Genomic DNA, 144,179 nt, shown 5'->3' on the forward strand with positions numbered 1-144,179 from the left:
GTTAACATATGTGGTTTTATTCTATTAAAATGAATTGATAGATACATATTTCAAAAACTTTTATTTTAATTTCAAATACAGTGAATATCAATAAACTAACCTATTTAAACAAATGATCTTTGAAATCCTCAATAATGTTTAAAGGGATTTTCACACCAAAAAGATTAGACTCAACAGCCTCTGCCTTAATTGATGAGTTTAACTCATTCAGTGGAATTACTGATATGATTGCAATTATCTGTACCTTACTGTTTTCTGTTTTTCTCTTCTATATTTTTTTCCTCTACATCCTTCCTACTTTTTAAAATTATTTCTGTTTTTCTAGTAACCCACTTCATTTTCATTTATCTTTCAAGTTTGGGTTTTTTTTTTAATATTTTTGTTTTTTGTTTGTTTTCAGTAGCTTTTTTTGTGATTGCTCTAAGGAAGATTACAATATACATACTAAATTTTCCCCCAGTAATTTAAAAGTTGGAGGAAAATAAAATGGGAGTCTTGCTACCAATTCAGCTGTACTTAGAGTTCTGGTTTCTTTCTCCAAACTTCCTGCTACCACTTACTCACCAGAGTCCTAACATACTTGCTTCATGCATTCAATCTGAAGTATTCACTTGCATTTAGTTAGAGAGATGGTGGAAGGAGCCTATGCCCTCCGGAGTGAAACAGCAGGGGTGTGGAATTATGACTACTGCTTTTCCTGCTTCTACCTAGATAATCATAGAGTCTTCTGCTAATATCCTGAATTGCACTGATTATTGATTGTTACACAAACCTTGCTTTCCTGGATTAAACCTCAGTAAGTCCTGTTCCTTCCTACTATATTAAGTTGGATTTTATAGTATTTAACTTGGATTTTTGCATCCATAGCCCTAACAGAGATGATCTGTAACTTTCCTTCTATAATATCTTTTTCATGTTTGAGTATCAAAGTTATGCTGGCTTAACAATTCAGTCAGGAAGTCTACCGTCTTTATTCTTAAAGCCATCTAAGTCTGGGTTATATTGTTTTTGTGGAACAGCTTTAATATCAGTTTGCTGTTTAAAATTTTTAATCGTGAGAAAAAAAAATATAAAACTTATCATCTTAACACCACCTTACAGTTCAGCGGTGTTAGATATCTTCATATTGTTTTGAAACAGATCTCTAGAACTTTTTCATCTTGCAAAACCGAAACTCTATACTCATTAAATCAAATCTCCCTTTCTCCTCTCTCCTCCCAGCCCCTGGCCACCTCCATTCTCCTTTCTGTTTCTGTAAGTTTGACTACTTTAAGACACCTCATATAATGGAATTATATAGTATTTATCCTTTTGTAACTGGCAGATTTGTTCAAAATATTTCGGTACATTTAGGAGTAATTGTATTCTGTATTTCTCTTTGTGATATTTTAAACTAGTATTATTTTTCAATGAACTGGTCAATTTCAAATTGTTAATTTGCAGCATAAAACTGTTCACCGTAATTTATTATTTTTAACGTCTACAGAATCTATAGTGAAATATTTTCCCATTCTGATATATTTTATTACTCTTTTTTCTCTCCCTACACTCCTTTTTACATTTTATTAGTCTTAATAAGAGATTATCTTTAATAATCTTTTTAACCAGTGCTTGACTTGTTCATTGCTTGCCTTAGAGGATTAAAATCCACATTCTCAGGTTTATTTTCTTTTATATTTTTAAAATTTATTTATTTATTTATTTTTGGCTGCGTTGGGTCTTCGTTGCTGCGTGTGGGCTTTCTCTAGTTGCAGTGAGCGGGGCCTACTCCTTGTTGGGGTGCACGGGCTTCTCACTGCGGTGGCTTCTCTTGTTGCGGAGCACGGGCTGTAGGCCCACGGGCTTCAGTAGTTGTGGCTCGCGGGCTCTAGAGCACAGGCTCAGTAGTTGTGGCACACTGGCTTATTTGCTCCGCAGCATGTGGGATCTTCCCAGACCAGGGCTCAAACCCGTGTCCCCTGCATTGGCAGGTGGATTCTGCACCACTGCGCCACCAGGGAAGTCCTCTCAGGCTTATTTTCTAGTAGATTTGTTTGAGGTTATAAATTATATTTCTAGCACTGTTCTACCTGCTGTCTATCTATCTATCTATCTATCATTCAGTTCGATATATTTTCTAATTTCCATTGTGATTTGCATTAGTTAGAAGCATATTGCTTGTTTTCCAAAATAGTGGGGCTGTTTTTAGCTCCCTTTTGATCATTGATTTCTACCTTAATTCTGTTATGGTCAGAAAATCTACTCTGAGTGAATTGAGTCTTCGGAAATTTCATCAGTTTTGCCTACTGACCCCGTTATGGTCATGTTGGTATATGTTGACTGTGTATTTGAAGAGAACGTGTTTCATGATGTTGCTAGGGGCAGTTTCTTTACGTCAGTTAGGTAAACTTAATTAATTGTGATATCAAGTCTTTTATATCATTACAGAATCTTTGTCTTTTTCTTCCGCCGGCTCGTGAGAAAGATATGTTAAAGTCTTTCACTAAGATCGTGCAATTTTCTGTTTCTCCTTTGACTCTCTCTTGGAAGGGCATCTAGAGTCAGGCTGACCACAGTTCTGACCAATCAGAAACAATACTTGCTTTCTGCAGTTTGTCCCTAAGCATCAACGGTCTTTATCAGAGTCTTGTGTATTCTGCATGCCTCTTAACTCAGCCACATCCAATCATGTCTCACCAGACTGCAGAAAAACTCCAGTCTGCTTTTCAAAAGCTTTCTGCTTGGGCTGTTAGTCTGCTGACCTTGGTGTCATGGCAGCATCCCCTCCCAACCCAGTACCTGTAAATGTCCTAGGGGAAAACTGTCCAGGTGATTGAAGCCCACTGGTCCCTGCCAAAGCTCTGGGGTTTTGCTGTTGTTTTTTTGTCCTCCTGACCCCCAGCTTCTTTCTATGTAACACCTAATGCTTATCCACTTTCTCTCACAATAAGTCAGCCCGAGTGAAATTTCTGCCAAGTCGCTAACCCGAACAAGATTTTCCCCTTCAGATTCTTAGCTCTCTGCCTCACTTGTCTTTGCATCATTCTGCACGCTTCAGATGATTCACCATTTTTTATTCCATCTTTTCTAGCTGTTTAGGCAGAAGTTCCCATCTGCCATCAGCTATTCTATGCTACTTATAATCAGAAGACACTTGAGTTCAAACTATTAGATTAGTTCCTTTTTTTCTTTTGTTGTCTTAGCTTTATACAAGCAGGCTTTTCCTGGATCAGCTGTATCTACAGGTCTTTGGTGCTTTTCTCATTTATTGTTTTTATTTTGAGGCTGGGGTTGTGTGAGTAGGGGCAAGAAAATGTTTCTGATCACCTTGAATTTTTTCCTAGTAGTCCAAAATTTATGGGTAAATTAGTTTGTTATTTGCTTCTCCCTAACCAAGAGGAAATGAAATCTGTAGGATTTTTTTCTTATTTTTTCATTTATATTTTTATTTTAAATACAAAGACTGGATTTTTGCACTCCACAGGGACAGGCTATATTCTACAAATATGGATTTTTTCATGCAATTCTTTATTAGTCTGCAGAATCACTTTCTGAAATCAAACAGGAATTCAGTGGTTGTCTGCTATCACCCTACTAAGTCCCTTTTCCCTCTGTTTTAAACCAGTGGTTTGGATTTCACACCTAGCCCTTGAGAATGGGATTTGACTGGGTCTTTTTTTGACCACTGGGTCCTCTTTTCCTGATATCTTCCTCATGATACGCTGGTCCCTTCACACATCCTGGAGGGTCTTCCAACTAGTCTTCATATGGAGGCTCTAACTTTTTATTAGTTTTATTTTTTTAAAAAAGAGAGAAAGTAAAAATAATATTTCATTTTTGTTTTACTTCTCCTTGTTGCTTCTAGGACAGAAGGGGGAAATACCAGATTTATACATCTTCAAAAAGAATTAGCAAGCACCACTCTTAATTCCCATATTTTAAGGGTGAAATATATAATAAAAGGGGTTGGCTCTGCAAAATATTTTCCTAAATCCTCAAGCTCTTTTATAAGAAAGGGACAACTGGCTGCCCATATGTTACATTTTAATTTGAATACTTAAGTTAGTATCTTATTTACATAATAGCCAAGGATTAAAACATGTGGGACTAAATCAGAAATATAGCAAAAGAGATAAGGCAATAATTCCCGTGAATGGAAATTAAAATACATACACATATGGATAAACACAGAAGAGATGCTATAACAATATGGCAATAACCAGTATGTTTCTAAATTAATGATCTAAAGTAAAACTCAGAGGATCCTTAGAACCTACTGCAACAAACCACTTAGTTAAAATCTCCTATAGAATTGTAGTGATTCAGAAGAGAAAGGACGCCTAATAAAATTCAACTGCTTTTCCAAATTAAAGACGAGTAACACTAAGTGTTTAATCGTGTCAAATTTTGTTTCCAAATATTGTAAATACTCAGTAAGTAGACACTGACTGACCTAAACTGATGTATCAGAAAGTCAGGAGAAACCACACAGTTCTAGTCTTCGATTCTTTCAAATCCACAAAATACAAAAAACAATGAGGAAATTCCAAAATATTTATCTTTATTGTAATTTAGACCACTTTTCTGGCAGTCCTTTAAATCTTTCAGTACATCAATCCAGGTAAGACATAAAAGGGAAGATACTATGTTACCTTCAGGAATGTTTACAATCTCATGTAGCAATTAATTGAATTTTTTAAAACTGTATTCCTCATGTGTGTCTCACCTCAGAATGTTCAGTATCTACTTAATGACCTTGTTTGCTGTATCATTACAACTTCTGGCAAGCTCTTGCTAAAGGAACTTTAAAAAATTAACAATAGTTAAAAAGCAGGAGGAGATCATTATGCTCATTAATGAGGTTGTTTACCCGATTCCACAACAGTCCCTTGCATGGCAGGAGAGCCAGGCTATTTTTATGTCAGATATACTTATCCTTGACATTCCTTAATTACTTTTCTTAGTTTTCCTTGACTCACCTTAACCACCACAAGTGTGCGCCCCAAACCCACCATCAATCAAAGGTAGTTCAGATGACAATGACCCACTAGTAGACTTGATGTAACACTGGACCTGAAAAGGTTAAGCTTGTTTTACAGAAATTAAAACCACAAATTCTTGTTAGATCTCAACACTTATGTTTATTTTTAACACTGAGAGTAGAAATTTAAAAACTTTGAATGAAAGATTGTCTTTCATATACTCAATTAAAAAGGTAAATATTATGAAGTCTACTATAAGCAATGATACTCACAAGGGGTAAGTGAGAGGACTTTGGAAGAATCATTACAGTCACAAAATTACTGAGTACTGAAGATTTCTACGTGGTCAGTTATTTTAATTTGTTATTATATTAAATTTATACAACACTCTGAGGCAATTAAAAATGAATCAGTTGATTATTAAGATTCTTGATGACTTAAGACAGGATGAATAACTTGCTTAAATGCTAGGACCTGGAATAGATCTGATAAAATTGAGAAATTATTTTCATGCAATGGAATGTTTTGGGGGGTAAACCTGTTCTTTTCTAAACTAAAAATGTTAATGATATTTGACAATAAAACAGAATAAAAGCAAGAGGTGATCTGGTATGAATTTTGCACTATAGAGGGGTTTCTTTTTGTTTATTTGTGTAGAAGTGGGAAATCCCTGATGTTTGCCAAAGTAAAGTAATAGTAGTAAAATGGAGTGGGTTCCTAGAAAAAAAGAAGTTCAAATAAGATGTTTCAAAACACCTTAAATGACTGTATGAATCATTGTTGCCATATAAAGTTGTAAAGCAAGTTAATAGAGACCTTCAAGTGATTTAAAGTGGTGACCAAGGGTGATGGAGCTGGGGAGAAATAGGCAGAGGCAGCTTTCAGGGATCCCAATGCAATCAGTGCCTCGCTCACGGTCCTTGTTTGCCACAATTGAATTTAGACGTGCCATTTTACATACATTACCTACGATCTCTAAGGAATTATTCACAATCTCTTAAAGCATATATATTAAATTTATTTCCTAGGATTAGGAACGGTTTGGCATACTTGTTATCACTATTAGCTACTGCCTCCTGAGAGGAGAATTAATAAGTAATATTAAAAATAATGAGAATATACGTCTCAAAGACCGATTAAATAAGATTGTGACCACAGGGGGACAGAGCTATTCTCGACGATCGGATGTCATGGCCATGGGTGCGTATTTGAGATACATTCATGTAGAATAATGCTGGCACCAGTTGTTGTGAAATAGTCACTTTGTCCAAGTGAAACATATTGACTGACATAGATACTGATGCTGTCATTGTCTGTCTGAATATCGTGGCTCTAAATAACTGCTTTTACCAAAATGCCTCAACCTTGATATTTGTCCACAAAATCCTTCAGGTAAAAACTAAAGTACAAAGAGGAAATCAACAATTTAGCCGTTAAGTTTCTTCCCCGCCACGGATTTTTAAGTTTCAAGTTTTTGATTCTTGTACAAGAGAAACACTTGTAGAGGCAGTGTTTCTCTTATCTATTGATCCTTTGATAATTGTTTCTGCTGTACCTAAGTGTCCCTCAGTACAGAGTAAAATCTATTTTAATAGAAAGAACATGAAATTTGTACTCATGAAGAACTGGATTTATGTCCTGATGTTGGTAAGTAATCTAATGTACATCCTAATCGTATTTATGAGCTACAGTTTCTGTATAGTGAATAAAATATCTCTGCTCCAGAATTATATTTAGAAAATGCAAACCTTACATAGTACCGGTAGCATTTTTGTCTCTCAGTAAATAGAGTGTTTATTTCATTACCCACCGTGTGATTAATTTATACTCTCACACCCCCAGGTAACTCATTGGCAAGGTGGGTAGTTTCTATTTTCCCCATCCTCAGGGATGCCCCAAATCATTTCCTTGCTACTCTCTTAACATGCACACTCTCTCCTATAAAACAAAACTCTCATCTTTTCAGGATTACATATGTAATTTTTTTACCTATAATTCCTCTTCCTTGTTGCTGAATTATGTCAACTCACAAATCATACCTTCTCTTTCATTAATTTTATTGCCATTTTATATTATCATGATTATGTATTTACCTTTATAGACAATGTACTCTTTAACAAAACTGAGAAAATAGATGCTATTTTTATTATTTTCCTGTTTCTTGAAATAGATTTCATAGTTTTTAATTTTTTATTATATTTATTAATTTTATTTTATTAGTTGTATTTAATTATTTTATTTTTATTCTTTGGGTTGTTCCTCCTTTGGATTTCAGCATCTTCTCACAAATTACCTCCTTTCTCTTTTTTTCCTCTTTTGCTCATTGGATAAATACCCCTGCCATACAGATTTACTACTCTTTCCAAAGTCTTGGTGTAAGGTTTCTTTGGGACACCTGCCCCCAAAATGCAATCACCCTAACATTAGGTTTCTCTTTGTCCAGTCATCGAACCCAAATCTATCTTCGTATCTCTGAATTAGTGGGTTTCTTTCAGTCTCCAGAGACTCTTGAATCAATGCTTTCACAAGGAGAAAATTCACAAGATATACTCTCCATGCTTTTATTTCTATTTACTTATTCCCTTATAGCTTCTGGCATTTCTCTTTAATATGCATATCTGATGACAGACGATGCCTCCCTTCACCTTCTTCCCTCCCCTTTTTCTTTCTTTCAAGTTTTGTCATTTTCTTCAGATTCTGGGAATAGAGTAGGCACTTGACTGCACCTCAAAAAATAATAGGGAACAATTTTAAGAAATATAACTTCTGATCAAATTAGATAACGATGAACTTCTTTAAATTAACATCTTCATTAGGAAGCAGATGACAAAATAAGATTTATCTCTTAGGGATTTTTGTTTTTGTTTCCCTTTGCTTTATAACAGTAAAAAGTTGTCTTAAAACATGGTTACAGAAATTATAAAAGAAGAGACAGACTACATGATCGATATTCATGATCATACTAATATCTGGCTTGACGCTGAGTCTCAGTTAAGAAAACTTAGAAGAAAAGAGTCATGTGATTTTTACTTGAGTAATTATTGCAAAGATTTATTTTTAGTGTATTGCTGTATAGCACTTAGCGGAGTAAACATTTTCTCTTTTTCTTCTGCCCTTTCCTCCATCATGGTTTACCATTTGGTAATCCTAAGAATGATTTTAATCTCTAAGGAATGCAAATAACTATGATTATCAATGCCATTTATTAAGCAATATACTTTTTGCACTGAGTTATAAGAAATAAAAGATGGTTTAAATACAAACAGCCCTTGTCCTGTAGGAATTTACAATGTCAGCCAATGGTACAAATCCACGTTAAGAATACAGACATAAATAAACAATTCCAAAAGTAAAATATATGCATTTTAAATCTGAGTGACATGAAAGGGAAGAGTGTTTCCTGGAAGTTGGAGGAATAACTGAGATATTGAAAGTAAAACTCTAAAAGCAGCTCAGCTTCTGGCCAAACCCTTATTGCAAACTCCTTTGAGTATTGCTGGAGGGAATGTTGATTGGCAATCTTACCCTGGTGGCCACAGATGCTGCTGAGGATTCACTGAAAGGCCTCCTGGGGTAAAGACCCTTCAGTTTTTCTCAAAATAAATGGAAAGTTATACTTCATTAGAACCAAAATCTGTTGCATTTTTCTGGCAGCAATACCAGCAAATGGAGGTTACCATGTAGTTGATATTAGTCTATAGCAAAAGGAAAAAAAACTTGAAAATAAAAAATTGGAAGCAGTCTTGTATGAGCTCTGAGGTCAGACATCCTGGGTTTGCGTCCTGGTGCTAGCCTACTAAACTTTCCAAACATTAATTCATCTAAATCTCAATTCATCTAAATTTCTATCACCCTTATGATTGTAGCTAGACCTTGTCATTACCAATAAGGGCCACCACACCTATCTAAATTCCTTGCATCTCTCTCTGGAATCCCTTCCACCTTCCTTTTCAGCTCTCTCTATCTTGTACCATATTTTTGTCAACTTATCAACTTTACCAATGACCTCCAGTTCATTGACTCTACCAAATTTTTACTGTCTAGTATTCCCTTGATTATCTATACCCTCCTTCTTACCCAAGTTAAATCCATGATAAATTATTATATCCACTCCTTTCCCTTACAAACTTTACTACATTACTCATTTGCACCCCTCCCTCTCTCCCTCCCTCATTTCCTCCCTCCTGCCTGCCCTTAACACTAGGCAAATGTAAAACCTTGATTAAATCTAAACTTCTGTCTACTCCACACTACACACATGCAGCTGGAAAAGAAACATAGCCTAGGTGGCTGGCTTTGTTTTCATTGGGTAACAGCAGACCTCAAGTGTGCCCTCAGTGCTGTCAGGCAGTCATGTTACCCCTTAGTTTCTAGAGTATTTACTCATTCCTTTTCCAAGGTAAGACTTCAATCTCCATTATTTTCTCAAATCATACCGTCCCCCTTTCCACTCCCACTTTTAACCGGTTACCTAGACAAGAGCCACACACGTCTACCCAGCTACCAACACCTGCACCCCTTAACTCTGCTGTCTTTCATCTCAGTATAGATGAGCCATCGTTAAGCCCAGCTCGCATGACTCCCTCTGCTTCTGCACCGTCTCCTGTTTTCTTCCCCTTACACTAGACATAACTTCAGTTCTCCACTCATCCAGTATCATCTGTTCTTTGCTCTCTAATGGACAATTTCCATCAGTATCCCAAGAAACCACTTCTATGTCTCTCATTAAAATATAAAGTTACCAGAAGACTTCCTTTGAACCCACTTACCCATTTGGTTGTTTCTAATTGTCTGTATTACTGTCTCTGACTTCTTCCCACCCATTCTCACAATTACCCAACAAGCTTTGGTTTCCACCATCCCAACAAAACTGCTTGCCTTTGTGCAACCAATGACGACTTTGTTGTTGAATCCAGTGGTAAATTCTCGGCACGTGATTACTCTTCCTTCTTAAAACATTTTCATTTGATTCCAAGGGCATCTTACTCCCCTTGTTTTTCCACTTTCCTCATTTGGTGCCCATTAATCTTCTTTACTGGTTTCTCCTACTTCTCTGTTTCTATATGAGAGTCCCAGGACACTTCTCTTGTTTATCTACACTCATGTCCCTGGCGATCTCCTCCAACTCAAGGTTTTAAATATTAATTGCATATTAACTACTTCCAAATGTATTTCTCTGTCCTGGGCTTCCATGCCTAACTTCAGATTACCATATATGATAGCAAATATATCTCATCCTGGATGTCTAATCTCAATCTGAATATGTTCAAAGATGAATATCTGATTACCCACCCTCCCAAATCTATTCTACTCACAACGTTCCCCATTTATGTTGATGACACCTCCATTCTAACAATTCCATGGATCAAGCCCAGAAGGTTATCCTCATCTGCTCACTTACCTCACAATTGACATTCAATCTGACAGGAAATCCAGTTAACTCTACCTTTAAAATATATTCAGAATCAGATCTATTCTCATCATCATTAATTTCTTCTTCTACCATATCTGAGAAACATCACTTCTATTTTATCTCAACAGTCTAACGGTTCTGTGTTTTCATCCGTCCTTTCATCATAGTGTCTTCTATACCAGAAGGATCCTTTAAAAATGTAAGTCAGAGTATGTCACTTTTCTGTTCAGAACTTTCTCATAACCCCTCCCTTCCACACTTCCCCACGTTACTCAGTAAAAGCCCTAATTCCTTCTGCTTGGAATGCTTTTCCCAAATACCTTCTCTGCTATCTCCATTTGCCCAAGTGTCACCTTCGCAATGACGTTTACGTTCACCAGTATTTAATACTCTGCCCCCTTGAACTCTGCTCCACACAGACCAACCCAATCCTTGTTACTCTGCTGTACATTTTTGGTAGTCCAAATTCCACAGAACTCATCACTTCCTTATGGCCTATATAATGTAGTTATAAATTTATTTACGAGTATTACTGTGTACTGTCTATCTCCCAGATAGAAAGCATGTTCCAATAGAGTAGGGATCTTTATACATATATCTCAGTGATACATAGTGTTGGTCAATAAATGTACTTTAATGAAATAAATAAAGCTGTTAAATATTGCTATTATGTATATCATGCAATAGGTTTATGATAAGAGCTAAATGAAAGATTGAATAATTTGCTTAGCTGAGCGGCTAGCACAAATTAAGCCTTCAATAAATGTTACTATTATCATTATTTTATGTAAGCTTAGATTGTCTTATTGTTTAGACAGTGCTGAGAAAATACTAATCAAATAGCTTTTTAAACTTTATGGCTATTAAAATTATTTGGGCAAAAGAATTTTCATTCTAATTTTATACCAATTAAAATTGTTTAATTGCACCAATATAGTATTGATATTTGTGTTCTATTTAGCATAGCAGTAATTTTAAAGTCTACCAGAAACAAATATTTTAAAACTTGACATATCTATTTGTATACATATGTAATATATATGTGTACGTATATAAGATGTATACATGTATATTAATATATATGTGCATATGCATACATATGTTGTGTATTAAATATACAAATAATATTAAAAAACTAACAATTTTATTCAAATTTGTTAGAGTTTATTGTAAACAAAACAAAAATAAAATAATATTTGAGAATGTGATATTTGGTTCTGCATTGGATTTCCCAACAAATCATGGAAAAAATTCAAGAATGACACAGTAAATTACTACAATGTTAAATAACTGTGTTTTATGTGTGCATCTGCTTTATTTTCCCATGCTCATTTTCTTCTAAAATTGCCTTTGCATTGTCAATATTCCTAAAAGAAATATTTCTGAGGTTACATACTGCTTGTATTTTGTTCTTTTTATTTTCATAAACGTTGCAAATACAATAGCACACTGACAACTCTTTCCGAATGTACTAGAACCCTGGCAAATACCTCTCAGATCAGTCTATTTTTATCTATCTCCCCGTCCAATGAATCCTTTACGATGTTCAGAGTATAAAATCAAATCCTCTTATGTCCTTCCCTTGCTTAATAGCTCTCTTCTGCAGAATAAAGTTCAAATCCCTTTTCCTGGTAAGTGAGGTCCTCCATGAGCTGCTTTTGTTTGCCTATCTTCCCACAAGCCTCGCCTTTACATCCCCATTTTCACAAGGACTGCAGCCATATTGACTACTTAAAATCCCCTAATACGCCACATTCATCTCTGAAGCACTGTACATGTGTCTCTCACTGTGTAAAATTTCAAAAATATATAAAAATGCTTTCTTTATTCCAGAGATTCTGTTCATTGACTTTGATGGCTCCAACTTACCCTTCAAAACTCCTACAGACTTAGTTCCAAGGGGAGTCTTTGTTGATTGCGCGCGACTGAGTCTGTAGGCCCGCCTCTGTGTTCCCACAGCACGTTTCACATTTTTTCCAGTTATAGCACTTTCCATGTCCACAATTCCTAGCTTGTTTACTTGTTTATCTCCCCTAAGATGCCATTAAATTCTTGAAGCAGGAGCAAAAGCATACCATATTCTCAACCTAGACAGCACCTGATACAGGGGAAGTACTCAGTTAAGGTTTGCTGATTGCATAATAGCGCACAGATGGGTAGTACAGTCTAGCCTCAGGAGTGACAAAGACGTTAGAAGACATGACTGAGCAATGACCTCAGTGCATGCAGTTCTGGTCCAAAAGCAACCTAGCATCAAGATGTCATCTGGAATTGCAAGACTAGGTAGTTCTAGCCATGCCTCTATCCTTGACGTCTGTGGGTAAAATTTAAAACTTTTCTTCGCCCCCACACTTCGTTGTTTTCTATTCCACTGTCTCATTCTCCGACATCGACTCAAACGTTACAGCTAATATTCTTACCAAACATTTTCACTTTGTTTTTAGTTCTTGCTATTTCTTAGTTTCACCCATGAATTTCCCTCTCCCTGCTGACTTTATTATCTCCCCTCAGCCTGCAGCTTCTATCATTGCCTCTTTGGGTTAAATCTGCTCATTTTCTCATATTATCTATGTTTCCAATAAGGGTTCATGGCAAGGTTGTTTTCAAAGCTTTTCACTGCAGACTTTTAAACTTATCATTTATCCTGCAAAAACTCTTCTTTAACATCCATTTTACTTAACAATTTTACTCTTAAAACATATATGTCATTGACTTTTACAAAGTTCCAAGTCCCTCTCAACCTTATTTAATTATCTCCTACACTCTATCTGAATTACTGCCAATATATGGGTCATAATTAGTAGACAAAAACATTATACCCGGCCTTATAGATTTTTAATCTACTCTACCTCAGTGACTGTCCTTTACTTCTCTTTTGACTTTTATAACCTGGCCTGAGGTTTCATTTCTTCAATAATTTCTACAACATCTTAAGAGTACTTCTAATTTCTGTTCTTCCACTGCACATACTTAGTACACCCAATGCATGAATGTATACAAACTTCCAAATTCTCTACTCATATACCTGGAGTTTGAGCAATTCTAAACAACATTGACCAGGTGCCACATGGAGAATAATTTGACTTTAGTTAAGAAGCTGAAGTGGTCTCCGAAAGAATTTACAGCCTGGGTCTGTCAGAGTAACCACTTTCTTTGCACCTGGGCAGTGATTCCTTCTTGAGGAGAATGTGAACATCATGAGTTTGTGCCTTCCACAATCACTGACGTGGAAGTAAAAGATACACAGCACAGCTGAGATGAGGGGCTGTCAGACTACCTGTGCACGCACGATGCCCTAGCAATAGTCAGAACAAAAATGTGGGCCAAGAGCATTTGACAGAAGAATGAGATACTGCTAACTCAATAGACATCTTTATTTTCATTGTGTGATGTGGCCATTTGTGACTTTATTGCCCAGCATTTGTTTCTCATCTGCCCCATGAGAGTACTATAATTTTTTTTTTTTAATTAAAAGCAGCCACCTCCCTGGCTCTCAGTTTCTGTGGTTGGAAGGAGTCACCCAATCTAAAATTTCAAGGCAGTCATCGTATGAGTCAGTTAGTAAATCCCAATCTCCCAACCAAACGATTGGTCCAGGGATGTGCAACTAATCCCATTTAGGCCAATGGGATCCAGAACTAGAGCTTTTACATAACTCTTAGGAATCAGCATCTCTTCCTCATCTATTGGACTTGAGAAGAGGATGCAGTCCTGGGGCTCCAGGAGCCTGCTGTGTAGATGTTACTTCTTCAGGGATGGTGCTTACAGAGATGTGAATAGAGCTGAAATGGAGAAACACCAGTTTCTGGTGACACATTGAGTCCCTGAATCAAGTCACTTCCGACATTCTCGTGGATGTTATTTCACATGACATGATGCATTCCTTTTCCATTATGCAAGTTTGAGTTGGTTTCTTGTCACTTAAAATCGAATCCTCTCAAGTAATAGTTATACCCAGTTTCCAGGTAAGAAAATTCAGATGCTGAGAGGTGAGGTACTTTGTCTAGGATCAGGTAGGACAGGGAACAGTCTGAGACCTTTATGCCACATGTACTTGAATTCAGATATACTAGTTGCATTCCATTGGGTTATATACCTCTAGAGCTTATCTAATCAGTACTTTAATTTGAATAGCTTTTTTTTTCTTTTTTAAAGGTTTTAATGCAATTTTTAAAGGTTAGTTTCCATTTACAGTTATTACAAAATATTGGCTATATTCCCCGTGTGGTACAGTATACCCTTGAGCCTATCTTACACCCAGTAGTTTGTACCTCCCCACTCCCTCCCGTCAATGGTAACCAGTAGCTTTTTCTCTATATCTGTGAGTCTGCTTCTTTTTTGTTATATTCACTAGTTCGTTGTGTTTTTTAGATTCCACATATAAGAGATAACATACAGTATTTGTCTTTCTCTGTTTGAATTATTTCATTCAGCACAATGCCCTCCAAGTCCATGCCTCTTGCTGCAAATGGCAAAATTTCATTGCTTTTTATGTCTGAGTACTATTCCATTATGTGTGTATATACATATATATACACACATATAGAGTATATATTTTATATATATATAATCTTCTTTATCCATTCATCTGTTGATGGACACTTAGGTTGCTTCCATATCCTGGCAATTGTAAATAATGCTGCTATGAACACTGGGGTGCATGTATCTTTTCGAATTAGTGTTTTGGTTTTCTTTTTTTTTTCGAATATATACGCAGGAGTGGAATTGCTTTTAAAGTAGCTTGTCTTCTTTCTATTTTGCCAGTTCTCTCTCAGTTTAAGCATTCGGCATTTCCATACCACAGTTTTCTTTCTAAAACATACATATGATCACATTTTTCCTATTTAGTAAACGACTACTTTTCCCTATAGTCTCCAGGATAAAGCCCTAATTTAGTGGATGACACGTAAACTCTATTATTGAGTCACGCCAAACGTGCCCTGCTCTATTTTTGCCCCATTTCTAGTAAGATCTTTCCCCTAGACTAGATCTCTGCTCCCAAGTCTTCCCCAGACTAAGAGTCATATCTTGTCTGAATTCATACCTCTCAGCAATGCCATGAATCTTCATACAATGAGCTGTGCTCCTCGAGGGCAGGGATTATCTTTTACCCCAGTCCTGTCCCTTTGTAAGAGAACACTCCTTAGTAAATGATGTGCCCCCAACTGATTTTGAATTAACTAATTGTTTTAATAGCTGTCACTTTGGTTGTGAGACTTCAAAGACTGAAAAACAAAGTTTGCACAGGTTTGTCAGTGTCAAGGGGGTGTACATTTTTTAAAAATCAGTCATGTTTTCATCAATAAGGTATTATTTTCTTCTTCATAGAAGTGAACAATCGCTGATGAAATATTCTTGACAGAAAAAAAAAACAATAGAACCTTACTCTGACCAAACATCTACAGAAAAACAGGGGACAGAGAACGTGAAATGTGACACCAATAAAATAATTTTAGACTATGAGAAACTCTATGGGACTCATCCCTCTGTATCATTTACAGACGCATTGCAAAAGGAAAACACGACAGCAAGGAGGACACTACATAATAAAAGAAACTTGCAATTTATCAACCAATTGCAATATATAGCTTTTTGAATCCCGATTTAAAACCCAAGCATTCATTCAGGCAAGTGGGGGAAATAAACACTGACTGGATATTTGATAATTTTGAGGGATATTTTAAATAATGATAATGCTATGATGGGTTTTTTTTAAAAAAATTTTCTCTCTTAGAAATAGATATTGAAATAGCTTTCAATACTATGAAATGATACCAGGATTTATTTAAAATGGGTTCCCAAGGAATGGGTGGTGTTACAGATGAAATGATATTGGATAGGAGTATACAATATTTGATGCAGGGTAATGAGTACATCTGGGTTCATTATACTGTGCCTTTTATTTTTATACATGTTGGAGGTTTTCCATATGAAAACATTTTAAATCACACTTGGCATGTAGTACTCACGTATGTTTCATCTGTATCTGAGTGGAGAGGATCTCGGAACTTATTTAAAATGAACTCAGTTTTTCTGACCTCAATACACATACGGACAACACCTTAACCTGGCAGTGACGTATTGATGACCATAGTGAAATTCAGATTATTTCAGCATGATCATTGTAAAAGGCAAAAGCAAGTTTAACAGATTCCATGAATTACTTTTCCCACCCCTCATCCCTTCCACAAAGGCAAGTATACTTATTATTTCTATAGAAACCAGTTTCCTGGCAGCTGTTTCTTTAGAAGTGTTAGGGCTACATTTTGGCATCCAATCATGCATAGGTACACTTAAGATTCAAAAGGGAGCTGCATCTTGGTCCTTGATGGACATTTAGGTATGAGCGTCAAATCAACAATGAAAAGTAGTGCAAAAAAATCATTTTGTAAGCAGTTTGCACATACAGTGTTTATTCCCATTCTTGTAAAACAACTGATACTTCTTGAGATAATGGCCACATTCTGCAATGGCTTTAACTCTAAAATTAATTCTGTTCCATCCATCATCCAATGAAGGGGCTGGTTTATCGCTATTTACCAGCCTGATATCAGATTACCAAGTTATAGCTATTGCTGGTATTTGTTTAGAAGTAATTCAGCTCCATTTCCCTTTAGAGAGGAACTGCTGAAGTAAAACTGAAAACAAATTAAAGCACTGTGCTCCTTAACATTTATGAATCAACATCCTAAATGCTTCTCTCATGCCTTTAAAACCAGTGGCTAAATTAAACAAAAACAGCATGGCATTAGATCACAGGATCCAAATTCCTCTGGGATTCTACTTAATGCAAATTCCACTTTTGGAGTTGAAAGGAAATTAGAGAAGTTTAGTGTGGATAAAATGTTTCCATTCAGGCATTTAAAAGAAACTGGATAAACTATTGAGCATCTGCTCGATGTAATAACATTGGGGAATACAACATCTTGAAATGAAGCTCTGAAAAAATAAATAATAAAATAGCTATTTTCCCCAAAGCCTAGCACCCAGTGTAAGCTATTTTCTAACGACTTCCGTTGGTTAAGCAATTTTTCAAAAACGGTTGAAACAAAATCGAGTCTTTACCGTATGAAATTTTAGATATTGCCTGGATGCCGAAATGAACAGATACTTAACCATGGCGGAACCAGTCTTTGAAGTTCTAGTATCTTCTTTCTGGATGAAAGTGACTCTATTTGCAAGTATTCTATCCTTATCCGGCTCACTTCTCCCTGATGGCTGACGGGATAATGGTTAGGTCACTTGGTGGTCTGAAACATATATAGGGCACCACTTCTTCTCCTAAGTCTTAATCTGGCTCATATAAGGGAAAATCCATTTACAAGTGTGCTCTTTTCTATAGCTGTACTTGGTCACCTGATCCAAAGAACACTGGCAGTGGAAGGAGTAATGACAGGCAGATAGCATCAGTCAGCTATTGATAGCTGCCAGCCTTTGAAGCTCCTCTCAGCTAAGATGTAAATCATACACAATGAAGGCACAGAACATTAAAGGCAGAAATTCTGTAAAAACCAGTTGAGCTGATTAGTACTAAATTACTGATGTTACATCTGCTGGGGTGGTAGTATTTTTTTTTTAACTGCCTGACTGAAAAGCTTCATTTCACAAAGAATCCATGTTCAGTAGTCCCCGGAGATGTACTTTATGGATGTACAAAAGAAGGAGATGGTGACAAATATGCAATCATTGTATGAGGGTTTAATGCCACCATTAAGAAAACTAACAACCCATATATGAAGGAATTAGGAAAATATGTTTCCAATAACGTGCAAATGTATATTTTTCCATCAGAGTGCTGAATGGAAAGTTAGGACTGGAGCCTTCAGATTTTCATACACGTATATAAACGTATGAATAAACAGATGAGGATTTATGTCACATCACACTAATATTAGTGCAGATGTTAAGGGTAGTATCCAACCATGAGCTGTCCAGGGGAGAGAGAACCAATCAGCTTCGAGTAGTTCACACCTGCTGAAGTCATTCAATATCAAGGATGACTGCATCTTAGCCCATTGCAAATAAGCATTTGATTTCCCTAAAATACTGTATAATGATTCCATGCTTTCCAGGCAGTATTTTCATCGCGGTTATCTTTCCTTGTAGATTTGCTTCTAAGCGCAGATATAAGTACTTGGAGTCTTGACATCCCAGCAGTGATATTTCTCTGTAAATTATACATGTTGTTGAGAGAATAAAATGCTGGAAATCTAGTGTTATATATTATTTACAGATTCTGTGTATGAGAGATGAATCCATAATCAGTATACTGACAAATCATGTTGCTAGCTTGCAATTATTTTGAAGGTAACAGAAAATGTAAATTAGGCAATTTTTCATGGAATGGTTATTAGTAAACAAGAACTTGTTCTGATAACTTTATATATCATACAGCTCAGACTTAGTAATATTACGGAACCAAACAACCCTTACACCTCAGGAGTTCACTCGAGCTAAGACTGGTTGCACATTTATTTATATGTCCTTAAACATGAGCTATGATTCTCTGTGCTGTCTTCGTGCCAGGATGCAGCCTGGAGGAGCAGCCTCTATCAGCAATCTCACAGGCTTCAGAGCAGAGGCAAAAGAACGATGGGGTAGAAGACATGGTGGTCTCAGAGCTTTTCCTCATAACACATATCACTTCTACTCACTGATCAAAATAAGACCCAGACCAAACTGATCAGTGTGGAGGAGATGAATCATCACTTCTGAGAAAATTAAAAACAGCACTGCTTGCAGCCAGTACGAGGTGTTCCCAACTGAACACAGACGACATCCAATAAGGCCAAGCTGCAAGCATGCTTGGAACAAGATGAGGACACACCAAGCCCGCCGCCCTGACAGTGACTGAGCAAACCTTGCATCTGATTAACGTGGATGCTGCTGCTTTTTTTTTTTTTTAACCAGTGACTATCCTAGCCGACTCTGATATTCTTTCCCCCTAGCTAAAGTGTTTAAGGTACACAATATCTGAATTCCCTCTGCTTCCAGAAAATATCCAATTAAGAACCAGCCACAGCTTCCTGAATTCCTATCAAGAATCATTTGGCACAAGCCTGAATTCTATAAATTCTATAAAATGTTCCTCCAAACAGTCCTTTTTGAGGTGTTGCCATGATGCCTCTGGGAAGCATTTGCCCTTGTTGAGCTAAATTAGCCTAACTTTTGGACTACAGGTATATCCCCAGTGAGTCTTTGGTCAGTGACTTCTAACGCCGGGTAGGGACAGGGCTCACTTTCAACAATGATGCCAGTGACATACTTGTAAATTACATCTCCAGTTGTAGCTGCACACCAACACGGGGACATATGCTCTCAACACTGTGCCATTCACACATCATCATGAATTACTAACTGAACACTGCTTTGAAAATATATCTACCCAGATTAATTTTAAATCTGTCTTCATGTTTACAAACACTTTTCTAAATCATTCCTTCATATTGCTTCCTTTTTAATAAAGTCCAATTATTTGAGTGAATTTATTTTCTCTACCTTCGTACCGAGTAAAGCATAAACAATGAAAAGGAATAAAGGCCCTGGATTCTCTGATGGTAGACATAAATTGTTAAAAAGTAACATATACAAATTAACTTACTAATAACTAATATTAAGAAATTACCTCATGAGAGCTTAAGACAACATCAATCAGTTGTTTTCTACAATGGCTGGATGAAGAGTTATCACCTATCTATGAAACAGAAACAGACTCACAGGCATAGAGAACAGACCTGTGGTTGCCAAGGGGGAGATGGGGTGGGGGAGGGATGGATTGGAAGTTTGGGATTAGCAGACGCAAGTTATTATACATAGGATGGATAAACAATAAGGTCCTACTGTAGAGCACAGGGAACTGTATTCAATATCCTGTGATAAACCATAATGGAAAAGAATATGGAGTCACTTTGCTGTACAGCAGAAATCAACACATTGTAAATTAACTATACTTCAATAAAATTTTTTAAAAATTAAAGATACGACAACAAAAAAAAAGAGGTGTTGGACAAATTCTTCCATAAAGAAAGATATAAAGGCAGAAATTCTCATTGTTTGGGTACAGCAGGTTAACATCTGAAAGAATATATTTTTATCTCTGCTTTCCAACCAAAAAAAAAGGCAAGTCTTTGTGTTTCTTTGCCTGGAGTCCTTTAACATTGCAGTACAATACTATTAGCAAGGCAAAGGGGTAGGGAGAGTAAAAAGGGAATCGATGCTTTGAAATGAGAGGTGAACATCCGTGGAAGGGCATGAGGCAAGATAGAGTATTGCATATTGAAGAAATTGATACACGCTCAGTATCAGAATAGAGTGCTGGTGAAGAGGGATAAGAGAAGAGTAAGAAAGGTAAGCAGAAACCAGACCACAAGAGCTCCAATGAGCATCTGAAGGAGTGTAAACTTGATCCCAAGAGCAAAAGGAGGCATCGGAGAATCTTATCAGTGGAGGACATTGTGATATTATTGGTACAATAGAAGCACAATACTGGGCGAAATATGGAGTATAGCTTGGCAGATATCAAACTGAAGAGAGGAAAACAATGAATATATTATGGCAGAAATCCATGTGCAAAAAATGGGAATAACCTGAAACAAAATGGCAGTGGTTTTTGGAGGAAAGGAGTAGCTGGTATAATAGTTAAGAGGTGGAATATGCACGATTTGGTGAACATTACTGGTGTAATGAAGGCCAAAGAAGAGTCTAAAACACATCCAAGTCCATGAATGATGGAGACATTTATCACATGAAGGAGGACAGGCAGGAAGTGGGAAGTTTGACAGAAAAAACAAGTTTAACTGTGGGCATAGTATGGCTGAAAAGCCTGTGAAACATCTACATACATGTGCCCAGAGATGAGTTACATGTATGCATCTGATATTTAGAAAAGAGCTTGCACTGAAAATAGTGACTCTATACTCACCTTCATTTACATGGTACTAGAAATATGGGAATGGATATGACTGCATAGGAAAAGTGTCTAAAATGAGGGGTTAAGTCTTGCTAAAGCAGAACCCCAACGGACATCTACGTTTATTATACAAAATTAGATAGAAAAGCCCACAAATGAAACTGAGGAAAAGCAAAAATGGGCAAACTTTTGGAAGTCAAGGGAGGAGAGCTTTAAAGATGATGTCATTTATATTGTCATTCATTTTTTTCCATGAGACTGAAAAAACTAAGGGTTGATGAGCTGGACCATGCTAACATCAGAGAATTCAGTTTCAATGTAATGAGGTTAAAAAAAAAAAAGCAGAATGGTGTAAGTGAGCGTGTGACTGTATTTATCTGAGCTGATGTTGGTGAGAGAAACTTAGTTTGAATATCTACATCAAACCAAGAGATTTATCAATATTAAATAGAGTGCACTTGTGGCTGGACTTCAGAAATAGCTGGAATCAGGGTCTTGGAGTTAAGGAGGACACTTTCTGCATTTAATCCCTGACTTTTGTGTGTATATAGGCATTATTCTTTCCAATGCGATTTCTCTAATTTTAGGAGAAAGCACAGCCAGGGGAGGTTGACCAAAACTCAGTATCAGCAATGGACTGAATCTCTTACTAAACTAAAATTTGTTTGAAAAATAATAGGCGAGAACAGTGACCCAGTTTTGGTCTGAATGCATAAGCCACACCCATGCAGTTTGACTTAGGTGTCTGCCCCTAAACTGACAAACCCTTTCTGGTGAGTATGAGGGTATTAGATTGCATTATCTTTCCAAAAGCCCCAACCCCTCCCCCTACATCCTGGGATGGTCTCAACCATGTGACTGTGATGGTGGAGCGGTGTCTTCCCTGGCTTGGCATCAGCCATAGAACTTGCCTTGGCTAACAGTTCTCAGTGGCCCTGACATGTGCTAGCTTTGTCCAGCTTGTTCTCTCACTCCAGCCATCAGGACTGGAGGAGTTTCTTCTGAGGAGTGGTTGTCCCTAATCCACAATACAGACGTAAGTAGAGCAAACCTGAGCCCACGTGCAGGAAGAGCCAAGCCCAGCCCGACTGCAGCCTAAAGCAGATCTTCCCATTTGCATTTCAGCCTAAAGCAGCAACATGGGGCCAACCTGTGGTCACGGTGAACAAATGGTTATTAATGAAAACTCCTGAATTTGGGGATCATTCTTTGTCACATCACCTTTATGAGGCAGCAACCAAATGATACAGGTGGGGTATTATGTTTTTCATTTTCCTCCAGAAAAAAAAAAACCAAAAAACTCACGTTTTTAGTTAAGGAAAAATAATTCCCCAGGAATGAGAAAGAAAAGCTATGCAGGATAAAGAATGGGCAGTGGAAAACCAAAGGGCCAATGCCCACCAATGTTCAAAAATGAGTGGGGCTGTCACGTTGAGAAGTTAGAGTGAAAACAAGAAATCTGGGCAGGAAAACAAGGAACGACTGAAGGTGGTAGCTGGAGGGCGTTGTGAAGCTGAGTTTTGTTTTAGATTCTATTTTGTGTTTTTTTTTTTTTTTAACAACTGGAGGACTTTTTAATATATAAAAGCTGATAAAATGGAGTGAACAAAGCAGGAACCTTTGAAAATATCAGAGATGGAGAGTGACTGGAGTATAAGGTCCCTGAGAAGGCTGAAGACCACGTGGTTCAGAATGAAATGGCGGGTCGCAGAGGGCAGGCAACAGATGTTTACTAAACAGAAAGGAAAAAGGAAAATCTGTGCTTGGAGAAAATAATTGAGAAGAGTCTATGATGGAAAGTTGAGGCAGGTAGGTTTACTTTGATCATGACAAGTTATTTCTGCGATGCAGATACTAAGTGCTTTTGCTAGAAGTTTGGGAGTGCACACAGGGTTAGCGATATGAAGAGAGGGAAGAAGAGTTGAAATAACTGCTATGTAGACTAAAGAAAAGCAGAAATGATGAAGGCTCACATCACCACACCAGCTAGAACTTATAATAAAGCCATTTACAGGATACAGAGGAATTTTCTCCTGTAAGTGTAATGCAACCATTGAGAAACAAAAATGTGAACCCCTGTCATTTTTATTTGCTAGGACTGCTATAATCCCACTGTCAAGACACAAGTCAGAAAAACACATTTCTACTGTTTGACCCCAAACTGAGAGTCATAATATCTGCCCCTCCACCACAAACAAAAAACAAGGCAAAACAATGAAAACAAGCAAGTAATAACGACCTGATCTCCTCTGCTGCTCTTCCAAGAAGCTACAGGAATGTTAATCCAGCCCCACCAGCAACTCTCTCTTTGAAAAATCTCACTTTACAAGAGTGGAGAAATACACAACCAAAAAGTGTAAAATAATCCATTTGACCAAACACAGCAAAAAACCAAATCCCTCACTTCTGAGAACTATTGTAAACCGATTAAACCCCGTTTTGATGCTCAGATTAATTAGAGATATTAAACCCAAATAGATACTACTTTGAAGAGACACATTTAAAATGAAATTTGACATGAAACTTTTAAACAAAGGTGGACAAAGTGATGTGGACAAAGGACACAAAAACAGTGCACTTGTGGCAAATTAATTGTGGGCAAAGAGGGATTTAAAGGAAAAGTCTTTGACCAAGGCAAATAGGGTTGGTTCAAATTGACAAAATGTCCAATCCACAATGAGTAATCACTCATGAATGCTTCTGTAATAAATAGGATGGCAACAAAATATATAAGCCAGAACCCTGTTAGAATAACAAAGATAAACTAAGAGAAACATAATTGTTCTGTGATTTTGACGGGTCTCTTCCTTGCTCCATTGGTCTTACAGATCCCAAGATAAATAAATAGATGACTTAATAAAATGTAAAAATAAAAGACATGTAGAAAATTTTACTTGCTCAAACAGTGGAAAACTGTCTAAGTATTAAATCAGAGGAAACAATCACAAAGTAAAATATTATGTTAGCATAAAATACATTTCACACTGCAAAGAAAAAATATGTTAAAATATAAAAAGAAAATGTTTGTGACAAACATGGCTAATAAATAACTCTTAACCTTTGTACAAACACTTATGTTTCAAATGAATAAGCAAAATTCTAGCTCTCTAATTAAAATCTTTAAAATGCAACGTGTCTTCAATTCCATTAATAATATAATAGCAAGATAAAATGTTTATTGAAACTGATTATCAAATAGATGTACATTAAATTAAACACCATTTTTAAAATATGATACTCTGATACTATAATCTTCATTGCCAGTGAGCATCTGGTAAGAAAACTTATTTTTGCAAATGGTGCATACTGCTAGTCAAAATATGGCAGTAAACATTAGACCCACCTATACTATAATGTATAAGTGGTAAACCTAAGCTCAGCAGGGTATTGGAGAACTTTAAAAGCCATTTTTTAAGTAAAATTATGTATGTTTTCAGAAATGTCTATACTATAAGTGAATTAAAGGACTACAAATCTTACATGCAGAATGAACAGACTTGTGACACATGTAGACCAAAACAGAGATTAATATTAGAAGGAAAACAACCACCTCCTAACAATACTTTCAGGGATTATTCGTCTATGTATTCTTTTTAATAGTTTCCAAAGATATTATAAAATATTATTTATTTTACATAAAAAGTGTATGTTGTAATAAACATAAATAAGACAATGTACAGAAGAGGGCATTTAAACCCAACCTGTTAACACCCTTGTTATCAAGTCTTTGGTCCCATGATGGAGATTCCATTATCTATTTCACTAAAAAGAATGTATGGCTGGAAAATTATTCTAACCAGTTCTTCATGTCCTGCACATGTGAAATTCATAGGTTTCTTTACTAGAGCTCTTCCTCTGCTCTGCTTTCTCTGAATACCCCATCTCTTGGATAAGAGTATGGAAACTGGCAGTGCCTCCAAGAACCTTGGGTTGAGATTTGTTTTCAGCGCTGCAACTGCTGCTCTTGACTTCAGGTGTTTGTATATCACTGTATCTATGAGACTAAGTTGGAAGTCGTAGTCCTAGTAGTGATAATTATGTTTCATGAGTACCCAGTTTGGGTTGCAACAAGTAGTAGAGTTGATAAATGATACAATAAATAAAAATGACTCTAATTAATGTGAGCTCTTTTGTGGGGTCCATTAGAAGACAAATAATACAAAATATTCTTAGAGAAGTTCCCAAAGCTAAATGCCATCAATGCAGCAAGCAATACAAATCAGAAAATTCTGTTTGAAGTGTTGCAAATATGGTGACTTGAATACTGAATAACGTAGGTAAGAGAGCAACAGAGAGAATAACAAGCTAGTCTGGATAAGACAACATTCTGTAAAGTGTGCTGCTTATCCATTTTAATTTTCTCTACCCCCAAATCAAAACAAGTCAGGCAGGAATAATTTGCTGTAAAAATCTACCCATAAAATGATTTGAAATGTGTTTCTAAAAATAACATGGGTATCATTAAAGCACTGAATATACATTTTATGATCTAGCATTCTAAAGCATACTTATAATGAGTTTCTGATATTAAAAATTCAAGTAACATATTTACTAAGTAAGTATTTACCCATCAACCTCTAAAAGTATTTTCTTCGTGTTCAGTCCAGGTGACTCATTTTGTTCTTTCTGAATCTTGTTCAATTTGACTGACTTTTACTTTTCACACTTTGGCGGCACCTCACTCTTTCTAAAATTCTGGAATAGATTCCTTCACCTGTGTACACCCTAAGTATTTAGATTCTTGCTCAAAATTCATTTTAAGTGCAGAGTCTTGAAGAAGTACCTTACTACTAGCACTTAATTTTCAATCACTGTGTTTTGCAAACTGCATGACTAGCTATTAATTTGTGAACTGCGATTCTTTCATTTGAATTTCTTCGCAAACGAATCGTATGCATTTGTTGTCATACTAAAATCTGATCACCTGAATCTTGCTGTCTGAAGTACTCTACCTTAGTTTTCTGTCCCAGTGACATATTTATTTATTCATTCTTTTTCATTCATTAAATCATCAAATATTTGGAAACATCCATTCTGTGCTCTGTCATCTGTGAGGTGTTCAAAATAGAAAATGATTTACAGAAAAGCAGTACTTTGTGGGAAAGCCAGAGAATTGTGCCAAACCTTTTATTTACGTGTGATATTATCTCTCTTGAAGCCTCCCTCCTTGAAATTTAGACTTTCATATCTTTACGTTTATGTCGCTGTGCTCTTTGTTGGAGAAAGGACTCGTACTTCAAGTGACACCATATTTCAGACCACATTTCATCGACCATCAGGTCTTTTTCCCTTCAGGCATTGATACCTTATCACAACTGCCACCTTTCAGCATTTTCAATTATCACTCTACTGATTGACACTCTTGAACATTTGTCAACATGTTTACTTTCTCTTGGATGACATGCAAATATTCTGAAGCAAATATTCAGGCAACTCAATTACTGTGGACTGTTGGGAAGCATCATTATTGACAGCCAACAACAGGACAAGCTGGTCAGCAAATGAAAAGCCATGTGTCAGTACCTTCTATTTAGCAAATGTGTGGTGTGGACCAGGAGGTGAAATATCCATGGTTGTTTTAGCAAAGAAGTTGACAAGTGAAAACAAAACAACAGTATAAAATGTACAACTGGCCAGGTGCACAGATCAGCACTGTGTGTGTGTGTGTCTGTGTGCAAAGTAGATCTTCACAGTTGTATGGTATTAGCCCTCTCATCACAGGTGGTAATATTGATATCCAAAAGAGAGTCAAAACTTTTCTAAGCCCACGAGATGGTTAAGATCAGAATTTGAACTCACAGCGTCCTTTCCAGTGCCTCCAGTGCCTCTTAGGCACTAGTAAGAGTTGCAAATCAACATGTACATTCAGGTTAGAAATAGCTCTGCTATTGGTCTCATGTTACACATATACATGTACTCTTTGTCCATAATACCAGCATAATATGTTGTATCTTCACACATTTATTTTCCAAGTTTTAAGGGTGAACTTGGTACCTGATGGCATTTACAAATAAAATGCCTGTATAAAAGTTTATAAGGCCTGAATAGGCAAATTATAAACTACAGTGCTAGACATAAATATTGAAACAATTTTGTTAGTTAATTGCCAAATAAAGTCTTATTGAATTTGAGATGAAGTGGCTAATAAACAGAGAGATAGATGATATACAGATGGATGGATGGATGGATGGATACTTAGGTAGGTAGATACATAGGTCATTATTTCTTACTTTTGTAAATGCTACATTATTTTCTAGAAAAAATATCATGAATGGAATATTTAAAATTAAAAGGAATATTAATATTAATGGACTTTTCTGCATTTTCACTAGTAATATTAAATATTTTCATTAATCTCTAATGATACCCACTTAAGGTGGAATTTATACACCATACTCATCTTTCAATCTGATTTAAACCATCTTATTAGAGTCAATATTCTATGCTTTGTAACAGGAGACAAGTCAGCTATTTCTCATGTTTGAGACTCAAATATATTTGAATACTAATTACCATAAGTTTAGACATCTAGATCTTATGATAAATAAAAAATTCCCAGCACAGAAAGGGAAAAGTCTGCTTAGGATACATTAAAGTGTTTGAGCCATTGAATTTCTAGTTTGCTCAAATACAACACTACATAGAAGGCAAAAAATCAATTACCTTAGTAGAATCACAGAAGTGGAACTAGTTTTTGTTGTGATGAGAAGTTGCTTTTAAATTGAATTAGTTTTGAATTAACCCAATTACACATCACTATTCAACTGTGATATTAAATTTAGGAAATTTAATGATGTGAAAATACTTTTACAGGAATATCTTGGTGACAACAGAACATTTGAAATGTTCATATTTAGAAAATATTGACTATACATATTGAATTACTTAAGGAATGTTTCTCATAAAGTATCATTTAAGAGAAGAAAATATTTAATTGCATAATATATGATTAGTAAAGCAAAACAGTTTCAGAATATCATGGCAAAAAAAGAGGATTAAAGAGGACGTAAAATTCTTTGGCAAAATTTTTTCATGATCTGGAAAAGAAAGATATGTTTTCAGAATGGAAATTAAATGACTTCAGTTTTACCAGTGTTCAATATATTCTGGAAGGAAATGAAAATTCCTTGGAACATATTACTAAAACACCTTTTACCCTAAGTTTTATCAATAAGCGAAACTTGAATTGACATAATTTATTTTTCCAAATGCCTTTTTAAATGTAATAACAAAAGACACAAAATTGTGTCTAAAATATCACTGGCCTAGTTTCAAATCTATACTTTGTGCAAAAAAAATGTAGTTAAATATTATTTTTAAATGAGAAAAAAACATGGAAAAAGATAAAGTCATATATCTTAGGCTACTACAAAATAATAATATTCTCTTGTAAAATTCTATAAACTCTGTACATATTTTCATTTTGAATGAACTGAGTACCCTGCATCTTAATCCAATGAAACTAGTAAAGCAAATTATGGCATCGTGATGTAAATCCTTTTTGGACTACAAATATATACATTTGTAAAGAAAACGTACAAACCAATCGGCTTGTTGATAGGTATAAAGGGAAAACATTTAAAAATGCTTTGCATACTTACAATAAAATATCTTTATGATTAAATCTTAACAAGCCATAAGGGCTCACTCCAAAAGGGTTTTATCAGGACGTAACATTTTATCGTAAGGTTGAAATTAATAATTTGAGAAAACTAGAAATATTTCTTATGATGTACATTGAATTGCATCTTACACTGTGGCTAATTAACAAATATCAATTTTAAAAAACTATAATATTTTGGAATGTATTAACTGAAAGGGCAGTGACCTAGAAATAATAAGATTTCACTCACTATCACTCTATTGGCTATCCCCTTCACTTCTCTATACAAGTAATACTAAAACAAAATTATCAAATATGCTTCATTCTGATAGATGTGAATGGAACTGTACACCAAATCATTCTTTTCCTAGGTTATAACTATAGTAGTTGCTAAATACTATTCCTCTGTCATTAGACTAAGATACCTTTACAAAAAAATGTTTTCTCTCCTCATTAAAGTAGATAAACTTCTTCCTTGAAATAGTTCATTAAGTCTCTGCTATGAAAAACAAATTTTGTTAAACGATATGATCCAACATGAGTCTGATGACAGCATAGCTTTAATTTGTTCGGGGATTTTACATACTTTTTTGCTAAATCACACATAAATCAGCTTAAATAATGAACTCTAGAGTAAGTCCAAACGAAAACAAAAAGATTAAGAATAAAAAATCTTGGCACTACACTTTGTCAAGATCCTATATTAAAACCAGTGCTTCCCTGCTGGCGCAGTCGTTAAGAATCCACCTGCCAATGCAGGGGACACGGGTTCAAGCCCTGGTCCGGGAAGATCCCACATGCCACAGAGCAACTAAGCCCATGCACCACAACTACTGAGCCTGTACTCTATAGCCCACAAGCCACAACTACGGAGCCCACGTGCTACAACTACTGAAGCCCGCGCACCTAGAGCCCATGCTCCGCAACAAGAGAAGCCACTGCAATGAGAAGCCCGAGCACCACAACAAAGAGTAGCCCCCATTCTCTGCAACTAGAGAAAGCCCACGCGCAGCAACAAAGACCCAACACAGCCAAAAATAAATAAATTAAATAAATAAATAAATTTAAAAAGAAAAACAATTACAAAAATGGAAGGAAGTGCAGTCATTAACAAAGTAAGCAGTCATTAACAAAAGCTTTAGATACTGTTACTTAGTGGTTTCATATTCCTTAATCTTTCAGATTTGTCTCTCTGTCCTCCATGACAAAACTGTATTTCCTTATTTTAAATAAATACTACTGTAAAATGTGTTTTAATCTTTACAGTAATAAACATGCTTTGTAATTTAAAATTTTCACCCCCAAATCATTTTAGAGAGAACTCCATATGAGAACTACCACAAGGTTTTCGAATTCCACTATGGACAGGCAATAATAAGTATAACTGATTGAATGCTAACTATATGCTATTTACTGGATGTTTTGCATGTTTTACCTTATTTACCATCTTCAAAAACCCTTTGAGATAGTTTTAATTTCCCCCATTTTACAGGTGGGAAATCCAAGTTTCAGAGGAAATTTGCCCAAGTTCACTCAGCTACTACATGAAGTATTACAATCCAAGTCTGTTTGACTCATATAACATTACTCTAAGTCATTCCCCAATTCTTTCTAAAACACTGACTCCATCAAGTCTTTTTTAGATTTTGTAACCGAGGATGTTTGCCCTTAAGCCAATGAGAAACATTACTAATCAATAGTCTCACCTATTTTCAGAAGCCTCTCTTCAGGGAGTTATTCTCCTTGAAAAGCATGTAGCATTAATTCAATTTTCAATTTTTTTGATATTGCCTACCAATGCAAAAGTAGAATTCTTTTTTTTAAATTGTATCTTTAGTTAGTTTCATAGAGTATCTTCCTCCTCTCTCTTTTCTCTCTTTTTTTTTTTTGTCTGTGTTTGAGGAAAAGACCTACTTTAAAATATGTAATAGATCTGAGTTAAAAAAAAAAAAAGTCAAAGTATCTTGTAGTACAATTCTCAACCATCCAATATGATATTGTTCAAAAAACTAAATGGAAAGAAAAACCTCAGAATTAGTCCTATCTCAAACTTCAGCACATTAATGTCATAGTAAGATTATAGTAAAATGAAAGTATAATATTATCTCTTTACTCCCAGGCCTCCCAAACTCTTATCACTAGTTTGAAAACTATTTATTTAGAGTTTTCTGAAATCTCCTTTTAGAAGTTTTTGGTTTGTTTTGTTCATCTTGAAGATGGAAGATAATAGGGTGTTACATCCTCTATATAGTGAAAAAAATACTGTTAAGTAATTACAGAATTGCTCCTTATATTGGCTTAATTATACTCTTTAGATACATGTATTTCGACTGAAATAAATATATTAATATATGGGTGAGCATCAACCTCAAAGAAAAAGTATGGAAAAGCATGGCCTTTGTTTAACTTTTATGCAGAGATTATTAAATTTTAATTAGATCTTTACATTGTCTCTCTTAAGTCAGTAAAAGTTGGCTCCAATACATACTCCTTCTCCAGCCCAACCACCATCTAACTGTAGTCCCAGAGGAAACTCTAAGTGAAAATTACCTAGCAGAGCCTAGTAAACCCAAAGACACATAAGAGGAAATAATACATACTTTTTCTTTTCAAGCTACAGATACATAAAAGAAAATAATATATTTTTTTGTTTTAAGCCACTAAATTTTAGAAAGTTTTTTTATGTAGCAATAAAAAACTGGAACAGACTTAAGGAAACTAATCAATTATGATACATAAAATACATTAGAAACCCTGTTATAGGACAATTTGGAAAACGAAATTGGGTATTTGCACACATCAAATAATTACTGGTAACTTTCAAGGTGTGAAAATGGTAACCTGGGGTGTAACCTATGGAGATTCGCTAAACTTCCTTCAGCTTAGTTCCTTCATGTATTAAACATGAGAAACAATATAGGGAATTAAATTGAAAACAATGTGCATAATGTATAATGTAACTAGCACAGTGACTGGGTCATATTACCTTCTTGGTAAATTTTAGTCCCCTCGTACTCATTATTTTAATGAAATATTTACCTAAAATAATATCAAATAATATCAAAAATTTGAAAAATGAGTGAAACAGAATCAGGAAGGGCCATATCAGAACATAGGACACTTTTGACAAAAGCATAGGAAGAAGCAGCCTAGTCTTTGTTGAGCATCTATCAACAGTCTGTCCCTAAAAATCAACAATGAAATGTTCATATTTAATCATATTTAACGCTAACCACCAACCACGATAAAAAAAGCAGGACTGGGACAATAACAGTAATTAGAATATGTTGTTTATGAATAAGTTGCAATTGAAAATTATATGACTAAAGATAATCAAGTGACAACTCTATTGCAGAGAAGAAAAGAAACATACTACAGACTCTGAGCAATAAGTAGGTACATTGAATGGTACCTTTGTTTTCTGTTCTCTGGGTTGAAGGAAATTCCTGAAGGGTTGTGTTTGTAAAGGAACACTAACTTCTTTTTTATTGTCAGACTGCTTTTGCAAGAGTCTGTGAGAGAACCAGTGTAAATGTACTGTTATTAACAAGCAGTTTATTTTCTATTTCAATATATTGCATTTAAATATATTTAAATGCAAAGAACAGACATTTCTAATGTACTCCTGTTAATAACTAAATGCATTCACTGCTGTCCAATAACCAAGAAATATTTGAGGTGACTTATGAAGCAGAACATATATAATAAGATGAACATTTTGAAATGAAAAATTAGGTCCAAGGGGAAAGAAATGGAAAGCAATATAAATAGATAAATAAAATATATAAAAATATATATAAATAGATATAAATACTGGCATCTATAGTAACATCTGATGAAAATTAAATGTGTGATGTTCACTAGCTGATATGGATTAGCTGGTGGTAGGTGGGTCCTCCTTCCTCACCAACTAGAAAAACAGCATTAAAATGAAAAAAAAAAAAAAAAAGGGCTATAAGAAGTCAATGAGAGTGTCTGAAGCAAAGAGAACTAGACTAAGACCGCTAAGAGGAAAGAACCTTCTAGAAGGAAGTGAACCTCCTGTCAACAATTCTACTATGGAGCCATTTTCTAATTCTGAGTGATTACAGTAGGCTGATGATTCTGCTTACATGCCCATGGAGGACAACTGCTGAGAGAAACAGAGAATTGGCAAATGTTTTTGCAGAGATTTGAGGGGCCACAAACATACAGCCAGTTTTTCCCTAACTACATTTGCTGAATACGAGGATTCTATGGGGTTGAGACTAAACACATAAGTTGAAAGCCCAGGCAAAGCAAAACAGAGCATTTTGTTAGTTTTCTGAGATAAGGGTAAGATTGCTTTATGGAGAAAGGCCCCAGAGGACCCACTGTGACCTTATTTTAAAACCCTAAAGGACCAAGGAGATCATGGATAGAGTTGGCCTTTCCAGGACTCCAACACAGCTGAGATATAGCCAGTCCCTGATTAGATTAAGATGATCAGAACCTACTTTATCTGCTGAGAGCTGGGGGCATACTTTTTCCGTAAAGGTCCAGATAGTAAATAGTTTTTGCTTTGCAGGCCATGCAGTCTCCTCCTGCAATTTCTCAGGTATGCCAATGTATTGTGCATGCAATTATAAACAATATGTAGATAAATGAGTGTGCCTATGTTCCAATAAAACATTATTTACAAAAACAGGAAACTAGCCAGATTTGGCCCATGAACTATATAGTTTGCCAACCCCAGGTCTAGAGGATGCTAACATTAGCTGAAGGCTTCACAGTTTTTATATGCAATGTCAATGTATGGCATTCAATCAAAAAACGCTAGTTGTACCAAGAGATAGGACTGAAAACCAAGAAAGCAAAAGGAAAATGAAGCAGACTGATAGGTGAGGCAGAAATAGAAGTTAGCTGACTAGGGTTTGAAAATGAATACTATGATTTTTTTTTTTTAAAGGATGGGTGGACAAGTTAGACAAAAACATAAAGACTTTCACGAATTAATTAGAATCAGTAAAGGGAAATATATGGACTCTCTAAAGGTAAAAAATAGAACTCCTGAAATTAAGAACTATTTAGGTCATATTAACAGAAGATTAGACACAGAACACAAGGAGAAATGGAAGTTAAGTTAATAGAATGTATGCAAATGGAAGGAAAAAGTTTTAAAAAAATGAGAAAAAAAACAGACATAATTCCTTCAAATGGGCAAGCATAAGATTGACAAGTAACTTCTCCACAGAAATCACAAAAATCACAGGACAATGGGTAGAGTTCTTTACAATATTAAAAGAAACAACCAAGAATCCTGAACCCAAGAAAAATATCCTTGAAAAAAAGGCAAAAAAAATTTTGAAGCAACTTGTAAAAATCCTATTGATCTTGGTGTTAGTAACATGTAAATTCATCTAATTGTACATACATTTCCTTGTGCTTTTCTTTATTTATATATACATTAATAAAAGATACACTAACATTAAAATATAGTAAAAATAAACACACACAAAGAATATTCTGTAAGGGTTAAGTTAATATAGTTTAAAAGGTTAGTCAGATGGATTCACAGGCAGAACTCAGGCCATATAGAGGAGTGAATATATACTCTATCACATGGATTGTATTATCTCTATAACATTTCTCTCAACTAGATTCCTGGTGAGATACCAATTCAGGATTTTCTCCCTAAAGAGGCTCTGGAATGCTGGTAACTTATTTTGTTGGATGAAGGGACCTACTTGCTCTAGGATTCAGACAAGGATGTAGTAGGGAAACATTTCTTATGGAAATTTAGACATATCAGTGATTTTGTGTTTAGAATCCTTCAGAACTAATCTCAATTGCTAGCCAAATCCACTCAATAGAAATTAGAAATATCAAAACTGCATTGTTATTGAAATAATGGATAATATTTAAAAATTTATGTTGGATTGATTTTATGCTTTATTGATTTAATAGAAATCAATATAAAAAATAAGAGAAAATGGTACTGATACAATTAAATATAGTTTAAGAGCACAAGACAAAATATACATTTTATATCCTTTCTTGAGCAGCTTACTCACTTTGTAAATACATTATCCATATGCCTACTACATAAATGAAAATCCAAAGTGCTCAGGATATAAATGAAATGTAGCTTCTGCCTTGCAGGGTTATGAATTGGTTTTGATGGATAGCTAGATATGATAAATAGAAGAGAATAGATACACTTGGTGGAGGGTGTGTGATGCCAACTTGATAAATACTGAAAACCAAAGGCTATTTTTAAAGAAAAGTAATAATGTTGCAAGGTTGCCTCTCTCTCCCTATCCACAAAATTGTTAAGGACTGCAGCCATGTCTTAGCCAAATAAGTTCTACCAAATTCTTATAATTGATATCTCTCCTCTGTGCTATATTTTAGGTTGCCTGGAGGTAAAGGGGGTCTCTAAAATTTCCACATTGTTATTGTTCTCGGATCCTCTAATCATATCATAATCCATATTTGTACTACAATTTCCAATGTTCTAATCATTTCTCAGAGTAAATACTTGGTCTTAAATTAGAATATTCAGCAAAATATGTGGCTTTTTTATATTCTCTGTTTCTATGTGAGCCTTTTTATTATGATCAATTCACATTCCCCTAAGATGCTAGCAAGTGAAATTCATTGGTGCTTTTTGGTTTATTAAACCAAAGGTTGTATGAATTTTGATGACCCTCTCATGTTTAGCTCCTATTTACCTCTACTGTTGACAATAATTTGTGCTTCACTGAGTCAATCATCCCAGTGTGATGATATCTGATTCTGATACTGGCTCTCAAAAGCATCCTCAAAGACTATTAAAATGTTTTTTTTAATTGGGGTATAGTTGCTTTACAATGTCGTTTTAGTTTCTGCGGTACAACGAAGTGAACCAGCTATATGTATACATAGATCCCCTCCCTCTTAGACCTCCCTCCACCCCCCCATCCCACCCATCTAGTCACCACAGAGCACCGAGCTGAGCTCCCTGTGCTATACAGCAGGTTCCCACAGCTATCTGTTTTACACATGATAGCGTATATATGTCAAGCCCAATCTCCCAGTTCATCCCACCCCTCCTTCCCCACCCCCGTGTCAAAAAAAACAAAAAAGACTATTAAAATGTTGCTTCGCTTCAGCCAATGGCAAACTCTGATGCCATTCATTTTTGAAAATGAAGATATAATTTTGTAAATTATTTTCAAACAAATATTATAATATGTGTGTATATTTGGGTATTATCTGATCCAACATTTCCATTGGAATTTTGCCCAAGTTTTTGCCTGTCATTAACTGTTATACAAAGGGTTTTCTTTGAAGCCATTCTATTTCCTGAAATAGCAACAGGAAAATAGGAAACAGAGTTAATATATATTGTGAAAATTGAGCTGTTATTATTTTATTATTCTAGTTGTTTTATAATTTAGATATATGTATAAATATATATGATACCATATTAATAATTATAATTTCTAGTTTTCCAGAACATCATGATAAGAAAATTTACACAGCTTAAGAAATTTCAATTAATTAAGATTTTATGAATTTTTGATAGGATATTTTTGGCTTTTATTAAGTAAAAATTTCTCTATGGCTAGTGAAAACAATGAACAATTTTCAACATTCTTTAGGAAACTTTATTATTTAAATCACTTTCATTTAGCATATTAACTGTAGGATATGTGTCCAATATTTTACTTTAATCAATTAAACATCAAAGAAAAAAATTGAATATTAAAATATCCCATGAAATATTTTCTTAGCTGGTAAAAAGACTGACTCTGTTATGAAGTTGGAAAATACTGTACAAAAGAAAATCTTTTTGAACGGTTGAATAAATACCAAAGTGCTGGCAATAGCCATGGAATCGTTAAGAGACCAAAAATGACCCAAGTGTGTTTTGCTTAGATGTAAAATAACAAAAAGGAATAGGGTTATCTTACTTTGATATTATTACTCCCAAGCTTTTGTTTTTTCTAGCAATCCCTAAGAACCAAGAGAACCATGAACCAAGAAATTTCAGTGCGTGTTAAAAGAAAAAGATTAGCACTGAGAAGACATGAAGAGACACAGAATCAAACGGAATCTGTTTGAATTCCCATGGACATTCACTGCTGCAGAAGAACTGTTAGCTCCTTGTGGAGACGTCGAGTGCATTACACCTCTGAGGAGTCTGTGACTGCAGACTATTTGAAGTCAATGAAGCAGTCAGACAGTTAGACCCAGTTTTCCATCTGGCTTAAGTGAGTAATCATCTCATTTCCTTTATACTATTTCTTGACATCTACAACCATTTCATACCCTGCTTCTAGAAAAAAAAAAGAAAATAATCCTCGACCTGGAGCAGTAATTCTATGCTTGTGTTGATTCTGGAGGTCACTTTCAGCAGTGGGCATCATTATAAATATATTTTTTAATAGGTCTTTGCTGGAGTATAATTGCTTTACAATACTGTGTTAGTTTCATTATATTTTTAAACGAAAAGCAAGTGAAAAATATTAATATGCTTGTTTTCTTTTACAAGTTTTTTTTCACTTACTGGTTCCTGCACTTTATGATTTATAAATATTTACAGATATTTATACATTTGTTATTTACGTATAAGTAATAAAATCTAAAATAAAATATTTGTCAAAATCAAATAACTTAACTTTTCCTTAGTTAACACTGTTTGAGATTTTGTGCTTTGTCCATAATCATATTATCATTTCTGGTTCTTGTAAAGTCAAATAGCTTCTTGAAACTGGGACTTCACCAATAAGATTGTGTTTGGAAGAATTCAAGTGCATAGCAAAGTATTAATACTTAATCAAAATTGCCTACATTAATATTGCTAAAATTGTATTTTTAGTACTAATAGTAATAGTTTACTTTTGTGTGTATTTTTCTCAGTCCTTTATTTTTAAACTTTCTGAGGTATTTGATCAGTTCAACTTTATCTCTGGCAATGTATGCCAAAGAATTTATTGTAGATGTGCCCAAGGATTTTATACAAGAATGTTGATAGCAGCATCATTTTTAATCGTGAGCTATTGGGAGCAATATAATTACCAACAATGAGTCTTCTGTTAAAGACGTCTATTTATGAACATGGAATAGAGGCAGTAATTAAAATAAAATTTTAGAATATTTAGTGACATTGGGACAAGTTAATAATTTCTTTTCAGAAAAATCAGGCTACATAGCTGTAAGAAACAATTTGGTCCACTTTTAAAATTAGTGTGCTTTTGTGTTTGAACAGAATATACAACTGAACTAACTGTAACAAACTGCAACAAATATCATTACTTTGCTGGCTGATCAAATGTGATTTTTACATTCCATTCATGTGTTTTATTGGGTTCAGTGTTATATGCCTTATGAATGTTATCAGATAAATATAAAAATATTATGAAAGTAGAAAATTACATTAAGTAACTGGACTGGAATTTGAGGAGTGAGGATATTAGGAAAATATTAATAAGCGTATGTGTCTAATCAGAAAGGCATCTTATGAGAGAAAGTACTGAAAATGTGACTTAGAGAGAAAACAGTTGAAAGGACAATTACTGTATAGTACCTTAGAAAGAACAACAAAGAGAGAAATAAGTAGATTATATATATAGTGTATGATAATTGCTATGACCTTCACTGGTCACCTAAGATGTGACCAGAAGGAAGTAAAGGGATTTGGAGTTGGGTGAGTGATGGACAGGAATAAAGGGAGAGTGATAGGGTGAAGAGGTGACCGAGGGAGAAAGTTATGGTTAGGATGACATAGAGATGTTCTAGACATGGGCACAAAACAGTCCACAGTCAGATGGCTTCTAAAAATACATAAAAATGAAGTATTCGCCTCCTATAGTGAACCCTTTACATATCATGGGTAATTATGCTGCAGAATAGAAAGAAGCTTTTGCATATGGATATACCCAAGACATGTCCCGGTTTTTCGGAGTATTTATAGACAAAATGTTATAGTGCAAGAGATGTGTGCTAAGCATTACTGTGCAATTGCTTGAGGTCTATGAAGGTAGTAAAGTGAGGAAGCGATTTGCACCTGTAAAAGGATCAGGTCAAAAATCAATTGTCCTTCGACAGATGAATGGATAAGAAGATGTGGTACATATATACAATGGAATATTACTCAGCCATAGAAAGGAACGAAATAGTGCCATTTGCAGATATATGGATGGACCTAGGGACTGTCATACAGAGTGAAGTAAGTCAGAAAGAGAAAAACAAATATCATATATTAATGCATATATGTGGAATCTAGAAAAATGGTATAGATGATCTTACTTGCAAAGCAGGAACAGAGACACAGACATAGCGAACAAATGTATGGATACCAGGGGGGAATGGAAGGGTGGTGGGATGAAATGGAGGATTGGGATTGACATATATACACTATTGATACTATGTATAAAATAGACAACAAATGAGAATCTACTGTATAGCACAGGGAACTCTACTCAATGCTCTGTGGTGACCTAAATGGGAAGGAAATCCAGAAAAGAGAGGATATGTGTACATGTATAGCTGATTCACTTTTCTGTACAGTAGAAACTAACACAACATTGTAAAGCAACTATATTCTAATAAAAATTTTAAGAAATATATCAATTGTGTGTTCTCTGCTCCCTCTCTATCAACACTCATCAGGCTGGATTTTATAACACATTCCTTTGTTGGTTCTCCCTCCAGGAACAAAACTATGAACTTCTTGGTCTTTATATTCCTAAACCCTAGCAAGGTGCTCAATATAAATTTTAATGAGTAAATGGATGGATGGAATATACATAAACAAAAATCCTTAAAGGATAGCAAAATTGCAAAGCTGTATCTATGAGAAGAAATTATAGGTAAAATGTAATTCCATCACATTGTGGATTTTAGAGAAGAAAGACACCATGGAAAAAAGAAGAAAGGTCTATGAACAGTCACCAAAAAATAACTGAGTAGAAAAAAATTCTTTTCAGGAAAGTTTACTTAACTAATCTGTCAAATTTATTTTTATTTAATGATAGTGGAAAATCAAATGACTACATATATTGATAGGTAATAATCATGCATTTTGAAGTAATGGATCATTTATGACTAAACGTACTTTAATTTGAAAATTTTACCCATCAACCTTAAAGTCAAGTTATATCTATAAGTGCCTACGTTGCCTTAAAATTAAGATTTAATAACTAAGTATCCTTATGTGAGAATACTCACTACTATTTCAATGATTTTAAAATGTAGATACTGCTTATCACTTGCATTAATTAGATTTATGTGATTTTCACAAAATCTGTTCATTTCACAGGCCTAACACAAAATTATGGGACTTTTTGTAGTCTTGATTTGTTTGAGAAATAACAGATAAATAAACTTAGATGTAAAAATGATGAAATATTAAGATACACCTCAGATATATGCAAAATATTTTTCCCTAGAATGCAAGTGAAAAATAAACAAGCTTTTCTATACAATTTTTTCTTGGCAAATTTGTTAATTTATAAATAAACACAGGCATGAATAGAAGAATATTTTAAGAAATGATTTCATATTTTACTGTGTTTCAGTTTCGTAAATTAAGCAACCCACCTCCTTTCACTAAAGTATGTTGGCACCATAAGCTTTGGAAAATATTGATTTGCTCCCGACTGTACCTAAAGACATAATTTATGAATAAAGAAATGAGATTAAATCATCAAAATCTTACAAACTAAATGAGTTCTCACTTTTAAAAATTTAATAAGAAAGTTAAAGAAATAGATTTTCTTTAATTATTCATTTAATGGTTCTTGGCATTGAAAAATACGAGACTTTCCACATTTGACGTATCCTCCATGTAATTTTAAATATATTTGTAAAACTTCTAATAATTGAATCGTGTCATTTCCTTGCTTGAGCATCTCATATACCTATGATAGTTCCTCATTACTTCAAGAAAAAAACCTAAACACCTCAACATTGCACCCAATGCCCTCCACAGTCTGCTGTGTTCCACTCCTCCAAGCTCATCTCTTGAAGTCCTGTCCATTGACTCTGATTTACCAGCCATAGCTGGGCTCTGAACACTTGCTACTTTCACACCTCTATTTCTGACTATGCTAGCTTGTTTCCAGGGATACAATTTAAAGACAATGCAAAGAAGTTTATTTGCACCATTTTTTTAGATTCCACATATAAGTGATATCAATGAATTTATTTACAAAACAGTCACAGATGTAGAAAACAAACTTATGGTTACCAAGGGGGAAGGAAGGAGGATAAATGGTAGATCAGGATTGACATATACACACTACTATATATAAAATAGATAACTAATAAGGACCTACTGTATAGCACAGGGAACTCTACTCAATACTCTGTAATGGCCTATATGGGAAAAGAATCTAAAAAAGAGTGGATACATGTATGTACAACTGATTCCCTTTGCTGTACAGCAGAAACTAACACAACAATGTAAATCAACTATACTCCAATAAAAATGAATTTAAGAAAAATCTCTATCTTCAGACTAAAAAAATAAAATAAACGATGTAAGTAACATCTTCTTGAAGTCCCTGCTCTTCAATCATAACTGAATACTGATCTTATCTCTTCCATAACACTAACTATATGTTTTTCTTTCCTTACCCATCACAGTCATCTATATTAATGTCTGTATACACATGATTATGTTTCAACATATTTACATATTTCAAGACCTAGAAATGCCTTCCACATTGCAATAGGTACTCAGCAACTGATTATAAGTGGATCAAATCATAAGAGGAAGAGAAGACCGAACTTATTCAGGAGACCAAAGGCCTAATTCTGGATTTTTTTACTAATAAGTACATTTCATCATGACACAATGAAAACAGTGATGCAGGATGATACAAATCTGAGCATGTATTCAGACTGAAATTGGCTCCATCACTTATGAGTATCTTATTTAATCTTGCTTATGTCTAGCTTGAGGTTAATTGTGTAGATGAACATGAATGGACCTGCATGAAGTACTTAGAAAATAATAGAACACAATAAGTACAAAGATTATTTCATATATTTTCACTCTTACATTAAAAAAAATGCTTAACTCTTTTATGACTCAGTTCCTTCATCTTGAAGGAGGATTTTGAAATGGTTTCTAAATTTCTACTTATCTCTGATATTCTAATCCAATAATGACTTCACAGCGTTCAGTAGCATTAGTCTGTGTACATGTGAAACTCCTCTTATGGATCTGGAACCATGTCATATACACACACATGAAGTAATCATATTTAATGCATGCCATAGTTTTTCAACTTGATTTGCTGAAGGCTTGTAATGTCTAGTATCCTCTGCTTCCTTTTTTGTAAGCAAATTTGCAGCAAAAGTTTCTTCCCTGCCTAATCTACAAAGTTGCTGAGGGATCAAATGACAACACATATGTGAACATCCTTAAAATAGAGGAAGGTGTGAAATAAGTATGGAGTATTTTTGTATCTTACATTTATAGTTTGAACATTATTTTTATTATCTAGATACTTACAAAACTCCTGATCAGTGGCTATCTATTTACAGCACATCCATTCATAGGTAAGGAATCTGAGGTTCAGAGTGCAAGTGGCTTGCCCCAGGTCTCCTAGCCAAGGAGTGGAATTCTGATTCAAACCCAGATTTTCTCACTCCTGATCCAGTTCCCTTTTCTCTAAACTAAAATGTTTTCAATAATTATCTTTACTATGAGGCTGTAGGAAATAAAGCAACATATCTATAGAGTCTTCCAATCTATGAATAAATTAGCTGTAACTGAAATACCAAGAAGACTTTATCAATTCAGACATCAGCAAGGTAAAGCATTAATAACAAGATGGTGTATAGATAAATTTACATCTCAATTTTATAGTGTAGAACTGCTTTATTATTGCTACCTAAATTCATTTTTCATGACGCCTGCTGAGCCAACGTAGGTTAAAAGTCACATGAAAAAAATTATCCCTACAATAATTTCCCTCCTCTGGACTTTACAGTTTCAGCAGTCACATTACCAGCACATCACATTTGCCTAACGAGAGTGTCACAGACCTTACTGTCAAAACTAGAACATTTTTGAAAGTAAAAAAGGGCTCCATGTATAATTACTTCAAGACATAAGGTCACTCTATGCCTAACCAACCACTCTCTTTACTTTATTATAACTTTTAATAAAAGAGTGGGAGAATAAGACAGAAGTAAGGTTGAAATATAGAGATTATCAGAGAAAATCAAAATATTAAATTTGAATGTAGGTCTTGAACCTAATGATTTTTTTTTTTTTTTTTTTTTTTTGGGGTACGGGGGCCTTTCTTTTTTTTACCTTTCCCCTTTCGGAGCACAGGCTCCGGACGTGCAGGCTCAGTGGCCATGGCTCACGGGCCCAGCCGCTCCGCGGCATGTGGGATCTTCCCGGACCGGGGCACGAACCCGTGTCCTCTGCATCGGCAGGCGGACTCTCAACCACTGCGCCACCAGGGAAGCCCTAATGATGTTATTAATGAACCTTTGGCACATATAATTAGAATAAAGGAAAAATACTTTCAAGTGCTTATTTGCTCATGAATTTAGCCATTCACACTTTCACTTAATCAAAAATAGTATTTTACCATCAAGAACCTTCTTTCAAAAGGTATACATTTCCAAGTAGAATATGGATAATTTCTGGAGATCTAATATAGTGAATATAGTTAACAAATATTATATATTAAAAATTGCTAAGAAAGTACATCTTAAGTATTCTCACCACAAAAAAGAAATGGAGTTATGTGACTTGATGGTGTTAGCTAACTGTATAGTGGTAGTCGTATACAGTATATGGGTATCAAATCAAGACATTGCACACCTTAAACCTATACAAAGTCATATGTCAATCATATCTCAATAAAGCTGGAAATTAAAAAAAAGAACCTTATTTAACTCCTTCATCAGCAACTACTCCTTTCATTTACCTTGCTTTGTACCAAAATTCCTTATATGAATCACTGGTTCTCATGATCTTTTCAACTCTTTTTACTATCGCTTCTTAGACTCATTCCAGTTGGCCTCTTTCCTCATTGAATGAATGCATGATAATGCTTCTGCCAACGTCTTCATTTAACTTTCTGGGATCAGGACCTCTCTTTGTGTTATGCAACAGATTACTCTTTTTTTTTTTTTTTTTTTTTTTGGCCATACCGCACAACATGCGGGATCTTAGTTCTTCCACCAGGGATCAAACCTGCTCTCTCTGCAGTGGAAGCGGAGTCTTAACCACTGGACCTCCAGGGAAGTCCCAGATTACTCAGCATTTATACTAATGAGGGTGCCATTGTAAATTCTCATTGAGGTTAATAAAAGTTTATTCCTTATCTCTATTTTAAAAACATATACATGGACTAACACCCCTTGAAATAAAATAAATATTCTTAAATCCATGCTGATATAAAAAAACTGAGTAAATAAATAAATGGAAAAATAAAGAAACCACTTTCCTCATGGAAGCATTTCAATCAATACATGCAGTAGGAAAAAGAACCTAGAAAATCACCAGACATAGAGAATGGACTTGAGGACACGGGGAGAGGGAAGGGTAAACTGGGATGAAGTGAGAGAGTGGCATGGTCATATATCCACTCCCAAATGTAAAATAGATAGCTAGTGGGAAGCAGCCGCATAGCGCAGGGAGCTCAGCTCGGTGCTTTGTGATCACCTAGAGAGGTGGGATAGGGAGGGTGGGAGGGAGACGCAAGAGGGAGGGGTTATGGGGATATATGTATATGTATAGCTGATTCACTTTGTTATACAGCAGAAACTAACACACCATTGTAAAGCAATTATACTCCAATAAAGATGTTGAAAAAGAAAAAAAAATCTCAGTAATTCGAGCTACAGGAAAGATTCACTAATGCATGCTAAAATTAGTGGGAAAAAGAAAGGTGTCTGTCAATCTATCTATCTATCATCTATCTATCTTTCTATCTGTCTACCTATCTATCTATCCTAGTGTCCTAGTATAGGAGCCCAGCAACTTTAGCAGGAGAGCTGTAGCTAAGCAAGCACTAGCCAGAGCTTCTCCTGGGTGCACTGGAAGCCATCTCCTGAGGTGGGAGCGCTGGAGCCAGAATCCAGCACAGGTCACAGCTTTTCCCTGGGCACATCAGAAGCTGCCATCTTGAAGGGGTGGCTGGTTCCGGAGGCGCTAGTCAGAGCCCAGCATGGGCTGGGGCTTCTCTGAGGGCACACATGGGGTCCCTGGGTCGGCAGGGATGTTGGAGCTGGACTTGTTTGTGGGATGGGAGGCATGGAGGGCAACCTTGGCAGGCTGGCTAGAGTCCCCACCACTCTTCAATCCTCTGCCCCTGTGCAGGGTCTTGGAGAGAGTAAGAGTACAGTTTGTCTCTTACTGTAAGAGTAAGAGTGTCAGTTTGCTAGAGCCCTCTGGCTTTCCTGGTTGTAGTCCCCATTTTTTTTCAAAACCAGTGAAGGGGGTTTTATCTTCCCAGTGTTGGTCTCCAGAGTGGGGTGCCCGCTGTGGGGCTCGAGCCCCTTGCTCCTTAGGGAGGACCTCTGAGTTTGTGACACACCCCTCCTCTTTTGGGTTGCCTGCTGGGGGCATGGGTCCTAACTAGGTCCCTTCTCTTGCCCTCCTACCTGTCCCGATGTTTTTTGTTTTGTTTTGTTCATTTTGTTCTTATCCTTACTTGTAAAAGAGCTATTGTGCTAGTCTTCACGTTGTTCTCAGAGAGAGTTGTTCTATGTGTAGCTGTAGTTTAGGTGTGTTCGTGGGAGAAGTTGAGTTGGGGGTCTTCCTACTCCGCCATCTCCATCTCGCTGCCTATAGTGTAACTTTAAAATCTCTTTCTCATTATTTACTATTCACATGTGGGTGAACAGAATAGTTATCCCCTCTTATTAATTACACTAAAGATAGTTCAGTCACAAAATATGATTGAGCATTTGGAAATATAACACTTTAGAAACATATTAATAAGTTACTTAAGTTTTTTAAGCATATCTAACTTGCTGGATCAGTTAGTTAATGCTAATACTTCAAGCTTCTCTTTGATATTTATTATTGATTTCAGTTAATATTTTGAATGTCCTTCCATTTCTTAGCTGTGGAATACTAGGAACTATACCTTCTGTTAAGCCTTGAAGTTCGTAAGTTAAATTTCTTTAAATTTCAAAGATTTCAAAGGTATTTGCAGAGATAAAAATCCCACTTGTAGAAGAATAGTGTGTCATTTCATTCAGTAATTCAATAAATAATTAGTACCTACCATGTGCCAGATATAATATTCTAAGATTATCTGTTATTTTACTGAGCATATTATAGGTATAATACATGCTCAGTTGGAACAGGTCAAAAATATTTACCTTTGATGCTGTAATACAGCTTTCAATATAGCTTGTGCTATTGTTATTTTTCTAGAAGTATTGTCTTCTTTTCTCCAAAGAGAAGATTATAGATGTTCTGTAAACTTTTAACCTCATCTGTTGTAAAAATTTGAAGACAAACAATAATACATGAAACAACTGAAGCCACATATGTCATCATTATTGATTTTTATCTTAAAATATGCAAAGGACTTTGGATATTCTATTGATTCATTGTCTGGCTTTGTTTCAATTTTAAAATTAAAATTGATTTTTAGGTCTTTGATTTGTTTGGGGTCAAAGTGTTAAAATGTGTATTCTGTAAGGAGAAAGAGATGTACATACAAAGAAAAGAGTGTTTATGAAGGTCAACCTTTTCCAGGATAATTCCAGAATAATACTTTTACCATTCTGAACATTATCAGGAGGATTCTAGAGCTGGAAATTGTGTTATTAAGTATACAGCAATCATCCGTTAAATTGGGAGAGTCTTCATTTCACAACAGGAACCACATGGTTACTAAAACCATTATTTATGTTTTTATGATTGTACGTTATTTATTTTGAGGGATGCTTGAGGAGCAAGTACCAGAATCACTCCAAGAATTTAAGATGTATTTGCCAAGTCAACATTCTTTAGGATATTACTTCCCAGGAAGCTGGGAGAGAAGAAGCACTTTCTTTTTTGAGACTGTGTAACCACCAAATATGGGCCAGGAATGCACATGAGAATCAGGTTAGTGCTAGACATAATTCCTTACATGTGATTCCTTTATTCCATTCCCAACGCTCAACCTAAAATCAGGCACTTTCAGAAAGTCCCGTAAAAATCATTGAGTTTTCCAGGTCTGGAGCTGGCCCAAAAAACATAAATATGACCACAGGTCATATCCATAGTCATATATCAGGATCCTCTGAATTCCTGGGAGAATACTGTTTAAAGGATACAGTCAAGGGGAAAATTAGTGGCATAATCAGTGGCGAATTGACATATTCTCAAAAATCATTGCAAAACTTTCTTGGATATGAATAGTTTAATTATTTATATATTACGCTTTCAGAGAAATGTTGAAAAAGTTAAAGTGATTATAGTAAGTATATGCATGGGAAAGGTGTAATCTATAGCATGGAGCCAATATACAAGGCAATCTTAGCAATCAGTGTAATCCTGAAGCTGAGGGAGATTATTTATTCGACATGCACTCACTCAATTTTGGCACCTTTGTTTCCCACAGGGGTTAAACAGGTAGAATTCATTCTCTCAGGCAGGAACCTCAGGCTATAGCTCCTGTGCTAGGGAGGCCCAAGGAATTCATACCATAACAATGCACCCCGAAGAAAGCAGCGAGTCATTAAGAGATCCAATTCATAGAATGTGTAAAGTGGCCATACAGAACAGTATTAACAGAAACAAGAATATGAGTTTATGATAAGTTCCATAAGCTCTTTATCACAGAACCCATTACAGGAATAAGCGGAGAGAAATCAATGTTATTAGTAAAGCTATCCTTTGTAATATCACAGCTAATAAAATAACAAAAAATGTACCATGCAATCAAAGGCAAATTGATTTTCTTTTAACGTTGAGTATGTATGTCTATATTTGTCATGTGTACTCTTTCCAAGTGGTAGTGAAGATAATAACTTCTTTCACAAATATCTTTAGTGGAAATATGCAACATAATTTCAACGTCAAGAAATTGGCTCTTGATTACTTGAAAACTCAAACAGAAAGTGCTCTTTTGAGTATAGCTGTGTGGTTTTTTAATTAAATTAGTTTAATGGAATTTTGAGTATCTTAGAACAATAATGTTTGTACCTAGAATTGTTAATATATGATACTCCATGGACTTAAAATGTAATAAAAAGAATTTCAGAATTATGTTCTCAGGAGAAAAACATTGAGTAAAATGTTTTTGAGCATTTCTAGATCTAAAAAGAAGAGATGGGGGAGTAAGGGATTTAACATTTTGGAGCCAGTCAGGTGGGATTAGGACCCACCCCATTAGCCTCATTTTAAATTAATTTTCTTTTTTAAAGGCCCCATCACCAAATACAGTCATATGCTGAGGTAGCAGGGTTAGGGTTTCGACATATGAATTCGGGGGGACACAGTTCAGTCCATGACAACTTGCAGAAAGGAATGACCAAGCCCATGAAAGAAATAAGTCAGAGACTGTCAAAAGGCTTTTGGTGTGTCTCAGAATAAACACTTTTTTTGCTCATGACTGAATTAACTATCAACCCATCCAAGAAACAACTCCTCTTGGAAAATGAGGTTTGGAAATTGTGAAAAACAACATCTTGCAAAAATAAAAATCATCATGTCCTTATTGACTCAACCAAATGGAAATATCTCATAGTCTGGCAAAACAAGCTTTACTTTAAATCGAAATAAAAAGTCAGAACCACATTATGTATTTAAAACTTTGAAAAAAATGTCATCATCATAGTGTCCTGTCATCATATACAAATCCAATAAAAACCCTCAGAACCATATAAAGATGAGTATATTCCTCCTGTAATCTTACTTGTGAAAGGGACTCTCCAGCTTGTGAAACACACTCACTTTCCCTGAATCTGGCAACATCCCCACTAAATTATGCAGTTCCATATGGTCTGGAAATAGCTCCTATTACTTTCCTTATCTTTCCAAAATGAGGCCTATTTGGATAAATAATGGACATTATGAACAATTTAATTTGTTCTTGTCTGTATATGTATATATATTAGCTGTAGTTGGTTTCTTCTTTCCTATTATTTCATCAGACACAGTAAGTCAAGAAGGTATTCATCTATTCCTAAACACTAAATCATAATTCTTTGTAAAAGCAAAAGAACTACTGCCTTGCCAAGAATACAAAAACTGTAATTTGAGTAAATGCTAGCTTCCATAATGGGTTTTGGATAAATAGATCATTTATTACAAATACATAAATGAATGTTAACATCCAAATGCCAGTATGCCTCTAGATTGAGAAGGCTGTTTTCAAATGGAGAAGCTGGCTTAGTTAGGCTTATCCAGAAAGCTCCCACCACACGTTGATTAAATATATCCTTGAGAGAGTGCATGTTTTGTTCTGAGTTGTGGCCTACTCAGCCGTGAGTCTGATTACCAAAATTCAGCTTCTATCTGAAATAGACTAGAGTCACTAAGAGATTCTATTGGACTGGGAACACAGTCTTTAAGAATTCTCATCAGCAATTCTGTTTTAGTCTTTAATTGCCTCTATCCTAACCCTAATCCTAGTCAACAACAACTTCATGCTTCATTCTCCTGCCATGCAGAAACTAACAGCTCTCACTGAGATGTGAATCAGATAAGCCATTTCTATGCCACTTGCAGAAGTTTCTTTTTATTATCCTTTTACTTATTTTCATTTGTGTGTCACCTTATTTACTTTTTAACATCTTTTCCTTTTAAAACTTGAGAACAAAAAATTTAAGAGTTTAAGAAAAGAGTGATGGATACAATCTGTGCCCTACATAGAGTCAAAATGTTCCCTTCCTTGCCCCCGAAAGAGCTCTTAGTGAATTCTGAGAACACAGTATTACTTGACATAAGAATCCTCTTTCTCATTCAAAATGAATGCCTTGAAACAAACTCAACCCAGTGACAATTTGACGACATTGCTTTAAAACCACAAAACTGCAAGTCAGGGAACCACAAGCCAGATTTCCTCTGGGAGGCATAATGATATCAGTAGTAGAAAGTTCCAAGAAAAGGGCTAGGAAAACGCAGCATCAAGGATTCTTTTCAGCAATTAAACATGATGGGGGGGGGGAATTATTGTCTTGTACATTATCCAGAGTAACATTTTTCCTGCCACACTCTATTCTTGTACTTATTTTTTTTATTAAATTGCATACAGAAAACAGTACATGTTGTAATTATGCATCTGGAATGCTCACAAAGGGATCTCACCTGTATAACCATCTCCAGTAGATCAAGAACACGTCCAATGCTCAGATATTCCTCTTGTGCCCTTTCCAGTCACTACCCCTCCTCCTGACATTTACCAGCAGAGTAGTTTTGTTTGGGTTTGTTCTTTATGTACATCAGATCATACAGTGTGTGCTCTGTGTCTGGTTTCATTCACCCTGGTGTGGACAGCTGTCCATTGTGCATTCACATTGTCATCTAGAATATCGTGGTGTGAATAAACCTCTATACTGATCATGGGCATTTGGGTAGGTTCCAGTTTGTTGCTGTCACAAATATTGTCATTGTAAACATTCTATCTAGTGTGTGCTTTTGGTTCACATATGTATGCATTTTTGTGGGTTTACATCTACGAGTAGAATTGCTGGAATATAAGCTATGCTTTGCAACATTACCAGAATTTTCCAAAGTGGTTCGAAGGGGTTGTTACCCATTAATATTTCTGCCAGCAGTGCCAGAACCTTTCAGTTTTCCCAGTCTTGTGAACATTTTGTATAATTCTTTATCTTATAATGTTTAGCTTTGTTTATTGTTGCTTCCTCTTTTAAGTCATTTGGTAGTGCATGGTATTATTGTATTATAAGTCTAATTTACTTTTCCTTGAGAATAAGGATCTACTTTGACAATTACCTCCCTGTTTTCCCCTCCCCCCTCCCAGCCTCTGACAACCATCAATCCACTCCCTGCTTCTGTGAGTCTGACTACTTTAGATTCCTCATACAAGGAGTATCATATAGTGTTTGTCTTTCTGTATTTGGCTTATTTCGCTTAGTATAATGCTCTCCAAATCCATCCACGTTGTTGCAAATGGCAGGACTTCCTTCATTTTTGAAGGCTGATTATCCTATTATATATATGTATATAACACAAGCTGAGGAATATGTTTATGACATAGTGGTGGTGATGGTTTCACAGATGTATACTGATCTCCAAACTCGTCAAAGTGTATACATTAAATATGTAAAGCTTTTTGTATGCCAATCATGGCTCAATAAAAATGCACAAAAATCCAAAGAATCTATTGATACTTTCATATATTTATTGATCATGTGTTTACATTTTTGGCAACATGTCTGCTGAAGTCTTTTGATATTTTTCTGTTAGGTTGTCTGCCTTTTTCTTATTGATTTGTATTTGAATTTTTTTAATATTCTAGATATATGCATTTGTTGAAGGAACGCACTGGAAATATTTTCCCTCACTGTGGGTTGCTTTTTCAGGAGTGATTTTGAGCTCCTATTGAAGAAATGTTTGCCAACTTTGGTACTGAAAGATGTTTCACATTTTTATGTTTTTAGGTTACCTTTCACATGAATATCTTTATGCCATCTGGAAATAATTTTGTGTGTGTGATTGAGGTATATCTGATTGACTCAATATCATTTATATTAAAGATTATATTATGCCCACTGTATTGAAGTGTTATCACAGATAAGCCCAGGCAAATATTTATAAATATTATATATGAATAGGTTTGGTTCTGGCCTCTACTCTAGTCCATAGACCATTTTTTCTATTCATGTTACAATACCACATTATCTTAATTATTATAGATTTATAATGATTTTTAGTATCTGGAAACGTACATACTACAGCTTTTTTGTTCTCTTCAAGATTTCTATGGCTATTCCTAACCCCCTGCATTTACACTTGAGTTTTAGATTTGATCTTCATTATAATACTTTATTTTTAAATACAGATTTTATTTTGATTTATTTTGAAGCCACTTATTACTCGATTCAATAAATTATGCAGCTACTTAATAATGTTATTTCTATAAGCTCCAAAAATTATATTTGTCTTTCCTTACTATTTTTATAATATATATAATGTACATATATGTTTTATATAGGATATATATATTATATATATTATTTCTTTAAATGGCTAATTCTTATTATTGCAGGATATCATGTTTTTGAAAAGCTAAAACCAAAACTTCGTATGTGGGGTTATTCTACCTCCATAGCAAAAAGAATACAATGAAAAACCCACATACTTAATGGTAAAAATATGAAAGCTTTCCCACTAAGATCGAAATAAGACAAGGATGCCCACTCTCAACACTGCAATTCAGCATTGCACTGGAGGTTCTAGTCAGGGAAATCAAGCTAAAAAAGAAGTAGGAATCATTCATATTGAGAAAAAAATAAGTAAAATTATCAGTATTTGCACAGGATATATAACCTTCTATAAAGATAATCCTAAGGAATCCATTAAAAACTATTATACCTTAATAGTTGAGTTCAGGAAGTTTTCAGAATGTAAGATTAACATTTTAAAAAATCAATTGTATTTCTATACACTGCATATAAACTATCTGAAAACAAAACTAAGAAAATCATTTCATCTATTATAACACTATAAAGAATAAAATGCATGGGAATAAATTTAACAAAAAAAGTGCAAGTCTTGTATATTAGAAACTGCAAGATATTATTGAAAGATATTAAATAATATCTCAATATATAGAAAGGTATTTAATGTACATGGATAGGAAGACTTAATATTGTCAAGATGACAATGCTCCCGAAATTGATCTATAGATTAAACACAATCCCTTTCAAAATCCCAGCTTGTTCTTTTGCAGAAATTTACTTGTTAATCCTAAAATTTATATGAAGTTACTAGGGACCCTGAATAGCAAAATAATTCTTAAAGAAAAAGAACAAATTTTCAGGTTTTAGATTTCTTGATTTTAAACTGAATATAAACCTGCAATAATCAAAACTATATGGTATTGGTATAATGCTAAGCATATAGATCAGTGAAGAAGAATTGAGAGTCTTGTAATAAAACACTGTGTCTATGGTCAATTGATTTTGACAAGGGTACTAGGAAAATCCAATTAAGAAAGAATAAACTTTTCCAAAAATTGTGCCAGACAACTGGATATTCACATGCAAAAGAATGAAGTTTGATCTCTAAGTTATGTAACAAACAAATTTGACTCAAAATTCATTTAAAAGATCTAAATGTGTGAATTAAAACTCAAGTACTCTTAGAAGAAAACATGGAAGCAAATATTCTTGGCGTTGGTTAGGCAATGCTTTCTTAGGATGCCAAAGGCACAAACAACTAAAGATAAAATAAAAATGTGAACTTCATCAAAACTAAAAGCTTCTGTATTAGAAATGAAAACATCAAGAAAGTGACAATACACGAATTAGAATGGAAAACATTTCCAAATCATATATCTGATAAGGGACTTGTATCCAGAATATATAAAAAATTTTGGAGCTCAGTAAAAGACAGGAAAGAGAGAAATAAACAAAGAAAGGAAGGAATGAAGGAAGGAAGGAAGGAAGAAAGAAAGAAAGAAAGAAAGAAAGAAAAGCACAAAATAACGCAATTTAAATAACGTAAACAATTTCCCTGGGTATTTCTCCAAAGAAGATATACAAATGACTGTCAGACACGTGAAAATATGCTCAACATCATTAGGTATTACAGAAATGTAAATCAAAACCACAATAAGATCTCACTTCACATACAATAGGATGACTACAAAAAAAAGGTGCGGGTTTCCCTGGTGGTCCAGTGGTTAAGAATCTACCTTCCAATGCTGGGGATGTAGGTTCAATCCCTGGTTGGGGAACTAAGATCCCACATGCCTCGGGGCAACTAAGCCTGTGTGCCGCAGCTACAGAGCCCACGTGAGCCACAACCAGAGAGAAGCCCGTGCGCCACAACTAAGACCCGTTGCAGCCAAAAATAAGTAAATAAATAAATCAATATTTTTTTAAAAAAGATGGACTATAACAAGTGTTGACTAAGATGTGGAGAAGTTAGAAACCTTATATAATGCTGTCAAGAACATAAAATTCTGAAACTACTTTGGAAAACATCTAGCAGTTCCTCAAAATGGCAAACATAGTTGCCATATAACCCAGCAATTCCATCCCTTGGTATCGATCAATAAAAATATATGCCCACACAAAAACTTACACAAGGATATCCATAGCGACATTATTCAAAACAGCCTCCAAGTGGAAAGAACTTTAATATCCATTAACTAACGAATGGATAAACAGAGTGTAAAGTATCCATATCATAGAATATTATTTAATAATAAAAAAGAATGAAGTATAGATGCATGCTACAACATGGGTGAACCTCAAGAATATCTTGCAAAGTGAGATAAGGCAATCTCGAAGATCATATATTGTGTGATCCCTTTTTATAAAATGTCCCTATATGCTAATGAAGAATGACAAATTAGCAGTTTTGGGGATCAGGGTGGGCAGTGTGGAGTGATTGTTAATGTCTACAGTGTTTCTTTTGTAGTGAGAAAAATATTCTAAAATTAGAGTGTGATAATAGTTGCACACCTCTGGGAATACACTAAAAACATTGCACTTTACATTTTAAATAGGTAAATTTTACATGTGAATTATACCTTACTAAAGCTAATAAAAATATATGAGGCAAAAAGTGATCAAATAAATGAAGTAAACAAATTTACAGTTATTAAAGATTTTAAGACTCAGTAATTGATAGAATATGCAAGTGATAAACAATTTAAAATATAAAAGTCTTAAAATACTCTTAACCAATTTGGCCTAATTGACATTTATAGAAGAAGCTACCAGAACACATTAGATTTACACATTTTTTTCAAGCTAATGAAGAGCATATGTCCTAAGATAAACTGTATTCTAGGATATAAAATAAGTTTGAATATACAGATTTTCTTCAAATTAAGATGGGGTTAAGTCCTGATAAATCCATGGTATGTAGACAATGTATTTAATATACCTAATCTACTCAACATCATGGCTTAGCCTAGCCTAACTTAAATGTGCTCACAACAATTACATGAGCCCATAGGGGGGCAAAATCATCTAACACAAAGCCAATTTTATAATAAACTGTTGAATATCTTATGTAATTTATTGACTATTATACTATATATATATAAAGTGAAAAACATATATAACATATATAAGTGAAAAACAGAATGGCTGTATGGACCAGAATATAGTTGTTACCGCATATCACTAGCCCAGGAAAAGATCAAATTCGGAATTCAAAGTACAGTTCTACTGAGTGCATATGGCTTTTGTACTATTGTAAAGTGGAAAAAATCCTAAGTCAAACAAACCATCATAAGTCAGGGACCTCCTTTATTTAAAAGTATGCACGTCATATTTAATTAGTTTCATTTATGTTGAATTTCATCAAAATTAAGAACTGCTTTTTTGAAAGACAGTCTTAAGAAACTGAAGAGACTAGTTATTTACTAGGATAAAATATTTACAATTTATACACACACAGTATATAAAAAACTCACAAGCCCAATCATTAAACAAGAAATCCAATTAAACATGGAAGAAGGATTGAACACATATTTAACCCAAGAGTAGATAAGCATATGACAAGATGCTCAATATCATTATTCTTTAGTTGTTTGCAAATATATTAAACGTACAATGAGATATCCACCTATTAGAATGTCTTGAAATTTAAAAGTCTGACCATCTTAAGTTTTTGCCATGCTGTTGAGTAACTAGAACATTCATACAATGCTGATGGGAATATAAAAATGGTACACTAAGGAATATAGTTTGGTAGTTTTAAAATTTTTTTAATAAGTTTAGCATCCTCCTGACATTTGATGCAAGCATTTCATTTCCAGCATTTCCAGCATTTTGTTGTCCACGATAAATGACAACTTACATCGATATAAAGACTTGTTTACGAATGTTCCTAGATGTTTTAGTATCATTCCTAACATCCATTATTAGGTGAATTGAAAAACTCATAGTATGGTGGAGTACTACTCAGCAATAAAAAGGTCACTGTTGATACACACAACATGGGCAAGTCTCAAAATAATTATGCTGAGGGAAAGAAGCCAAAAAGAAGAATGCATACTGTGTGGTTTCATTTCAATAAAAGTTTAGAAAATACAAGCTACCTAGAGTGAAAGAATGCAAATCACTGCATTGCCTGAGGATGGCCAGGAGGCAGGGGCAACTGTGGGAAGGAGAATCACAAAGGGGCATGAGAAAGCTAGGAGGAGTGATGAATATGCTCATTAAAAAAAAAATGGATACATATATTTGCAGATTTCTGTTAATGTGTATTAACATGTTCATAGTAAATTAGCAAGCTACTGTCCAGGAGGCACACACTAATTACTCCATTTTACAGCCAAACATATGGCATAGCTAATGTTGAGGCCATCATGTCAGTGTGAATTGATTATGATTTCAGTGGCATTGCCTCTTTGGTTTCTTTCATTTGAAACAAAAAGAAAAATTAGTATTGTACAAATATCTTAGAAAATATATGTTTAAGAAATTTTTGTCTACTATTACCGGGCAAAGGAAAACAATGATTTTAGACTGCATTTGAAAATATTTAAAAATTGGTTTTATAACCTAGTCAGTTATTAAAGCCAAATCACATTTTTTTTGTATTTCTAATGAACTAGTGACATTATACTTTATGTATCTAGATACCACTGCATGCTAATTTATGATGAAGTAATAAGTTCAAATGATCGACTCAAATTTTCCTTGTATAATTCCAATTTTATCAACATTTAATTGAGGTTCAAGTTGATTAATAGAATCATCTAAGTTTGTATAGCTCATAAGAAATTATTCATAATATATGTGCTAAAAATAACATTACTTGATGCTAGATATTTAATGTATTCTGGCTGAAAGTGTAATTTACCTTAAGTAAAAGCTATCTTGGCACAGAAAGCTTTCTTACTGTGTGCTGAACTAAAGGAAATAGTTTCTGTTTCTTTTCAAATAATAAGAGAATGTGAACTTATTGCTAGCATATATTTTGATATGATAAGAGAATAAAATTCATGGGCAAAATTGAACAGTTTATTTTCTCAAATCATATCTAAAATATATGTAACACTGCTCAGGCATTAAAAATGATATTTTTATGACAAATTATTCACTGTGTGTTATTCCCTCCTATACCACAATGGTATTTACACCCTTTTCTATAATCTTTTCTTTCATATGCCCCTCGACATGCTTATACAACAAACTTCTCTTTTCATGTGTAAAAATCATAGAAAAAATAATGAAGATGCAGGACAGGTAGTTGAATAATTTTACCAAATCTTCTGATGAAATATTAAAAATCTTTCACCTAGCCCCTAGCCACCCCCCCACACACAAAAAAAAGCAAAGGAAAAAACTACAGAAACACAAATTGTACTTATTTTCAAACTGAAAAGAATCTAAAAATTGGTTGTGCTAAAGGTTTAAATTTGCAGCCTCTTTCTCTAAAACCTGTCTAGGCTATTCTTTCCGTTCTGAGCCTTTCTCTTCTTTTAGACACTTCTTTTGCTATTTACTTGCATTTTTCTTAATAATATACTTAGGTAGCAATTTCTTGATACAATTAATTATAGACAAGACCTTTTAACCACCTGTCACAGTGGCTGAGGGCTCATTTTTTCTAAATTCCCCACATCCTGCCTAAAACGACCCATTTTAAAGACATTTTTAAAATATATAAATAGCAAATATTTACATACTATAACTATTTGAATAAAATAGTTATAAAATAAAATACATCCACAAAATAGTTATAAAATAAAATACATCCACAGATCTGTCCAACTCCTAGCTATTTTCCTACCTAAACATTCTAGAGAATCCATACACTATACACAAATTTACAATTTGCTTTGTTCTGTTAACTTTAACTTAATAACCTAGGTATAACCAAAGCATATGAGATTTAGTTCTTTCTTGTTCTTTTTCACTGATTCACATTTAAATTTGTCTTTCTTTTCAAAGAGCAGTGTTGCAACGAACATCCTAGTGCACTTTTAGCCATTCGTGTTATGTGTTTCCATGGGATTGATTTTAGATGTGAGATACCTGGGGTAGAGAATGTGCATAGTTAATATCTGATTGAACTGATTATATTTGAGAATCAACCATGTGCTAGTTAGTATTAGTCACTATTCTAGGAGTACAAGGCACAGCAGAAGACGTGGGAGGCATGTTTGTTTTATGATGATACCATATTTGCTGGTGGATATTGTTATGTCTCTCCTCAAAGTTGACAAAGCGAACAATCTCACCAATAGTTGATGATGCTGTTAAATTCCATGAACCATGGCCAGAGTAACTGGCAATCTTTTAAATTTTTACTTAGTTTTATAAATCTGATGGGAAAAGGGAAAATTCCATTGTTATTTTGTTTTATCTTGATCACAAAAGACGTTCAATATAATTTTATATATTTATTGGCCATTAATAGTTCTTGTTCATTTCCTGTTCATATATCATGTTGATTTTTAATATTAGTCTCATTGATTTGTAGCAGCTTAATTGTGTCTTTATGTTTTAATTAAATATTGCTGAACTGTTATTGATAATATCACCTTATATATTTTTTCCAAATACTTCACCCGAGACTATTTCTTGCTTTTTCAACTTTGTTTAGGGTATATTTTCTCTTAAGAGATTTTGTTTCATTCAGTTTGGGCCTAAGAATTTTTATTAAAAAAAGACAACACTGCATTTGATTTTGTTGATGATCCAATGTTGAAAATCTCTGATCTGTGTAATTCTATGTCTGCTTTTTCACTTGGTCTACATACAAACATCTGAACTGACTCCCCCTCCCCTGAGTGGGACTGAAACTAGTGTAATTACCTCTTAGTTTTTTTATAATAAACAACGTATGAATACATTTAATTGACTAAAATTTCAAAGGAAACTCTACAGAAGATAGTTCACATTGCTTGACTCTATTAGAAAAGTTAGCCAAAGAATTTATGAAAATGCTCCCCAATGATTTGAAATATTAACTACCGAGTTTACCTTCTTCTCAAATTGTAATAGTCCTTCGGGTGGCACAGCACACTGGTTCTTATTTTCTTGAATAATGTAAGTATTTGTAAAGGTCATCAGTGAGGGTTTGATCAATATTGTGGCCCTTCGTTGGCATTATAATGCTGAGAGGCTAACATGTTAGTTGAAATTAAAAAAAAAAGAAAAACTAGACTTTTTATCAATGTGACAGATACACATGCCTTGAGCACTAACAAGGCATAGCTAATTACTGATACAGTTGCCGAAAAGGGATTCTGACAGTCATGAAATACGAGCAAATTTGTCTTGCAAGTGACAAGTCAAACAGAGGTTACTGGGAGTCTTGGGCACTGCCAGCTCAGTGGGTGGGTTACAGAAAGTGTCTGCTCCTGCATTTTTCTTTGCTGAGGGGGAAGTAATCTACCATCATCTCAGACTGCTGGGACTCTCATGTACACTCATACTGTTTCATTAAAAGTCCCAATATTTCTTTCCACAAATGTTTCCAAAAGGATTTGAAAAATCCAACTATTAGTTTTCCTCCAAAGTTCCTGCTTAAATTCTTTGCACCTGCAGGATTTCTCTAGCAACATGCACTATTCTGTCTAAATTACATACATTTATATCACCCTTTAGCTGCTTTAGTCGTGCACATTGCTTATAGATGAAACTATGAAAGTTAACATATATAAGGCATAGTAAGTCTCACAGTATTTGACCATTGCCAAGTTTCCTCATTATATCTCAAATCCAGAAAATTATAAGTCCTATGCAAAAAACTGAGAGTGGTTTTACTGTAAGCAAATGACTATACACTATATTTGTGTGTGTTTCAATAAGAAATGTTTTCCTAGAAAGTGAGGCCTATATTCAGAGGCACTATTTTTACACTGCTGATTTAGTTTCTTCAATGCTAAAATAAAATGAAATAAAATAAAATATAAATAAAATAAAATCTTAGTTATGCATCAAAAGTTTCCCAATCTCCCCACTTCCACAGTGCTACTGCAACATTCACTACCACTAATCATTTAATAAGAACTCATTATTCTTATAATGAGTTAGTATGAAAGGATATATATGATACTAGTAGGCTAATATTCCAACCTTACTATGAAACCAAGGCCATGTATAAATTATAATCCAAAGCAGACACAGTGACAGTAAGATGTGTATATTTCATTCCAACCTGCATCATACTAATTGCCAAATCAGTTTTTCACCTCTTTGTGAAGGTTTATTTTTTTATAAATAGGAGGATACTATTATGGAAAACTATACTCTGTATGCCTACCATGCGCTATGGCTTGCCTGGAATACAATGATACAAAATGTCCATTGTAGTATAAAGAAATAAAGACTAAAAACTTCTATGTTTTACATATAGAAGAGAATTGTCCACTTTTATAACAGAAATGAAAGCATACTTTTTCAAGCCTGAGGGAGGAGGGTGCAGCATTGTTTGTGGTGACAGAGCTGTTTTTGTGACGATGTGGGTAATGGTGTTGGTGATGGTAACAATGATGGTGGTTCCTGGAAGGAAGGCAATTGAGCCAATCCATGAATAGTGAGTAGGGTTGGGCTGGTTCTCCAAAGGCGTACAGATGGCAAAAAAACACATGAAAGGATGCTCAGCATCACTAATCATTAGAGACATGCAACTCAAAACTACAGTGACGTATCACCTCACACCGGTCAGAATGGCCATCACCAAAAAGTCTACAAAGGGGCTTCCGGGAAGACGGCGGAAGAGTAAGACGCGGAGATCACCTTCCTCCCCACAGATACACCAGAAATACATCTACAAGTGGAACAACTCCTACAGAACACCTACTGAACGCTGGCAGAGGACCTCAGACCTCCCAAAAGGCAAGAAACCCCCCCACGTACCTGGGTACGGCAAAAGAAAAAAGAATAAACAGAAACAAAAGAATAGGTACGGTACCTGCACCAGTGGGAGGGGGCCGTGAAGGATGAAACGTTTCCACATGCTAGGAAGCCCCTTTGCGGGCGGAGACTGCGGGTGGCAGAGGTGGGGAAGCTTCGGAGCCGCGGAGGAGAGCACAGCCACAGGGGTGCGGAGGGCAAAGCGGAGAGATTCCCGCACAGAGGATCAGGGCCGACCAGCACTCACCAGCCCGAGAGGCTTGTCTGCTCACACGCCGGGGCGGGCGGGGCTGGGAGCTGAGGCTCGGGCTTCGGTCGGAGCGCAGGAAGCGGACTGGGGTTGGCGGTGTGAACACAGCCTGCAGGGGGTTACTGCGCCACGGCTAGCCGGGAGGGAGTCCGGGAAAAAGTCTGGAGAGGCCAAAGAGGCAAGAGACTTTTTCTTCCCTCTTTGTTTCCTGGTGCGCGAGGAGAGCGGATTGAGAGCGCTGCTTAAAGGAGCTCCAGAGACGGGCGCGAGCCGCAGCTAAAAGCGTGGACCCCAGAGACGGGGATGAGACGCTAAGGCTGCTGCTGCCGCCACCAAGAAGCCTGTGTGCGAGCACAGGTCACTCTCCACACGCCCTTCCGGGAAGCCTGTGCAGCCCGCCACTGCCAGGGTCCCGGGATCCAGGGACAACTTCCCCGGGAGAACGCACGGCGTGCCTCAGGCTGGTGCAACGTCACGCCGGCGCGACGTCACGCCGGCCTCTGCCGCCGCAGGCCTGCCCCGCACTCCGTGCCCCTCCTCCCCGAATCAGCGGCTCCTTTAACCCCGTCCTGTCTGAGCGAAGAACAGAAGCTCTCTGGCGACCTACACGCAGAGGCGGGGCCAAATCCAAAGCTGAGCCCCAGGAGCTGTGCAAACAAAGAAGAGAAAGGGAAATCTTGCCCAGCAGCTTCAGAAGAAGCAGATTAAAGCTCCACGATCAACTTGATGTACCTGCATCTGTGGAATACCTGAATAGACAATGAATCATTCCCAAATTGAGGCGGTGGACTTTGAGAGCAAGATTTATGATTTTTTCCCCTTTTCCTCTTTTTGTGAGTGTGTATGTGTATGCTTCTCTGTGAGATTTTGTCTGTATAGCTTTGCTTCCACCATTTGTCCTAGGGTTCTAGCCGTCCTTTTTTTTAAATTTTTTTTCTTTTTTTTCCCTTAATTATTTTTTATTTTAATAACTTTATTATATTTTATCATATTTTATTTTACTTTATCTTCTTTCTATTTTTCCTTCCTTCCCTCCTTCCTCCCTCCCTCCCTCCCTCCGTCCTTTCTTTCTTTCTTTCTACTTCTACTAATTCTTTCTTTCTACTTTTTCTCCCTTTTATTCTGAGCCGTGTGGATGAAAGGCTCTTGGTGCTGCGGCCAGGAGTCAGTGCTGTGCCTCTGAGATGGGAGAGCCAACTTCAGGACACTGGTCCACAAGAGACCTCCCAGCTCCACATAATATCAAACAGCGAAACACTCCCAGAGATCTCCATCTCAACACCAGCACCCAGCTTCACTCAACGACCAGCAAGCTACAGTGCTGAACATCCTATACCAAACAACTAGCAAGACAGGAACACAACCCCACCCATTAGCAGAGAGGCTGCCTAAAATCAAAATAAGTCCACAGACACCCCAAAACACACCACCAGACGTGGACCTGCCCACCAGAAAGACAAGATCCAGCCTCATCCACCAGAACACAGGCACTAGTCCCCTCCACCAGGAAGCCTACACAACCCACTGAACCAACCTTAGCCACTGGGGACAGACACCAAAAACAACGGGAACTATGAACCTGCAGCCTGCAAAAAGGAGACCCCAAACACAGTAAGATAAGCAAAATGACAAGACAGAAAAACACACAGCAGATGAAGGAGCAAGATAAAAACCCACCAGACCTAACAAATGAAGAGGAAATAGGCAGTCTACCTGAAAAATAATTCAGAATACTGATAGTAAAGATGATCCAAAATCTTGGAAATAGAATAGACAAGATGCAAGAAACATTTAACAAGGACCTAGAAGAACTAAAGATGAAACAAACAACGATGAACAACATAATAAGTGAAATGAAAAATACTCTAGATGGGGACTTCCCTGGTGGCACAGTGGTTGAGAGTCCGCCTGCCGATGCAGGGGACAAGGGTTCGTGCCCCGGTCCGGGAAGATCCCATGTGCCACGGAGCGGCTGGGCCCGTGAGCCATGGCTGCTGAGCCTGCACGTCCAGAGCCTGTGCTCCACAATGGGAGAGGCCACAACAGTGAGAGGCCCGCATACCGCAAAAAAAAAAAAAAAAAATACTCCAGATGGGATCAATAGCAGAATAACTGAGGCAGAAGAACGGATATGTGACCTGGAAGATAAAATAGTGGAAATAACTACTGCAGAGCAGAATAAAGAAAAAAGAATGAAAAGAACGGAGGACAGTCTCAGAGACATCTGGGACAACATTAAACACACCAACATTCGAATTATAGGGGTTCCAGAAGAAGAAGAGAAAAAGAAAGGGACTGAGAAAATATTTGAAGGATTATAGTTGAAAACTTCCCTAATATGGGAACGGAAATAGTTAATCAAGTCCAGGAAGCACAGAGAGTCCCATACAGGATAAATCCAAGGAGAAATACGCCAAGACACATATTAATCAAACTGTCAAAAATTAAATACAAAGAAAACATATTAAAAGCAGCAAGGGAAAAACAACAAATAACACACAAGGGAATCCCCATAAGGTTAACAGCTGATCTTTCAGCAGAAACTCTGCAAGCCAGAAGGGACTGGCAGGACATATTTAAAGTGATGAAGGAGAAAAACCTGCAACCAAGATTATTCTACCCAGCAAGGATCCCATTCAGATTTGATGGCGAAATTAAAACCTTTACAGACAAGCAAAAGCCTAGAGAGTCCAGCACCACCAAACCAGCTTTACAACAACCGCTAAAGGAACTTCTCTAGGCAAGAAACACAAGAGAAGGAAAAGACCTACAATAACGAACCCAAAACAATTAAGAAAATGGGAATAGGAACATACATATCGATAATTACCTAAAATGTAAATGGACTAAATGCTCCCACCAAAAGACACAGATTAGCTGAATAGATACAAAAACAAGACCCATATTTTTGCTGTCTACAAGAGACCCATTTCAGACCTAGAGACATATACAGACAAAGTAAGGGGATGGAAAAAGATATTCCATGCAAACAGAAACCAAAAGAAAGCTGGAGTAGCAATTCTCATATCAGACAAAATAGACTTTAAAATAAAGACTATTAGAAGAGACAAAGAAGGACACTACATAATGATCAAGGGATCGATCCAAGAAGAAGATATAACAATTGTAAATATTTATGCACCCAACATAGGAGCACCTCAATACGTAAGGCAAATACTAACAGCCAAAAAAGGGGAAATCAACAGTAACACATTCATAGTAGGGGACTTTAACACCCCACTTTCACCAATGGACAGATCATCCAAAATGAAAATAAATAAGGAAACACAACCTTTAAATGATACATTAAACAAGATGGACTTAATTGATATTTATAGGACATTCCATCCAAAAACAACAGAATACACATTTTTCTCAAGTGCTGATGGAACATTCTCCAGGATAGATCATATCTTGGGTCATAAATCAAGCCTTGGTAAATTTAAGAAAATTGAAATTGTATCAAGTATCTTTTCCGACCACAAGGCTATGAGACTAGATATCAATTACAGGACAATTTGCAGGTCTTCAGACTGAATTACACCACTGGCTCTCCTTGTTCTCCAGCTTGCAGAGAGTAGATCATGGGACTTGCAAGCCTCCATAATTATGTGAGCCAATTCCTATCATAAGTCTCTTCTGTATATCTCCCATTGGTTCTGTTTCTCTGGAGAAACCCCGACTAACACAACCCCCAAGCAATATTTGAGGTATCTCACAAGTAAACATACAGATCATAAACATAAAATTTCTTAAATGGTGTAATAATAAAACTGGAAACCAAAAATTTGAAAATTAAGATGATATTGAAGCATAATGAACAAATAGTATTTCAAAGACCATACATATATGTATTTCCTTTATGTAGGTTTTGCTCTAGGATTTATAAATCTATAAATTTAGCTGCCCATAAAATCAATCAAATAATTGTTGTATATTTATTAAAAAGTATGTGCATCTTCTAGATGTTACAAAACTGTGTCATGACAATATTTTAGGCAGATTTTCTTTTTAGTCCGGTTAGCACAAGGCAGTATCATGGACAGCCCAGTTGGAGGAGCCAAACCCAACATGGCTATTTTCACTAAATCTCAGTAAGTCGCAATTTGTTCTCTGGCCCTATTGAAGGACAATTAAGATGAAAGACAAAATGAGAATAGTTGGTGAGATGCTAGAGCTTATAGGGGAAAATAGAGAAAAAAATGGAAAAGGGGAGAAGGGGAAAACATGAATACATTTAAAAATAAAGAAAAAAGTAGAGTAGAATAAAATACTTATATTGTTGGCTTCCAGGGATAGTTGTGTACAAATATCATCTCTGAAAAATTTATTCCTTCTTTGTTCTGTGACCATAGTTTCTTAGTTTCATAGAAAGTATTGTTTGCCTTGGTGACAGACATCATAGAGTTTTTCTTTTACTTTTTCTGAGTAACTGTCTTCTTCGAATATTTTCACCCAGAAACTAATTTCTGACAACAATTCTTCAGGAAGATGACGGCATCCGGCTCGAAATTTTAAAAATCTTCTTAGGAGACATATGGCAAGTTTACCACAGATATTTATAATGTTCCCTCCTGAAACCAAGTTTAAATTTTAAAAATAAAATAAAATTTATATAATCCCATATCAGCAAAAGAACAGGGCAGACTTCAGCAGAAAAGAAATTTCCAAAATTTTAGTAAGAAGGCAAGCTGAGCGGTAATCATTGATTAATGAGGGTAAGCTGATCTTAATATGATCCAATCTCTCAGCAAGGTGCCAGAACCTCAGTGAGGTGTGGCTTCCATATATAAGATGCAAATGAAGGATCGTGTGGAGGACATTTAGTATCTCAAACCAGATCACATTGTCTCAATACTAAGCTGAAGTAGTATAGCCAGGTGATCACACCCAAGGCTAAAAGGGAGGTTTGCTTTGGAAAGAAATTGAAGAAAATGTCAAAAGACAATTACAATACCTAGCTGGACACCCCACAATAAAGCTTTTCTATTCTTGCATATGAGTAGTCTCCAGCAGAATGTCTGGTTCTGTTCAATGATGTACCTTGTCCACCTTCACTGAGTTACTAGCCTACAATATTCTATGGCCACATTTTAAAATGTTGGGAACTAAGAATGCCACCTGCCATATCAGTGAACAAAGGATGTTGCGGCCATCAAGCCATCAGCCACTACAGTTCCCCCAAGAAGGTGAGCCCTAAAGGGACTCAGGATGAGAAAGCATGGGATACTAACCCTAGACAGCTGAGGTGCATATCAAAGGAATGATTTCGATAAGCCCAGATTTTGCATCTTTCCCTACATAGGAAAGTGCTAAATTCATTATCTTGAGATGTCTGGTTTTCTTTAATTAACTGTAATCTTTTGATGTTTGGACTGCACGGGTTTTTGTTACATCAGCTCCTATATATCACGGCTCCTCCCTCAGCTCTTCGGAGCTGTCCCTCAGAGCCATCTGAGAGTCCTGTCCACTGGGTATGAAGTCCTGAGAAAATCCACCAAATAAAACATAACTGTCAACTTTTAGATTGTGTGTTTTTTTAAGTCAACAATATGTATAGGAAAACAAATTAAGGCATACCTTTAAAGAAAGCCTGCAATAGGGAGACATAAGTCTTAGGAAAACAATAAATTTCTAGTGATATAATTAAGAAAAAGATACAAAAATGAAAGCAAAAAGTGTTCAAAATAGTATTTTCCATGGAAAATGTGGAGATTACATATTCATAAATTAAAATCAGAGTGGTATCAAAAAAGAGAAAAACAAGATCTCTTGAAAACTAAAGATAAACATAAATAAAATTTCACGGCACATTCTACAATATAGAGTTTAGAGATAGTCTTTGATTTGTTCAATAAAAAAGATACATAAAATATGAGGAAAAAAGACAAATGAAATAACTCATAAAGCAGAGAAACTGATGATCCAATTAATATGAGTTCCAGAAAGAAGAAACAGTAAAAATGGAGTAGAAGAAATTATCAAAGAAATATGAGAGAATTTCTCAGATTTAAAATGGCATAGACCTTTTCAAATTACATAAAGGTTACTGAATAAAATTATGCAGAAAAACATACCAGGATACAGAATTTCAAAATATCAGAAAACATAGGAATAAAGTAGAAATTAAAAGCTTTCAGTGTGCTGTGGGTTGAACTGCATTTCCCCTAAAGGATAGGTTCAAATCCTAAACTCCCAGTATTTATGAAAGTGATCTTAATTGGAAATAGGGTCGTTTTTTAAAAATATTTTTATTGGAGTATAATTGCTTTACAATGGTGTGTTAGTTTCTGCTGTATAACAAAGTGAATCAGCTATATGTATACATATATCCCCATATCTCCCCTCTCTTGCATCTCCCTCCCACCTTCCCTATCCCACCCCTCTAGGTGGTCACAAAGCACCTAGCGGATCTCCCTGTGCTATGCAGCTGCTTCCCACTAGCTATCTATTTTATTTTTGGTAGTGTATATATGCCCACGTCACTCTCTCACATCGTCCCAGCTTACCCTTCCCACTTCCCGTGTCCTCAAGTCCATTCTCTATATCTGCATCTTTATTCCTCTCCTGCCCCTAGGTTCTTCAGAACCATTTTTTTCTGTTAGATTCCAGATATATGTGTTAGCATACGGTATTTGTTTTTCTCTTTCTGACTTACTTCACTCTGTATGACACACTCTAGGTCCATCCACCACACTACAAATAACCCAATTTCATTTCTTTTTATGGCTGTGTAATATTCCATTGTATATATATGCCACATCTTCTTTATCCATTCATCTGTCGATGGACACTTAGGTTGCTTCCATGTCCTGGCTATTGTAAATAGAGCTGCAATGAACACTGTGGTACGTGACTCCTTTTGAATTATGGTTTTCTCAGGGTATATGCCCAGTAGTGGGACTATTGGGTCGTATGGTCATTCTATTTGTAGTTTTTTAAGGAATCTCCATACTTATCTCCATAGTGCCTATATCAATTTACATTCCCACCAACAGTGCAAGAGGGTTCCTTTTTTATTCCACACCCTCTCCAGCATTTATTGTTTGTAGATATTTTGATGATGGCCATTCTGACAGGTGTGAGGTGATACCTCATTGTAGTTTTGATTTGCATTTCTCTAATGATTAGTGATGTTGACCATCCTTTCATGTGTTTGTTGGCAATCTGCATATCTTCCTTGGAGAAATCTCTATTTAGGTCTTCTGCCCATTTTTGGATTGGGTTGCTTGTTTTTTTGATATTGAGCTGCATGAGCTGCTTGTAAATTTTGGAGATTAATCCTTTGTCAGTTGCTTCATTTGCAAATATTTTCTCCCATTCTGAGGGTTGTCTTTTCATCTTATGTTTTCCTTTGTTGTCCAAAAGCTTTGAAGTTTCATTAGGTCCCATTTGTTTATGTCTTGTTTTTATTTCCATTTCTCCAGGAAGTGGGTGAAAAAGGATCTTGCTGTGATTTATGTCATAGAGTGTTCTGCCTATGTTTTCCTCTAAGAGTTTGATAGTGTCTGGCCCTACATTTAGCTATTTAATCCATTTTGAGTTTATTTTTCTGTATGATGTTAGGGAGTGTTCTAATTTCATTCTTTTACATGTAGCTGTCCAGTTTTCCCAGCACCACTTATTGAAGAGACTGTCTTTTCTCCATTGTATATTCTTGCCTCGTTTATCAAAAATAAGGTGACCATATGTGCAAGGGTTTATCTCTGGGCTTTCTATCCTGTTCCATTGATCTATATTTCTGCTTTTGTGACACTACCATACTGTCCTGATTACTGTAGCTTTGTAGTATAGTCTGAAGTCAGGGAGCCTGATTCCTCCAGCTCCATTTTACTTTCTCAGGATTGCTTGGCTATTCGGGGTCTTTTGTGTTTCCATATAAATTGTGAAATTTTTTTGTTCTAGTTCTCTGAAAAGTGCCATTGGTTGTTTGATAGGGATTGCATTGAATCTGTAGATTGCTTTGGGTAGTGCAGTCATTTTCACAATGGTGAATCCAAGAACATAATATATCAGTCCACCTATTTGTATCATCTTTAATTTCTTTCATCAGTGTCTTATAGTTTTCTGCATACAAGAATGTTGTCTCCTTAGGTAGGTTTATTCCTAGGTATTTTATTGTATTTATTTCAGTGGTAAATGGGAGTGTTTCCTTAATATCTCTTTCAGATTTTTCATCACTAGTCTATAGGAATGCAAGGTATTTCTGTGCATTAATTTTGTATCCTGCTACTTTACCAAATTCATTGATTAGCTCTAGTAGTTTTCTGGTAGCATCTTTAGGATTCTCTATGTATAGTATCATGTCATCTGCAAACAGTGACAGCTTTACTTCTTCTTTTCCAATTTAGATTCCTTTTATTTCTTTTTCTTCTCTGATTGCTGTGGCTAAAACTTCCAAAACTATGTTGAATAATAGTAGTGAGAGTGGACAACGTTGTCTTGTTCCTGATCTTAGAAGAAAGGGTTTCAGTTTTTCACCATTGAGAACGATGTTGACTGTGGGTTTGTCATATATGGCCTTTATTATGTTGAGGTAAGTTCCCTCTATGCCTACTTTTTGGAGGACTTTTATCATACATTGGTGTTGAATTTTGTCAAAAGCTTTTTCTACATCTATTGAGATGATCATATGGTTTTTCTCCTTCAATTTGTTAATATGGTTTATCACATTGATTTGTGTATATTGAACAATCCTTGCACTCCTGGGCTAAACCCCACTTGATCATGGTGTATGATCCTTTTAATGTGCTGTTGGATTCTGTTTGCTAGTATTTTGTTGAGGATTTTTGCATTTATGCTCATCAGTGATATTGGCCTGTAGTTTTCTTTCTTTGTGACATCTTTGTCTGGTTTTGGCATCAGGGTGATGGTGGCCTCGTAGAATGAGTTTGGGAGTGTTCCTCCCTCTGCTATATTTTGGAAGCCTTTGAGAAGGATATGTGTTAGCTCTTCTCTAAATGTTTGATAGAATTGGCCTGTGAAGCCATCTGATCCTGGGCTTTTGTTTGTTGGAAGATTTTTAAACACAGTCTCAATTTCAGTGCTTGTGATTGGTCTCTTTATATTTTCTATTTCTTCCTGGTTCAGTCTCAGAACGTTGTGCTTTTCTAAGAGTTTGTCCATTTCTTCCAGGTTGTCCATTTTATTGGCATATTGTTGCTTGTAGTAATCTCTCATGAGCCTTTGTATTTCTGCAGTGTCAGTTGTTACTTCTCCTTTTTCATTTCTAATTCTATTGATTTGAGTCTTCTCCCTTTTTTTCTTGATGAGTCTGGCTAATGGTTTATCAATTCTGTTTATCTTCTCAAAGAATCAGCTTTTAGTTTTATTAATCTTTGCTATCGTTTCCTTCATTTCTTTTTCATTTATTTCTGATCTGATCTTTATTATTTCTTTCCTTCTGCTAACTTTGGGGTTTTTTTGTTCTTCTTTCTCTAATTGCTTTAGGTGCAAGGTTAGGTTGTTTACTCGAGATGTTTCCTGTTTCTTAAGGTAGGATTGTATTGCTATAAACTTCCCTCTTAGAACTGCTTTTGCTGCATCCCATAGATTTTGGGTCATCGTGTCTCCATTGTCATTTGTTTCTAGGTATTTTTTTTATTTCCTCTTTGATTTCTTCAGTGATCTCTTGGCTGCTCTGTAGTGTGTTCTTTAGCCTCCATGTGTTTGTATTTTTTACAGATTTTTTTCCTGTAATTGATATCTAGTCTCATAGAGTTGTGGTTAGAAAAGATACTTGATACAATTTCAATTTTCTTAAATTTACCAAGGCTTGATTTATGACCCAAGATATAATCTATCCTGGAGAATGTTCCTTGAGCACTTGAGAAGAAAGTGTATTCTGTTTTTTTGAATGGAATGTCCTATAGATATCAATTAAGTCCATCTTGTTTATTGTATCATTTAAAGGTTGTGTTTCCTTATTTATTTTCATTTTGGATGATCTGTCCATTGGTGAAAGTGGGTTGTTAAAGTCCCTTACTATGATTGTATCAATTTCCCCTTTTATGGCTGCTAGCATTTGCCTTATGTATTGCGGTGATTCTATGTTGGGTGCATAAATATTTACAATTGTTATATCTTCTGGGATCGATCCCTTGATTATTATGTAGTGTCCTTCTTTGTCTCTTGTAATAGTCTTTATTTTAAAATCTATTTTGTCTGATATGAGAATTGCTACTCCAGCCTTCTTTTGATTTCCATTTGCATGGTGTATTTTTTGCCATCCCATCACTTTCAGTCTGTACGTGTCCCTAGGTCTGAAGTGGGTCTCTTGTAGACAGCATATACACGGGTCTTATTTTTGTATTCATTCAGCCAGTCTATATCTTTTGGTGGGAGCATTTAATCCATTTACATTTTAGGTAATTATCAGTATATATGTTCTTATTACCATTTTCTTAATTGTTTTTGGTTTGTTATTCGTCTTTTCCTTCTCTTGTGTTTCCTGCCCAGACAAGTTCCTTAAAATCTGTTGTAAAGCTGGTTTGGTGGTGCTGAATTCTCTTAGCTTTTGCTTGTCTCTAAAGGTTTTAATTTACAGACAAGAATCTACAGAATTTGAATGAGATCCTTGCTGGGTAGAGTAATCGTTGTTTTAGGTTTTTCTCCTTCATCACTTTAAATATGTCCTGCCTCTCTCTTCTGGCTTGCAGAGTTTCTGCTGAAAGATCAGCTGTTAACCTTATGGGGATTCTCTTGTATCTTATTTGTTGTTTTTCCCTTGCTGCTTTTAATATTTTTTCTTTGTATTTAATTTTTGTTAGTTTGATTAATATGTGTCTTGGTGTGTTTCTCCTTGGTTTTATCCTGAATGGGATCCTCTGCACTTTCTGGACTTGATTGATATTTCCTTTCCCATATTAGGGAAGTGTTGACCTATAATCTCTTCAAATATTTTCTCAGTCCCTTTGTTTTTCTCTTCTTCTTCTTCTGGGACCCCTATAATTCGAATGTTGGTGCGTTTAATGTTGTCCCAGAGGTCTCTGAGCCTGTCCTCAATTCTTTTCATTCTTTTTACTTTATTCTGCTCTGCGGTAGTTATTTCCACTATTTTATCTTCCAGGACACTTATCCGTTCTTCTGCCTCAGTTTTTCTGCTATTGCTTCCTTCTAGAGAATTTTTAATTTCATTTATTGTGCTGTTCATCATTGTTTGTTTGCTCTTTAGTTCTTCTAGGTCCTTGTTAAACATTTCTTGTATTTTCTCCATTCTCTTTCCAAGATTTTGGCTCATCTTTACTATCACTACTCTGGATTTTTTTCAGGTAGACTGCCTCTTTCCTCTTCATATGTTTGGTCTGGTGGGTTTTTACCTTGCTCCCTCATCTGCTGTGTGTTTCTCTGTCTTCTCATTTTGCTTAACTTACTGTGCTTGGGGTCTCCTTTTTGCAGGCTGCAGGTTCGTAGTTCCCATTGTTTTTCGTGTCTGCCCCCAGTGGCTAAGGTTGGTTCAGTGGGTTGTGTAGGCTTCCTGGTGGAGGGGACTAGTGCCTGTGTTCTGGTGGATGAGGCTGGATCTTGTCTTTGTGGTGGACAGGACCGCATCCGGTGGTGTGTTTTGGGGTGTCTGTGACCTAATTATGATTTTAGGCAGCCTCTCTGCTAATGGGTGGGGTTGTGTTCCTGTCTTGCTAGTTGTTTGGCAAACGGTGTCCAGCATGGTAGCTTGCTGGTCGTTGAGTGGACCTGGGTCTCAGTGTTGAGATGGAGATCTCTGGGAGAGCTTTCACCATTTGATATTACATGGAACTAGGAAGTCTCTGGTGGACCAATGTCCTGACCTTTGCTCTCCCACCTGAGAGGCACAGGCCTGACACCTGGCCGGAACACCCAGACCCTGCCAGCCACATGGTTCAGAAGAAAAGGGAGAACAAAGAAAGAAAGAAAGAAAAGAAAAGAAAGTTATTAAAATAAAAAAAAAATTTTAATTATTAAAAATAAAAAAATTAAAAGTAATAAAAAAAAAAGGACAGACAGTACCTTAGGACAAATGGTAAAAGCAAAGCTATACAGACAAAATCACACACAGAAGCATACACGTACACACTCATAAAAAGAGAAAAAGGAAAAAAAAAATCTATATATATAAAAAAAGGAAGAGAGCAACCAAATCAATAAACAAATCTACCAATGGTAATAAACTCTAAATACTAAACTAAGATAAACATAAACCCAGAAATATATTAGGTGCAGAAAGCAAACCCCAAGGCGTTTGTTCTTCGCTCAGACAGGACGGGCTTAAAGGAGCCACTGACTCGGGGTCTCTGGCTCACTCAGGCCGGGGGGGGAGGGAGGGGCACGGAGTGCGGGGCGAGCCTGCAGCGGCAGAAGCCGGCGTGACGTTGCACCAGCCTGAGGCGCGCCGTGCGTTCTCCCGGGGGAGTTGTCCCTGGATCGCGGGACCCTGGCAGTGGCGGGCTGCACAGGCTCCCCGGAAGGGGGGTGTGGAGAGTGACCTGTGCTCGCACACAGGCTTCTTGGTGGCAGCAGCAGCAGCCTTAGCGTCTCATCCCCGTCTCTGGGGTCCGCGCTTTTAGCCGCGGCTCGCGCCCGTCTCTGGAGCTCCTTTAAGCAGCGCTCTCAATCCCCTCTCCTCGCGCACCAGGAAACAAAGAGGGAAGAAAAAGTCTCTTGCCTCTTCGGCAGGTCCAGGCTTTTCCCCCGGACTCCCTCCCGGCTAGCCGCGGTGCACTAACGCCCTGCAGGCTGTGTTCACGCCGCCAACCCCAGTCCTCTCCCTGCCTCCGACCGAAGCCCGAGCCTCAGCTCCCAGCCCCGCCCGCCCCGGCGGGAGAGCAGACAAGCCTCTCGGGCTGGTGAGTGCTGGTCGGCCCTGATCCTCTGTGCGGGAATCTCTCCGCTTTGCCCTCCGCACCCCTGTGGCTGTGCTCTCCTCCGCGGCTCCGAAGATTTCCCCCTCCGCCACCCGCAGTCTCCGCCCGCGAAGGGGCTCCTAGTGTGTGGAAATCTTTCATCCTTCACGGCTCCCTTCCGCTGGTACAGGTACCGTACCTATTCTTTTGTCTCTATTTATTCTTTTTTCTTTTGCCGTACCCAGGTACGTAGGGGGTTTCTTGCCTTTTGGGAGGTCTGAGGTCTTCTGCCAGCGTTCAGTAGGTGTTCTGTAGGAGTTGTTCCACGTGTAGATGTATTTCTGATGTATTTGTGGGGAGGAAGGTGATCTCCACGTCTTGGTCCTCTGCTATCTTGAAGGTCTCTGGAAATAGGGTCTTAATCAAGTTGATATGAGGTCATGCTGCATTAGAATGGACCCTAATCCAATGACTGGTTTCCGTTTAAGAGGAGGGTGATGTGAACAAAAAGACACAGGGACGTATAAGGGGTATGTCATGTGACAACAGAGGCAATGTTTGGAGTGACACCGCTACAAGCCAAGGAACACCAAGGATAGTTGCAACCCCAAAAGCTAGGAAGAGGCAAGGAATGATGCTTCCCTACAACCTGCAGAGGGGGCAGGGTCCTGCTGACACCGTGATTTCAGACTTCTGGTCTTTAGCACTGTGAAAGAATACATTTCTCCTATTTTTAAGGCACAAAGTTTCTGGCACGTTTTTATGACATCCCTAGGAAACTAGTACACATGGTGTCAAGAGGTGGGAAACAAGGCAATCTCAAAACAAACAAACAAGCAAACAAAAAAACAGGGAATAAACAGAAATAATCAGTGGTGCTGGATGATTCAAAGAGAAAATGTCTTAATTTCTGTACATAATGCTTTTCTACCTAGCATTCTTCACTGAGACAAATTAAGTTAGGCAGAATAAGGATATTTTTAGACAATCAATGATTCATAAACCCTATGTACCATTCCTTAGTTGAGGATGTACTTCAAACAAATGAAGAATTAAACCATTAAATGGAAAGATATGATGTCTAGAAAATAATATACCATATTCAGCAAGCAAATGATGGGATATCTCAGGAGGACAGCTTTGTACAGGCTTGTAAAGCAACCAGCGTAGATTTTAGAAAAATGGAAACCATCAGAATAAAAGTCTCTTTGGGGAAAAAAAAAAAAGATTTGTCAGTCTTCTTAAAATGTTTACACAAAGTTGAAATTGGATACTTTGATAATGAAAAGAGCAGAACAGATGGCAAATAGAAACTCTCAGACAAACAAAATGCACAACAAGGCATTAGATATAATCATAATATACTCTTTAGATATGTACTGACCAGAATTAACATAGCATTATGTAAGTATATATGTATATATTTATATATATTCATATTTTTTATATATAGTAGATTTATATATTTGCATTACTTTAATTTTAAAGGAGGAGAGACACAGGACAATATAGTTATTTAAGTAGATAATTTCTCATTTATCAAGTCAAAAGTTCATAAGTTAATATATAGCAGTAAATCAATTTTTGGTGTAGTTAAAACCAGACTAACAAAGAGGGTGTGTGTGTGTGTGCATTTGGTGGGAGATTTCAATTGACAATATTTCATTGCTTTAGACATACAAAAATAACAATTTCCTATGATCCAACCTTGTAGTTTTTGACATGGTTTGAATTAATCAGATCTAAATCCAGGTCTCTAATGACAAAGGGTCTTAATATTGCCTTCAAAATTCTATAAACTAGCTAATGTTGGGAGAATTTAAAAGATATTTCTTTTAGTTCATGGTAATCTGAGGATCCAAGTTGTACTTTGCTCACAGATCTTCTTTCATGGGCTATCAAAGATCGTCCTTATGTAATTAAGCCTAGTCTGGGTGCTTGGTGACTCAAGGAATAATTAATGTATCACAGAAAGGAAGTTCTATTCGGATAAAAAGGAAAAAGGAATCCTGACCCTGCTGGTCTGTTGGGGTCCAATTTGAAATCCCAGTGGACAAGTTCGAGACTGAGGAGAAATAGAAATACACAAATAAACATGTGATAACCAAGAAAGTTTTTCCTGTTTTAAAAACCAAGTCTCCAGTTTAAGTCCCATATGGAGCAATGTCCAACATTATGTTAATTACACAGCAGAGGAGAGAGTTTGCTAACTAGGTGATGAAGATAGCATACTACTACTTGTTCCTGGCATTCAAGAAATCAAGAAGTTTCTGTGTGCCCTGGGAAGGACATATGTAGCTGCTGAAAACCTCATTTAGTTGACAGAGACCTGGGATGGGTTTGCATGTGGTCAGCTGTCAGCAGCAGTGGTTTTTATGTCATATCAAGAGACAGATGAATGCATTCATCTCAGCGGATGCCAGTACAGAGACTAATCAAGCCAACATCTAATGGCAATGACCAGGCAAAAAGACAGTACTAGGTACCTACTCTTACCTTCTTACAGAGAAGGATGGTCAGATTTCCTCTACTTCCCCTTGAATATGAGAAAATACAAAAACTTAGTTGGACTCAGAATGAACTGAAATTTAACCAAGGGAGATTTTTTTAAAGAAGATACAAAATCAAGATAAAATTAAGAGATGGGCTTTCCTGGTGGCGCAGTGGTTGAGAGTTCCCAGTCCGGGAAGATCCCACGTGCCGCGGAGCGGCTGGGCCCGTGAGCCATGGCCGCTGAGCCTGCGCGTCCGGAGCCTGTGCTCCGCAACGGGAGAGGCCACAACAGTGAGAGGCCCGCGTACTGCAAAAAAAAAAAAACAAAACCAGAAAAAAACCAAACAAACAAAAAAAAATTAAGAGATGAGTCTAAATTTATTTTCTATAAAGTAGGCTGGGGACTTATAAGGAAGATTAAATGACTTCTGGAAAATCAGAAAAAAAATTGACCTTGTATAACAGATTTGTGTGATTAAATTTTTGACCTTGACCACAATATAATTTGTATAAATTTGAGTTAAAGGTTTTAAACAAACAAATTTTTCTCTAAGCTTACAATACTTAAAAGATCACAAGGAGAAGATAAAGGAAAGTCTCAATTTCTCTTTTCTATTCCCTTTGTTATTAATCTGTGGTTTATGAGTCAAACAAGTGAAATGTCTCAAGTTTAAGACATAATCATAAAGAAAGTAGAAAGTACTTCTTTGTATGTCGTCAAAAGTTTAACTGGTCAAAAGTAGATGAACTGACATTTGGAACTTCAACTAAATTGAGCTGTTATCTAGGGACAACCACCCTGAATCTTTGAAGAGGCAGAAATTCAATTTGCATATGGAACATACATATTTCAATGATTATCACTAACCAAACCTTGGAGGAACATCTGTTCAGCCCAACCACATCTTAAATCTCATGCTTATTTCACTTTATTGTAATAATCCCTCTACACAAAGTTAATCATTTTCCCTGAATGAAATAAGACCAATCCTTCTAAAAAAAAGTACAGAAGACAAAACTTACTAAAATTGTACGAGTGAATCTTAAGGTCTGCTATGTAATGCAATAAATAATCCTAGGAACAAAAGCTGAATTTACATTAAAACATGCCATCACAGCCTAAGTAAACACAATGATTATCTTATGCATTACGGTGACATAACTAAAATAAACTATCGGGACAAACTAATTTGCCTAAATATTAACAGCCTGCCTATGAATAACAATTACCGCCCTTAACGTGTTAGGAAATGAATCTATACGAACTCAGAAGTAGGTGGAAAGGGGGCCAAAATTTAGATAAGTGCTTATCACTGCAATAATTTTTCCTCCGTTATGGACTCAACTATGCACCTGACATGCTTATAACTCAGCTGCTAAAGTGCTGTATACTGACAACCAGGGCAGTTCTCTCCTGAGGCAGTTAAGGAGGTGATCTGCCATAAAATTCTTTCCTATATTTTATCATCCATTAGATGACATAGAGAGAGAGTTTAACCTAAGACTACTGCTTAAGATTTGTGAGAACAGAAGGGAATGTGCAAATGTCCCCACTAGCTATTAGAACCAGACTGATATGATTATGGGATACAAATAGTGCCACAGAGGAATTCATTAGAGGTTTGGTATTTTTTAACTTGTAATTACTGTAGTATGGATTATACAGTGTAGGAAATAGATCTCAATATTATAGCGTCTTTGGGAAAGAATCCAGGAAGGGAAATTTGGTACAAATGTTTCAAGTAATAATAAAAATGAATAAGCTGAGAACAGTTGAAAATAATATTTGCAAAGACACAAAAAGAATAGTGCTTCCGTTTACTAAAATTCTAAATGGGAATCAAGAATCACTCAAACATGATTCTTGCCGAGTCCGGTTTCGATTCCTGGTCAGGGAACTAAGACCCCGCAAGCCGTGCAGCATGGACAACAACAACAACAGCACCAACAAAAACAAAGAATGACTCAAACTTACTTTAATGTTTAGTATTAACATTTTATTGAAAAATTAGCTGATTAAAAGCTGCACGTTGGCAAGAGCAAAAATTTGTACAAACTAATGGGAGCTAGTAAAGGCCGTGTTTTCTGTTTATATTGATTATTCACAAAGTAACGAAACAAAACACTAACAAGCAAAAAGATAACCAGTGACATGCATAATTATTTTCCTGTGTGGGTTATCTTCACTTCTGCTTTTACCATGAAATTTAAAAAGAAAATCTTTAAAGTGCTCATATCCATTTCCATAGTCCTGCAAATGACGTTCAAAAACTAAAATAAGAAGAGCATAATTCTGATATTACGTTGCATGAGAGAGTGTGATAATAGCAATGACCAATATATTTCACTAATCTAGAACTGAACTTACAGTACAGACTTTTCTTATTCTACCTTAAACCTACTGTCACAAAGAATCTCTCTATAAACCAAATTGTGATCACATAGTCAGTAGTAGCCACAGGCCAACAATTCTTTTATAAATCAAAACTATTTGAATTATGTTTTGATACTTATTTTCTTTACTTCTTTGAAATATGATTTTAAAAATACACAAGCAAAACATCATTCAAGATGACTGACTCAAGACTCAGATCTTAGTTTTTTTTTTTTTTTTGAGGTACGCGGGCCTCTCACTGCTGTGGCCTCTCCCGTTGTGGAGCACAGGCTCCGGAGGCCCAGGCTCAGCGGCCATGGCTCATGGGCCCAGCCGCTCCGCGGCATGTGGGATCCTCCCGGACCGGGGCACGAACCCGCGCCCCCTGCGTCGGCAGGCGGACTCTCAACCACTGCGCCACTGGGGAAGCCCAGATCTTAGATTTTGAAGTGGATATTATTTGCCCATAGACTCATGTCTACTCTTTGCCTTCACAATAAGAAGATAGAAAGAAAGAACTCTCTATTTTGAGGCACTTGAAGTTTTTACTCCTCTGACTGATTAAATGGTTTGCTCTTCTAGCACAAATCTCATCCCACATAGGACATTAAATATGTTTTTCTTTCTGATTGAAATAACTTTCTCTTCCAGGTAATTTGGTAACCTGGATTTATTCAGTCAATGTTCCTACAAAAATAGGATTATTTGAATTTGTTTTATATATCTGCAAGATTTAATATAACCCTCATATACACGGGGATCAGATCAAGTCTTGCTTTTTCTCCCTGTCTGTTTTTATGTGATCAATCATGTGGCTTACAGCATAAATTTCAATTGGTATCAAAAGAGATCAAACTCTGGCAGCTATATAAAACCAATGAGGTTAAGTAGGCAGTAAAAAAATAAATGCTGAAGTGTTCATTTCTCTGTCTGCTTTACTACCAGTGATTCTGTTTCCTACCTTGCCTATTTTACTGCCATTTCTTCAGAAAAGAAGCTGTAAGTATTTCTGAAAGAAGTAAAAATAAAACCAAGAAAACTTGAAGCCAAATCCAGTCTCTGTACACCGACACCGAACTCAATCTCGGAGACAGAGTTTTGGGTGAAGTAGAAAAGAATAGCTTTATTGCTTTCCCAGGCAAAGGGGGCCACAGAGGGCTAATGCCCTCAAAACTGTTGATCCCGACACTGAGGGGCTAGTGAGGAGTTTCATAGGAATGGTTCAAAGTGGGCATGATCAGCTCGTGGACATTCTTCTGATGGGCTGGTGGGGAGGTAAGTGGGAGTTGGCATCACCAACCTTTTGGTTCCAACCAGTCTGGAGTCTATATGCTGTGGGTAGCAAACCCTTAAGTTCTCCCACCTGGTAGGGGTTTCAGAATCTGCAAAACAGCTCAAAGATATTGTTCTGTGTATCCCTTGAGGGGGAACCAGGACCCTGCCCCAAGGCTGCACTATTGTTTCCTGACTGCTCCTCTCTTGTCTCACATCCCCTCCCTTCCCTAATTAGCCACTGTTTGAACCTGCCCGTTGGAACTCAGGGAAGGTCTTGGAGGCTGAATGAAGCCCATTTCCTGTAATCAAGAGATGGCAGACGCAGAAAGGCTTTGGTGCTCAGGAACCCCACAGGGTCCTGCTGGGTATCAAACTCAACTGCCACCTGTAGAGTCTATAGAGAGATCAAAATGAGCTAAGTGGCAATATAATTGTATGTAAGGCAGTGAAAATGCCTTTATTGACATTCCTATACATTTAATACAACATAAAGCTGACAGGATCCATACATTTTTCCATAATTAGTTTCGTGCTCCAATTTCTATCCTCTGCAGAGCTCAAATAGTTCTAAAATAAGTGTAGAGGTAAGCAGTTCTTTGAGTACTAAACAGTTATTAAAGATACAACAGCATTTGATCTCAATCTCATGCCATAAATGACTTTGAATTATAGAATTTTATGGTTGGCTGTTACAGAAGAGGCATCTGCTATACAGAGAAGTAAGTGACTCATCTTTGTGGCCTGGGAGAGTTTGACATCAAAATAATCTGTAACTTTGAACAAGAAGGTTGTATAAACTATTTCTCAATGAAATAGCACTTGTATCATATTGTATTTTTTTCTCATGTCTAGGGCTACGCTCTCCTCGTATTGATATTTTTTTTCTCTCAAATACTAACGTAGCCATGTTTCCCACAGAGCACCCCGGTGCCCTCTCTTTATGCGGGCTGCTCGTGGTTAGCTCTGTCGATGTGTGGTTCTGCTGTAATTCTGACCAGTAGGTGATAAATGGAAGAGATTGTGTATCAACTCTAAGCTAAAACAGAGAAAAGCAGAGGCGGTTCTGTCCTCTTGCTCTGCTCTGATGGTGTAGGAAGTCACATGATATGGTAGACAGAGTCCAGAGCCATCAGGGAAGAGGGGGCCCTGGGGAGTCACCCAACTTCCTCCAGACTTTGCATGAGCCAGAAATAAATATGTTAAACTTCTGTGGTTTATTGATTAAATCAATACTGCAACACAGCTTAGTCTGATCTGGGGTGGCCTCGGCCTTCAGCTGCTTGAAGCAGGGTTTTAGTTCCCAGCCAGAGACTGAGGTCGGGCCATGGCAGGGAGAGCACCGAATCCTAGCCACTAGACCAGTGGTCAGTGACAAGGCCCTGGCCTTACGGTTTTGCAGAAAAGAATCCCCACAGAGACGGAGAGTAGTGAAACAAGTAAACTGTGTTTATTAGGATAAAAAGAAGTACAATACGTGTGGAGAGAGTCACGTGCTCATGGCAGTTTAAATCACTTCTACAGTGCATTTCTTCCAAGTTTCCAAGTATCTCAGGATTTTCCCACATGTGCGTGTGCATCGCTTAGCCAAGATAGATTCTACCGAGGAGGCTTATGGGTAGGTTTGGCCACTTGGCAACTCCCCTTTTGACCTCCAAGGAGCCTTTCTGCACATGAGTAGTCGGGGAGGTCTCCTGACTTCGAGAATGAGGAATATGTAGTCTCTTATCTTCTATCTGGATGGGGCCAGCCTCCTCTTTCAATTGTCCTGTTATTCCCATCTCAGAGTACAGGTCCCCAAGAATGAACTCAAACCGTTTGCCCTGAGGGCCCATCTATCTCCTGCCTCAAGACCATCCTTACTAACTCATTCCACAAGGTCTTGCCTCTACCTTTCTACTCCCTGGAGCTGCTATTCTACGCTCTATGTTCCTTTTACCATCAAGCTCATCCCTAGTGTAGATTACTTTACTGTTTTCAATGTCAGCCAATCCTAATTCCCTTTCACTTCTCAATTTCTTTTTATCAATGTATTTATTTTGTTGAAATTGTTGTTGTTCAAACATTATCTCATAATTAGGAAATCTGTTTCATCCTCTGTATCTTGTGAGACCAGTTGACATTATTGAGCTCTTTCTCCTTTAAAGGTATTTCTAGTGGCCATTACTAGAGGTAGTAGAGATATCTTCTACTCGTTCTCTCCTTCTGCAAAACTGCCTCTTTCCTGTCCTTTAAAGCAAATAAACACAGACCTTTCCACAAAGACCTGATGTCAGCCTTATTTTCCTTCTTTCTTTACAAAAATAATATACTTATTTTATTTTGTATATAGCATTCTCTTGAATTTCATATCTACATATAAAATAAATTATGAAAGCTCCACTAGAGTATTTGGCCATTATCTCAAACTCAGATGCCTTACACTGGGCTCATGGCTTTCTCCACCATTTTCCTTCCAAACCTGTTTTGTAGGAATGAACATCTATTCATCATCTAGACTTTAAAACTAGAATTAGTTCTCTCAACTTCTCCACACTCCATCCCTGGTCTCCGTCCCATTAGTTCTGCTTCCATCTGTCTCTTACCATGTCAGTTTCTGCTTTTCCCAGTCCCACTTAGCTAGGCACTGGTAGTAGCTCCATTCAGAGGCCAAGACAATTTGAATTAAAATAGACAATAAGACTAGATAAAAGAGTTTGTGCATTTTAAAACTAGTTGCAGTCCCATGAGCTAAGAACAAAATGTGTCTAAACACTTACTTAGTCAGCAGGAAACGATGGCCTTCGCTAGTCCCCATAGGTCTGTACAAACTATTTTATAGGGTTCATGCTTCACTTTGCTGAATATAATTTTTGTTCTATATAAGACCACTTATCCAAGGCTCCAGAAGTCTTTCCAACCTGTTCATTCCTCTCTCCATGGTGGAAAAAGGGGTAGCTTAACTCTCTTCTTTCTGTTATTAGCTGTTGGCATTCTAATGCACCTAGAAGCCCTACACTGTTTAACTCATTGGATTCAAAAATCAACACCCTGGTTTTCTTTATGCCACTATTTTCAGAGTTTAATCATCTTTCTCATGGACTATAATAACTTCTTAATTTCGTACCTCACTCTTCATAATTAGGCTCAAACCTAAATACTAAATTACAGATATTACATAAGCATTCTTTGCATCAGTTTGCATATATAAATAGGGTGACTATACCATATAATGTATTATAAAAACTAGAAAGCTACTGAGAAAAACAGGTGATAGAGCATAGGGATAATAAACATAAATGAAATCTGTCCCTGGAAAACTGAGATCTATAGCCAACCTGACACATAATTTTTATCTTGCCTCATAATTTTCTACTTGTGCACAATTGATCATCCCTCCCCTGGAATAATCCGTATTGGAATACTGATCACAATTGATTCTAGCATATGTGTAACTTGCTTTGCATTCTTTCATCCTCCAAGCATTAAGCTCATTATTTAGATCTTTTTAGGTTGTAAATAACAGAAACCCAACTCAAATGAACTTACCGGGAAGTCCCGAGGTGAACTGAGATGCAGACACGAATGGGTAGAATCGTGGGCCCTCCTGCACTGAGCTCCAGCTTCTTTCCCTTTAAGTAGCTAGGTCTTCCATGCAGCAAGAGGAGGAGGGACATAGCTTCAGAAGGCAACAGCTTACGTGATAACAAATAGAAATCCAGGAGGAAAGAGAGAGGATCCTTCTCCCAACATAGGTACAAGAACCACAAAGAAGGGATTTTACTCATTTGGTTTTGGCCCTTTGTATATTTCTGAGCCAACTATGGTGGCTTGGAGGCCTGGGTCACATTTCCACCCTCACAGGTAGGAGGACAGGGTACCACCTAACTGGCTTCCACCATAACCACAATGAAGGAAGGCTTTCACCAGAAAATGGGAACAGGAGTTTAGACAGAGTGCAAAGAGCCGCTGGAGCAGAATTACGTGGTGACAACAGATCTTTAAGTTTGGACATGTGTGTTTGAATCTTTACCCTGTGACTTGCCAGCTACCTTCCTAAGCTTTATCTATAAAATATGTTGCTAGGGAGATACAAGATCATTTCTTTCAACAGCTCAGAGTTGAAGCACTCTTTTTGTTATTGACGTGACCACTGCTCCTTTTTCTCTTGATGTGTCATTGACCGTGTTGTCTTATTTTTCTCATTGCACTAAGCTTCTTGCAGTCGGGGTCCATATCTTTTTCATCTTCTTATCCCCATAATACCTAGCATGACTTCCTGCTCTAATTAGGCACTCACTACATAACCCTTGACTGCACTTTGCCTTTTCATATACCATACATCACTCATGATTATCTTTTTTCCCTGAAAAATGGTCAGCCCCCCAGAAGCAAAGGTTCTTGCCCCATTCTTTGTATCTCTTAAAAGAGTTTAGGGAATATGTTGTGTACTTTGGATACATAATAAACTTATGAATAAACTCAGATGAAAACATGATGTATATAACATGGTGGGTCACCCAGTATCACTCCCTTCAATGGAAACCTTAGCAGAATAAGCAACATCTCTGCTTATAAAGGATGTATATGCCCTAAACATCCTCTGATGTGTGCCTGTTAGTTCTGTACCCTCTCTATATGATATTCGTATGCCTTAAAGAGTGAGAAAGAGCTTTACAGTAAGAGCATTACAAACCTAAGGTCTAACCAATCTGAGTTCATATTTTTACGGAAGGCAATTTTTTTCTAATTTCCAAATTTCTACAGCCTCCTTCTTTCCATTCCCACCATCAAAAAGCTGCTAACACTCTTCTAATTTTGATTTGTTTAAAGGAAAAAAGGGGTGAAGAGTTCATGCAGTCATTTTTATACGCCACAAATAAAATAACTCTGCTTCTCTTTCGGCACATGCAGGAGTATGAAAAGCCTCTCAGATTCCTGACAGAACTGTCATTGTTTACCATGAGCACTGTCATAGCTGTGTGCCTTGTCATTCTATACAGCAGGGCATGGGCTGGCACCCTGCCTCATGCTGATTTGCGGAAGGGAAGCCTCTTATCTTACTTCCCAGGATAATTCCTGGGGAAAGTGTGCTCCCTAGTGTTAGGAGAGGCTTAATGGCTAGAGGGTTCCAGCTGACCACACAGGAAGAAGGTGGATGTTCATTTCTCAACACTCTCTACTTACACCTTGTGTAGTTGTCAGGCTGTCCATCCTTCTAACTAGTTGTGTTGCAGATTCGACATTCCAGTGCAACAAAAGACATAAACAGAATTTCTATATGCCTTCCAGAAATCATCTGAATCTTAGATGTCTTGGTGATTTTCAAGAAGGTTGACATCTTCATGGAAGACATTAATAATTATTACATTTATGACACCCAAATACAAATCCCAACTTATTCTCCTCCTTCCTTACCTGCTTTAAAATTGTATCCATAGTGTGGAAGTAAAAAACTCTCTTTCCCGCTTACATTTTTGAATAAAATCAATGTTTCTCTTTTGTTGAATTGCAACTTTTTGTAAATAAGTTATTTCACATATATGAAAATGAAAGAAGTAATAACTGATAAAGAAATTAGTCATGGGGCTATATGTATACATATAGCTGATTCACTTTGTTATACAGCAGAAACTAACACAACATTGTAAAGCAATTATACTCTAATAAAAATGTTAAAAAAAAAAAGAAATTAGTCATTAAGAGGCAGAAGTGAGTTATACATCCCACTCTTTTTCTAATTAAAAGTTATTTAGGGCTTCCCTGGTGGCGCAGTGGTTGAGAATCTGCCTGCCAATGCAGGGGACACGGGTTCGAGCCCTGGTCTGGGAAGATCCCACATGCCACGGAGCAACTAGGCCCGTGAGCCACAACTACTGAGCCTGTGCGTCTGGAGCCTGTGCTCCGCAACAAGAGAAGCTGCGATAGTGAGAGGCCCACGCACCGCGATGAAGAGTGGCCCCCGCTTGCCACAACTAGAGAAAGCCCTTAAACGGAAACGAAGACCCAACACAGCCAAAAATAAAAATAAATTAATTAAAAATATTTTTTTTAAAGTTATTTAATTCAAAGTATTTTCACTGAAAGATTTATTTTGCTGGAATAATTACAGATTATAGCTCCTAGAAGTAAAGTTTTCTTTTATTTTTCTCTAGAAAAATATCTGCCGAAATGTTTTGGATTCTTTTCAATGTTATTTTTAATAAATATGCTGGAGTTATTTATGTCTCCATGCACCTGCACGTATGCATTTTGCTTACAGAGTAGTTTGATGATGGAGAGCCCATCTCACACCTCGGGAATTTACGTCCACGCTTCAGCATTATGTTGTTAGTGTTGGTTTTTATAAACCAAAACAAAAACAGAATAAAACCTAAAAAAACCTTAATAAAAAGGCTAAAGATTTTTCTTTAAGTCATTGGTATTAGTTGGTTATGTATTTTAATGATCTGATAGTCACCTTTTAAAAAGTCATTCTAATAAGCATCACTATTCTCCAAGATTCTTTGGCAAATATGTTTGTCCCAGGACATACACTATACCTTAATTTAGGGTTTATCAAAGTAATTGTGATGTCAAATACAGATACATGACTGTCAGAAACATTCTCGCTGTTATAAAATGAAGAGAAAGTTAGTCTGTTTCAGGTAAATAAATGTTTCCTAGGTATCTGATATAACAAGTTTTGCTATCCAAGAAAAAAAACCTGAAAATATTAAATAACATTAAGAATACTCTAATATTTTGTAGAATCATATGCTGAATATTATAGAAATAGGGACAAAATTGAAATAATTAAATTCTACTGGGTCCCTATGACTAATCCTACTTTATTCAAGGACCCTGGAAAAAAAGACACAAATAAATCCGTATGGAATTTTCTGCATTTACTGCAAGTGGGCAAAAATTACAATTATTTACTTGTTACATATTAGAAGGGGCTATGAAAGGAGTGCCTACAACTTCTATCTTTAGCTCTCAGACTGACTTATGTAGTTATTTACATAGGCTCTCCAGTCTTAGGAATTTGCAATACCCTCTCCATACTTGTTAAACAAACTGTACATGATATAACAGTGTGAGTATATATTAGATGAAAATAATCTAATATTATTTTGAGATCAGTAAAATGACCGTACTGTTTTAGACTCTATCAAAGTAAGGCAACGTTTGCAAGTAGAACTTTGTTAGATGTTTATCTGTGCACAAGAAGTTATTAAATTAAGCTCATTTTCAGCCACAACTCTCAGTTCTAGGGATCTGTGATTTGTGAGTTAAAAAAAATAAGGAGAACTTACAGAAAATACTATAATTAGTGAATAAAATGTTTGACCATTCCAAAATGAAGCCAAATATATTACTTGCATCCAGTGTCTGGCCCTTGCCCACGCCTCAAAGTTACATTAGTGAGTTGATGATGGATGGTGGGAATACTTAAAAATCATACTTATAGGATTAATCCATTTTTGCTTAAATGTGTACTTCTTTTATAATCTTGTGTACCTAACTGGAATTATTTTTGTTACCTCTTTTAGGGAGAGGGAAGGGGGAGGGGCTATACAGGGTTAGGGGACAAAAAAGTACAAACTATTAGGTATAAAATAAGCTACAAGTATATATTGCACAACACGGAGAATATAGCCAATATTTTATAATAACTATAAATGGAGTATATAACCTTTAAAAATTGTGAATCACTATATCGTACGCCTGTAACATACAATATTGTATATCAACTATACTTCAATGAGTAAGTAAATAAATAAATAAAACCAACAAAAAAAGGAAAAAAATCAATAAAATGTTGTAGTTTGGGGGGGCAGCTAAATACATGACAACCTTGTTTTTCAATTAGAGATAATCCCAGGAGTTAGACAGATCGAGACTAAATATTACCTTTATTACCTAAAAAAGTCTATGCTGGAGAAGGTGAATTTTCTGATACGCACTCAAGCCTTAGGTGTTCTCCTCCAAAGCGACACAGTAGAAAAGCAGAGAATGAATGCCCTCCGTAGGTAAGACCATACCAGAAAGATGAAGACAAGAACCACTCAGCCAGGGAGCTAACCCTAACCCCCAACACTCACCCGTGAGATATGTCACATCTTCGAGCAGCAGAAGGGAGCCAGGGATGCTGTTGCTCTAATGGATCTCCCTCCTTATTATAGGAAAGAAGCCTGCCCCCTCCTCATCCTCAACAACAAAAAATAACATTCCCCAGCGGAAACTGAAATAACTTGGATTTCTTGAAACCACTACACCTTCTCTTTAAAGCTGGTCACAAACCTTTTTTGGTGTTCAAAAAATTCCACAAATAATCTTGGAAATTAGTTCCAATTGGTAACAGCCAAATCTAGAGATGACTTTGCTTGCCAAATATACTGTTCTAAAGCAAATTAATCACTTGACTATCAGAGAGCTTCTTTGGGTCTGACAGTTTTGCTAAATCCCAAGAAAATTCAAATGGCATATTGTGAGAGTTAAATAGAATCTCTCTCTTTTTTTGCTTTCAACTTAATTTATTTTAGAAAATAGGCAGTATTTGAGATTTAGGTTAATGTTTTCCCATAAATGCAGTGAAACTAATATTTGCATAAAGTATCTATAATCCCATATACAAACTTTGTGTGGTTTCCCTTTTTCTATCCCATATTTCAAAAGCATTACAATTTAGCTGTAGATATTAAATCACATTAAAATCTGCATAGTAACATCAAATTTCAGTCTGCCTGTTCGTTTCATATCCATATGATACCATGGGAGACTTTTGTCAAGAGTGAAGTTGAAACTGTTTAAATATTTCCTGTTTGGGAAAGAGAGCTCTTGGAGTTAGGCAATAGTCTATGCTTACTGACATGGATCAATTAGCTTCAGCTGTAAGGAAAAGAGAGGGTGTGGATCATGAACCAGGCTGAACGTGTCACTTTCCAAATTTGAGATGATACAAAACCGGGAGGAATAAGCAATATAACAGTTGATGACAAGATTGAGATTCAGGTTATCTCAAAAGACTGGAATGCTGGATGAATACCAAGAATATGAAATTTGATCAGATGAATCTTAAGCCATGCTTTGGGTTTAGAACAAGAGAAAAAGAAATGGAAAGTAGTGGATAGTGCAGACAGTAGTTCATGGTTATAAGATCTGACTTGGCCATAACTCAATAATCACCAACAGTGCAAAGAGGCTGCTGAAAACAAAAGCATATGTTGCATTAGAAGAAGCTGACTGTACAGAACTGTGGATAGCATAGACCTCATTTTGGAATGTTATGTGTACACATCTGAAATACTAGGTTTGATATGTGAAACAGGAGGTTAATGAGTAAAGGCAGAATTTTATGGTAAAACAACTGAAAGCGTTAGATTGTTAACTTGAAAAAAAGAATATTTTTGAAAAAAAAAGCATGGTGACCAATTTCAAGTATTTAATGCCTTCCTTGCAGAAAGATAAAGGACTACCTTTGTCCTAATACTTTAAAGAACAGGACTAAAAATTAGTGATCAAGTTAGATTTCAGTACATTACATTTCAGTACTTACTACATAGTAATAGCACAGTTAACAGCGTTGAATGAATTAATGACCAAAGAATTTTGTCACACTTTAGTTTATGAAACAATGAAACAGGCTGCTTAATAAGATAGTGAGTTTTCATTCACAGAGGGATATTTAAGTATACGATTATTAATGTTTCAAATTTTGTTGATTTGGTCAACGGGTTATTCTAATATCCTTCCTTATTTCTTCTAATTCTATTCTCTATAACTACTTCATTTTTCACCATAAAACAGCTCTATATAAATCTATGTTTGTTTCCATTTCTTGAAGAGTCTTAGGAGGCATGCTTAAAATGGAGAAAATAAGTAACTCTCCAATAAAGGATTCTTAGTGATGATAATTTTACAACAGCCAAGACCAATTAATTGGAAATCTAGTAATCTTTACTATAAAATCTTCAGTCACGAGAAAGAGATGTTCTCCTGTCATTTACCCAGCATATTTATGCCTTAGCAGTGGAAGGAAACATTTCATATGGAAGGTTCCTGATTTTGTGTGTATGACAGTCTGTGTGGGTGACATCATTAAAATTTTTGACCAATGTTACTATCAGCTCATCAGCACAATTCACCAAAGTCTCATTTGCTGTGTATCTTTAAAATTTGCCTTCTTTTTTCCTTGTCTAGTGTTCTGCTAGTACAGAAGTTCTGAGGCCAAATATCTACTCCTCTCTTCATTGAGAGGATGACTTCTGTCCATCTCTGGTAAAAATACACACGGATATCAGCAAGTGAATAGGAGCTTAAAATTAGAAAGACAAAGAGTATGTTTATAAATCTGGGGTAAAATCCTTTAAGTTTTTTCACTGTTAATAGTCAACTATGCATAATGGATTAGACTATCTCTGCTGTGGTTCTAATTGGCAATTAAGATGGCTTAAACCACTGATTTCAGTACATTAAGTTTGATGGGTTTTTTTTTTTTTTTTTTTGGACGTCTTGAAATTGCCCAAGGTGAAAAGGGCTCAGGTATACATAATTTATGAATTGATTATCATACTCTCCAGATAAACTTATCTGGCCTCCAGGCTATTTAGATGTTACCATATCAAGTGAACCTTATTTAAATTCATCAACTTTCTCCCACTAGGTTCCTGGTCTGCCATACTACATGAAATATTTTAAAGTAAATACAATAATGAAATAAAGGAAGTAAAGCGGTCAAGAGTAAGGGAACAAACCATAATATGCTGAATTATTTTACTTATCAAAATAATAATTTTACTTATCTTTTTTATATTAGAAAGAGAAATATCTTCTATAAGTGATTAAAATATATTGATGCCCTTTCTAAAATAAAAATAATTGCAAGCATAATGATTAATTTGATGAACTTTTTCCTGCATAAAAATAATTAACACAAAAAGAGACAATATATTTGTAATGAGAACTAGACATAAAATTAACACTAAAAAGTTTTTGCTTTGAGGAAGGTTCCGTAATTGAAGGAAACTTAATTCCAATTGGGGAAGAGAAAAGAATCACTTATTATTCTCTTCCCAACTTCTTCATGTGCCAGCACTTATGCAAATATTTTGTTAGACTCTCCTGAATGTCAAAAAGAAAACTCTCTTGGAAATATGAAAGAGTTGCCATGTTGTATTCTTCTGCAGGCTGACATCAGCAAGTGCTTTTTAAAGTATGGGAAAGCAGGATTAATAGTCCAACTCGATTCATATGTTGGTCCCTAGAATGTCTGTTGGGAGAGCCTAAGACCACCTGAAAAATCTGTAAAGGAGAAGAAACAAAAACAAAAGCAAAAGCCAGGGCTCTGTAAAAACCAGAATTCTGTAATGGCACATGAGTTCGCCAACATTACAATGAAAAACCAATACAAGAATTTTGACTTACCTTGAGATTTCATGTTCCCCTCATTTTTATTTCTTAATTGTTTGGGGAGGTCTCATCATTCTATGCATGAAATTGACATCTAAACTCTATGTAGAGCAAAGTCCATTAATATCAGTAAAGGACAAATGTGGCTGTGTGGTCTAGGTGAAGGATTTTTTTAAAAGGAGAGAAACATATATTTATACAAGGATTTCATCAAAACTGTAATCACCTGTGCTATTCATTAGATTAAGATACTTCTTTGTGGCTGCCATCTGTAGTTACCTACCTTCTTCCTTTCTAAAAGAACCCTATTTTTGTTCTCAATGACAGTGTATCTGGTCAACATGACACACCTCCTCTCAGACTCGCTTAAGGCGAAGGATAATTATGACCCAGTTCTGGCCAATGGGATGTAACTGCAATTTAATAAATTGGGGTTACTGTAACATAATGCTTTTGAGTAAAACTGATTCAGTGAATATACGCCTTTAGTTTTTTGTCCATTCCCGCTTTTTTACTGCCTGTGATGCTGACAGAAAACTGGAGCTGGGGGACCATGTGGCAAAGATGAAGACAAAACAGCCATAAGCAGCTGTAGAGGAAATGCAGAGGAGGAAATGCAGAGGTGGAAATGAGGAGGACCCTGGGCCTACAGTCATTTCTGTGTGAACATTCTTCATACTTCTTGGTACCCAGTGAGGTGGTGAGAACCCCCTATCTGGTTAAGCCATGAGACCTGAAGATTTTAGATTTTCTGAACCATAATAATTAGGCTTTTAAAATAATTTTTCTTTAGATATGAATACTTAGATAATCTGAGCCTTGGGAAGAATAATGTGTTTATAGGCGGTGAGAATTCTCAGGAAAGAATTGAGAAGAGGTGCTGTAAAGTAATAGTACTGCTTCAGAAATAATAAAATTTTACTTGGAGATGTATGTGAAATGTGGAGAATTTTACAGTTACTGCCTAGAAGTGTTAAAAATGTGAAGATTATTGGAGAACAAACCAAATATCATGACAAACCCAAGGGATGAAAGAAATTTAACACAAGGAAAAGAAAGTGTAACGTAATTGGAGAAAAATTGAACAAATGAACTTACCCAAAAAAGAAAGTTCTGTTGGGTATCACAACCTATTTTTTTTTATTTCACCAATAAATTGAAGTATTTTGGGAAATTAATAAAATATATAGGACTCCAGATAATATTTCAAGTCATGCAATACAAGGACCATGTGTGTGTTATCAACATAGGGTTAGCTTTATTTAAAATTTATTTATCTATGAACAAATTCATTCACCTCATTCATAAAGTTCCCATTCACAAATACTAAACATTTATTAACTGTCACAGACTATTCTAGGCCATAGGGCTATAGAAAGAAACAATATAAGCAATATTCATGCCCCCACTTAACAAGTATTCCAACAAAAATAAATCAGAATAAATGTGGGACCTGATATAGGCTAGGTTAGATAGATCGATCAGGAAATCTTTCTCTGAGGAGGTGACTTTTTATAGCATGTAATGATATGTTAGAATAGGTGTATCTAAATTAAACTGCACATGTTATAGATACAGAAAAACATATAATGCTGTGTATACATACTTTCCAATGTGTGTATATTTCTCTGTCTCATATCTATATCCATATTTATATGAATATATATATATATATATGAATAAGTGACTGTCATCAGAAACTTGTGCAAAACAACAAATTCCCGTTTCAGACCCTTATCACTGGACAATTAATTTGCCATCTCAACCACAAATGTTGCCTACTCACTCTATGGCAAACATTGTGAGACACCAATTATTTAAAAAAATGAACAAAAACTGAGTAGCTCACATCCCAGAGAGGAAGAAAGGCAAGTAGCAGTGGTTAAAAAAAAAAAAAAAAAATATATATATATATATATACTTAAAACAGATGATATTTTAAAAAATGATAAAACTCCTTAGAAAGAAGACTATCTTTTATTAAGCTGAATCCCTTGGTTGGTCATTTTGATTGGCTTTAATTGAAAGGCTACATGACAAAGAGACTTAATTTGTCATGCAGAATAAAATAAAAAGAAATATGGAGTTTCATTGGGAATCCAGAGACATGGGATGAAGTAGGTGAGATTGGCAAAACAGGGGACAAGGACACAGCAATGTGGATTGGTAATTGAGGATAAAGTCCTTCTGGGTAAGGACAGGGATGGTGCACCTGTCAATTTAAAGGTTTAACTGATGTGTTATCAACAGCCACTCTCCCAGTTTTCTCTAGCAAGAGCGGCCATAAGAATCAATTGTTTCAACATAGATTTGGGGGTCCCACCCCCAGCGTGTCTGACTCAGAACATCCAAGATAGAGTCTGAGAATCTGCGTTATTAACATGCTTCCTGGTGATGGGTACTGCTGATCTAGGGAGTACACAGCTCTAGAATAAGGAAGATCTTAATAGGATTTGTAAAGCACTTTGTCTTTCTGTTAAGTTTCTCCACCATAGATACATAGTCAGTCCACGCCGTTCTATATTCTATTACACAGCTGCTTAATACATTTCTTTGAGCTGTTTAATACAAATGTATTAATACATTTAATACATTTCTTTGGAATTGTCCTTTAGCCATGTCATTTATACTTATATAGATATAGATCATTTTCAATATATATTCATTTTCTCTCTAGCACAGTGGTCGTCTAACTTAAGTGGTTAACAGAATATGAATATATATTATAGGTATATAGAGAGGGAACACTTTCATTACTCTTTATGGCTTCTCCTATTTGTATTTAAGTTACAATGATAGAGGCATTGCAAGTTTAAAACTTGTTTAGCCTAAAAAAAAGTAAACAGACGACTACTATGATGAAATACACTGGAAATTGAAATTAGGTGTTCTGACTGGAGAAAACTTTTCTAAATCACCCTATACTTTACTGACCTTTATGCGAAATCTTTTCCCCTGAAATTCTGCCTTAATTTCATTATTTCCATTTTAGTGTCAATTTTAATGCTCTTTAGACCAGTTTTTGTTTGGTTGTTTGTTTTGCTTGTGTTTTGTTTTGTTTTTATAACCAAGACAAATGTAAAGCAACGATGAGGTGATGGGGCCTTTCCAAGCACCAGAATTTTCCAAGAGCTGAGGGAATGTGCTTTCTTTCTCCCTACTTGGCTCTGCAGCACCATGTGACAACAGTCTGCCATGGAAAAGATCTTCATTTATTCTCCTAGTTGTTAAGTCCTGTCATCTACTTGGTACTAACAATACTGATTATGGTAAATACCATTTAGCGAATCCTTGCTATTGCTATTGTCTAATTCAATCCAAACCACACAAAGATGTAAGAAACATTCTTACTTAGCAGATGAGGAAACTGCGGGAAAAAAAAATCACGCTCAAGTTTATACAGCTCTTCCAAATACCATATAATTAGCACTGTGATTTCTTAGCATAACCGACAGCTAAAAATGTTTCCTGAATTAAAAGTAAAATACACGAATGCACAAAATTATGACTCAAATGCAAAACCTACTGGAAACCATCACCCTTGCTTCCAGTAACTAAAGGTGATATAGATGTTGGCTACAAGATGTAGTATGACCAAGAGACTTTACCATTTGGAAACACTTATTGAACAAGACCCTAAGGAAACCTGGTGTTTACATTTAAGGAGAGAGAAGCAATGCCGTCCTCAGTGCCGCTGTCTTTTCAGTGCTGATAGAACATGCCTTTCTGAAGTGTTGTCTCATCAGTGTAACCTTAAAAGCATATAGTATTACTATTAAACATCTTTCTATGCAATTTATTTCAGAGATAATTATTTTTAAAATGCTAATATTGGCAAATTGCTGATTCAGTTGATGGCCTCCAGTATTCCAAGTGTTTAGAGTTCTTTCTAGGTGTATATATATTTTGAATTTTGCATAAACCCAGCAGTAGAAGCCTAAAGATTGATACTATGCATATTTACTGTGATGAAAATGTTGTTTAATTTTGACATTATAAGGATATATTGTATCGTTTTGAGACTGTCTAGATAATACTGTGCAAACGAGGAGAAGCCCAATACTCCAGTCTAATGCTCAGGGGTAACCTGCATGATTTCTAAGTGACCATAAGGCAGACAATCCCTTTTTTATACTACCTGTCTGTCACCTTTAAACATATCATGCAAGGCAAGGTCTCCCAAATAACGATCCCTTCTATTTCACTTGTTTCATCTATATTCTAAAGAAACGGTAAACAAATAAATAAATGAAACAATACAGAGACACCACAAAGTTAAATTATGGCCGCAGAAGCAAGATCTCGAAAGAGTATTCAATTTGTGAAACTTTAAAATTAAAAAAAAAATGATAGTAATTATCACATGTTTTATAGTACCTCAGGATCGGAGGGGACTCCAAAGACCCTATTATAACTTCTAATCCTTCAGTTTAAATCTCCTACAAACTATTCTTAAAGACTTCCAGATTTGAGAATTCATCACCCAATTAAATTTCTAAAAAAGAAATTTAATTATCGTTACCACTGAAATGAATGGCCAAGTCAGATGTGTGCGTGAGTGAAATGAATGCTGTTTTCTCTTTTTGTACAGTAGCAGACATTGGTTGTCTGTGCCCCGACTTCATTCTTCCCTTCTGTCACAGAAGGGTTCCTGATTTCAAGATATCTACCCTTTGGCCGATATAGCGCTTTTAAGAGTGAATGATTCAAGGTATATCTCTTAATTCGGACCAATGAGGCCAAGGAGAATTCTTCTGTGGACTTCTGGAAAAGTCTGAGCTTGCTCTACCTTGCTCCTACTAAGTGGTACCGTTTATAAATATGTGACCTGATAGTGCCTTAGACGTCAGGCTACCAGATGGAAAAATCAGGCATTGGAAAGAAAGCGGAGCCTGGAAAACCGGGGGCAATTCCTGCTCGTAACTGCAGCAGTAAACTGCAGATCATGGAAATATAAATTCCGGTTCCTTTAAGAGCCAGTTTCATTTGGGTGAGGCAAATATAACCTGGTATGTTCCTGAAAAAAGTTTTAAAGTATGCAAGATAGAAAATATATGACATGCTATAAGGCTGATTCTAGCTACATAAAGTCAAAAGTCAAATTCCAAATGACACGTGAACTGACAGTTCTTCTGACATTTTTTCATGTTCTGAAAATGTGTCCCTTTGATTCACCATTAAGCACAAGAGTCATTCGTTTAAGTTCATTGAGCATCCAATTGAGATTAAAGGTTCCTGGCAGTAGGTTGCTTAATAATTTCCAACTCTGACTCATTGATATTATATGCATGAGACTCCCAACTGAATCAGTATTTCAGTCTGTCTTTCTTTGTAGAGAAAGGAGTAAATACACTGGAAGTATTCTGAAAATGAGCAAACAAGTTAAGCAGCTAAAAAGGGAATACTGCAAAAATTGGACTTTGGGCTCTTTTATTCAGTAGGTAGACAGAGTTAAATGAGCGTCTGGACATCAGTAGATAAATTTACTGTACTGTAAACTCACTGAGGGCAAAGAGGGTGTATTTGTTTACATCCTGTTAATGTATCCTACGTGCCTCTGCTTTTCCCTAAAATGTAGAAGTCACTTAAGATATATTTGTTTAATGAATAAATGGTTTTCCAAAGCCCTGATTAAAAAATTTAATGTCCGTCGTCAAGACTACGATATCCTTCATTTTAATAGAGAGCAACAGAAAAGTGTGAAAGTTCAGTAGGGCTGCTCCATTTGGGTTTTTATGATTTCGCCATGACAAATATCAGAGACATTCCTAAAACAGAAGTTCCACCAGTTCAGTTTAATACCCAAATATTTACTTAAGCCTTTCAAGTATTTGGACTAAAAACATTTTCTTAAATGAGTTGGACTGGGCCTAATGTAAATTAAACCTTCTGCTTTTCCGCCCCTCCTCCTACCCTTACATCTCATTTAGGGCATCTTTCATTATCCTCCGCTCAGTGACATCTCTGAAAGGGTGGGTGAGTCTTACAGTCACTCTCACCAAGTTAAAACTCCTCGCCTCTCTCTCAAGCATGAAAGCATCCGCATCACATAGTTCTTTCTTGACTAACGGAAAATTATTTATTTTTAAAACTTATGACTTATTCTGCACAAGATGCTTAAGTAGGGCTGCCCCCAGAGGAAAAGCAGCACGTGGGTAGCTTCTTCCTTTTTCCTTTACTTGCCTCCGCCCCACTCCATACCTCCTATTCTTGACCCCTCTATGTGAGAGACCAGAGCAGAGAAGATCAGAGGCCAAGGATGTAATTGATCAGGACTGCACAGCAGTGCTTCCGCACCAGTGCCTTTGGGAGTGGCCGGTGTGTGATGCTGACTCCTAATTTCCTGGGGTGTTTTGGTGAGTCACTCGCGTGCAACCCACTGGAAATTTTGAGGTTGGCACCAGTATCTTAGCTTAGGCTGTGTGATTCCTCCAGATACCCCATTTCAAAGAAAAGCACCCAATAACCTAAATGACAACCCTCATTATCAATTCACCCTCAAGTTCCTTCTTTTACCTCATCCCATATCTACTTGGATTACAAAGTCCTGTGGTCTGCAGCTCTTAGAACTTGTATTCCACCATTATGTAATATCCCAAATCTTCCTTGGGTTACTTTTTTCCCAAAGTCTACTTTAGTCTAAAGTTAACATTGCTGTGACAGATTTATTTCATTCTTCTAGGATAATATTTTTACCCTTTTGATTTGAACATTTTCATATCTTTATATGTATCTGATTCCCTAGTAAACCATCTAGATTTTATTTTAATTCAGTATGACTGTTTAGGTCTTGTAAAGTATGTCTCATCTATTACGATGATGGATGTATGTGATTTGGATACTAATGGATGTATATTTGGTACAATATATTATCATGCATTTTCTACTTACCTTTCCTACTTCATTTGGTTACTTTTGTCTTTGTCTACTTTCTACTGAATTGACCCATTTTTATTATTTCCTTTTATTGCCAACACTGTCTGAAAATTTTACATTCTGTAATTTTAATGGTCACTGTGGAAGTGTCTATGTGCCTCTTGATTTGGTAAAACCCTTATTCAAGTAACATTTGTATTTAAAGAAGCATCCAAATTCCAGTCACTCTCTAGCCTTTTAAAGATATATAATTTCCCTTCCTAACGCCATCTGATCTTATGTTAAATGTTTTTGTTCATCATTTATTTCATCCTATTAGGGTGTAAGTTCCAGAATTCTTGTCTGACATCGTCATTGCATATTCCCAGTGCCTAGGCATTGCCTGACATATTCTAGGCACCTAATCAGTAGATATTTAATGACTACTTAGGAAATACTGCTTGGTGTCATTAAAGTAGCTTCATCATATGGATTTAACAGTACCAACCAGTAAGCTTTCCTCTTCCTTCCGTTTCTAGGTAAACAGAGTTGGGACATTCGTTCATGTGTTTTGGTGGCAACTAGTTTGGTCATTAAGGAGAAATCAAGAGGAGAAAAACATGGTACAATTATAATTTAACTATTTTTTTTCTTAGAGTGACCAGGTATTCCATATGTAACAGTCTGTTGGAACACAAACTCTACCATGTTCTTTGGAACAAAATTAATCTCTGGGATTTTTAACCAATACTGACTTGGTGCTTGGCCTATCCCATAGAGTCTATGGTCTTTTGGACTCAGAAATGAAGAAGACACTCTTTTTGACTTTGAGGAATGCACATTCTAGTAGGAAAGATAGGCCTGTAAACCTGATCAGTTATTCCCCATCTTTGCCCTTTAATACTATGAGCTCTGCAGACCATTCATTGGGATCTCAGAAATGTTTTTGAAACTGCCTTACAAAACTGTTCTCTGTGTTTTTCACATGGCCTTAAAAACACTGTACACACTTCATGTTTGTGTCCTTCCAAAATTCATATGTTGAAACTTGACCCCCAATGTGATGATATTTAGAGGAGAGTCCTTGGGGACGTGATTAGGTCCTGATGGTGAAGTCCTCAGGAATGGGATAAGTACCCTATAAAAGAGGCCTCATAGAGCTCCCTCATCTCTTCCAACATGTGAGGTTACAGCAAGAAGACAGACATTCACAAATCAGGGAGAGGGTCCTCACCAGATACCTAATCTCCCAGCGACTTCCCAGCCCCAAAACTGTAGGAAGTATGTTTCTGTTGTTCATAAGCCACCCAGCCTATGGTAATTTCATTACAGCAGCTGGAACGCACTAAAACAACCTCGTGTGATAAACTGTGCATAATCTTATCACTGAGGTATAACGTGCATTCTTATCACTTCTGAGTCTTACAACTTTCTATTCCTCGGTTGAAAAACTCTTCTGTAAATGATTACAACCTTATTGCCCCTGTTCTCATGAGCTTCTTCTCTGTCAGTCCTTGGTCACAGAGGCCTTCCGTGACCACTCTCTATGACACCCTCTTCCCTGCCAAAGCACCCTCATCTAATACCCATTTCACTACCTGAAATGATGCCTCTTAGCCATTTACTTTTTTTAGCAGTAAGGTGTCAGTTTCCCTGATGGAATAAGTCTCATGGAAGCAGAGTCTTCACTCTCTTGGTCAACCTGTTATATTAGTGGTCAGGGTAGTGCCTGATATATAGTAGGCGTTCACTGTATGTGTAAAATGAATGAATAAGAAATCCAAATTTTTTTGTCCTTATGGCCTATTACAGGATACTGAATATAGTACCCTGCGCTCTATAGTAGGACCTTGCAGTTTATCCGTTCTATATCTAAGAGTTTGCATCTGCTAGTCCCAAACTCCCAATCTATCTCCCACCCACTTGGCAACCACAAGTCTGTTCTCTATGTCTGTGAGTCTCTTTCTGGTTGGTAGATAAGTTCATTCATGTCATATTTTAGATTCCACATATAAGTGATATCATATGGTATTTGTCTTTCTCTTTCTGACTTACTTCACTTTGTATGATAATCTCTAGGTCCATGCATGTAGCTGCAAATGGCATTAAGAAATACAAATTTCTAACATTTTTGTAATAATAACAAAGGTTTTATGGTATCTACATAATCTGGATGTTTGGGGAAGCTGTTAGAAGAATAAGCTCACCAAAGCAAATATTTACTCTTTAACACATTTCATTAAACACTCCGGAATTAAGCAAAACAGAACTTGGAAATGGTGCTGTAGGCCAAAGCACATAGGATATTTGGCCTGAGGGATTATGGCCAGAGAGCACTCCTGTCTGTTCATTTCAAAATACTATCCCCAGACTTTGTTCTCTACTCTAGGGACTCTTTAAAAGTTCAGAAATGTTTAAAAGTTTCAATATGTTTTGAAGGTGGTTTTGAGGTTTCCTTTTTCATTATATACTACACACTTCTATATTCTATCTGGAACCATAACTTCAATTATTTGAATACCACTAGTGTATTGAATAGAAAGAAGTTTGGCTAATTTTGACAGATTGCCATTAAATTGTGCAGACATAAGGAAAATTAGACACCACACTTTTCATCCCTATATCAGCTGGCTCATTAAAACCCTCCTGCAATATGTCTTGTAGTACTGCCAAACATAAAATTAGTGAATTTTATAAAAGATAAAATTCCCAGGAACTTTTAAGTTTAATTGTTGATTTTTATAAATATTTATTTTAAATATTAATTCAAACATTTGCGTTTGAACTTCCAAATGGTTATAAAAATAAAACAAATCAATAAGAAAAATTATTAGACAATATCAGTATATTCAAGCATGAACGTTTAACTAACAAGAGACGAACTTCAACAAGTTAACAAACATAATGTTTAATCGTGGTGGCCACGGGGGAATTCCCTGGTGGTCCAGTGGTTAGGACTCTGCGCTTCCACTGCAGGGGGCACAGGTTCAAGCTCTGGTCGAGGAACTAAGATCCCGCATGCTGTGTGGCATGGCCCAAGAAAAATTTTAAAAATTAAAAGATCTTGGTGGCCAAGATCATGCAAATTATAATAATAGCTAACATTTATTGAAAAGGTACTGTGTGTCAGACGTGTTTCTAAGCACTTGGCATGAATTAACTAATTCAATCATCACAATGAACCTATTGAAATAACATCATTATCATTATAATCTCCATTTTATTAATGAGGTCCCCATCAGTAGTAAACAGTGAACCTTGTATATAAAACCAAGACATGCTGGTCTCAGAGAACACATACTGACCCAACACACAATTCTGCCCCATTCAGCACTGTCTACTTCTGTCTGTTTGCATAAATGCCCTTATACAACTACCCAAACAACTGAGCAAATGAACTTCTGCATTTATCTCAGACACACGCAAACTAATGTCTACCCCAGATCTCATGCTTCTCGGCTTTGTTTACAATAGTCAAATACTGAGAACAACCAAAATTCCTCTCAATAGGTGAATGGCTAAATATACTGGGGTGCGGCGAGCCGCCTCCGACCAGCAGAACGACGAGTCGCCACACGCAAGATTCTTCTCGTATCACACTTTATTGGAGCACAGCTTGGTTAAAGAAAAGATGGAAGGAAGACCCCGCAATCCTATAGCAGTCTGCTTATATAGGGATTAAGAACATGTGTCGCTCTGTGATTGGCTTTCGCCGATGGTGCGACTTGTGAGCCAGCATCGGATAGGTCGCTACTTTAAAACCTCATTAGTATACTTAGCGCAAGCGCAGTGGCCACAGGAAGGATGACTCAGCTTACTTCAGCTTCCTGCTGCGTGGCAGTTAGCTGACCGCGCCCTACACTGGGGCACATACATACCACGGTACATGGCAATAAAAAGGAGTGAACTACTGATACACAACTTGGATGGCTCTTTCAAGGACATTCTGTTGTGTGAAAAGCTAATCTCAAAAGGCATGTTTGAGTCATACTGTACGACTGCATTTATATAACATTCTCAAACTGACAAAACTATACAAATGGCAAATAGATTAGCGGTTGCCAGTAGTTGGGGGATGGTGGTGGAAGGGTAGCCCGAGGGAGCCTTATGGGGAGGGACAGTTTGATATCTTGATTCTGGTGGTGTCACAGGAGTCTACACATGGGAGAAAATTGCACAGAATTACACACCCACTGCCACAAGCTCATCCCCACCTCACACATAAACAAGTACGTATGAAACTGGTGGAATCTGAATACGCTCTGTATGCTATACCAAAGTCAGTTTGCTGCTGTTGATATTGTAGGATGGCTAGGCAGGATATTATTATATTAGAGGACGTTCTGGGGAGGGTATAAGGGACCACAGTCTGTGGAGTTTTGTAACTTCCTGTGAATCTACACACAGGTAAAAGTAAAAAGTTAAGAAAAAATCCTGGATCTGTTTGACTTTGCTCCCAAATTCCAACTTGTATTATAGTCACTTAACCTCTTTAGGCCTTTCTACCAATAGACTGGGGAAAATAATGTTTTTCTTCATAGGAACATTGCTAATTTGCCAAACTATATGACATATTACACACGAAAGTACTTTATTTCTTTGAAAGTGGGGAGCTATCGATGACAAGTGATATTGGCCTAATCATTACCATAGCCACTTTTCTGCTACACAAAGACAAGTGATATTCTTATGGAAACTATAATGCAATGTACTTTACAAGGCAATGAGTTCAGTGAATTTATATGAATCTAGATGATAAAGTCCATGAGCAGAAACCATCTAAAATCTGTTTTACTTTATCCCCAAAGATGATTCTCTTCGTGACTGTGGCACCTTTAATTAGCAACACCCAAATAGTGCTTTCATGAGCAAACAGTATATAATGTTTAAACTAGAATGCATTCACACTCCTTTAAAAAAAATCCCAGTTAATTGAATTTGCCTCTCAAAATCATGCAGTTGTAGTAATTTTCATAATGAAATTACTACTATATTTGATACCTTGTCCATGACAACATATTTACCACAAGCAAGAGAAAGACTTTTAGAGGATAATTTTCACACAGGAAACTTTCAAAGGGAGCTTTTTGAATAATGTGCTTGTCTTCATGGAATAAAAGTTTGTTGAATTCCAGTGGTTTCTGATCAAAAAGTACAAATACGTTAAATTATTAGCTCAGCGTTTTTCTTCTTAAGGTCATTTACCAAGAGGCTGGACAGTAGTCAAGATTTATATTTATAATGAAAGTGTGTTAGTAAAATATGAATTAAAGCATGCCTGATGCAAAATATATGCATGAGTATTCAAGCATGAACATTTAACCAGGCATCAAGTGTACTAAGTCATATCCACCATGATTTTCTTAGTTTTGAACCATAAAATGGTCTGAAAAATATTAGAACTGGACACAAAAAGATTTTCCTTCTTATGTTTTGGTGGGAATGAGTTGATTCTCTTTACTCTGACTTCAAAATAAATATTGTTGGAAATATAAATGAGGTGAAATTTGCCTTGGTGTTTGTTAATATAGAGCAAGTTTCTGAAAGCTCATGGTAAACTGGGCAATTTTAAATGGAAAATATTACTATGGTAACTTCATAAAGCTTTATTTTTCTCCTGTCGTTATTTTCCATGCCCTTTCATTTTACGGAAATGCATCCACTTATTGAACCAAAAACGAATCTGAAAATACCCCGGGCAGATGATTTACTTGTGAATAAAGTTGTCGGCTTAGTTAGCGATTAAGAAAAGAAAAGTCTTAATAGCTTTTAAAGAAAATTCTTTTGTTAACCTTTGACAGTTGAGATAATTGCTCCTGTAAGTGATTAAGAGGAGGAAAGACCTGTGTGTTGCAAGGCCAGTAGACAGAGACACAGTGATGCTGCACATACGTGACAAGCATAAACCTTGCTAATTTGGGTGGCACTCGTAGGAAATGCTTTTTAGGAAAATACAATGGCCTCTCTCTTTACTTCACCACTTCCTTTTCTAGTAGCACTTCCCCATATACTGGACATCAGAATTACCTTGGAAGGTGTTACAAGGTTCAGATGCCCAGGCCCATCCATAGAGATGTGTTTTGTGTTGATTGAAATTCAAGTCTGGACAATAGAATTAATTTTAAAACAGACAAACAACAACTGTTAACAACAGCAAAACACCCAGGTGATCTGAAAGTACTTCTCTGTAGTTTCTCCTCACTTAGCTGCAAATATGAATACTTCCATTGAGTAGTATGTGCTTTGGCTTTTCACCTAAGGTGTATGATAGACTTTGAAGAGAATGATCTGCTTCAATGAAAACAAGAGGAAATTGGCAAGGGAACCAATACTGGTCCGTCCTCAAATTAATGGGTTCAATCAATATGTGAACGGAGCGGTAAGGAAATTAGAAGAGCTAATACCATTTAGAAAGAGAAGAAAGGTAAAGAAATTATGCTAAACAGTTTTAAGACTGGTTAAAAAGCTATTGCAATCAACACAGTGTGCTATTGGAGTGAAGCCAGACAAATTAGTATCAAAAGAATGGATTAGAGAATCCAGATATCCACACAAATGTAGCAAATTGATTTTTTTAACATCTTTATTGGAGTATAATTGCTTTACAATGTTGTGTTAGTTTCTGCTTTATAACAAAGTGAATCAGCTATACATATACATATATCGCCATATTCACTCCCTCTTGCGTCTCTTTCCCACCCTCCCTATCCCACCCCTCTAGGTGGACACAAATCACGGAGCTGATCTCCCTGTGCTATGCGGCTGCTTCCCACTAGCTATCTGTTTTACATTTGGAAGTATATATAAGTTCATGCCACTCTCTAACTTCGTCCCAGCTTTCCCTTCCCCCTCCCTGTGTCCTCACCATTCTCTACGTCTGCATCTTTATTCCTGTCCAGCCCCTAGGCTTGTCAGAACCTTCTTTTTTTTTAGATTCCATATATATGTGTTAGCATACGGTATTTGTTTTTCTCTTTCTGACTTACTTCACTCTGTATGACAGACTTGAGGTCCAAACACCTCACTACAAATAACTCAATTTCATTTCTTTTTATGGCTGAGTAATATTCCATTGTATATATGTGCCACATCTTCTTTATCCATTCATCTGTTGATGGACATTTAGGGTGTTTCCATGTCCTGGCTATTGTAAATAGTGCTGCAATGAACACTGTGGTACATGACTCTTTCTGAATTATGGTTTTCTCAGGGTTTGCCCAGTGGTGGGATTGCTGGGTCCTATGGTAGTTCTAGTTTTAGTTTTTTAAGGAACCTCCATACTGTTCTCCATAGTGGCTGTATCAATTTACATTCCCACCAGCAGTGCAAGAGGGTTCCCTTTTCTCCACACCCTCTCCAGCATTTATTGTTTGTAGTTTTTTGATGATGGCCATTCTGACTGGTGTGAGGTGATGCCTCATTGTAGTTTTGATTTGCATTTCTCTAATGATTAATGATGTTGAGCATTCTTTCATGTGTTTGTTGGCAGTCTGTATATCTTCTTTGGAGAAATGTCTATTTAGGTCTTCTGCCCAATTTTGGATTGGGTTGTTTGCTTTTTTGATATTGAGCTGCATGAGCTGCTTGTAAATTTTGGAGATTAATCCTTTGTCTGTTGCTTCATTTGCAACGGACTCCCATTCTGAGTGTTGTCTTTTCATCTTGTTTATGGTTTCCTTTGTTGTGTAAAAGCTTTTAAGTTTCATTAGGTCCCATTTGTTTATTTTTGTTTTTATTTCCATTTCTCTAGGAGGTGGGTCAAAAAGGATCTTGCTGTGATTTATGTCAAAGAGTGTTCTGCCTATGTTTTCGTCTAAGAGTTTTATAGTGTCTGGCCTTACACCTAGGTCTTTAATCCATTTTGAATTTATTTTCTGTATGGAGTTAGGTAGTGTTCTAATATCATTCTTTTACATTTACCTGTCCAGTTTTCCCAGCACCACTTACTGAAGAGACTGTCTTCTCCATTGTATATTCTTGCCTCCTTTATCAAAGATAAGGTGACCATAAGCGCATGGGTTTATCTCTGGGCTTTCTATCCTGTTCCATTGATCTATATTTCTGTTTTTGTGCCAGTACCACACTGTCTTGATTACTGTAGCTTTGCAGTATAGTCTGAAGTCAGGGAGCCTGATTGTTCCAGCTCCAGTTTTCTTTCTCAAGATTGCTTTGGTTATTTGGGGTCTTTTGTGTTTCCATACAAATTGTGACATTTTTTGTTCTAGTTCTGTGAAAAATGCCACTGGTAGTTTGATAGGGATCACATTGAATCTGTAGATTGCTTTGGGTAGTAGAGTCATTTTCACAATGTTGATTCTTCCAATCCAAGAACATAGTATATCTCTCCACCTATTTGTATCGCCTTTAATTTCTTTCATCAGTGTCTTATAGTTTTCTGCATACAGGTCTTTTGTCTCCTTAGGTAGGTTTATTCCTAGATATTTTATTCTTTTTGTTGCAGTGGTAAGTGGGAGTGTTCCCCTAATTTCTCCTTCAGATTTTTCATCATTAGTATATAGGAATACAAGAGATTTCTGTGCATTAATTTTGTATCCTGCTACTTTACCAAATTCATTGATTAGCTCTAGTAGTTTTCTGGTAGCATCTTTAGGATTCTCTATGTATAGTATCATGTCATCTGCAAACAGTGACAGCTTTACTTCTTCTTTTCTGATTTGGATTCCTTTTATTTCTTTTTCTTCTCTGATTGCTGTGGCTAAAACTTCTAAAACTATGTTTAATAATAGTGGTGAGAATGGGCAACCTTGTCTTGCTCTTGATCTTAGAGGAAATGGTTTCAGTTTTTCACCATTGAGAACAATGTTGGCTGTGGGTTTGTCATATATGGCCTTTATTATGTTGAGTTAGGTTCCCTCTATGCCCACTTTCTGGAGAGTTTTTATCATAAATAGGTGTTGAGTTTTGTCGAAAGCTTTTTCTGCATCTATTGAGATGATCATATGGTTTTTATTCCTTAATTTGTTAATGTGTTGTATCACACTGATTGATTTGCATATATTGAAGAATCCTTGCATTCCTGGGATAAACCCTATTTGATCATGGTGCATGATCCTTTTAATGTGCTGCTGGAATCTGTTTGCTGGTATTTTGTTGAGGATTTTTGCATCTATGTTCATCAGTGATACTGGCCTGTAGTTTTCTTCCTTTGTGACATCTTTTTCTTATTTTGGTATCATAGTGATGGTGGCCTCATAGAATGAGTTTGGGAGTGTTCCTCCCTCTGCTATATTTTGGAAGAGTTTGAGAAGGATAGGTGTTAGCTCTTCACTAAATGTTTGATAGAAGCCATCTGGTCCTGGGCTTTTGTTTGTAGGAAGATTTTTAAACACAGTTTCAATTTCAGTGCTTGTGATTGGTCTCTTCATATTTTCTTGATTGGTCTGTTTATATTTTCTATCTCTTCTGGCTTCAGTTTCAGAAGGTTGTGCTTTTCTAAGAATTTGTCACTTTCTTCCAGGTTGTCCATTTTATTGCATATGGGTGCTTGTAGTAATCTCTCATGATCATATGTATTTCTGCAGTGTCTGTTGTTATTTCTCCTTTTTCATTTCTAATTCTGTTGATTTGAATCTTCTCTCTTTTGTTCTTGATGAGTCTGGCTAATGGTTTATCAATTTTGGTTATCTTCTCAGAGACCCAGCTTTTAGTTTTATTGATCTTTGTTATCATTTCCTTCATTTCTTTTTCATTTATTTCTGATCTGATCTCCATATTAGAAAATTTGTGGGACATCATTATAGAAGGCTACAAATCTCATCTGATAAATGACTTATACCCAGATTACATACAGAATTTTCAAAATTCAATTATGTGTAACAAAATACATCAGCAAAAGTTTGAATAGACATTTCATGAAAACTACGATGACAGCAAATAAGCACATGGAAAGATGCTTAACATCTTGGATAATAGGGAAATGCAAATTACAACCACAGCAAGATACAAGTAGATGTCTACTATAACGGCTAAATTTTTTAAATTGACTATCCTTGTTTTAGTGATATTTGCAGGATTAGGAACACTCATACATAGCAGATGTGGATATAAAATGGTGCAATCACTTTGGAATGCAATTTGGCATTACATCACTTCACTCCTATATAATTCAGGAAGAGAAAATTAATATATGTCTATACAAAGCTGTATACCTGAATTTCATAAAAGATTTTCTTATAATACCCCAAAACTCTAAATCACCCAAATACCCATCAGTAGGGTGAATAGATAAACAAATTGTTACAGATCTATACAACAGAATGATACCCAGAAATTTAAAAAAATAATAGACTACTGGTGCATGCTACAACATGGATGGATCTCAAGACAGTTATGCCAGTGCAAGATGTCAGACAAGAAAGAGTCACTGATGTTTATCATGACAAATTCTGGGGGGACTGGTATGCTCACAGTTTTTATCATAGTGATGTTTTTACAAATGATTATTTATGCTACAACATCAAATTTTATACTTTCAATATTTTCAGTTTCCTGGCTATCAGTAATACTTAAATAAAGCTGTTTAAAAAAGAAAAAGAAAAAAAGAAGTTTGAGATGTATGCTGAAAATCAGTGTTCTAATTGAGAGTCTGCTAGTTCCTTGATAAGTTCGTGACTCCAGTCAAGTGACTTGCTATTTATGTACTTCAGGTTTCTCACCCATAGAATAAGCCAAACAATATTTTTCTTGTATTTGGGGGTCACATAAGAGTAGCACTTAATATAGAGTAAGTCCAAGATGTGCCAGGTTTCACCATCTTAGTCATTTCGAATTATTTTCCTCTCCATCTCACATTCCTGGTTAGAAGAAGTGTATTGCTTCATTAAGTATGATATATTTTTAGAGTTAGTTTCTATGTTAATGGTGCTTTCAAACATAATACACATGGCTTCTTTCAAAATGGGTCTACAGTCACATCTGTAATTTTTTTAATCCTTATACACCAGTGGAAAAAAATAAATTTTATACAAAAATCTTCTCGATCAAGCCCGAGAGCCAACAGTAGTCATATGTATGCTGATTTTGTGTCAATATTTATAAACATACAGTTTATATTTTACATATTAGGAACTCATTAATATATATCGCTGCATGTGTGGATGAATGACAGCACCGTTTTTTGTGCTTTCTATTGTGGTTTGATCACTAAGTCTCAAAACCTCTTTAGTAAACAGCATTCAGCAGAATGTGGTTAATCTAAACATCTCTGAAACCTTTACTGAACGTGCATGTTGTGAACGTGAAATTTCTGGAACCTGAATCTCTAGCCTGTTGGAGCAATGGCGGGACAGATGGCCAGTTGTTACATAAGACAGTAGTTGAAGAATTTCCCTCTCAGCAACCCTCTTAGAGCTAAGAGGAAGCATCTGGTGGGTATGCACGAGGTATTAAGCGGACTACAGAGTCTGGGAGGAAAGCCACTTGGCTGCTCTGCGTTATCCAGGCTTTCTTAAAGACAGCACCATATGGATCTATATTGGGAGAAGGGTAGGTCCAATGGAAACTGAAGAGAGAAACAAGCTAAAGTAAATGAGAAACAGAAGTTCAGTAGATTTGTCAGGAGCTAAAATCAGAGGGCTAAACTTGAGTTCATAGTTTTTTCCATTTATTACACAACTTACTTCATGACATTTCTCTGCCAAGGCAGCGCCATTTAAGGACGACATAGTGTGATTCATATATTCCTACACGCAGAGCTATTTTAGGATCGTTTCGTATATCAGGGTCCATTTGTATATATAGTTCTCTGCATACATGTGTCATTCTGAGATCAACCATTTTGTTTATTGCCTTTTCTTGACAGACAACGAGCTACCATTTTTGTTAAGAACAATGCTTGGCAATCAAAATAACATGCTTCAGGTTGGCGAGTCAGTGACACACAGATGTGTCACTTGGTCTGATTCAAATGCCTGTTGAGCGTTTACCGGGAAGAGCATTTCCATACTCCTTTAAATTTCTTCTTCTCAGTAAACTTTTACTGAGCCCTTACTACAGATGGGGTTCTGTGCTAGGAGATGAAAATACAATACTGAACCATAATGTTTTAACTCTAGGATCTGGGAGTCACTTATGATAGAAAAATATGTAAAGAGATGTATCTGACATGCTGGTGGCTAATTCAATAATGACAACATGTATATGATCCTGGAGAAGCAAATGGGATACCTATCCAAGCCTGGGGTGACTGACAGTGGAGCTCAGAGAGGGCTTCCTGGAAGAGTGGGCATCCCAGTTCACAGTAGTTAGCTAAGTCAAATGTGGTGAGGAAGGAAGAAATGCATGGAAGTAAAACATTGCATCATTTGCAGAGACGCAGAAGCTTGAAAGAGCTGAGCACTTGGGGAAATTTGGTGGGTTACAAAGTTATTAGAGAAGGAACAGGGATTGAGTTTGGTGAGGTAGGTGGAGACTAGCTCATAACAAAAACATTCATGCTCTGTTCTGCTAATCTTGACTATGACAGAAGGACATTAATTGTTTTTAATCAGGGGGAAAATAGAAACAGAATGACAGTGTTGGTAGCATGGTAGAGAGAGGATCTCAAAAGATTAGGGTGTGAATATGAAATATTAGTTTAGCTGGCCTTCCTGTCTTGGTGTCCTCTCTAGAGAAACGAACACTCCCCTTGCACTTTCTTATTGGGGGCAGGTAACATCCAGTAATGCAGAAAAAGAAGTGGCTGTGAGGATGCCAGTATCCTCAGGCCCCCTGGGTATAATGTTTCCAGTCCCAGACTGGGCTGTCAAACACATCTTTCTCCACAAAAGCTGATACACAGCTCAGCAGGCAAAAAGTGACTGACCACAAGATTCAATCTGAGCTCCAGACTCTGTCATTAGTCTGTGTGAGTACGTAAATCTCTTTTCCAAACTAAATCTTTATATATATATATAAACTCTGAGGCAAATATGTTAATCAGAGAACGCTGCCCCCTACTATGCATTATGTATATTTAAGTTAATAATTGTAAGCTCACTTTTAGATTTAGGCATGGGCTACCTCTCACACTGGCCCATTTCTCCCCACCCTCCCTCTGGAGGAGCTGCACTGGTCACAGACATGGACAGTCAGGGCAACCTAGCTCTCACAGTTGTCAGTGTGGATTGCCCGGTGTCCTGAATACTCAACCTGCAGGGGTTCCTCCACCCTTTGGTAGGATGTCCAGCCAACTGAGGCCAGCCTTTCTGTTGTAAACCTCATTCCTCAAAAGATAATCTTCTAAATCTCCTTCTCAAGGGATGTCCCACGCTTTTCCTTGTTCTGGCTGCCTCACCTGATACTAGCTAGTTTTCTGTATAAACCCTTCTTTAGACATAAGTACCATAAGTATGGTGAGGGCCATTGAGATGAAAAGACTGACCTCTGTTCCCCTCAGAGCATTTCCATTGCCCCCCAGAGCACCGCCATGCAGTAGAAACACGATGCAAGCCACACAGGAGGTTTCAAATTGTCTAGAAGCCACATTAAACAAAGAAAAAGAAACAAGCAAAATTAATTCTAATGATATGTTTAATTCAACCCAATATATCTAAAATGGTATCATTTCAATAGGTCATCCATAGAAAATTAAGGGTGAGAGATTTTGCTTTCAATTTTTTGTACTGTATTTGAAGTCTGCTGTGCATCTCACAACTGCTGCCCTTCTCAATTTGGAATCACATCCAAGGGTCCAATAGCCATGCTCTAGAGGAAGAATAAGCTAGGAGGACATATTTTTTAATGGTTCACCTAGCTTTGCCTCCCATGCTCTTTGCCCCTCCCAGTGCCCCCTCAAGGCTTCTCTGAGCCTCTGCCCGCAGGTGACACTGGCCACGGTACATCTACATGGAAGCACACATGCTAAAATGTCTGTTGCTGTCCCTGCCCTGGTGATTTGCATTTTTAGGGCTTTAAGCTTGTAAAGTTCTTGGGCATTGCATTGACCCTCTGTTGGTGAGTCATTTATTTTGAAGACTTTTCTGAAATCATACCATTTTTGAACACATTTACTATAAGTTCAGGTCAGTCTTGTTTTGAGAGGGACAAAGGTGGGAAATCTGAGCAAACGGACAGCTGTCTTGGAGTTTGCAGAGTGATTACAACCTCACCATGTGAAAGTGACATATTGAAGATATCTGAGTATCTTCAACGTCCTTATTTTCTTAACTCACCTTTTGTTCTGCTTTTTGTTCTTTAATCCTCGTGATTGGTATTCAGAACAGGGCTGCCGCGTGGGGCTCGCCAACGGGAGTTAAAGCTGAGCATCCACTTGCTACCTGCTTGCTTGGGGCACTTTAACATTTTCTCTCAGCTCAGCACGGGGCAAATGAGAGCAGTGTTGTCAGCTGAGAAGAGTTTATTAACCGGAGTTCAAACTTCCAGTAAACAGCACCCAGGAGCTCCCCTCAATCATGACATCCAGAGGCAGATTTCTGAACTAATATACATGGGCTTCTGCACAGAAACGGAAGCATCAGATCCTACTTCCCACTTTGCCCTGTAGCTCAGGTTAGCTGCTCGGCTAAGAGATGTGCCGGACTAGGAAGGACCCCACAGCCTCAGCCTGTGAGCCTTTTAATTGGGAGAGGTTTGGACCTGGTATACTTCACCTCAACGAACGGGATTAATTAAGAGCACATTATCACTTCCCTTCAATATTCGAAGGATCTTTGCAGCCCAACATGTCTTTTTGATTATAGGTACTTAAAAGTTAATTTTCGAAAAGCACAGCCCCCGAGAAGGAAAGAGTATACTGTTTACTGAACAAGAGCCTTCTAGAATATCCATATTTGATTTAGAGAAATGTGGTTTACTTATACTATATCAAACAACTGAAACAATCTAGAAAGAGACATCGGGCAAAGATCTCTGGTATTGATAACAGATTATATTCCAAATAAGACATACAGTGTTCCTAAAAATTTTACTGTGGAGAAAAAGAAATATTATAAAGGAAATGTGGACAATCTAATGGTTTATAAATACACAGAACTTCCCTCTGTCACTTACATAGTTTATAACATAATATTTTAAATGTATAATTTTAATAGAAAAGTACAAAGATATCTTTAACATTTACATATATATGTACAAACATATGTTTTGATATATTTAACTGAAGGCTTGTTTGATGTGGGTTATGAATAGAACAAGTAGTTTATAAAATGTCTACTTTTCTAAATTGGAGATTGGAAGCGAGTTGTCTTAAATCTTTTGCATGAGAACTTCTATAGGTTTACATACATTGTTCATGGTGGCAAAGGGTAGTATTTTCTTTACTTTCTTTACTCTAAGACAACTGTAATGACCATGTGTCATTCTTAACACCAATCGCCCCTCCTTTGTAAAATGATTTCAGAGTAGGAGGATCCAGAGGTCTTGGATGTGAAGGAATTCAATCCAAGGCTGCATTGCCCCACTCTCCACCCTGACCGAAATTCTAATCCCATGTAACACTGAGGCATTGTCATCAGAGGAGATCAAGCACCAAGGGGTGTGTTGCAGGAATTCAGAAAGACAGAGCAAAGTATGGGCATGGGTGAGGTCAACGTTTCAAACGATTGCACACACCGAGAGAATTCATGAAGTGATCTTCCCGAGAGAAAGCACATGGAGACCTATAATGACCCTCATTAGAGTGTCCTGGCTTCCCCATTCACCAGCCTCGGCCTTGGGTAAGTCACTTAACCATTAAGAACTTCAAACTTTCCTCACACATAAAGTGGTCAAAATAATAGCTTCCATATATTGAATATATTCTAGGGTTCTATTATCATGTTTGATACCTTACATACTGTACCTTTTATTCTTTCCCCAACTAGTTGGGACTATTATCCCCATTTTACAGGAGAAATAAATCAAATTCATAAAGGTTAAATGACTGATCCAAGTCCAAATTGCTCTTAAGTGGCAGAGCCAGAATTCAACTATACATACTTGCAAATTTTCTACAGTATATATAGCTTATTACATCCAAAAGAGTATGATTTCAGCATGCTACCCAAGCTTCATATCAAGTACAGATGGCTAGTTACCAAGGTACTGAATGTATCATTTTCTTACCATTCTCCATAAAAGACTTAATCTCCATAATCACCATGACTTTGGTTATTCACACTCCATCTGCTTGAGCATCTAACATCACCAAATCCAGATTTTCATAAAATCTTACATATCTTGGAGGACTTCAGCCTCAATCAAAATTCCACAGGTTACCCCGATTCTCTGGCATGAATTCTTCTCTTTCAACTACTTCCTCATTGTATTTTGTGGTTCTTTTCCACACTAAACCTATACTTTTTTAGAATTATAATTGTTTTTACATTCATCACAGTCACCAACTAGACTGTGAGTTATTGGCAGCTACAAGCTGGGCCTCACCGATCTATGTTTACTTATACAATCCTCAGTATGATGCCTTATATGTAGTGGGTAATCAGTAACTGTCAAAGGAATCAAATTGCCAGATAAGGAGAAAACAGTAACACATGTTTGAAAAATGATCAAATTTTAGTGTATGTTATTTGTTTGATGAATCTAATGCCTAGATTTAGATGTTATTTTAAGACTGATATCCATGGTGATGCCAAACGTTTTCTGATGTATTTACCTTTTAGGACATGCACACACACACAAAAAGAGGCCACAAATAAACTGTTTGAGGATTCTACTGCTAGCATCCAAATTTACATCTGAAAATCCATTATTTATGTTCTTCATAAGCGCATGTATATTTATTTTGGTAGCCTACTCATAACTTCATCATCTGAAATGACATTTTGCGATGGCTGCATTATGCTAGGTAATGGAAATGACATCTATGGAAAGTAACTGCAAATGGATCGAGCAATCCACATATTAAGAAATGAATACAAAAATAATAAGCAACAAACCAGTAAATAGCTTATACTTTCACCTCACACAAAGGAATGCCATAATTTTTATGGCCGTTGAATGTAAAAAGTATAACTATTCACATATATTCCTTGTTATGGAACCAAATGGAAAAATGAAAAAAGATTTTTCAATCAACAAGAAACAGTGAATCAAGCAAATACAATGGTATTTTGATGTCAAATGTATTTTAAATCATCTTTTTAGGTAGAACTCACAGCAGTCTTTCCTACAGGCATGCATTGAAGATGTACTTTTGCTTTTGCTTTTTCATTAAATCAAGATGCTCCTTTTACACTAGAACTTAGGCTTTTTAAAGTTAAGAAACAGAAATATAAGCTGCTTTAGAGCTGACCTTTAATTGTATAGTTGACATCAACACCACGGAAAAACAGATATGAACACATTATAGTAATAGAAATCACTTTAACTTTCCCATGGTTTATAGTATCACACATAAAAATACAACGGAGATGATAAAATGTAGAATATGATTAATGGAACAAGAAGTACCTATTACTTTTCCAGTTACGGATGGCCATTGTTAAAACTATGGACATATTTCCAGTTTCTTGTGTTTGTGTGGTATGGTATGTGTACGGTTTCTCTGTGGCACTGAAAGAAAAGTGTCCTGTGGTGATCAGAGTATTATTTGGTATAGCCCTCCAAATTTTCAACTATTTTTCATATTTCCAAATTATGTTTATAGTATTTTTATAGTAGATGTGAAGGGGGTATTTTTTAATACAAGGTCTACATATGTCTCTAACCATATTTCTAAATATCTAGACTGTTTGTTTTAGTTCAATTTTTGGTGTTGTTGAGATTATTTTTATCCTCATGCCCCTCAATTGGTCTTTGCTATCACACGTAAAAGAACCGTATTTTTGTATACACCTATGCACTCAATTCTTTTCTTAACTTTTCCTTAAATATGCTATGACCTTCCCCTATTTTCTCTTTAATTATTTGTTGTTATATTTTGAGTAGATACATAGGCACAGAACGTTAAAAATTCAAATTATTTTAGATGATTATGGAAAGAAGAGTCAGTCCTCTCTCCTCCCAGTTTGTACCAGCTCACAGAATTAATTTCTTTGAAAATGTTCTAATCTGTGTCAAGCGTTTAACTCCACACCTCAATATCATTTGTGTACCACTAGCTCTTGATTATTCAGGTTGTGACGTGACAATGATTTCAAATTATGCAAAGTGAGAATTTGTCCCTGTCACATCAACGACATGAATAACGCACTTCCTCTTCTCCATCATCCAAACCGGTTTTCTTAATTTTGACCAGACAGTGGTGTTTACATATTGACTAGTTATGCATCATCTCAGGTAAGACAGGTGGTATTCTCTATGACGTAAATCACAGCAAGATCCTTTTTGACCCACCTCCTAGAGAAATGGAAATAAAACCAAAAATACACAAATGGGACCTAACAAAACTTAAAAGCTTTTGCACAGCAAAGGAAACCATAAACAAGACAAAAAGACAACCCTCAGAATGGGAGAAAGTATTTGCAAATGAAGCAACTGACAAAGGATTAATCTCCAAAATTTACAAGCAGCTCACGCAGCTCGATATCAAAAAAACAAACAACCCAATCCAAAAATGGACAGAAGACCTAAACAGACATTTCTCCAAAGAAGATATAAAGAATGCCAACAAACACATGAAAGGATGCTCAACATCACTAATCATTAGAGAAATGCAAATCAAACTTACAATGAGGTATCACCTCACACCAGTCAGAATGGTCATCATCAAAAAACTACAAACAATAAATGCTGGAGAGGGTGTGGAGAAAAGGGAACCCTCTTGCACTGTTGGTGGGAATGTACATTGATACAGCCACTATGGAGAACAGTATGGAGGTTCCTTAAAAAACTACAAATAGAACTACCATATGACCCAGCAATCCCACCACTGGGCATATACCCTGAGAAAACCGTAATTCAAAAAGAGTCATGTACCACAATGTTCACTGCAGCTCTATTTACAATAGCCAGGACATGGAAGCAACCTAAGTGCTCATCGACAGAGGAATGGATAAAGAAGATGTGGCACATATATACAATGGAATATTACTCAGCCATAAAAAGAAACGAAATTGAGTTATTTGTAGTGAGGTAGATGGGCTTAGAGTGTGTCATACAGAGTGAAGTAAGTCAGCAAGAGAAAAACAAATACCGTATGCTAACACATATATAAGGAATCTAAAAAGAAAATATGGTTCTGAAGAACCTAGGGGCAGGACAGGAATAAAGATGCAGATGTAGAGAATGGACTTAAGGACACGGGGAGCGGGAAGGGTAAGCTTAGACGAAGTGAGAGAGTGGCATGGACATATATACACTACCAAATGTAAAATAGATAGCTAGTGGGAAGCAGCCGCATAGCACAGGGAGATCCGCTAGGTGCTTTGGGATAGGGAGGGTGGGAGGGAGACTCAAGAGGGAGGGGATATGGGGATAGACTTATACATATAGCTGATTCACTTTGTTATACAGCAGAAACTAACACACCACTGTAAAGCAATTATACTACAATAAAGATGTTAAAAAAATTTAAAAAGACAGGTGGTATTCTAAGATCACATGCCGCTTGCATCCCTTTGTGTTTCCTGGAGTTAATAATGGTCTAACAATTTTATTTGTTTAACTTTTATGCACTTCCCATTAAATCATCTCCTTGCACTCATCACTTTTAAACAATTTCAGACACATGGACATTTTCTTCTTTCTTATATGTAAAGTTCTCCATTAAATGGATCTCGTATCTTCCTGATCCTTGGTTTGCTCCTTTTTTTGGATGGAGGACATCTTGAGAATAAAGGTGAAAATTTGAGGAAGTGCATATATGAAATTATGTTTATTGTAGACTCATGCTTAATTGACTGACTATAGAATCAGTGTTGGGAAATCCTTTTCTTCAGTAAGACGTGTTCTTTTGAAGGTATTATTTCCCTTATATCTAGTTTCAAATTTTGCTTTTGAAATATTGATATTTAGTTATGTTAATATTTTCTCTGGAAGCCTTTAGGGATTATCTTTGATCCCATTGAACTGAAGTTGGGAACGATGGCCTTATTATAAATCTATTTTCATTAATTGACTGAGAACTAGGTGACCTTAGCAGTCAGACAATTCATGTCCTTCAATTTGCAGAAATTTCCTAGACTTACTGACCTGATAATATCTTCACTTCTATTTTCTCTATTCTTTTGGTGAATCTGCAATTTGAGTTTTGGGAACTAGTGGACTGATTCTTTAAAAATATAGTATATTCCTTCTCATTTGATCTTTTTGGTCTTTTTATTATACTTTCTGTATTGCTTCCTCAATCTTATCTTCCAGTCATTTTCCTTTTTTAAAAAAATTAACTGTTATTACTTTCCAATGGTTATTCTTTATTTTCAAAATGCCCTCTTTCATCCTTATTAAAAACATTGATGACTTACTTATCTAAGGATATTTTTCCCTTTTACTGTTCCTTCTAAGTTATGTGAATGAGCGTGTGTGTTTGTGTGTGTATGTAAGTATTTAGGAAAGTGTGAGGTTGGTTTTTGAAATTGTACTTATCAAAAAGCAGCCACAGTAAAAGAACTGCAATGTTTTTCCAATAATTTTACTTTGCTGAGCAGGAAATTGAGGATAGGTATGGGTAAATAATCCCCTAAGCTTATTTTATTATATAATAGTATAATATGTGGGTATGTTAATTTTTTTTCAATCCAGCTTTATAAGCATTATAGTTAGCAAAAATTAATCTAGAAATCTGAAAGTGATTTTGTTAAATTTACCATTTGAGGAGTGCTGGTGATTTACGTTGTAGTTTTTAAAGCCATATAGATTTATTTTATTTTATTGTTTTATCATTTCACTTTATTTCCCAAACAGGGAAAGTAGAAATATGGCATGCACCATTCTGGTTCACACAATTCCTACTCTGAAAATGTTTGCTGAAGATTTAAATACAGTTATTTCTTTGAATGTTTCAACCATATTATCATAATAGTATTTAACCTTTGCTTACAAATGTTTAGGTATTTTTAACATAGACTGTGTTGGTCACTTACATTTCATGGGTGTATTTTTTTAATTACATTCATTTTTCCATGATTCTGAGAAATTAAAATTTCCATTTCTATAATAGTGAAGAGATAAGAACTGCTTGTAAGGAAACAACAAGCTAGAAAAGGTATCTAATTATTGGCAAGCAATGCTGCTTTAAAGCGTGTGAAGATTGTTTCAAGTGGAGATGTTTTTATCTGGAGAGATTCTCTATGTGTATTTACAGACTTAATAAAATTATTTTAATATTTTTCATTTGATCTTGATTGAAGTTTGCTGATAGATATTTCTATTTGTAAACAGATAAAGGGTCAAAATTTCTTGTAAGAGAACAACCACTGAAAAGAATGCAAAGATGTTTTTCAAGATGTCCCACCTCCTTGAAAATGGAAATGGGAAGATTACAACACTCCCCATGCTCAACAACGACTCCAGAGAAGGAAGTCCCAACCACTTCTTACTACCCTTGGATAAAATTTTCTTGAGGGCTCAGAATATAGTCAGTTTTGTCAAATGATCCAGGTGATCTTGCAAACTGCACATCTCTGAGTAGAACTAAATCTGTTCATGTCTAACGTGTTAATAGTATCATTCTAACATCCCATAATCTTACACATCTGATTCGTTTATCGATTACTGAGGTAGGTGTGATAAAACCCCTCACTATCAATATGGATTTGCCTACTTCTTGAAGTTATTCTATTTTGTGCTTTATCTATATTGTATATGTATTATTATGTACATACTAATTATACTGGTTGAGTTGACCCTTCAGCCTTATGACGTATCTTCTTTCTCTCTAATAATACTTTTTTGCCTTAAATTATCTTTTATCGAAAGTGATTAGAGATATGCCACTTTATTTTTATGTTTGTATGCTACATTTTTTCGGTCCTTATGATTCCAAAAGTTCTGCATTCTTATATTAAATATCTGTCTCTTGTAAACAAAATGGTTGTCTTTGTTTTGTCTTGTTTTGCCTCGTTTTTGTCTAGTCTGACAGTGTTTGCTGTTCATTGCAGTATTTAGCCCATTTACATGTAAACTAAATACTAACATATTTGGGGTTAAATCTACCATCTAATTATTTACTGTCATCTTATTAGTTTACTGGAATTGCTTGTTCTGTGTCTTTTCTCTTTTGCCTTTTTCTCTTTGAGTGACTACAGAATATCTTATCACATCTCAGACGTACCATTTCAAATCTTTGTGACCTCACCTCTCACTCCATCACTGCTGACGCAAACAGCTCTGCTTCATGTAGGTACAACGTGACAGCACCTTGAGTCAAATGTGTGCTTCATTCTTCTTCCTGCCTGGGGCACTCAGAGATCATGCATAAACCACCTGGAAACAGGGATTGGTTAAACCCCACAGGGCTACATTTGACCACTGACAAGACAATATTTCCCCAAATTTTCTCTCATGGATGGAGGTCTTTGTTGTTACATTAAGAAAGCAACACAGACTAGTCAAAGTTCTTGCTGTGGGTGAAAAAAAATCTACATGAATGGTAGAAGATGAAGAAGATTGATACAAATTCTTGTAAAAGAAGTTACAGCAGCCAAGACATGGAAGCAACCTAAATGTCCATCGACAGATGAATGGATAAAGAAGATGTGGTGTGTATTTACAATGGAATATTACTCAGCCATAAAAATGAATGAAGTAATGACATTTGCAGGATCATGGATGGACCTAGAGATTATCATACTCTATATCATATCATGTCATATCATAAGTGAAGTCAGACAGAGAAAGACAAATACCATATGATAATGCTTATATGTGTAATGATACAAATGAACTTATTTACAAAACAGAAATAGACTCACAGACATAGAAAACAAACTTATGGCTACCAAAGGGGAAAGAGGGGGGCATAAATTGGGAATTTGGGATTAATAGATGCACACCACTATATATAAAATAGATAAACAACAAGGACCTACTGTATAGCACAGGGAACTATACTCAATATTTTGTAATAACCTATATATGTATATATATATATATCTACATCTATATCTATATCTATATATATATAAAACTGAATCACTTTGCTATATACCTGAAACTAACACAACATTGTAAATCAACTATACTTCAATTAAGAAATTCTTCTAAAAGAAACTAGTAAATTATAGGCAGTATTGTTAGCAGTCTTATGTACAAAATAGAGAAGTAAAGATTTTACTATATTTTAAATTAGTCAGTAAACCCCTTGACTTTTTCATTAAAACTTGTGCCTCACATTTTAAGAATTTGAATGAGTGTATGTAAATCTAGGCACCTAATACTACATGATTTTTTGTTGTCATTGGAAAAATAATTGAAGAAACACAGGGCATCTAACTCAATGAAACAAGACCATAAGAAGTCTTGGTTAAAAGCGATACAATTCAAATATTTTATTAATTTCTTAAACAGAGTTATAAAGTGAAAGAGAATGAGTTAGTATATCACACAGAGAAAAAGCAAACTATTTAAGAGGGAGCACAAATGAGTCTTTCCTAAACCATTTAATCGAAGTGAATTTGCTTTGACCATTTTATACTCACTCGATTATTGCATTATAAAAAGAAATATTAATTGTTCAAGTATGTGATTCTTCAATTAAATGTTGAGATCATCATGGGTAGTTTTGTTCCCCACACTTGCTGCTATTGCCAGATTCTAGTATTGTACTTGGAGTTTAGTGGAAACTAACTAATTTCATACTGAATGTCGAAATGAATGAACCAATATTATTAATCCATCAAAAACTGTGCATCAGACTGATTTTGAACTGAGCCTCAAAATTTAACTTTACCCTATCACTGAGAAGATAAGGTTGTATAATATTATGACTATTATGTATTGAATAAAATAGAAAGCAAAAAAATTTTTTTAAATAGTAAAGCAAGTAAAAGTGAGGAAAATCTAAACAAAAATGGTTCTAAAGAGAACAGCTGGAAAGGAAGAAATACATGGAAAATTTTTGTTCTTATCTTTAAAAAGTTATTTTGGCATTTTCCCCATATATCAGTGATTTTATGAATTGGATACATAGATAAATGTTGCTAATTAAAAGACTAAAATGTGTTCTTAAAGGGACTAATTTTCATGTGCATCTAATTGACAAGTTCCTCTGCACACATTAAACTCACTGGAATCTCTATTTAGATGTCAAAATTAATGAATATTTAATGGTACCAATAAGTCATTAAATGAAATTGATTGCATGAGACTCAAGCAAAAAAAAAAAAAACAACCCATAAAAAACAAAAAGAAAACAATGAAGGAACATAGAAGCATGTTTAAATGAAGCATAAAATAGCCAAGAAATATTACAAAAATAACACAGGGATTATCAAAGATAAAACACGTCTCTACAAAAACTCTATGTAATCTTTCTTTATCATCAAGACTCTCTCACTAAAGGCTGGCATCTCAAGCTGGCTTGATAAAACCTAACTAAATGGAAACTCCATGTGCAAAAGCTCCTGGCATCTTCCTTTGAGCATTGAGAACTTTTCCTTTGCACAGCATCTGTTTCTGCCATTTTGGGAGGAAACAATATAAGAAATAGCACAATATTCTTCAAAATGATTTGGTAGAGAAAACAAACTAACTCTCAACTGCATTTTTAAAATTTTGATAAAAAGTACTAAGAAATTAAAGTGCTTGATATTTACATTTACTATCTTCACTTAAAAAAGTGTTCACATTCAGGGACTAAAAACTATAAAAGTATTGTTTTTCCTTAGTTTGAACAAACTAACATTTTAAGTAAGCCTTTTAAAATTAGAATAAAAAGACAACTCTTTAAGTCTCAAAATAAATGAAATCTGTTGTCCCCAATTCTACACTGTTCAGACTCAGAAAAAATCTGATTATTTTTGAAGTACAAGGAAAGTCAACACAAAGTGAAAGAAGTGTGAGCCAACACCTGTCCATCACAAAAGAACAGTCTTCCTTCCAAACCGTACTTAATTTTGATTGAAGAAGAATTAGCATCATCATTAACTGCTTTTACTTTAGTCATTTTCCTGTCTGTCCATCAAATGAAGAAAAACTCCTGTGTCTACCACTGAAACTCACAAATAGGTAAGGCCTCTGACCTTGCCAAGCACTGACATCTTTGTCTCCCATTTGTCGTTTGATCTGAGGTTGTCAGCAAACAGATGTCTCCTTTAGCCTAAGGCATCCTCAGAGTTACTAGGACAGCTGTTGCCATGACATTTGATGAAGGTATGGAAAGTGATGATTATGTGATTTGTAGGTCCATCCGCAGTAAGTGCTTGAGAGTGTAAGATGGGAATGATGCATTGCCTGCTAATTTGTTAATGCTTATTTTATTATTTATTTATTTATTTTTTTGTTGTTGTTAATACTTATTTTAAAAAGTGCTTTTAGTTAAATGTATTTTCCTGGGCCAAACATATTTTTTCCTTTAAAGTGCCTCCTCAAATAATTTATAAGGAGGCAACCTATGCCTGGGCAATGCCTCTATTTAATGTCTGAACTTGCAATGTTATTTGCACGAGAGAATATCCAATAGTCTTGCTACTTTAAAGGCAAATGTGTGCTAATTATCACTGTGCCTTCCCATAATGAATGTATATACAAACGGGATAGTTTCTTATACCAATATGAGCAGAGGGATTCTAACGTGCTTATCGAACTTAGAAGACTCAATAGAAATCTGGGGGTTGAGGGGGGAGATCACCTCCACGTAGTGTGTGAATTTCCATTTGCCATGCATAGGTATCACATTTACCTAACGAGCATTTCTAATGGGTACATAACTGTGCTTCAAGCAAAGTACTAAGTGTCCTGTTTCTTCAGTCTTAGGATTTTTTAAAAAAACATATTTTACATTTTTATTATTTATTTATTTATTGGCCACGCCACACGGTTTGTGGCATATTAGTTCCCCGACCAGGGATTGAACCCAGGCCCACGGCAGTGAAAGCGTGGAGTCTTAACCACTGGACCGCCAGGGAATTCCCATATTTTACATTTTTAAAATTGTTTACATCTACATTGGAAAATGCAGATTAATTATGTATGTAAAAGCAATATTTCAGGGTAATGGTAAAATTTATTTTTCCTTCTATGAACAGTAATTTATTATTTAATACATTCACATGAGTGATTGAAATGGCTGCTAGTTATGATCAGAAAACATGGCTATGATAACTAGTTAAAAACTGGAGTACTATGATTGTGTTTAACATAGTTATCAGAAATCTATGGGGAGAAAATGTGGAGTTTGAAACTCAGCCAACTTCATCTCCAGAACGTTGGTAAGGGCAAGTCCCATGATCTCTTTAAGTCTTAGTTTCTTGAAATATAAAGTGAGACGAATGATAACTATTTTGAAAGATTATTGCCATCACTGAAATTAATATTTATGAATCATCCAATACCATTGCTTCCTCTATAGTATATGAAACAGTGTTACACACATAACAAATGAGTACTACATTATTATTTTCATACTAAGTCTATACAGTCCCAAAGAGAAAAGTGTGTGCTAGTGTGTGTATATGAGTGCATGTGTGTATTTTTGTGCATGATGAATAAATAGAAACCCTTATTGTATTTTATAAGCCTACTTGAGCTCTCAGGAAAGAAGTTTATAAACCTACTTGACTTTTCCTAGGTTAAAAGTAGTCAAACTTTAGGCTCTTTCCTTACAGTAAATTAGTGACATTTCTTAAATCCATTGCAAATATTCTCCTCTTAATTCTACTGGGTCAAAGGGGAGGATTGTTAAGTCTTTGTAAGAGAGAGATAGAACCATGCAAGTAGTGCCCTGCTGTGTAGCAGGCCTCATGGTGCTTTGCAAAAATGGTCACAGAAGTGTTACTGCATTTTGTAGTCAATAGTAGGCCCTTGCTACTTCCAGGAGAAATCCAAAGTAAAATTTTCTAGGACACCTTTTTGAAAAGGGCTAACTGAACGGTAGCTCAATTAACCACTAGCGTGCTCAGACTGCACTCTTCTGTAAAGCAAGTTCATTATTTTATTTTATTTTTTTTAAGTTCATTATTTTAAATGAATAAGGCTTGCTTTACCTCAGTGGGGTTTTTTTGGTTTGTTTTAAATTTCCATGACATAATCATCAAATACGTTTATTGATCTTTTCTGTAAACTAATTTTCCTCTAAATATGTGTTCATTTTAAACAGCTCCACGTAACAGCTATTGGTTTAAAATAATTTATTCTTTTAAATAATTACTTAAATACATGCTTTAAATAATTTATTTAAATATCCAATTGTATATGACCCTTCTGACTGATACGTTTTGTTAAAGTTCACTCCAATGTATGTAAAACAGTTGCAAATTATCCAAACTGATCTAGTGAGAATACAAATATGAATACTATATAGGTGTCAAAGACTTTCTTTTTTGAGCGAGGATAGGATGAGTAACCATGTAAACTGTTATTTGACACCAAAAACTATTAAGGAAAATTACTCTCAATTAAAAATCCTTGTGAGCAAAAACAAATAAAATTGGAAGGCACATTTTTAAATGGAAGAATTTCACGCTCTTTAAAATTTACTGATTTAAGTTCATCAGAACATGTTCGTGTTTGGGCTGAAATAAAGGGGAAACTTGATTTATAGAATTGTCAGTGACTTTAAAATTTAATAATTAAAAATTAGAATAAGAGATTCCATACAATTGTCATGAATGACATTTTAAAGTTTTAATTAGACTTTATAGTGAGCACCGAAAGGCTCAATTACATCCACAGATTTTATTGACTCTCCAGCCAAGGACATTAAGAATGCAATCTCATGAAGTTGAATACACATTGGATTAGCAATGTATTTCGAACCTTACAAAGCAGTAATGATGGAGCAGAAAGCAGAAGGTTAATTCAGAACAAATTTGGCTAGAAACAGTATCGTTATCTTGGAGGTAAGAATGCTTGAAAAATTGTGCTAGTTTCTACTGAGAAGAACAACCCAGGGACTGTGTGCTTGGCACTGATTTCACGTCTGTTATGATAGTACACATCGGATTCACAACAACATTTGCGATATTTAGTAATTGGGCGTTACATGACCCTTGATGTAATGAGCATAGAGAAAATCATGATCAACCACATGGTGAGAAGTTTAATGGAGAAGCATCAGGAAAATGATTATGGCATCAATGAAAAAAAAATGCTCTAGATAATCTCTTATTGTTGATAAGTGATATAAAACTCACCAAAAATGGCACAACAGAAATCTTAACAGATGGTAAATCATCTTAATCTAGCAAATGAAGGGATCATACATTAAAACAATAAAATAGTAGGTTATTTGACATGCACTGTAATTACATTGGATATATTGCTTTCAATAAACGTTAAAGGACAAATTAGCATTAGTCGTGCCAACTACATTGCCAAATCTGCTTTTCAAGCTTATAATTAAAATCCTAAATTATTGCTGCCGCAGATTAACAGTTTTAACATAATGCAGACATTGTAATCATCAGCTCTTTGTTGTTTTTTAAAGGGATTGTCTCATGCAAATTTAAACAATATTCACCTCAGTAAACACTAAATACTAATAGCCTTTTCAGCGTTGCAGGAGAAAACTATGAAACAGACTTCTCTGCTGGAGACCTTTCTCAACCAAGAAAAAAAGCTTGACTCACAAGAGGAATGGTGCAATCCTTAATAAAACAATCGTGTCGGCCTCACCCAAAGCAGTGACAGGTTTGGAATACAGTTGTTTAGATTCTTCCGCCTTACGAAAAGCAACGGAGACTACACTATCTCGTCTGGCTCATGAGTGCTATGTCACTCCATGGGAGTCCTTTAGCCAGAGGATGAGGCTGGAGGAGGCCAGATCTTCACATTCCAAAAGGATTCTGATACTCGCATTGAACAAGGCGCTCCGTTAGTTCTCACAACTTTCTAAGTGATTTTCTTTATTACAGCAGATTATAGGGAAGTAAATTTTAAGACAGTTATTACACGTTTGGAGTCTTGTCAAATTCCACTCGAAGCTCTCGCTGTTTAACTGTATTGATGCAAACTGATGTCTTGTGACATCTGACCGCATTCATCTGTCTCATATTGTATGTCTCCTGAGTCAATGGTTTGGGACTCAACAATTAAAGAAATGCTGCAGTTGAAAAGTGTAATCACAAACAGCAAGGTGTCATTCAGTCAGGCTGATCATATGAAGTTTGGGATCATAAAATTTCCTCTTTAACTATTATGTAATTGATGAGGACTTGAGTGTGAAATAGGCAAATGAAAGATTATGTATAAAGGTAGTGTTTTCTCTTTAAAGTAGGAGAAATGAATAAGAAATATTTGTAAATTTTAGATTTAAATGAGTATGGGTGATAGCCTCAGGAGTCACAGTTATGAGGGAACTACACGCACACACACGCACACGCACAGTTATCTGTATTATTATCAATTGTTCTTTGCATAGATTATTTTACTCACAGAAGACTACAAATCCAGTGTACTTTTAATCTTCGATACAATTTTAATTGAAATAATCTCAGTATAAATCAACATTAGGTTATTTCCAGGACATTTTTTTTTCATTCTATGGTTGGAACCACAGGAAAAATCTTTACTGACTTAAAGAGCCACTTAGAATTCTAAAGAGAAAATTTGTAATTGTGTTGTCAGTTATATTTGCCATATTAGAATTCGAAATAATATAGTGCTTTATGAAAAGAAAAACTCATCAGCCTCTTTCTAAGCCCTCTTATTTATCTACTCTCTGCATTAGTAGTTCTACCATTCTTAAACTCAAAGACATCTTTAATTTGTTAGTAATTACCCATCCTTCTGAAAATGAAGGGGGAATGATGAAGAAGATGATAATCATGCTGATCTCACTTATTATGAAGGATTTTGGTGAGCATAAAATGAGAAAAATGAAAGTGTCTTTCAAACTACAAAATACACGACAAATCTAATGTATTAGATTTGTACTAGTTATTAGAAGTTGAAGTTGTTCTCTGAATTTCTTGTTATTTGAGGGTCACTGGGATGAAATTAACTCCTTTTTAATCTCAGCTGTAGCATGAACTTATGTCTTTGTTAGAAATATTTTATAATTTTTGTAACCCTAGTGCCTATATAAAAGGCTGCTGATTAATTTCTTTTTCCTTAGAAATAAACTCATAAACCTGGGAAAATAACTGGGTTGTACATTCTTTCCTGCAATCACTCAAACCTTTATCTTGGAAAACTTTTAATTCAAATAGCTGTGCAGCAGACTTGAACCCCAGACACAAATATTGCCCTTGTTCCTTTCCTCCCATGGTTTGAGACTCCCAAGGCTATTTAGACCACATCCTAGAATTGTACGTTAGCCATTCTACATCCAATAAATTGACAAGTGTCACGCCATGTTTTTGCCGACTGCTTAAGGTACCACATTTCATCTAGTGGATCAATCCTCCGAAGTAAGCTTTCCCTGCCGAGCGTCACCTTGGTGGATTCTATATACCATGTGCTGAACTTCTAGCACAATTCCTAGATCTTCAACATTTTCTGATTGGCCCTTCTTTCCACATTTTGGAGGACTCTCTGAGACACCCTGAATTGTACACAAAAGGAAACGGGAAGCACCCACTCTAACCTTCAAGAAAATTCTGGGCTCCTGTGGCTCACATGCTCACTTCCACATGAGCTTTCACTGTTTTTTTATTTTAATGAGAACTTTTAACAACAACTTTGGTTATTACTTAGTGACTATTAAGTAATAGTGATTACTAAGGGCTATTACTAACTCAAATAACCAAATTTTAGTTTAATTTGGTTCTCCCCACTTCCTGACCCCTTTTCCCACACACATACAAAGAATACTCATTCCTCTTCACTAGAGCAACCTTTATTCTTTCTTTTGTCCATTGGCCAACAACCTAGACTATCTAATTCAATTCAAAACTTATATATATAAACAATTCCCCCCTTAGTCTTACATTTATGGAGAGAAATTGTAGTTCAGTCACATGCCTAAGTAGGCATCCTAGATCCTCAGGCAGGGGTTGATGGATCAGCACGGCTATCCCTCAGTCCCATCAATGAAGACCACATATACATACGTGAACACTAGCATACACAAATCATACCAAGTACTATGAAATATAGATTAAATGTGCAAACTCATTTACAGCTACAGGAGTTAAGAACACATATTCTACAGTGAAAAGGTGTGTGCTCAGATTCTGACATTGATGGTGTGACAGTGTCTTTTGCCTCTCTTAATTCCACACGTGATCTGTATTTCCAACTATGGCTGCCCGCCATTTGGTTCCTCACGTGACACCCTCCACCTCACAGCCCTTGCCACAGTATCCTGGACTTGGCAAAGGGCTCGTCATTCTGCTACTTAGAGATTTGGAATGACTTTCTAGTGTCTTTTGTTTACAGGCCAAACCTTTCCAAATAAGTCGGAGGCTTCTTTTTTTTTTAATGCTAATTTTTCAAAAAGCTTTAAGTAACTGTCAAAAGTGTCAGTCAGGAAGGTGATAGCTGAAAGGAAGCCAGACACAATGCTGACATGGCTGACAATTTGTTGGAAGTGGCGACAGCAATGAACCGAGAATGACAGAAAGATAACAATGAAATTTTGTTGACTAATAGACTTTAATGGCAAAGGAAAGTAGACATAGAGACCAAGATGAAAATGAGAAACTCCATCCAAATATACTATTATTATTTATAGGGTATTGATTATAATATTTTAAATATTTACTCACAGCATGAAAGACCTGCCTCACCATACCATTAGAAAGAGAATGTAATTTTTAAGAGGTCTTCATAATGAACTCTGGTCCTGTCATCAACTTCATTATGGAGAATTATATAAGAATGAAAGAGTGTAAGAGGCTACACAAAGTGTTTACAAAGAGTGGTACGCACTGATAACCATAGCTCAAATAAGCAAACAACAGTAAGAAAAGCAAAGAGCAAATTTTAAAATGGGTTTAAATATCTTATTTACATAAAGCATTGTTACTCCCTTATCCTTTGTACTGGAAAATTAATATTGCCTAAAAATATAAGTGTGAAAATGTCATATATTTGTTATAAAGTATGTAAATGCAGGGTGTGATGGTTAATTTTATATGTCAACTTGACTGAGTTAAAGGATGCCCAGATAGCTGGTGAACATTATTTCTGGGTGTGCCTGTGACAGTGTTTTTGGAAGAGATTAATATGTGAATTGGTAGAATGAGTAAAGGTCACTGTCACTAGTGCAGGTGGACCTCACCCAATCCACTGAGAGCCTGAATAGAACAAAAAGGCAGAGGAAGGGAGAATTTGATCTCTTTTTGAGCTGGGACACCCATCTTCTCCTGCCATCGCACATCAGAGTTCCTGGTTCTTAGGCCTTCAGACTTGAACTAAATCATTACACCATTTGCTTTTCTGGTTTTCCAGCTTGCAGATGGCAGATCATGGGACTTCTTGGCCTCCATAATCAAGTGAGCCAATTTCTATAACAAATCTGCCTCTCTTTCTCTCTTTGTCTCTGTCTCTGTCCCTCGCTTCTCTTCAGTATGGATGTATCTATAATGAATACATATATTCAGTATACATCCCCTATTGGTTCTGTTTCTTAGGAGAACACTGACTAATACACAAGGGTGTCCTGATGATGAATAAAAGCTCTGTAAACTTGAATTTATTTATTTTTGGATTAAAAATACAAACTCTAGGAAGTATTGGATGCATGGAGCTCAAAAATGAGCTATATTATAAGTTTCATGTGCCTCATTTTTTTGTCATTAGAAATCTTTATGTAAATCTATAACTGGAAATACAATTCCATGACTTCTTAAATCATGTATTCATTTTTCATTTACGTTAAATTGACAAAGATCATATTCTATTTGACACGTATGCTAGACTTCCAAGAGAAAATTTCCTTAAAACATGAAGTGATGAAGCATGAAATCATACTATTATGTTTCCTAAATGCACAGTCACATTAGATATATATTATTCCAAAGTTCAGCATTGATGCTGATACTACCTTTTCTTCACCAAACGTGAATAGCAGTTTCAGAAATTTGATATATTCAATGGGTACTTGGACTCTCCCATGCTTCATTTATTGAAATATCATTGCAAGTATTTCTATCATGATCATCTAAGTGCAATTACATACCCATTTTTCCTCTGAGAAAATTTCACTGTTTCTGTTTGTAATATAAGATATATGAGTTCTTAGCTTGAGATCTTACCATTATAAAATGTTCGAATCTGCCTTATCAACTTTTGTTTCATATATTTGATAATATAATGTAGGAGAAAGGCAACATATTTTTCTTGGATGGAGGCAACCACAAAACCAGTCAACATGCTATGAAAACTTTGATAATTTTACCTTTAGGTCAAATATCTTAACTTTTAAAAGAAGCATTCATTATTACAAAGGTTTGATTTTGATATAATATTATCCGAGATTTTATTTTTTGTTCCATTTGGTCTTGTGACAAAAGTACATAACAAAAAATAGCAGAATAGATAAAACGCAAACTTCCTACAAGAATTGAATGATACACAGACAACTGTGAGACAATTATAATGTATATCTGTATGTGACAATAACAATTGAAACAAAAGTTTTGTGATTTTCTCATGACCTTAAAACTATTCATTTTGCCTGAATACTGTTCCCTAAAAAATAAATCACCTTATGATTTTATATTTGTACTTGTTTTGAATATAGCTTTTAAAATAATGGAATAATTATTTAAATTTTTGCAGAAATATAAATAAAACAAAAATATATAAACAGGGCTTCCCTGGTGGCACAGTGGTTGAGAGTCCGCCTGCCGATGCAGGGGACACGGGTTCATGCCTCGGCCTGGGAGGATCCCACATGCCGCGGAGCGGCTGGGCCCGTGAGCCATGGCCGCTGAGCCTGCGCATCCAGAGCCTGTGCTCCACAACGGGAGAGGCCACAACAGTGAGAGGCCCGCGTACCGCAACAACAACAACAACAAATATATATATATATATATATATATAAACAAAAATACTTAATTTAAATGTTTCTCATCCTTTTAAGCCAAACATTCAGCTAACAGTTTTATAACACTGTGTATCTATTATATTTGAGGGACACAATACATCACAATACTCAAGCCATTTCTATAGTAAGTAGTATGCTTTCAGATGAGGGAAGTAGGAATCCTAGGTATTAATGACTTAAGTAAAAAGGGATTTATTACCTTGCATAATGTGCAGTTATCAATTTATTGGCTCTCATCTCCAAATTCACCCTTTCAGAACCACTTAAAAATAACTGATGGATTTATTCCAAGGACACAAGGATGGTTTGACATTTACAAATCAAGGAATGTGACACACCATATTAATAAAAGGAAGGGTAAAAATCATATGATCATCTCAATAGACACAGAAGAAGCATTTGACAAAATTCAACATCCATTCATGGTAAACATTCTCATCAAAGTAGATACAGAGGGAACATACCTCAACGTAATAAAGGCCATTTATGATAAGCCCACAGCTAATGTCATACTCAATGGTCAAAAGCTAAAAGCCTTTCCTCTAAATTCAGGAACAAGACAAGGATGCCCTCTCTTGCCACTTCTGTTGAACATAGTACTGGAAGTCCTAGACACAGCAATCAGACAAGAGAAAGAAATAAAAGGCATTCAAATTGGAAAGGAGGAATTTAAATTGTCACTATTTGCAGAAGACATGGTATTTTATATAGAAAACACCAAAGTCTCTACCCAAAAGCTCTTAGAACTAATAAATGAATTCAGCAAAGTTGTAGGATACAAGATTAGTATACATAAATCTGTTACCTTTCCATACACAAATAATGAACTATCAGAGAGAGAAATTTTTTAAAAAATCAGTTAAAATCACATCAAAAAGAATAAACTGCCTTGGAATAAACTTAACTAAGGAGGTTAAAGACCTATACTCTGAAAACTATAAAATATTGATGAAGGAAATTGAAGAAGATAAAAACAATTCAAATTTATCTCATGCTCTTGGATTGGAAGAATTAATATTGTTTAAACCATACTACCCCAAGCAATCTGCAGATTTAATACAGTCCTTATCAAAATAGCCAGGACATTTTTCACAGAGCTAGAACAAATAATCCTAAAACTTATATGGAACCACAAAAGCCAGAATTGCCAAAGTAATGTTGAGACAAAAGGACAAAGCTGGAGGTATCACCCTCCCAGACTTCAGACTATATTATGAAGCTACAGTAATCAAAACAGCATGGTACTTGCACAAAAACAGACACATAGATCAGTGGATCAGAACAGATAGCCCAGAAATAAACCCATGCACCTATGATCAACTAATCTATAACAAAGGAGGCAAGAATATACAATGGAGAAAAGACAATCTCTTCAATAAGTGGTGCAGGGAAAATTGGACAGCTACATGTAAAACAATAAGTTCAGAACATTTTCTCACACCATATACAAAAAGACTTAAAGATAAGACCTGAAACCATAAAACTAGAAGAGACCATTAGGCAGACCACTCTTTGAAATAAATTATAGCAATATATTTTTGGATCTATCTCTTAAGGCAAAATAAATGAAAGCAAAAATAAACAAATAGGACCTAATTAAATTTAAAAGCTTTTGCACAGCAAAGGAAACAGTCAACAAAATGAAAATACAACCTACAGAATGGAAAAAAATATTTGCAAATGATGTGACTGACAAGGGGTTAATATACAAAATATAGCAACAGCTCATACAACTTAATGTCAAAAAAACCTAATCAAAAAATTAGCAGAAGACCTGAACAGAAATTTTTTCCAAAGAAGACATACAGATGGCTAACAGGCACAGGAAAAGATGCTCAACATTGCTAAGTATTAGAGAAATGTAAATCAAAACAACAATGAGATGTCACCTCACATCTGTCAGAATGGCTACCATCAAAAAGTCTGCAAATAACAAATATTGGAGAGAATGTGGAGAAAGGGAGCCCTTAAACACTGTTGGTGGGAATGTAAATTGGTGTAGCCACTATGGAAAACAGTATAGAGGCTCCTAAAAACTTAAAATAGAACTACCATATGATCCAGCAATTCCATTCCTGAGTATATATCTGGGAAAAATGGAAACACTAATTCAAGACTATACATGCATCCCAATGCTCATAGCAGCACTATCTACAATAGCCCAGATATGAAAGCAACCCAAGTGCCCATCAACAGATGAATGGATATAGAATATGTGGTGTATATATATATATATATATATATACACATACACATACACATACCATGGAATATTACTCAGCTATAAAAATGAATGAAATTCTGCCGTTTGCAGCAATGTGGGTGGACCTACAGGATATTATACTTATGAAATAAGTCAAACAGAGAAAGACAAATACTTTACAATATCACTTATATGTGGACTCTAAAACATAATACAAACACATGTATATAGCAAAACAGAAATAGACTCACAGATATAGAAAACAAAATTAGTAGTTACCAGTGACGAGAGGGAAGGGGAGAGGAGCAAGTCAGGGTTATGGGATTAAGAGATACAAACTACTGTGTATAAAATAGATAAGCAACAAGAATATATTGTATAGCACAGGGGATTTTAGGAGAGAGAAATAGATAAATATAGGGAGAGAAATAGAGGAATAAATGTAACATGTGATATATATGTGTATATACGCATGTGTATATATATATTTTTTTTTATGCAGGAGAGATGCTTAGAAGTTGGATTGCGGGATCATAGCTATGTGCAGTGAAAACAGTAATAGATGTTATCAATTTATATTGCAAAAATTTAGCCGTGTACATTTCCACTGACATTATGAGAGAATATCGTATCGCCCATAATTATAAAAGAATTCTATTTCGTCAACTCTTTCAGTAGGAGAGAAATAGTGTCTTATTGCTTTAATTTGCATTCCCCTGATTAGTCATGAAGTGGAGTATATTTTCACAAGTTTATTGACAAGCTATGTTTTTTCTTCTGTGGTTTGCCTATTTACATCCTCTGTCAAAATACGTTCCTTTTTATTTGTTTCTTCTAGGAGCTCCTTGTGAATAACGACTATTGATTAAGTGCTAAAACTAATTCACCTCAAATTGCTTTGACATCTCTTAAAAAGACATTGAAAGATACCGAGATTTTCAGTTGATGGTTTATCATTAAATCTCTCTGACTCTCCAAGTATTTGTTTCCACGACCTCTGCGGGTTTCCTCAACCACTCTCCTTATCAAAATGATTACCTGACTTCAAACTTCAAATAAATCCTATCATCTCTCTGCAATCTTATTTGCAGCTTTCCTTGATTTTTCCATTTCTCTGAATAACTCATTTAAAGATGACTCTCTTTAGCATTTATTCTGTAGCCATTATGTTCCATTTTGACATCTGGCACCACATAAAATGTATTTCCAACATTATTAAGCCATTTGGCTTATTAGGCACAGGTACCCAATAAAGTGAAATAAAAGAGCCTTCTGTCCCTTGCCCCAGTGGAAGGGCACATCTTACTACAGAGCTCCCTGTGGGATCAGGTCCACTCTCAACTGCACGAGAGATCACAATCTTGCTTGGATTTTTCCAGCGCTCTATTCTTCCCTCTTGTGCTTTCTCCTAGGAGCACATCCTCAGTCACTCATACACACAAGAATTCCTGTCTCAGGCTGTCACAGTAGAAAACAAACCCTGAGAGAAAATGCAATAAGCATGAAAACTAGAAAGAGATTTTCTGTTTCTTATTACAATTTTACCTGGCAAATGAAAGAAAACAATTCTCCTTGCCTGCGTTGTGAAACGTGAAGTCAAGACTTTATTTTGAGTTAACTGGATAATTCTCTAACTACACACAGGTAAACATAACCTGTATACTTGATATTGTCCCAGAATTAAACTTTTCTTTCCATCCCCAAGACAGCACATACTAGCAAAATCTCAAACCTAAAAGAAAAGGACATGTAATGTTACAAATATAGTTAGATGGATAAGGTTGTATCAAAGTTTATTTAAAATACAAAATCATATGGATGTATATATGCATGTGATGAAAAAGCTAATGTTTGTATAAAATCTATTTTCTTGACACTATGCTAAATATTTTACATAATATATCTATTGTGACTGTATTATTTAACCAACTTAATTCTCTGAATAATTTCACCCTCATATATATTTCTAAATTAAACATAGACCTGACTGATTTGCTAATAAAAAAATGAGTGTTTAAGGCTCAATTCTGAGAATTCATAGGATATTGTTATTTTCTCACCATTAGACTATTTTTCTCTTCAAAAAACACAAGATATTTATAAAACCTTCAAAATTTATTTGAACAAGTGATGTTATCAAAAATTAATAAAGAAGAGGCTGACTCAATTACTTAATATTTTATTTTCCATGAATGTATTTTTTAACTGAATAGACCACACTGAACAGCTAATTTTGGCAACAAAATACTGTGGACACAAATACTGTGTTGAATACAATGCAGAATATTGCAAAGGGTTTGGAACAGAACCAAGAATAACCTTACTAAGGTCCATGAGGACCAAAGGGCAAGTGTCTCAGTATTCATAGTAAAGCACATTTTTATTCCGAGTAGCTTGTGTTCCTTAATGGCCCTGCCGGTGAGAAATTCCTCATATTATAACAGCATATGGGCTTTCTTTTTCAAGCAAAATGTAAGTAAGTAAAGAAAATACAATGTGTGTTCATTGAAAGAAGTATGTTGCCCTATATCTGGTTGAGCCTCTCTCTATCTTTCTCTCATCTATGTATTTTGCTAATCTATCCTTAACTGCTTTCCTTAATGCATTTTCGTCTGCATTCGTATTCATCTCCCAGAAAAGTTGATTATGTGAACCTCTTATCTGAAAAGCTCCACTCTCTGAATTAGGCCATGTTTCTCCACATGCATCATTTACGTTAAGAACTTCCCATTCTTATCTGAAACCTTCATTATCCAAATTAAGTCTCTGACCTTTTTCCATCTTGCTAATTGCGGTTTAATAATATCAGAATTCATATTTTCTGATTTAAGAGAATAAGGGGGAAAAGTTTCCTATGTCACTGGACCAAAATATAATAATTACTCATCTGCATGAAATGGTTTGTTTTGTAGCTGTGTTGCAAGTTTCCAGTTCAGATCTATTTTTTTAATCAAAGAGCATTGGTTTTAGGAGGTAACAAGTTTTCTTTTACTTTCTTTTTATTTTTAATTGAACTACAGTTGATTTACAATGTTGTGTTAATTTCTGCTGTACAGCAAAGTGATTTGGTTATAATATGCACATTCTTTTCCATTATGGTCTGTCACAGGATATTGAATATAGCTCTCCGTGTTATACAGTAGGACCTCATTGTTAATCTATTCTATTGGGTTGGTCAAAAAGTTCGTTCGGGTTTTTCCATAACATCACCACTTGGTGATGAGATCTACATCAGGTTAGTCAGATAGTCAGATATGTACTTAACACTTATATGTACTTAACACTGTTTTATTTTTTTTAATTTTATTGAAGTATAGTTGATTAACAAGGTTATGTTAATTTCTGTTGTACAGCAAAGTGACTCAGTTATAGATATATATATCCCTTTTCATATTCTTTTCCGTTATGGTTTATCCCAAGATACTGAATACAGTGCCCTGTGCTATACGGTAAGACCTTGCTGTTTATCCATCCTATATATAATAGTTTGCACCTGCTAATCCCAAACTCTCGATCCATCCCTCCCCTCCCCCTTCCCCCCTTGGCAACCAGAAGTCTGTTCTCTATGCCTGTGAGTCTACAACAAGTTTCAGTGTAACATGTGAGTAATAGGTGGATTTTCCTCCAGACACAGGAGAAATCAGGAACAGAAGGTGGTACTAAGTCCACTGGAGAAAGGTGAGGGAAAGAGAAGACACTGGAGGAAAGCTTAATAGTTTAGATCTTTTCAGGTCTTCACGTTGGCTCAGGGCTTCCAAGGAAAAGGAAGCCAGGAGCCTCAGGAGAGACCATGAAAGGGAAATCCGAGTAACGGGGCAATAGTGAGGCCTTCAAACTTCAATCTGTGCAGTCGCGAGATGACAGAGACGCTGGGCGCTGCTTCATGTTGTCACTGTGCCCACTTCTCATTTCTTACACTGATTTTAAACTTTGACATAATTATCAGTAAGGGATTAAAGAAAGTTATAAATGCCCACTATTTATAATATTTAAGGTGTGCAAGATATAACGGACCTAAGATGGATAGACATAAATCTATCTCTCTATATATTTATATAAATATCTAGCTACATCTGTATATACAATGTGTATATATATCTAAACAAAAATCTCTATATCTGTACAAATATCTCTATATATATCTGTATGTTACATAGCTATCTATCTAAATAGAGTTAGATAATAGATATATAGTTGAATTATAAATAAATTCAAACTTTTTGTTTTTGCGGTATGCGGGCCTCTCACTGTTGTGGCCTCTCCCATTGCGGAGCACAGGCTCTGGACGCGCAGGCTCAGCGGCCATGGCTCACGTGCCCAGCTGCTCCGCGGCATGTGGGATCTTCCTAGACCGGGGCACGAACCCGTGTCCCCTGCATCGACAGGCGGACTCTCAACCACTGCGCCACCAGGGAAGCCCTAAATTCAAACTTTTAAAAATTAACTTTTATTGAAGTATACTTGATTTACAATGTTGTATCAAACTTTCACGTTAATATTTATTTTCTATTTTTATTTATATTATTTTATATTGTATTTATTTACCTTAGGGCCTGGAAAAATGCTAACATAAATAAAGGAAAAAAACCCATCAGGATGCCTGTCAGATGTTTTTATATATTGTAATGTATTCTCTTGATCACAAATATTGTTTTGATTTGTATTAAACAATATGACATCCATTATTTCTAATTATGCTGACAGGATTATATAGCAGAACCAAAGGTTGGGTTTACTAATGATGAGAAATTTATCTACAGAAAAAAGGCCTGATTATATAGTTAGAATAAGGCACTGTCCAAGTATTAGGATTTCAGAGGTTATATAGCCTGAGGACGAGTTTTTTTCTCATTGGTTTCCTGAAATAACAATTTATTTTAAGTGGGGAACCATCATTGTATTCCTCAGTTAGCTAGACTAAAATGAAAATACCATTATTAGCATTTACATCAAGGTCCTTTATGGAGAGATTTTTTAATGGCAGAGTGAGGCAGTAAAATGTCATGAAAGGCCTGATCCAGATTTGCTCGGAAAATTGAGCTCAGGTTGTCGTTATTATCTCTTCAAACAGCAAAACTTCTGTAATAGAGACTTGACTTAAACATTATGTATCATGCACAACAAAAGTAGGGAAATATTTAGATAATTTAAAGTAAATAATGGCTAAGTACCCTCATCTACCCTGAATGTCTGTATAATCGAGGCTTCAAATTTTCCCACCTCCCATTTCTGCCCCAAAGTTCCACTTTCATTTTCAACAGTCATGCAATTATTGATCTGAAAACTCAACCAGATATTGTAATAACTCTTTCTTGTACTTATAACATTTCAAGTAATTTATTGGACATCTTTTCATGCTGAGAGATGGGGAAGTTGTAATTTTTGTAGGATGATATAGTCAGTGATGTAGCTGGCACCTAGTTCCCTGACAGCATTCCCATTGGTATTTTCACCACATCGTGGACCATTTTCCTTCTTTTTGAAATTTGGCAGGGAGAGGATCACATAAATGAGATTGAGGTCAGTGGTTCTCAATACTTGTTTCATTTTAAAATGTGAACTATTAAAAAAAAATATTAGCCAAGCCTCATCAGTGGAGACCTGAGGCCATTGGCTAAGGGGTGGGCTGAGTTGGAGCTACACAAAAGCCCTTTTTCAAAGTTGTTTTCAAAAATTACCCCAGGTGATTTTTTTATGAATAGTAAGAGTTAGGTAGAAATAAAATGAACTATTTTTTCCCATTTATCTATTGTTTTCTGAGACTCTCACTTCTAGACATCTTTACTAAAAATAAAAACATAAGCCCAAATTTCTTGTGTTTCTGTTTCCCTTTCTTTCAGAAGTTACTTCAATTCTATTCGTAAAAGAATATGTTAAGGTGAATTAATAATGACGAGGAAGATGCTGAAGATATTAGTTATGATTCGCTGGGCATTGATTTTGTACTAGGGACTCTGTTGAATATCTTTCCTACCTCATATCATTTAATCTTCTTACGAAGACGCAAAGTAGGAATGATTATAATCCCTGATTGCATATAAAGAAATCGAAATAGGGATGGGAATTAAACTGCTTCCCTAAAATCACACATCCCATCCAAGGGTTGGTATAAGACCTAAACATTCCTGGTTCTGCTGCGCATCTTCTTAACCGCAATCTAGCCTCTAGGTTTTAATTCAAGCTGTGGGAGAGGGAGAATATTGCTTATGAAAGTAGGGAGATGAAAGATATTTGATGACCGATGTCTTCTAAGTTTTTCCTTAGTCCTTAATCATATTCACCCCACTTTACAGAATATTTTCTCACCTTTGAACACTGGCAAAAGGGGAGTCATGACAACATTGGCCACTTGTCATTCACCATGTGCATTTAGAGCACCAAGCTCTTTGCATGCAGTGTGCCATCGAATCCTTACCAAAAGCTGGAATTATCACCTCCATCTGAAATGAGGCATCCGGAGTTAGAGCAGACAGCTCACCTGCCCAAGGCCACCAGAGGGCGGGACACCGCCAAGGTCTCTGTCCTTACCACTGAAGGATGCTGCCCTGAAGCGAATTAGGAAAATCTGGGGATTCTGAGAAATACAAGATTTGTGATTGACTCTGAAAAGAAAATATCTCACTGATCCATACTTACCATAGAGGCCCTGGCTGAGGAGAAAAACGGAGTCATCTGGAAAACGGACAAATTTGTTGGGAAAAAACTTTTTTAACAAAGGGAAAATGCCGTGAAGGCTAGGAGACCCGTATTAATCAAGACTCCTCTGACAGCACGTGACAGAAACTAAACATGAGCTGTCCTAGATGAAAGGCTGACTTTACAGAGTCTAGCAAGAGATAAACAAATTATGTAAAATGCTGCAAGGGACACTGGCCTCAGGGACAAATGAATATATGATTCTTAGATCCCTTCAAATCTCTCTCTGCTCAGTCTGTGGTTCTCAGCGAGCCTGGGGAGTTGGCAGTAGCATCCTGGAACTTCCCTGAGAGACACCCACCTTGTCCCCAGAAGCATCAGTGATGCGGGTGCAATTTCTGTATCCGCGGTGCCCAGATTCTGTTAATGACAGTGGCAGAGTGGAGAGCTGGTGGTGGCTTTCTCTGACCTTTACTCCTTCCAGAAGTCTTGCCAACACATAATCCCCCTGCTTAAGTGCAGTTCCACTTAAGATAATTAGAGTAGTTTCTACTTTCCTGATAAAACACCAATGATACAGCCCCTTAATAACATAAGCTATATTTTTGAGTAAATGACTATTGGTACCGTTTTACAAATCACATTTTATTCTCAGTATCAGCCTGTCAAAGGCCATGGAGGGTGATTTTAATTCCCTGATGCATTTCAGAATTAGGTTCTTGTTTCTCCCTAAATTCAATAGGACTCTCTCCCTTTACTTCCATTGAAGCATTTACCCAACTTAACCTTATATTACAGTTAGGTAATTGACATAGCAACTGTTAGTAAATTATGTTCTTAGAAGGCAGGTCTTGTGTTTTATTTATTTTTTATCTTACCAGTAATTATTCCTATAGTAAGAACCTTTGCAGATATTGTTTGGAATTTCACTAAATTGGATTAAAATGATATTTCACAATAACATAATAGCAAAATAAAATATAATTTTATTTATTCATTCACAAATTATTAAAAGTCCTACATATTTTTTTCTAATAAAATTTATGAAATAAGCTGTTCTAGTTCTTTCTTTAAAAAAAAAAAGGCCGTTTGGGTCGGGAAAACCACTTTTTATTCAACTATTTATAGCTTCTTACATGGGAAAATAGACCTGAAATCTGAATATCTAGTTATTTTATGTACTGTATGTTCATAACCTTGTGCTTTTCTCTGATCATTTAATTTTCTTTTTGATTTGTAAGAGCTCTTCAAAAAATGGAGATAAAAGCCTTTCTCTGTCATATGGGTTACAAAGAGTTTTCAGTGTTTTTTTTTTTTTTTACTTTTGCTTTGATATTTTTGCCACTCTGTTCGATGTGGTTCAATTTATCAAGTAGTTAAATTTATTCATATTTCACTTTATGTTGTCTTATGTTTGTGTCATGTTTAGAAAAGATATTCTTGCTTAAAGACTTTTTAAATCATCCACTATCTCTTCAAGTTCCTCCCAACCTGAGCACCCTGATATAACCAGAATTATGGACATAATATATGTGCTTCCAAACTGTGACAATGCATTTTATTTCTTTCAGTGTATGTCAGGTACATCATCATTCAACCTCAAATGGTAAACAATGGAGACATATATAATTATGTCTCTTCTTTGTACAGTATAGTGTTCCAGTGTTCAGACTGTGGTTTTATGGCTGTACTACAGTTTAATGTTCTCTTCCATCCATTCCCTCCCTCCACTGATGCGCATTTGTTTGCAGTTATTTTCTCTTTTATTTTCTTTTCTCTCCTCCTCCTCCAACAATTCCTTCTCCTTCTCCTCTTCTTCTTTTAATTTTAATGAATATATTGATGTAATCATCCTTTTATTTAAGTGGGATAAAATTCTAGACAGACGGTGTTGTTGGGTAGTAGATGATCAGATTATGGATACTTTAAATTGAAATCAATACCTAAATAACTTTCCCCAAAATCCCCAGTGTTTCATTTTGAATAATTATTGCCCTAAAAACTAAACCATTAGCCAGTTGCATAATCTTCTGTGAACTGCATGTTTATATTTTTGACAGGTTTTGAGTTGGTTTAACATGGTCCTTAGGTATCCACGGTGGATTGGTTCCAAGATCCCCCAAAGGTACCAAAATCTGAGAATGCTTAAGTCCCTTAGAGAAAATGCCATAGTTACTGTATTTATCTTTTTCCAAAACATTTCTGGAATTCTTTATTTAGTATGTTATCTGATTTCACCAGTTTACACGTGTCATAAAATATTGGGTGAACATTTCTTTTGTCTTTTTACCTTTTCTGCCATTAAAATGTTTAAACTTGTTATGAATGACAAATGACAACATTTTTAAAAATAGTTGCTGCATTTCTTTAATTGTTTAGAAAACTTTTCCAATCCATATGTTATAAAAGTATCCTTTATTTCTTTCTGATATTTTAATATAATTTTTAAATGTTATCTGATCTATTGTTAATTTTTTCTTAAATAAATTTATATAGGCTATTTGCCTCAAAATATTTATTGAATAATCTACTTTCTAATGTGATAATTAACATGCTCATTTGAATGAATTATAAACGCTATAATCTTTTGTGTAATTTTTTTTCAATATTATCTTACCCAGTTACACATGTTGTAAGTCATAGTAGCTTTATAACATAATTTAATTATAATAATTAGTTCTATCTTCAGAATATACTATCTTCCTTCTTCTACTTTCTGTGAGGAGGAATTGAGGAGATGGGGGAGGAATCAAATCCTGGTAGATTCCTTTACGTCGCTGGTAAGTTACTAGGTGGGCTTTTGTCTCCTTCTCATCCTTCTAGAGAATTTCCCCCAAACTTCAAAAATTTTAAAGGATTTTGTCCATTCACCACATTAAATTTATTATTCATCAAATTACGTTTTTAGATTTGGGGTTCAAATTATGGAGATGCAGATTGGAGGTAAGAGCTGAGGTTACCCTGGTGATCAGGAGACCGACTAGGAGGAAGCTGCTTTAATGAAGGCTAAAGGTACTGGGGCCTGGAGTAGGACAGAGTGGTGGCGGGCAGGGATTGGCTGTGTGCATAGCTGCCCGAGTCCTT

This window comes from Aethalodelphis obliquidens, unplaced genomic scaffold (genome assembly GCF_003676395.1).
Source record: "Aethalodelphis obliquidens isolate GAN/ISIS:26980383/991018 unplaced genomic scaffold, ASM367639v1 scaffold15, whole genome shotgun sequence".
Taxonomy (NCBI): domain Eukaryota; kingdom Metazoa; phylum Chordata; class Mammalia; order Artiodactyla; family Delphinidae; genus Aethalodelphis; species Aethalodelphis obliquidens.